General features: G+C 41.8%; 7 protein-coding genes across 16 annotated transcripts in view; 5 read left to right on the top strand and 2 right to left on the bottom strand.

Annotated features, from left to right (window-relative positions):
• thop1 (thimet oligopeptidase 1) overlaps positions 1-21,495 on the bottom strand; it is a 22,152-nt gene extending 657 nt beyond the window's left edge. The window contains exons 1-13 of one of the 2 annotated variants that reach the window (XM_074636619.1): positions 21,355-21,495; positions 16,805-17,011; positions 12,257-12,405; positions 10,819-10,926; positions 9,703-9,805; positions 9,466-9,623; positions 7,550-7,685; positions 7,110-7,252; positions 4,883-5,106; positions 3,909-4,110; positions 3,472-3,658; positions 3,264-3,392; positions 1,394-1,530 (exon numbers count right to left, since the gene is read on the bottom strand). In XM_074636619.1, coding sequence (XP_074492720.1) covers positions 1,394-1,530; positions 3,264-3,392; positions 3,472-3,658; positions 3,909-4,110; positions 4,883-5,106; positions 7,110-7,252; positions 7,550-7,685; positions 9,466-9,623; positions 9,703-9,805; positions 10,819-10,926; positions 12,257-12,405; positions 16,805-17,011; positions 21,355-21,367 — 1,896 coding nt within the window. In that variant the 5' untranslated portion in view covers positions 21,368-21,495. The remainder of the gene's footprint in view (positions 1-1,393; positions 1,531-3,263; positions 3,393-3,471; positions 3,659-3,908; positions 4,111-4,882; positions 5,107-7,109; positions 7,253-7,549; positions 7,686-9,465; positions 9,624-9,702; positions 9,806-10,818; positions 10,927-12,256; positions 12,406-16,804; positions 17,012-21,354) is intronic. The other variant, XM_074636620.1, reaches the window with a different exon arrangement.
• A 1,593-nt stretch (positions 21,496-23,088) lies between these two features.
• Positions 23,089-40,188, top strand: sgta (small glutamine rich tetratricopeptide repeat co-chaperone alpha). 2 transcript variants are annotated; one of them, XM_074636938.1, is made up of 13 exons: positions 23,089-23,224; positions 25,108-25,254; positions 27,914-28,017; positions 28,187-28,289; positions 28,399-28,498; positions 31,593-31,697; positions 33,256-33,391; positions 33,475-33,537; positions 34,790-34,827; positions 34,917-34,967; positions 35,007-35,246; positions 35,361-35,484; positions 39,637-40,188. In XM_074636938.1, the coding sequence occupies exons 2-12, from the start codon at positions 25,155-25,157 to the stop codon at positions 35,470-35,472; spliced, it is 1,152 nt and encodes a 383-aa protein (XP_074493039.1). In that variant the 5' UTR covers positions 23,089-23,224; positions 25,108-25,154; the 3' UTR covers positions 35,473-35,484; positions 39,637-40,188. The 2 variants fall into 2 exon arrangements, with proteins under 2 accessions (XP_074493039.1, XP_074493038.1); XM_074636937.1 differs by having other exon boundaries at positions 34,917-35,246.
• A 6,664-nt stretch (positions 40,189-46,852) lies between these two features.
• Positions 46,853-51,611, top strand: LOC141768364 (zinc transporter ZIP3-like). 2 transcript variants are annotated; one of them, XM_074636618.1, is made up of 3 exons: positions 46,853-46,992; positions 48,027-48,301; positions 49,100-51,611. In XM_074636618.1, exons 2-3 carry the CDS (start codon positions 48,095-48,097, stop codon positions 49,838-49,840), a joined length of 948 nt encoding a protein of 315 aa, XP_074492719.1. In that variant the 5' UTR covers positions 46,853-46,992; positions 48,027-48,094; the 3' UTR covers positions 49,841-51,611. The 2 variants fall into 2 exon arrangements, with proteins under 2 accessions (XP_074492719.1, XP_074492718.1); XM_074636617.1 differs by having other exon boundaries at positions 46,924-47,083.
• Positions 51,612-51,750: 139 nt separating this feature from the next.
• On the top strand, positions 51,751-85,055 carry LOC141768363 (excitatory amino acid transporter 5-like). The gene is made up of 11 exons (XM_074636616.1): positions 51,751-53,779; positions 60,528-60,607; positions 62,680-62,895; positions 67,000-67,042; positions 67,128-67,335; positions 70,984-71,083; positions 76,607-76,840; positions 76,924-77,118; positions 78,232-78,366; positions 78,814-78,916; positions 84,276-85,055. The coding sequence occupies exons 1-11, from the start codon at positions 53,534-53,536 to the stop codon at positions 84,444-84,446; spliced, it is 1,731 nt and encodes a 576-aa protein (XP_074492717.1). The 5' UTR covers positions 51,751-53,533; the 3' UTR covers positions 84,447-85,055.
• A 4,105-nt stretch (positions 85,056-89,160) lies between these two features.
• On the bottom strand, positions 89,161-101,318 carry LOC141768362 (tetraspanin-33). 2 transcript variants are annotated; one of them, XM_074636613.1, is made up of 8 exons: positions 100,344-101,318; positions 98,464-98,521; positions 97,000-97,124; positions 96,787-96,861; positions 94,281-94,376; positions 94,052-94,180; positions 93,331-93,492; positions 89,161-92,094 (listed from the first exon to the last, which is right to left on the bottom strand). In XM_074636613.1, exons 1-8 carry the CDS (start codon positions 100,398-100,400, stop codon positions 91,951-91,953), a joined length of 846 nt encoding a protein of 281 aa, XP_074492714.1. In that variant the 5' UTR covers positions 100,401-101,318; the 3' UTR covers positions 89,161-91,950. The 2 variants fall into 2 exon arrangements, with proteins under 2 accessions (XP_074492714.1, XP_074492716.1); XM_074636615.1 differs by lacking the exon at positions 100,344-101,318 and having other exon boundaries at positions 96,965-97,124.
• Positions 101,319-101,720: 402 nt separating this feature from the next.
• On the top strand, positions 101,721-104,030 carry LOC141768361 (uncharacterized). The gene is made up of 2 exons (XM_074636612.1): positions 101,721-101,774; positions 101,920-104,030. The coding sequence occupies exon 2, from the start codon at positions 101,998-102,000 to the stop codon at positions 103,726-103,728; it is 1,731 nt and encodes a 576-aa protein (XP_074492713.1). The 5' UTR covers positions 101,721-101,774; positions 101,920-101,997; the 3' UTR covers positions 103,729-104,030.
• An 11,791-nt stretch (positions 104,031-115,821) lies between these two features.
• Positions 115,822-143,227, top strand: reep6 (receptor accessory protein 6). 6 transcript variants are annotated; one of them, XM_074636608.1, is made up of 8 exons: positions 115,823-116,062; positions 122,459-122,552; positions 130,474-130,612; positions 132,604-132,772; positions 132,870-133,000; positions 137,163-137,185; positions 139,056-139,078; positions 142,922-143,227. In XM_074636608.1, exons 1-6 carry the CDS (start codon positions 115,930-115,932, stop codon positions 137,175-137,177), a joined length of 681 nt encoding a protein of 226 aa, XP_074492709.1. In that variant the 5' UTR covers positions 115,823-115,929; the 3' UTR covers positions 137,178-137,185; positions 139,056-139,078; positions 142,922-143,227. The 6 variants fall into 6 exon arrangements, with proteins under 6 accessions (XP_074492710.1, XP_074492707.1, XP_074492709.1 ...); XM_074636607.1 differs by lacking the exon at positions 137,163-137,185 and having other exon boundaries at positions 115,832-116,062; XM_074636609.1 differs by lacking the exons at positions 139,056-139,078; positions 142,922-143,227 and having other exon boundaries at positions 115,822-116,062; positions 137,163-138,081.
• Positions 143,228-143,702: the final 475 nt, after the last annotated feature.

Below are 143,702 nucleotides of genomic sequence, written 5' to 3'. Positions count from 1 at the left end.
TCAGCTGGAACAGGCCTCACATGTAATGCATCAAGTTACTTTCAACTAACATCTTGGCAGACTAAAAGGAGAACGCACTGATCAATGTCACTACACATTTCCCCAAAATACCACAAAAATATTCAGTTTTGAAGTTTTTCTCTACCAAAACAGAAACAGACTGATTTCATAAACACCGGCTGATCCAGTACGGTCTGACCAGTTGTCAGACGAGTATAGAAATACTCTGTTACAAGGAAATGTCCTGCATTCAAAATGTACATGCTTAAGTTAAAGAACAAAAGTATTAGCATCAAAATATACTTAAAGTACTAAAAGTAAAAGTACTCATTATGCAGAATTGCCCATTTCAGAATAATATTATTGGATTATAATTATTGGTGCTTTGCGCCTCAGTTTCCACAGTTTTGTTTTGTGTCTGTAAATCCATCTAGTATACGAATTACGCCCCCTGGTGTTCAATGCAAGGAAATGCATCTCTTTACGGATGGTAGCTACGGCACCGCAGATATGGGAGAGAAGTTCATTCTGTTTTTTGCCAAAAGTGAAAAGTGTGACGTCATATTTAGATAACTTTGGAAGCACGCTAGATGTGTAACGTATAGAGTGCATGCATAGTGGTTCATATGTCTTTTAACAAAATAATTCACAAAACTGCTAAATGAGCCGTTGAATTTTTCACTTGGAAAAATAATGTATTAATAGAGCTGTATTACATTCATCAATCAGTTATTAATTTGCTAATTCCACACACAGTGCATACAGTCTGTCTGTAATCTGCCGCAAAAGTTAAAATTTTTCAACGTACTTGAGGCAAATTACGGACCAAAAAAAAAAAAAAAACGGAATTAGGAGTTTTGCAAACACATCAGAACTTCTGGTTGACTCGCATACGTCCACAGAGCTACTGTATGTGGAAACAAGGCGTTAATGTGTTCATCACTTTAATGTTGCAGATGTTAAAGGTGGAGCTAATTTTATTTACTTTATATTCTGCTGGGTAGTTTGTAAATTTACCCCCGCAGAAGTTTTATCTTCAAACTAAAAGAATATATCATCATTTATTTATTGATTATATTTTGTATTTTTAATCTGAATCTGCAAAGTAACTCAAGTTATCAGATAAATGTAGTGGAATAAAATGTACAATATTTCCCTCAGAGATGTCGTGGTGTAGAAGTAAATGGTAGCAGAAAATGGAAATGCTCAAGTAATGTACAAATACCTCAAAACTGTACTTAAGTGCAGTATTTGAGTAAATTACTTAGCTTTACTGACTTGTTTTGGTTCAGTCAGATTTCATCAGTTTGTTTATAAGAAATCAGATGACATTTTCCTACCCATCATACATTTCACCCGCTGATTATTTTGTACGTTATTTTATTTTTCTGACCTTTGGGTTCATGATTCCCTCTTGTTTGAAGCGAGCGAAGAACATATCCATGGAGAACACCTCGCTCCACAGGTAACCGTAGTACTGAGCATCGTAACCGCCAGCCAGGTGCCCGAAGGTCGCCGGCATGTTGGTTCCTGTAGAGAGAGAGACGGAGAGGTCAGAGGGATCAGAAGATGGAAACCAGGCAGCAATGAGTATTTATAGAGTTTCTACTATTTCTACCGCTGCTGCTGCTGTTACTGTTTGAGTGTCATCGACTGTCCAACTGCAAGAAAACTTAGTAGCAGACATCTCAGAGTAAAATTTACTTTAAACTCTTATCCGCCAGATGTCACACAGAAACAGACTTTCATTTTTGGTCGTATTTCTTATTCAAATTGATGTATGATCACTTTGTGTCCAGTACATTTATTTACTTATATCATACTCAGCGTTTCCCTTAGTTTTCCGTGTTGCTTTGGTACATTGTTCGGTGCTTGGCAACTTGGCACGCTATAACTGAAGCAAATAATGATGAAGATAAACAACTATGAAAAGATAAACCATCTAATCTTTTTACGCTGATATAACACCACAACATTCAGAAACACAATACTTGAATTATACATGATTAAGGGACATCCTTCAATGTCAAGTTTATTTCTTAATATCTATATTTTTATTAGCGCTGTCAAAGTTAATGCGATAAATAACGCGTTAACGCCACTAATTTCTTTAACGCATTAACGCACCTTGTGATTTTTAGGCTGTAGCAGACTCAGTGTTAAAGCTAGAGTGAAACTACTATGAATCTAAAAAACCTAATGACTCCATCGGTACTAACCATGTCATACTAGCTTGTTGTGAAGGAGGTTAAATAACGCTCCAAATTTATGCTGAATTTTGGCGAGGAAAAACTGGCATGGCCATTTTCAAAGGGGTCCCTTGACCTCTGACCTCCAGATATGTGCATGTAAATGGGTTCTATGGGTACCCACGAGTCTCCCCTTTACAGACATGCCCACTTTATGATAATCACATGCAGTTTGGGGCAAGTCATAGTCAAGTCAGCACACTGACACACTGACAGCTGTTGTTGCCTGTTGGGCTGCAGTTTGACATGTTATGATTGGAGCATATTGTTTTATGCTAAATGCAGTACCTGTGAGGGTTTCTGGACAATATCTGTCATTGTTTTGTGTTGTTAATTGATTTACAATAATATATATATACATATATATATATATATATATATATACACACATACATACATTTGCATAAAGCAGCACATTTTTTCCACTCCCATGTTGATAAGAGGATTAAATACTTGAGGAATCTCCCTTTAAGGTACATTTTGAACAGATACAAAATTAATTAATCGTGATTAACTATGGACAATCATGCGATTAAATATTTGAATCAATTGACAGCCCTAATTTGTATTTATTATAAAAAAATGAATCAATAATTCCTCGTTGATCAGGAGTGAACGATAGGGTCAGGGTCCGGTAGGCGGGGCGGGCCGCTCCACCAATATAACGGTAGGAGAAACACTGATACTACCTTCATTTCTACTGGAATATAAAAAAATTTAAGATCAAAATGTCAGTGCAGTTTCACTGAACTGGCTGTAGTTATATTGTAGTTCTGCAGAGTGCCACCAGGTGGAGCCCCTTTCTATCCGATGAGATGGACTCGGACCTGAGGGCTTCAGGGTAGAGCTATATCGATGTTTTGAATCATCAGTTGAGGAGCGACACTGATATTTGGGAGCATCGTCATGTTCTCAAACTGAGTTAGTGAGTTACAACTGGCAGCCTAACCAGAGAAAAAGGAAGCCTGGCTGTGTGGAAGAATGTACAGTAGAAGGAAGTATTTAAAAAGTGACCTGATGAAGCAGGGATTCCCAGGATGTCCTGACAGAGGCGTCCGTACTCCTCTGCGGCGTCGAGTCCGTTCCTGGTGTGCAGAGCCTGATCCACTTTAGCCAGAACGATCTGCCTCAGGTTGAACAGGCCTGCGGGAGTGTCACAGTTATTTACACTGAGTGGTAGTAGAGCTGGGTACAAAAGTACTACTTCCTTTGTGGTACCCACCGGTGTTGGCGAGGCGGGACTTGATGAGTTTGTCGAGCAGCTCCTCAGGGATGGCGTTGCCGGTCTTGTAGTGTTTGGACATCCTCTGCAGAGGCTCCCGCTCCCAAACCCAGTTCTCCAACATCTGAGACGGAGCCTCCACAAAGTCCCGCTCCACGTGAGTCCCGCTGAACATGGCGTAGTCCGCCTGCAAACACGCTGACACTTAGAAACCAGCTGATCTGTGGTTGTCATTTCAGCAAAATGAATGGTCGACAGCTAGAAATAAGAAGCTGCTTCTGTATGAAATCGAGGACCCGTCGTTTCAGAAATTACTAAGAATTTGGATGGGAAGTCTGAATCGTTATTACTGTAAACTGTTGACATGAAAAGCTAGAATGGAAAGCTCGACAGGTGTAGCAACAGAGACAGATCAGCTCAACACTGTGGTTCTTCACCTCAGCGCAGAGTTGGTGCATGACGTGTCCGAACTCGTGGAAGTACGTCTCCACCTCGTCGTGCTGCAGGAGCGACGGGGCGTCGGCCGTCGGCTTGCTGAAGTTGGCCACCATGGCCGCCACCGACATCTGACGCGTGCCGTCAGGCAGCAGACAGCCGGGCTGCAGGCCGAAGCAGGCGGCGTGACCGTACTTCCCCTCCCTGCAGGGGACAGGTGGGAGAGAAGACACTGAGGACACCTGGACACTCACATCTATACATTTAGTAGAAGGAGGACGGGGAGGAGGAAGAAAAAGATGAAGAGGGAGAGGACAAGGAGGTAGGGAGAAGGAGGAAGAGTTGGGCGGAGGAGGAGGTCGAGGAGGAAAGAAGAGGAGGGAAAAGACTAACAGAGGAAGGAGGAGAAGAGGAGGGAGTGGAAAGAGGTTAGAGGGGGTGAACAGGAAGAGGAGGAGGAGAAAGAAGAGGAAGAGGAGGAGGAGGGGAAGAAGAGTAAGACAAATGGAGACTCGCATCTACACATTTAGGAGGAGGAGGAGGAGAAAGATGAAGAGGGGGAGGACAACAAAGGGGGGAGGGAGAAGGAGGAAGAGTAGGGAGGAGGAGGAGGAAAAAAATAAGCAGGGGGAGGAAGGAGGAGAAGGTGGAGGAGGAAGGAAGAAGAGGAAAAAGGAGGAGGAGAAAAAGAGGAAAAGGGGATGGAGGAGGAGAAGAGGAGGGAGTGGGAAGAGGTTAGAGGGGGCGAACAGGAGTAGGAGGAGAAGAGGAGGAGGAGGAGAAAGAAGAGGAAGAGGAGGAGGAAGGAAGAGGAGGAGGAGGAGGAGTAGAAGGAAGAGGAAGAGGAGGAGGAAGTAAGAGGGGAGAAGAGGAGGAAGGAAGAGGAGGGGACCCCTGGAGACCTGCATCTCCACATTTAACCTAAGTAAATGTGGAGCTCTGTGCCGCCCCGTGACCCCGCCAGCCGAGGCCTCACCTGGGGTAGAGGTCCAGGTAGAACTGGCCGACCACCTGACCACTGCTGCGGTCCTTCACACAGTACAGAGTGACGTCAGGGTGCCACACTTGGGCTCCGTCCACCAGCTCGAAGGACAGTCCCAGCAGCTCCTGGTAGATGTCCAGCAGACCCTTAGTCACCACCTCCATAGGAAAGTACTCCTTCAGCAGGTTCTGATCCACGGCGTACTGGGTCTCCTCCACCTGAGAGGAGCAGGAGGAGGAGGAGGAGGAGGAGGAGGAGGAGGAGGAGGAGGAGGGAGAAGGTGGAGGGAGAAGGAGGAAAAAGAGAAAGAGGGGGAAGGAGGTGGAGGAGAAGTGGAGGAGGAAAAACATTAACAAATTAATTCATTTAAAAAGTATTTGACTCTGAAAAATTAATAGAATTTGACCCGTGCCATTCATTTGTTTTGTCATGTTTAATGTTGATGTTTATTTTCTGGTTCCGTTTGTACTGATTTTTTTATTTCAATTGTATATTTTTTTAATCAACCTTTAACATCTTGGGGGCAAGTTGGAAATAAGTGTTCCTACTTACTTACTAATTATCCCTTAAAGTGGAAGGAAAGCAGTCAACCAAGTTTACTAAATGGATTTCCACTCTAATGAACAATTATATAACAAACATGACAAATGTTCCATGTTTCGTGGCACGAGCGCCGCCATGTTGCAGAACTGTAGCCTGTGACATCACGAGAATGGTTACACAGATACACTGGTAGAGACTGTGAAAGATGGAGACTAACTAAAGAACTAACAATAGAGTTAGTTATTTAGTTAAGGGAGAACACAGGTAACATCAGGCCCATAATGTCTCTAGTATTTGCTTTAGTGATGAGCTTTACTTTGTGACGGGAGTTTTGGTATGCTAATGTTGAGCCGGTAGCTAGCTAGCTAGCAGAAGCTATCAGCAAGTTACGTAAACAAACGCCATAACGTGGGCTTCAGAATAAAGTTTTCTCTGCGACCCTGTCTTTGAACGGTCTGAATGAGACAGCAGAGGAGGAGAGACAGGTGATCAGAGAGGGGAGAGGACGGGAGATGGAGAGACGGTCAGCTGCAGCTGTAACTTACTGATCTCCGTTTCAGTGGCAGTTTATGAAATGGACTGTTTGGTCCTTGGTTTTAACATTGTAAAATTCATCTTTACATCCATGAACAATACAATATGGTCCCCTCTTTTGTTTTTCTTCTGTCCTTTTTCTCCTCCGTCTCCGTCTTTCACGGTCTCTACCGTTGTATCTGTGTAACTCAGCCGTGCCGACCGACCTGGTGACGTCACAGACTACAGTACTGCAACATGGCGGCGCTTTTGCCACAAAAGATAAAACCAAGCTCCATCATTTCTTTTAAATGCTTATATTTGTCATGTTTGTTATATAATAGTTCATCAGAGTGGAAATCCATTTAGTGAACCAGCTTAACTTGGTTGACTGTTTCACCTCCACGTTTGTATGTTTTGTAGATCAATCAAACATGTAAAAGTCTGGCTTTGGTTTATTGTTTTTCTTTGCGGCAGGTTCATCTCATCTTGCTTTGCAATAACTGATCTTTGTAAATGTCCCGGCGTGCAGCTCTTATGCCAAGATCAGACTACACGATATGTTTGACGGTTACAATGGTCACTATGTCAGATTAGACGATTGAGAGTCATAAATTCTTGTCGTGACTTGGCCGCGACACGTCGGTCCCCTGTTCCCCTTAATATATGGGCTTACAGAGGCTCAAGCCCCCCGGGCCCAACCATGAAAATGGGCCCACGAGGCTCCAGGGGAAAACAATCAATCCTAATTCACAGGGAGAAACGAAAGCGGGCACGCAACGGGATGCTCCATGCGCAAAGACGCAACAGCGATGGTGTTTTTTTACTCCGACACAACCTAGATTGAATATCCTACTGCGAGGTCCGGCAGCAGTGTGTACAGCTGTGTGCGTCTGTGCTCAGCCGGTCAAATTCATGGCCATGACGGAACACCTCGTGGAAAGCAAAAAAAAAAAAATCAAACATGCTAGACTTTCTGTCGGGACGTCGTGAGGCGTCCCAGATGTGGCGTCGGTTGTCGTGTACTATGACATGTTACACAAGATAAAGCCATTGATTTTCGCACACGACACTCATTTATCGTTCCTGAACCGAGTCCACACCCTACGACGGTCATGTCGGGCTATAATCGGGCTGATATCGTGTAGTCTGAAACAGGCATTACCTGGGTCATGAAGTAGCGGGTGTCCCAGGCGTGCAGCTCTCCGTTGAAAGGCAGACTTCTCTTCTGACACTCCTTCTCCTTCAGTTTGAGGATGACCGAGCGCTCTTCATCACCCAGAGGCTTCAGCTTACGAGCCAGCTCCTCTGAAATGACACGACAGAGAGAGAGGAAGAGTCAGGAGAGGAGTTTCCTCTGCAGGTAATACACCACTGAATCACAGAGCACCTGGCTGAGTTCATGTTTCTGATCTCATTGACTTCTGGAAAAAATGTTCCCAAACCATTTCTCTTTTAGCTGAGTGCTCATCATTAATGTTCACTTCTTGATATAATGCTGAAATGATTCTTATGTTACTTTTCTTAAGCATTTTGTTTTAACACACACCTCTCTCTGCAGGTTATCGGAGCACACGGGTGGAACTTGTTGTTAAAGACACTCACCCAGGAAGCCGGCCACCTTCTTCCCAGATTTGGCCATGTTCATCTCCAGGACGAAGTCGGCGTGCGTGGTGAAGCCGAGCACTGAGCTTTTCTGAGCCCGAAGCTCCACCAGCTCCTTCAGGATGGCCGAGTTCTCCTGAGAGCACACACAGGAACGGTTTAGCCCTTTAATGGATAATGTGTGATAATGTTTCTCAACCTGTCAGACCATGTTCTCAGATCTCACATATTCACTTTTTGAGTACAACGTTGCTATAACTGATACAAATGATGGACAAAACTACCAAAATAAGTTGTAATAAACTGGAATTGTCTTTAACTAAAACAGTATTTAACAAAGCTGTGAATATAAAAAAAACAGCTTTCTTGAGGAACTTAGCTAACAGCTATTTTCATTTGATTGTTTGGACTCTAAAACATCAGAAAATAGTGAAACATGCCCCTTTTCAGTTTCCCAGATCTCAACGTGACGTCTCCAAACTGCTTTTGTGTTTGACTAACAGCCCCAAATATTCAATTTACTAAAATGCAGGATGAGAAATAGCAGCAAGTCCTCACATTTCAGCAGCCGGAACCATGACATGTTAGGCCAAAAATAACTTGAATAACCAATAAATCTTAAATTGATGATTTAAAGAGTTGTCATTTAATTCTCTAATTTATTTATTGTCATTGTACAACACAGGGTTGCACAATGACATGCAGTTGCAGTCCCTTTAAGCTACATAAGAAAAACAAAAATAGCAAAACTATTTTTATGGTGGAGTGAGGAGGAGTCTCATTTCATCAGAAAATACATATACATGTAATCTGATCACCTCCGCCACGGCCAAAGGCCTTGGGCCATTGAGGTTATGTTTTCACCGGCGTTGGCTGGTCTGTCTGTCTGTCTGTCTGTCTGTCTGTCTGTCTGTCTGTCTGTCTGTCTGTCCGTCTGTCCGTCCGTCTTTCTGTTTGCAGGATTTGGAAAGGTTCGCGATGGATTTGAATGAAATGTTTTGGAGGGTTGGGGTGTAGCACAATGAATAATCCATTAGATTTTGGTGGCGATCTGGATCATGATCCGTATTCAGGAATTTCTTTAAGAATTCTGTATAACACATGCGCAGTGTAACTGATGACACGTTGATGACGCCTCCTTCTGAGAGCAGTATGTGTGTGGATGTGTGGCGAGACATCGAGGTGCGGGAGCTGCTGTCCGTCCGCGGTGAGAAAGAACAAAGCGGTAGATGACGGGATGAGAGACAACGTAGTGTCACGTTATACAGACATAACAAGGCTGCTGAATGAGAGAGGCATCCGCCGATATGTTCCACGGAAACACACCGTGTTAATAACAAGCTGACCACCTCACGGTACCGCCAGCTGGGAGCTGTGATCTGTTTTTAAAGTCGGGCACATTGGTGGAGGTCTGCGCTCTCCGAGTGCCATTCTAGTTTTAACATATGACTACTTTTTTTCTCATAATACTGTACCTTCACACTCATAATATCCTGACTTTTGTTTCTTGTAAAATTAGGACTTTATTCTTGAAATATTATTAAGATTTTTCTCAAAATATTACAACTTTGTAATCAAAATTTCTTTTTCCCACTTTCACTACATACCAACATCAGAAACAGCATGATGTTACCAATGACAGTGATTAAAATAAAATAGCAAACCTGACAGTGGATATTTTGGACTGGATATTTATTTTAGTTTTCTTTAAATTCACACGTGTGAAATCCAAACACTGACCTATAAATAACTCAAACTCTTCTGGTGATCAGCTTTACTCTAAAAACAAACATTCTTCGCTCAGATGGTCATGATTTGAGAAGAAAAACCTGCACTAACCGACTCTCAACCTATGTAAATGTCTAAAGCTCTTAAAGCCGGGTCGATGACAGACGTTTATCTACTTCCTGTCTCACCTCTTTGCAGCGGGAGTTGAAGGCCTCCTCCAGCTTCTGGCGGGTTTCCGGGACGAAGCATTTCTTCATGGTGGGGAAGTAATGAGGATACTTCAGGGTGACCTTCAGCTTCTCTCCATCCTTCTCCAGAGAGCTCAGGAAGTCCTCGGGGAGGCCGCCTGAAACCAACACCACCAGGTGTGTTAATACACAGAGAGAGGAAGACCGGGTCAGACTGTCCGATGGCTCAGGACTCACCCAGCTCGTCTCTGGTGAAGGACAGACTGGTCGTGTCCTCGTTCAGGTTCTTGTTGAAATCGATGCACAGGTTGCTCAGCTTCTTCTTGATGGTCATGATCTCCTGTTACAGCAGAGTGACGGAGAGTTTATATCCATTAGTACCAACCACGTCATACTGGCTTGTGGAGAAGGAGGTTAAATAACGCTCCAAACTTGGGTTCTATGGGTACCCACGAGTCTCCCCTTTACAGACATGCCCACTTTATGATAATCACATGCAGTTTGGGGCAAGTCATAGTCAAGTCAGCACACTGACACACTGACACACTGACAGCTGTTGTTGCCTGTTGGGCTGCAGTTTGCCATGTTATGATTGGAGCATATTGTTTTATGCTAAATGCAGTACCTGTGAGGGTTTCTGGACAATATCTGTCATTGTTTTGTGTTGGTAATTGATTTCCAATAATAAATATATACATACATTTACATAAAGCAAATTAGTCCACTTCCATGTTGATAAGAGTATTAAGTACTTGACAAATCTCACTTTAAAGTACATTTTGAACAGATAAAAAATGTGTGATTAATTTGAGATTAATCGCGATTAACTGTTTTAATCGACTGACAGCCCTAAAACAAGGCAAAAGTGAGCATGGCTCAGATACCCCTCCTCACTGCTTGACCCCTGCTAAAGTAGGGTCAAAGGTTTTGCCCTTTTGGAACTAATGGAATTAATGGGCATTAACTAATTAACTAATTAACTAATTAACTAATGGCCACCCTGGACTTCTAACTCCCAAAAGGCACAACTAGACCAGACTGTAGATACATGACTACATTGTCGCGGAGGTATAATAAATACATATAAGAAGATAATTCATATTAAAGAGCTCGGGGGCAAAAAAACGATTGGGACGTTTTTGATTAGACAAACTGATAATCTGCAGCAGTCTATACATAATGGGTCAATGACTTTGGATGATTTTATCTTTTATTTTGCTTTATCTTTTTATCTTGCTGCATAAAGAATAACTGGGGTCAGTGGCGGTCTACAGGTTAGAAAAGTTGGACTGATAGAGAGAGTTGTTCTCCTGCATGAATAAAGAGTAATAATAATAAGGACACAGCGGCCACCTCTTGTGTCGCTTTGGGCAGGTGGAGGCCGTTCCTCTTCCCCAGTTTCATCAGTCGATCCATGTAACGCCTGGCCTCTGCAGTGAGGCTGCCGGCATCCACCTTCTTCTGCAGGCAGAAACAGAAAGACTTCATGAGAACAGGAAACCGTCAGAAACCAAGAGAGCTGGAGAAGAACTGAAAAAGAGAGGCTGCAGATCTTGGATAAAAGGAAATTTAGTGTTAGTAATTTAGTGACAAAATTAGTGTAAAAACATTCTTCCGACCCTAATTGTCAAAAAGCAGTCACTGACTTCCGCAGCTACATTGTCTTGATCTTTGATTGTACACTGTGATATTTGGAAAAACATCATCAAAATATTCTCCAAATTACATCAAACGAGGTTCACCAACCCTTGATGTGACCAAGATCTGATGCCACGTTCCTAACATACGGGTCGTATTTTGTTGCACATGTGTTTCCTTCCATCAGTGTGAAAGCATGCACGTATGTAAATAGGTGTGTGCCGGGACAAGGAGGCGATTGGTTCACCAGCTACCGGCTCCCGCAGGTGATTGGCTCCCTTCGGATGATGGCCAACTACCTGCAACACTCATTTCCCTCATCTCACACTTGTATCCTCGTGTAGCCATCGCGGTGCGGGAGCAGCTGGCCGTCCGCGGTGAGAAAGAACAAAGCGGTAGATGACAGGATGAGAGGCAACGTAGTGTAACGTTATACAGACATAGCAAGGCTGCTGAATGAGAGAGGCATCCGCCGATACGTTTCATGGAAACACACCGTGTTAATAACAAGCTGACCACCTCACGGTACCGGCAGCTGGGAGCTGGGATCTGTTTTTGAAGTCACGCACCTTGACGGAGGTCTGCGCTCTCCGAGTGCCATTGTAGTTTTAGTTAGAGAGGTTAGTTATTGTAACCAGTGGGCTACCTCCGGGTCTGAGGATTGAAGCCAATGCTGAAGTGCCTTAAACTTGCGTTCTTTCTAATGGCCAGCAGGGGGCGACGACTCTGGTTGTAAAATTTTGTGTAAATGGTGCCGCTGTCACACATTTTTAGACTATTTAATGATCATTTTGGGCTTTAGATCACAAACACATTCTCCAAAAGACACCAGAGTAGCACATCCAGTATGTCCTTTAGATTTCGCATAGTAAACTTGTTGCACTTTTGGTGCCACTATGACCAAAATGTAACCTTTAGATCAACAGTATATTGGTCAAATATCACCAAATCTAGTGTGACAACCAGTATGGGTTGGTGATTCTTTGGTTTTGAGTTTACTTGCGAGTAGACTGGACTTGCTAGTGTTTTATTATTTTCATTTGTCAGGGAGTTTGTTGATGGTAAAACCTGTGAGTTCGGTTGTGAGCAGAATGACGAACCTATCAACCAAACATCTCTCTGTCTGCTGATCGACAGCTGTGCATCAGCTCACCTCCAGAGCAACGATCCTCAGGTAGACGTCCTCCCTCATGCTCATCTCCACATCGAACTCAGACAGACGCTTGTCGGCATCGGTGCTCGCCGTTCGGACTTCCTTACAGGAAGAGACGTGCTGCGGGAAGTCCAACATGTTCCTCTGGACTGAGACAGGTGAGAGGCGGGGTGGGACATAGGAGGGGCGGGGTCAGAGACAACACAGCAACGTCACAGTCAGTTTGATGGATTTCCTGAACATCCAAGAGGATCTAAGAGAACTAGAGCTGCAACTATAGTTATTATATTTGTATTCTTCATTAACCAACTGATAATTTTTTTTTATTTGACATCTATGACATTTGACATCTACTTTTTCAAATGTTACAAATTCCCATCACAGTTACCAGATCCACAGTGAGGTCTTCACACGCTAATTTATTCTGATCAACGGCCACAAACAACAAAATATTAAATACAAAATTATAAATACAAAACTTATTCACTTTATCAAAAGGTGTAAGCAGCTATTTTTTATTCTTACTCAACAAATAACTAAAAGGAATTCATTATTTTTTGTTTTAGTGTCTCATAATTTTGACTGAGCCTTGGCAGGATCTCCAGTGTGCACTTGCAGATGCTCCGCTACCAGGAGGTGTACCAGGGTTAAAGGAGCGCTGACCCCATGACGCCGTTGGGGGCGCAACAGACAGAAATGTCCAACAGGTAGTAACACCCACCTGTACGGTCCTGTTCAGTATCACAGAATATTTTTACGTTGAATTAGCAACTCAGAATTTTGTCTCAGTATCTTTTAATTTCGATTTATTATTTTATAATTGTGATTTATTATTTTGTAATTTTGATTTAGTATCCTGTAATTTCGATCTATTATTATTTATTTTTTTAAAGTTATTTTTTGGGGGCATTTTTTTAAGCATTTATTGATAGGACAGTGGATAGAGTGTTGGAAAGGGGGAGAGAGAGAAATGACATGCGGAAAGGACCACAGGCCGGATTCGAACCCGGGTCCACCGCTGCTAGGACTGAGCCTGGCCATACATGGGCGCTCGCTCTACCGACTGAGCTAACCAGCCGCCCTCGATCTATTATTTTGTAAATTAATTTCAAATTTTGTAATTTAGATTTTTGTAATTTCGATATATCATTTTGTAATTTTGATGTCATTTTCAATTTTCATTTACTATTTTGTAAATTAAATATTATATTTTTGTAATTTAGATTAATAATTTGTAATTTAGATTTATTATTTGTAAATGAAATTTATGATTTTGTAATTAAGATTAAGTATTTTGTATATTTAGATTTATTTTTTAATTGAGATTTATCACTTTGTAATTTAGATTTATTTTGCAATTTTTATTCATTATTTTGTAAATTAAATTTATTATTTTGTAATTTAGATTTATCATTTTGTAATTTAGATTTAGTATTTCGTAAATATGTCTCATCAACATCTCATAGTTTTGAGGTAATGTCTTGTAATGTAAATTTTGCATCAAATAATTTCAACTTGGAATTTTGACTTCTCAAATCTCAAATTTAGACATTTTACATTTCATTTATTTTTTTATTTTTCTGGTTGAAATGGGCCACCATAAAAATGGAGCTGTTAAGAAGTGAAGATAAAAATCAGAGAGTAGGGATTGTTTCAGTGTTGTCTCCTGCAGCAGCAGCAGCAGCATGTTGGAGGTGTTTTCAGGTTTTCAGCTGCCTCCACACAAACTCTCCATGTCTATTGTCGCAGCAGCAGCTGGTTCAGCTGCTTTCTCTACTAACTGCTGACGAGTCTTTACCATCACATACTGATTCTGCTGATTCAGAGCTTCACTGCAGAACTCACAATGGACGACCAGCCGGACACTGCTGTCAGGTTCATGCTGGGTTTGACCTCTTTACATTCAGGTTCATCCTCTGTCAACTGTACAAGCTGCAGAAATATCTGGAGACTAAATCTAAATAATAAAACATTTGTAACTATCTGCTAGCCTGCCACATTAATGTTGCAGCTATAAAGCAATATTTAGGTATAATTGTGGTGATAATCTATGTTTCTCTACATGTTCAGACTCAAACCAACAGTGAATGTATCTAAAAACTAATATTGTGTGTGTATCAAAGCCTGATATATCTTCTTCCTCTGTGCCATAGAGCTCTATCATCATCAATGAGCCTCACTGCGTCACTGGGTGACATGTTCCTTCATCACCATGAACACACACACACTGGAGTTTATTTTAACTCAATCCCACACACACCATCCTGCTGCCACAAAGACTCACGAGAGCAGCAAATGTGGATTCATCCGCCACTCAAAGTAGTCCCCAACAAATGCATAAAACACAAAATATTTCTTCCTGTTTGTTTGACAAAAACTACAGTGAGCAGCTGTTTGAAGAAATTACTGAGACTTTTTTTAAACATGCAACTATATATTTGTGAGGTGTTTTTAAAGATTTACGTCTTCAGAAGGAACCAATGGGCTTGGAGCTGCGAGCCACTGACAGGACGTCAGACAGTTTTGAGAGACGGACTGACACACTGTCGGTTTGGGTCTTTTTATGGGAATTGTTAACAATAAGAAAAATATAGAAAAAACAGAATTATACTTAAATTTGTATTTATTTTTTTACTCTGTTTTGTTCATCTGTGGCTGGAAAATCAGAGGGGATAAATCTGAGAAAGGTTGGCCTCGTGTTTAACATGTTCAAGGAAAACAACGACTAATCCATACATGTTGCAGAGTATCAACTGACAGAAAAGATTTAGTGGTTTACCTGTTGTCCAACATAATGGGAGAGCACATCATTTCACATATCATTTCCAAAATTAGCCGGTAGTTATTGTCAGTTTTTGTCACTGAAAAATAAATGATTCTTAGATTACATTTTGATCTTTTTTTGTATTCTTCTATTGTTAAAACTCATTTGGTGCATTCAAGTACACTCCAACATCTGAGATATAAGAATTATCTGAACTATTTATGATGTGTCAAATTTACCTATTCCAGCCTCTATGTTTGCTTATTGATTATCTCCTGAATTTAATTTTTTTAACAGGAGCAGATTATGAAGTCTCAGATATCAGAGTGCCCTTGAACACACCGCCGACAACAGTCCCTACTCTTAACTGCACTGTCACACTACAACTTCACTAAGCATGGACTGTGAGGGATTCTCTCTCACATCTACAAGTTGTTCATGTTAAATCATTGTAAATAACTTGTAGCTAATAACAGCTTATAGTGGAAGTTTCTCTTAAAAAGAGATCTTGTTGATACCGTCACCTTTCACTGAACACTGACGGACTGTATTGCTATATCAGTGGTACAAGTTTATATCATAGCTCTTGACTTTGAAAAAACATTTGTTGCAAGCGGATATCAAATTATTGGAGCACTTTTTTTCAGACCTTATCAAGAATTATGCAGATTGATCTCACTCAACTGGAAACAGAGACTTGCACCAACACGTTCAAATCTAATGAGGGATGTGATGAAACACTTGGACCGAGAACAAATTAAATTCTCTCTGGAAAAAAACAAGAAGAGAAATTTAACTAAATTTGGCAACCTTTTGTTCATTCATTCATTATCTGTAACCGCTTATCCTATTCAGGGTCGCGGGAGGATGGAGGCGATCCCAGCTGACATTGGGTGAAGGCGGGGTTCACCCTGGACAGGTCTCCAGACTATCACAGGGCTGACACATAGAGACGGACAACCATTCACATTCACCTACGGGATATTTAGAGTCAACAATGAACCTGCATGTCTCTGGACTGTAGGAGGAAACCCACGCTAACACGGGGAGAACATGCTAACTCTACACAGAAGGACCCCAAGTCAGATTTGAACCTGCAACCCTCTTGCTGTGAGGCGACAGTGCTAACCACTGCACCACCGTGACGCCCTGCAACCTTTTATAGACCATTTTAAATTGTATAATATTTTGTGACAGGAGTTAAGAGAGTCCGTTTGACTTAATAGTAAGGAACAGAGTTCTGAGATATATATACTATACATTCATTCTGTTGGAGATGAGGCTTGTTTTAGTGGTAATGGTGGCTGGATTTTGGAATGTACAGTTTCCAAATATAAAATTGATGTTGAATATGCTCGTCAGAATGGGTGGCATATTGAAAACAAGGCAAAAGTTAGCACATATGAAGTTCCTAAGTTAAATAGTTTCGGAAACAAAAGTGTGACAAACGAACGGACGGAAGGACGGACGGACACGCGGAGCGCTATAAACCCCCCCGACTACGTTGTCGGGGGGGGGCATAATAATGGACAGATACAGGCAACATAGTAGAGGTCACAAGGTCACTAAAACTTGATAATGGTGTTATGTACAGTATGTACTGTACGATATTACTATAAGACATAAATACAGTTTAAAGAAATATTAAAAAATGAAGATATGTACATTGTATAATAACCAGTTGGTTTCACTTGTCTCTGACACTATACTCTTCTGAAAACCTCTAAATAACTCTGAATCATTTATATTTTTTAGTTTCACGCTGCCGATAGGTGGACACTCACCGGTGTACTCGACCTCCACGTCAGCGAGGGCCTTCAGCGTGTTCTCGAAGGTGACGCTGTCGAGGTCCAGCGCTCCGACGACGTCGTACACCTTCTTGGTGTTGACGATGAGCTCGTCGGAGAGCTGCTGGATCTTCTCAGGGTTGAGGTCCCAGCGCAGCCGGTTCTCAGAGCAGACCGGCACCGGGCTGCCAAACTCCACCTCACCTGGGACAACAGGCAACAGGACAGGTGAGCAGAGGATGGGACATTACAGGATCACAAGGCAGGACAGGAAACAACCAGCCAGGTCAGTGATGGAATAAGTACTCAGATCTTTTACTCTGCAAAAATACTATGTTACACTTACAAGTCCTGCATCTTACATAGTAAAGGTATGTAAGTATTATCATCGAAATGTACTTCAAATTATTACAAGTAGAAAGATGACCCCTGTGACTGTTATACTATTACATATCAAATCATTATATAATTATTACTCGTGTATTAATCTGAAAGCAGGATCTTACTGTTGTAGTTGGTTGAGGTGGAGCACATTTTGAACTATTTTGTATCGGACTGCAACAAGTACAATTTTACTCAGTAAAAGAACAAAAGTAGTGACAGCTAAATGTCTCATAGGACGGAGTGGTTAATTCTGATATATATTATTGGAATATTATTACACATTAACACTAAGCAGCATGTTAATGTCACAGCTGGTTGAGGTGAGGATTATTTTAATTATTTCATGTACTGTTGGGTACTTTAATCTATAACGATGCATCATATTTTATAAATTGATCATAAGTCGTATATGTAAAATCTTCATTTGCAAAGTAACTACACTGAAAAAAATACATCTGAGCGGATGTAGCATAATTAAATCTGTAATATTAAAGATTGTATGAGGTACTCCATAATCAGTGTATTACCTACAGTGGATGAGTTTAGAGAAGCAGACAGGAGTTACTGCACAGAAGCAAAGCCATGTACTGCTCTGGACGGGGCCGGCAGCAAAACCTATTTTACCCACCTAAAAGAAATGCCCTCCTCAATTTCAGTTGAAGTGTACGCTATAGTTAGAATATTGTAACCGATTTAACTTGTCGTCGGACAGCTATACAGACTATGTTTCGACGTGGAACTGAAGCCGTTCTCTAAGCTCTCTCCAAAGCAACCAGACTACATTGAAAAAAAAAATTACATTTTTCGGGAGTTGCTGGTCTACAGCTGCCTCGATCGGTTCATTTCTTTGTGTGACTCTGGTTAGTTCGGATTCACCAAAGTCACACAATAGCACAAACAAACTAACCAATCGAAGCAGCGGTGATCAGCAACCCCGTGTTCTGCGAGGTAAAATTACAGGTTTTTTTCAATGGAGTCTGGTGGCTTTAGCACACGCCTATTCAACTAGCAGCCCCCGGCCCGGATACGGCCCTTTGATTTTTTTCTGTGGCCCGCCAAACGCTGGCGATCATAGACAATCTATGCTGAGTAGGGATGTCACGAGAACCGATACTTCGGTACCAAGTCGATGCCAAAATTCTAAAAATGTGACGGTACTCGTTTTCTACAGTACCGACGGTACCATACCATGCCTGCAGGGTCCCAAATTCACACCCGCCAAGCGCTAAATGCTGCTGCTTCTGTCCTCTGCTCACACACACAACAGCGCCATGCAGCAGTGAGATCCAGAGATGCAGAGATCCTCTATGTTTGAGAAGAGCATTCACTCGTGGGGGAAAAAACTGAACTGAACTGAACAAACTGAATTTCTATCTTTTGTTGCTTATTGCTAAATCTCTGAAAAGTGGTGTGTTTTGTTTTTTTATTGAACTCTGGACTCTTTATTTCTGGTGAATGTTATCGGGACTTGCATTTGATTATCTTACACTTAACTCCCCAGATCCACTTAGTTTGAACCAATTCAACAGCATCCAATCAAGTTTCAGGAGAAAACCATGAAGAACTAACGTTACGTTACTGAGTTTGAAACAGGCCCTGTTGGTCTGATGGTTACTGTTTTACTGTGTTCATCTGACATTTAGCATCTATAAATGTAGACCTTTTTTTGAGAAGCTCCCTATGTCAGTTTGGAAGTATTGTTAGAGATAATATAAACAGGCCTACTTGCTGTTAGTCTGATGGCTCGTGTTTTACTGTGTTCATCTTGTTTTCTACATTTGTAGATATGGACACTATATGCCTGCACTTCTGTATCAAGCCTTGTGATGATAGCTCTCATACTGGTTTTGACGGAGTGGCTGCTGTCTGGAATAGTTTACAATACTATTAAAGTGAAAGAAAAGAGATGCATGTGACTAGTTTATTCCATGTAGTAATATATGTATTAACACCATCCTATACTGTTTATATCCATTAATTTACAAAATATTGTGTGTGGCCCCCGTACCCCCAGTGATTTTCATATTGTGCCCCCTTGCTATTGAAGTTGAATAGCCCTGCTTTAGCACATAGCATAGTATGGATACAACAGCTTCAGTTCCCCGTCAGAAAGGGCTGTCTGACAGCAAGGTAAAGTGGTGAAAATATTCTAAATATAGCAAACAATTAAATTGATATTGATTTTTTTAGGTGAGCCTTTCTTTTACGTGTCTAAAATACGTTTTGCCGCTGGCCCCGTCCACAGCAGTACATTGCTTTGCTTTGTGTAGTAACTCCTGTATGTTTTTCCAAACTGGGGGCGTGCTGATCGTCATCTGCTGTAGGTAATACACTGACTATGGATAAATACCTCATACAACCCCACTGAGAAACACCCAAACTGTCCCTTTAACAATGAAAAAATGAAGTTTGTATCTTTACATGAAAATATGTAGTTTGAAGTTAATCTGCATTTGTTAAAAAAACACAAGAAATTGGGCATTTTTTACTTAACTAAATGTATTTAGGCAATCCCATATAATCTTTTGAAGTACACCCACACAACAAACAATATCTTGTTATATTTACTCTGTTCCAATATAATTGTGAAGTGAGAGAAGCCATTGGAAGAAATAAGCCATGAGCAACACCATAAGTGTTGTGGGTTGCGTTGGACCACATGAGCCATGGCTCTTTCAGAGTTCACCAAAGCTTTATGCTGATTGATAAACTTTCTATGGCCCCAGGCTAACCTGTTACACCACAATCAATAATCCACATCCACTGCACCCCTGAAATAGTAAGCACTGCAACAATAGTGGTCTCAATGTTAAAAAATAATCTTAAAAGAAACTGGAGGCATAGCATGTGGCTTTAAACAATTATCTTCTTGAGTAACACTTTCAAAAATATTGCCAAAAATCATTGGAAAATGCTAGATTTGTTTAATCTACATAATAAAACTAAACTGACTTTACTTGCAAATGTATTTTTTACGTACAAAATATATAGTATCATATAATGTAATAATAATATAATAGTATAAAATATGTAGTTTATACAAAGACTTCTTGCTTGATGTATATATAACAGGATGCAAAAAGTTGCCTTGATTTGTTCTAGTAGATCAAGCAGGATATTTTTCATCAATGAAGTACCAGTAACTGTCATAAAAATGTAGTGGAAGTATAAAGAAGCATACAAATGGATAAACTCAAGTTAAGTACCTCAAAATTGTACATGTAACGTTAACACAACAGACACCACTTTTATTAGGTATTATAGATATTTTGTGCATGGTTTTAATATAATTTTTCATATTTTTATTACAAATTGCTGTATTCTATATTTCTGTTTCTTGACTTTAGCAGTACTTTCTTTTATTTGTATTTTCTCTTTCTATGTTATATAGTCATGCACCAATACCAAGGCCTCGTATGTGAAAACCTACTTTAGCAATCGACCTGATTCTGATTTAGTCTGATTTAGTCCGAATTTCCCTTTTACACCAGCTCCCTGCTAATCCCAGTCTGCGTTTCCACCCAAAACAGTTATAAAATGTGATAAGCAGCTACAATAACAGCTGTTGTTGGATCATTAGTGAGCCGAATTCAGTAGCACAATATGACAATTTAGAAAATGTATTCTATTGTGTTCAATAACGGGATAGATTTGGCAGCAGGTGGCTTTAACTTTAAATTGACAGATATTTAAATGGAGTTTGGAGCATTGTTCATTTCATATGTTGAATGATATAATGAGGGAAATGTTCGGGAGATTGTTAATTGGTAATCCATCTGTAATCCACGCAGTGTGATGTTGGTAGATGGACAACACGTTGCTCAACAGTTAGCTCAGTGAAGAAGATGAGGGAGCTAGCTAACAGACTAAACAAGAGATCAGCAATGCAGAGCTGCGGAGAAACGCGCCTCCATCACTCACGACGGGTTCATTCTGCTTATTAAATACTAAAGTGACAGCTGAGATATTGTTTCTATAGCGAGCCTCCAGCACAGCAGCTAAGCTAGCTACCGGTAGCGCTGAGACGAGCTGAGACAGACTAGAGACCACAGCTGATCACATCTACATGATCACAGAGACCATCAGAGAGGACATGGAGGCCACAGAGATGATGTTACATTCAAATGATGTCGCCCCATTCGAAGCAGCAGGACAGTACTCACCTGTCGGCCCCATAGTTCAGGTGTTGAATGAAGGTTCGTGAGGTGCGTGTGTCCGCGTCAGGCAGCTGTGTGGAGGTGCGACTTTAGCAACTACAGAAGAAGAATTACACTTCTGGTCCTACATTTCAAAATAAAACCCTACACGAGGAGCATTTCTTGTAGCAAAACTAACAGCACCAAACTGTAGTTTTTTTTCTTTTTAAAGCTGAATATGTATTATATTATTATACTGTATTATACAGTACGTACTGTAGTATATGCAGTGGTGGAATAAGTACTCAGATCTTTTACTGCAGTGGACGTAGTGATACCACAGTGTGGAAATAAATAAAGTCCTGTATTCAAAACTTTACTTAAGTAAAAGTATAACATTATGAGCATCAAAATATACTTAAAGTACCAAAAGTTAAAGTACTCATTGTGCACAATGGCCCATTTCAGAATAATATATTTTATTTTATTTTTTTACTAGGCCTATATATAATGGCCTATAATATACAGTATATCATAATTCATTTATTGATTATATTTTGTATTATTAGTCAGAATCTGCAAAGTAACTAAAGTTATCAGATAATGTAGTGCAGTAAAAAGTACAATATTTGCCTCCAAAATGTAGTGGAGTAGAAAATATAAAGTCGCATGAAATGAAAATACTCAAAATTGTACTTCAGTACTTAAATAATGTAGTTGCATTCCAATACCAATTCTATTTAGCCATATATGCCCCACAATGCAATATGTGTAAGGTTAAAAAAAACAAAACACAGTAATTAAACCTATTATCAATCCCAAAACGATTCACAGGATTGTTAGTAAACTAACTCCATAAATAACTAAATGTAATTTTTTTTTTTTTTTTTTTTTTTATTAAGTTATGTTTTCTGAGGCAGTTCAAGTTTGTATCAGTTACATTTGTAAACAGCAAACTGGCCACTCAACTCTGCAACTATATATATTCTGAATATGCCCTTCCTCTTCCTCTTCCTCTTCTTCTTCTTCTTTTTCTTCTTACTATTATTATTATTATTATTATTGTTACTGATTCCTAAAAGGTTACACTGCGGAACTACAACACTATACACCTTATTTTATTTGTTATACTACCAATTTGTCTTTAATACTTACCTACTTTATATTATGTCTCTTGACTTCACTGTTTATCGTAGTGCACCAACTCACCAAGACACATTCCTTGTATGAGTTACCTTATTAAACTGTTTCTGATTCCGAATTCATTTTAAACACTGTTTAGGGTACTATTTTATGTCTTAAACAGTTTAATGGAAAACTACATATTTGATTCAATCTTATTCTACATGTTAAAATCTATTTCACGTTTTTATACAGTATATCATATATGTGTAGGGCTACATACTATATCGATAGCACATTTATATTATACATATTACAACCTGGATTTTGGAGGTTGATATCGATATCGGTATTTGAGAGTTTAAAAAACATCTGTGTCCTATTTTCTACTTGTGTATATCCTAATGTAGATTTATAATGTAAAAATAATTTCCTTTACTCTGCACCATCTCTCAGTCGTCTGTTTCTTATGCTGCTCTGACATCTATTTATCAGGCTTATCTTACTAAGTCTTATCTTACTAAGTCTTATCTTACATGTATATAAACTGTGTATATAAAAGTAAACGTATTGGAGTTTGAAGTTTTAAATGTTTTTATTCTGAAGGCAAGTTTGCCAAACTTCCACCACCACCCCGGCGCCTCTGCATGACGACATAACTCCGCGCCAAACTAGTTAGCTAGCTGAATGACGGCTAGGATTACTCGAAGGAGCGGAGCCGACGTCACTTTACCCGGTACCGGACTAATCCTCACCTGGAACCCAGAGACAGCTGGTAGGATGTACACAGTATTGTGTGTTGGTGTCAGATGAGGAAGCATGACATGTTTGATATATCCGGTAACACCGCTGGACTCAACGGGGTGTCAGCAGCTAGCAAGCTAGCTAGCCGTTAGCATCGTGCCGTGGTGGTTCGGAGATCACGTCACGCCAAACCGCGTTCACAACTCTGTCAGTCCAGCAGCACCACCACGGCCTCGCTGCTCACTAAACCCGCACGCCTGTTAGGACAACAGTTGAGTCATGTAATGAACCAGCAACCACTCTTCCATTCGGCACACGTAGCATGCACCAAGTAGCACTCCTACTAGTAGTATTATTATGAGCTGTTAGTAGCAGGTTGGCCCATTGTTGGCACGTTCATGAGCAGTAGCGTCTGGCGTCAATGACAAATCACACGTTTAGTGACATTGTGTTGAGATCATGTGCTGTCCGATGAGCCAACTGGATGCCCAATTGACCTAGACTATAGAAGCTTCCACCAGGCTACTACATCTCACTCTGACACTTACTCTCTGTTGTCCATACACCAGGCAGCGTTAAACACACACGATGTTCATATGGGATTCCTATAGAAACGTTATTTTAAGTAACGGTACACAGACGTGAACCGATCGTAAAGCACAACGGTCCACTCTTAAAACATCCAAGGAAACACTGCCTCCTGGCTCTCTGGTTGCCATGCTACCAGCATGCTAAGCTAAAAGCAACCTGCTAACTTAGCGTTAGTTTATGGGAAATGATGTCAAGTTGAGAGTGACCTCTCAGTGGTGATCTGAAACGCATCTTAGCTTTGACACACAACTAGCTACCGTTAGTTGTCTGCTTCCTATCGTACTGTTTCATATACCAACATGGCTAATGTTAGCTAAGATGGCTAATGTTAGCTGGCAGCTGTTAGCATCACTAAGACAGTCATGCCCGAGGTTCTAGAAGATTCTACCAGCTGATGCTAAAGGGAGCTAAAGGGCTAAACTGAGTGTAACAACAGAGTGCTTCTGTGTGTCACACTGTGGTGGAAGAAGTATTTGGATCCTTTACTGAAGTAAAAGTACTAACACCAAAATACTCCACTACAAGTAAAAGTCCTGCATTGAAAAGCGTATAGAAGCAAAAGTATGTATCAGCCAAATGTCCTTAAAGTATGAAAAGAACAAATACTCAAGTCATTGTGCAGTATAATGTAGTTGAAGCACTGATTTAAATCAACTCTAAACTCTGTGTTTTAATATTAACTATATATTGTGTTTCTGGATTAATATTACTGCTGAATTAATGTGTGTGTTTCATTTTACTGCTGTAGATGTTCATGGTTGTGCTAATTTTAACTCCTTTATATACTGTTGCGTAGTTTAAGCTACAGTAATGCATCATGTTCTATAAGATCATCATGCTGTCATGTGAGAACTGCGTATCTCTAAAAAGCTCATAAAAACAGCCCTGTTTTTCAGCTGTGTGGCCATGCATTTTCCAGCTGATACAAGAGGCTTTTTAAAGAGTTTATTAATCTTTCATCCTTCAATTTATTACACACATTCAAAATCAACACATCTGGAGATACATGGTTTTCTCTGGACAGGAAGGGGATAAAAACTGTAAAGTAACTAAAGCTGTCAGACAGATTTTTTGTAGTGGAGTAAAAAGTACAATATCTCCCTCTGAGATGTAGTGGAGTAGAAGTATACAGTTGCATCAAATGGAAATACTCAAGTAAAGTACAGCCACAGAATGTGTAGTTAATATACTTAGTTACATTCCACCACCGGAAGGAGGTACATCTGATTTAACACTAAGTTTATAAGTAAGAGACATAATGACATGACTTAATAACTTGGCTAGCTAGATGACGTTCCTTCTTCTCGTTGCTGTTATTTTCAGGGTCTCTCTCCCTCAGTGACCACAGAGAGGTCTGAACCTCCGCCACCATGACAGACAACAAGCGTCTCGCTTTCTCCATCCTCCAGTTCCTCCATGATCAAGTCAAGTCAGGGAATCTGACCTCAGGCGCCCAGGAGAGTCTGGAAGGTGAGTCCTCCTCATGCAACAGGAAGCAGGGATAGGATACACGACTGGAAACAGCAGCGCACACAAAAACGGGTTGTAAATAGTTCATTTCAACGTGATGAATACCACCTGTTCACGAATAGGTGTTCATGTTGGTGAGATTTGATCATTAGCATACTTGATTCAGAGTGGATAAGAGTTGTTGGAACTACAGAAACAGCGTGAGACTTCTTCTCAAGTAAAATCATCAGCTGATCTCAAGTAAGTTTCAGGAGTCACATTCTCCCAGTTAAACTTTCATTCATCTCAGATCAATAACTTAAACTGATCAACTTCATATTTTTGAATCAGGACTGTCAGTATTTGGTACAAGTAGCTTGTGAAAAGTAAGTTTAGTATCTACAGCTGTAATTTCAACGTGTTGGAAACATATTCAATCAACATTTAAGTAAATATAAGTATCAGTTCAGACTTTGTATCAGCAGATAATCAATATTAAAGGGATAGTTTGGGTGTTTGGAGTGGGGTTGTATGAGGTATTTATCCATAGTCAGTGTATTACCTACAGTAGATGACGGACAGCACGCCCCAGTTTGGAGAAACAGACAGGAGTTACTACATGGAAGCAAAGCAATGTACTGCTGTGAACGGGAGCAGCAGCAAAACAGATTTAGGTCACCTAAAAGAAATGCTAACCTAAACAAATCAATATCAGTTTAAGTGTACGCTATATTTAGAATATTTTCACCACTTTACCTTGCTGTCAGACAGCCCTTTCCGACGAGGAACTGAAGCTGTTGCATCCATCTATGCTCTTGCCAGAGCCATCAGACTCCATTGAAAAAAAAAACTGTAATTTTACCTCGCAGAACACGGGGGGTTGCAGGTCACCGCTGAAATTGGTTAGTTTGTTTGTGCTATTGTGTGACTTTGGTGAATCCAAATTAACGAGAGTCACACAATAACACAATCCAGCAACTCCTGTTTTTTGCCACGTAAAGTTACTGATCTGTCAATTGATTAAAATATTTAATTGCGATTAATCACATGATTGTCCATAGTTAATCGCGATTAATCGCACATTTTGTATTTGTTTGAAATGTACTTTAAAGGGAGATTTGTCTAGTATCTGTATGTCAAATATGCTGCTTTACGCAATTGTATGTATATATTTATTATTGGAAATCAATAAACAACACAAAACAATGAGAAATAGTGTCCAGAAACCCTCACAGGTACTGCATTTAGTATAAAAAACAAAATGTGCGAAAATCATAACATGGCAAACTGCAGCCCAACAGGAAACAACAGCTGTCAGTGTGCTGACTTGACTATGACTTAATTTCATCCACATCTTGAGGTCAGAGGTCAAGGGACCCCTTTGAAAATGGCCATGGCGTTTTTTTTCCTTGCCAAAATTTAGCGTAAGTTTGGAGCGTTATTTAACCTCCTTCGTGTCAAGCTAGTATGACAATGGTTGTCTGCTACAACCTCCAGCGGCCCGTCAGAATCTGAAGAGGTTAATTAAAAATGGCAAGTTGCGTTAAAGAAATTAGTGGCGTTAAAATGCATTTGTGTTAACGCATTATTATCGCGTTAACTTTGACAGCCCTAAGGATAATTAATTTTTTCAATTGAGTGTGGTTGCTTTGGTGGGAGCATAGATAACGGCTTCAGTTCCCCGTTGGAAACACAGACTGAATATCTGTCGGACGGCAAGGTAAGCCAGTGAAAATATTCTAGATATAGCGTACACTTCAACTGAAATTGAGGAGGGCCTTTCTTTTAGGCGGGTAAAATACCTTTTGCTGCCGGCCGTATGGACACAACAGCTTCAGTTCCCCGTAAAAAATGGCTGTCTGACAGCAAGGTAAAGTGGTGAAAATATTCTAAATATAGCTACACATAAACTGATATTGATTTTTTTAAGGTGGGCCTTTCTTTTAGGTGTCTAAAATACACTTTGCCGCTGCTATCGTCCACAGCAGTACATTGCTTTGCTTCCGTGCGGTAACTCCTGTCTGTTTCTCCAAACTGCGGGCGTGCCGACAGTTATCTAAACTGATTATGGATAAGTACCTCATACAACCCCACTTCAAAACACCCAAACTATCCCTGGAAAGAGAGATAACTAGTTGCTCGGTGTGTTCAATCGTAAGGCAAAACGTGTCGGGTGCTCTTGGAAGACAGGGGAAAAAATCAGGATAAACAGGAAGGCAATCCAGCCACTCCAAAATATCAAAAAAGTAGCAACAAGGAAGAGATGTCTTCGTCAGGGCTTACAAACAAACAGACCAGGCGGATGTGGCCTCACCTACAGTATATGGTATCAACAACCAATGGGAAGCAATCACACGATCATCACGACATTTAGTACTCATGCTGAACAGATCAAATGCATAGTTAAAAACAACTGGGCCATCATTGAGAGCGACACTGTGTTGAGTCAAGACATCCATAGCTGTGATCATTTTTGTGATATAAATTGTGTCCCATCTGCCCCCAGATTCAACTAAGTGTTATTTTGCTGCCCAAAAGCCCAGATTTAAGTTAAAATGGAGACAAACCACTCGTGAAGACGTAACCATCAAGTGTTATGGTATTTTTACTTGATGAATAACTTATTGGACTCATCATAGTTTCTTTAGAGCGTTTATAAATTGAGTTTGTTGTTCTGCAGTTGCTGTTCAGTGTTTGGAGACAGCGTTTGAAATTTCGACTGACGACCAGACCCTCGCCGTCCCCATGACGTTACCGGAGATCTTTGCCTCAGCCACAGACGAGGTAAACAAGCCTTTGTGACTTTGACATGTAAAATCGAACGATACGTTTTTAAGGATAAAACCAGGACAGCTGTAGGTCTTGTTGGAGGTGTTATTGTGACATTTTTGAAGACATGATGAAGTATTTTGAGGCGGCGAGGTCTGACTTACAGTGTTTGTGTGTGTTTCAGCTTCCGGCTGAGTCGCATGTCAACAACAACTCGGCTCCCCCACAACCTCTAAACTCCCTCACTGAGGAACTGAGAGACGAGGCCGAGACGCTCAAAACTGACGGTGAGACGCCGACGAGGAGGAAGATGATCAGTATCTTTTAAAGTGGCTGTTGTTGTCTCTTTTCTGGACTTTATCTGTCAGTAATGAGGTGATATGGTTTGATCTGCAGGCAACGACCAAATGAAAGTGGAGAACTTTGCAGCTGCTGTTGAGTTTTACTCAAAGGCCATCGCCATCAACCCTCAGAACGCCGTCTATTACTGCAACAGGTCAGTGTGCCGTCAGGACTCTCTCATCACACGCTTCAATTTAAGGTGTTTAAATGTTTAGAACAAACTGATGCACCCTGTCTTCACGTCTAACAGTTTGAGTCCTTTTTATACCCCCGCGACAACGTAGTCGGGGGTATATAGCACATCGCATGTCTGTCCGTCCGTCCGTTCGTTCGTGTGTCACACTTTCATTTCCGGAGCAGAACTCAGAAACTATTTAACTTAGGAACTTCAAATTTGGTCTGATGGTTGACAGTGTGGTCTAGTTGTGCCTTTTGAGGGTTAGAAGTCCAGGGTGCCCATTAGCTAATTAGTCAATGCCCATTAATTCCATTAGTTCCAAAAGGGCAAAACCTTTGGTCCTACTTTAGTAGGGGTCAAGCGGTGAGCGGGGGTATATGAGCCATGCTCACTTTTGCCTTGTTTCTTTAGTATCTTAGTTTAATCTGTATTAGGACCTGTCTACGTGTATACAGATATTTTTAAACCCTCTGTTTAAAACTAAAATCTGTCTACACGACCTTCATTTTACAAAATGAAACTCAAACGCAGAAATGACTGCTCACCGTAATATTTACATGTCACCACAAGTTAAGGGTCAAGGAATCGTCACCAGCCTTCTCATTCCCTTTCCTTCGGCTTCATTAGTCAGTTGGATAAAGGTTATTGTTGGTGGGGGGCTGGGATTCCTGTCATCACTCTGCTGTCATCAACTCATCAAGTTGACATCCCCCCCCCTCAGTTTTACGCATCCACACCGACACAAAGTAACCAGAGTTTTCAAAAAATCGGCACCTTAGAAGGCGTTTTCGAAAATATCCGTTCTTGTGACCCAAAACTCTGTTTGCATGGACAAGAGACCAAAATGTAGAGGAAAATATCCTTTTTTAAAAATATCTGTATATGTCGGACCATATGATGGACCATCTTTGGAGTCGGGCCATAGTTGGCCCGACCCACCTCCAAGTGGGTTGCGGTGACGTCTAACCGACCGCGGCCAACCCGTGAAAACCCCCCCTTCTCCCCCTCAAACAAGAGTGTTGTTGTGAGACTCAACTCATGTCTGTGCAGGAGACCAGATAGAAAGACGTTGTGTGTTCAACTCTAGCCTCTAACTGAACCTCTGTGGTTTGAAGTTTAGCTTCTCTCCTGCTTCCCTGTTTATACTTTCAGATATCTGCTTTCTATATCACACAGTCTTGGTTCTCTGTCCCATTCAACAACACAGCATTGCAGACATCTTGGTGTCATTTTTGATCAAAACCTCAGCTTAGACAAACATGATAAATTGTTGATTCAATCCTGCTTTCATCATCTCAGAAACATTTCAAGGATTAGACCATCTCTTTCTCCCAAAAACCTGGAAACCATAATTCACGCCTTCATAACTAGTAGATTAGATTACTGTAATTCCTTGCTCCCTGGCATCAGCAAAAAATCCCTCTCCCGCCTCCAGCTCATTCAAAACTCTGCAGCTAGGATTTTGATCCAAATAAGGAAACATGACCACATTTCACCGATCCTGGCTTCCTGTTGCTTTTAGAATTGATTTTAAAATATTACTGATTACAATGCCCTGAGAGGCCTCGCCCCAAGTTATTTAGCGGATCTATTATTGCCCTAAAGCCCTTCCAGCACTCTGGGATCCTCAAACGCGTCATACCTTGTGGTTCCAAAGTCCAGATTAATACACAAAGGTGACCGAGCCTTTGCAGTCAGGGCACCTAGACTATGGAACGACCCACAGGGCTGCAAACTCTGTCGCGTCTTTTAAATCACTTTTAAAAACTCACTTTTTTAGAATGGCTTTTCTCTGATTTTATTTATGTTTTATGACATTTTACTTGTTTTACCCTTTAGGTTTTTATGTGTTTAGTTATTGGCTATTTTAGTACCTTTTGATATCCCTGTTTTAAATGTGTTCTGTTTTTATTGTAAAGCACTTTACTTTTTGCTATATAAATAAAGATTATTATTATTATTATATTTATTTTACGGTTTCGCTTTCCGCTGTACTGTAGTGGCATTAAGTTGCTGCTTATGAAAACCCAACTTTTCCTTATTTTGCTGCTTCATAACAAAAGCTTTTAAATAACAAAATAACGGGGGGCTTTTATTGTGAAGAATTCATAGGAAATTAAATGCGTTTATCACCGAAATAGCAGAACTTTGTTAGCGGCTATTCTCCTTTGAAACTACTAATACTTTGTTTGATTTATACATGTTTTGTATCTATTATTTTTGTGGGATAAAATCTTTGAAAATCAATAAAAATTATTTACAAAAAAAAAAAAAAAAACTACTAATACTGCAGGGAGGAAGAGTACAAGCAGCAAATACAACGCGGGACTTTTATTGTGAAAAATGTATAGGAAATTAAATTTGTTTATCACCAAATTAGCGGAGCCCTATTCTTCGCTAAAACTACTAATACTGCAGGGAGGAAGAGTACAAGCAGCAAAAATAACTGGGGACTTTTATTGTGAAATGTGTTTATCCACCATTTTACAGCCGCTTATATGACCACTAGTAACAGCCATGGTTACACACACCTTCAAGCGGGTAGTCCTGTTGTAATGGAGATCCAAATCCAGCCATGCTGGGATGATGCACCGAGTCAAACCAAGCCAGCACATGTGTATGGAAAAGGGGCTTTAATGTAATTTAGAGGCACAGTTTGCATTGTAATCCAAGGCGGCAAATATGAACCACAACTCAGGATCATCCAGCCACTACTTACTTATTTATCAGACAACATCAGGGTCCTCAATTATTTTGCAAATGGTAGCGAGCAGCTTGGACTGCCTCAGTACACTGAAAATGGGCGAATACATCTGGATAAGACAAGGTAGGCTAGTGTAGAGGTGTTTGTGTGGACTTGAGAAGAGAATAATGAATGAGCAGATCATCATCACACTTGCAATCCACTTCCAGATGTGATATGATTGAAGTGTTTTCAATGTGCATTCACACCTGAATGACGTTTTTCCTCATCATTTTGTTTTATTCTTGTATTAAAAAAAAACCTCTTGAAGTGAACGCAAAGTTGAGGAGTTGATGTGGTGTTTTGTGTGTGTGTGTGTGTGTGCAGGGCTGCAGCGTACAGTAAACTAGGGAACTATGCTGGAGCGGTGCAGGACTGTGAACAGGCCATCCGCATCGACCCAAACTACAGTAAAGCCTACGGGAGGATGGGGTAAGAAAACTACTGCTACCCTCTGAATAAACTCAGTGTTTTACAGCTTCTGTACTCCTGAAATGCAGCAGCTGTTTTCAAGCTTACTTCCTCAGTTGGCTGTAAATCTCCTTCTGTCCTCTAGCAGCTGTAAAAGTGTACAAGATAAAAGATAATGGCTGAGGTATAATAATATCTGGAAGTCTGTAGGCCACATTCTCTGCATTAAGGTTTGTTTATACTCGCACGAGGCACCGTGGTGCGGGCCTCCAGAGATAGCGCACATGCTACGAGCACGCACGAAGGCGTAAATGCTCAACGCATTGTTCGTTGCAATATTCTCCGAAACGCCAGAGGGCATACAAACAAAATATTCTGTGAAGAGGCAAGAAGTCAACAAGTGTTACCGGCAAAACGCCATAAACCAAACTCCTCATTGCCGGGGAGGAATGTTAATTAACTGTAATCTCATATCTCATATGCATGGACATATTTTATTGCGTTTTATGCAATCCCTGTACAGAAAGGAGTCAAGTATTAAATGTATTATAATGAAATGAAGGTTGAAAGGTTTATTATCCTGTAAACAATTCAGTAATATTATAATACAGTATAAATATTTACTCAAATGTAGATTTCTAAGCTCTTCTGCTTTTAAAGAATTTAGCCGTCTTTCTAATTCATGATTTTATTTCTTAATTTAAAGGGGAACTACATCCATTTTCAAAATGTATACATGTTATTCCTATGGTCTAAGACAGTCAAAGAATTATTAGTTAATATGAACAACTCTCCCAAATCCAAAAGCCAGAGTGCTAAAACTCAAACTTGTGATGTCATAGGGTATGAAGTGTGGAACCGCTCCATAGACGATGAATTGGGAGAGATGTTCTAGATGACACTGAGAGCAGCCAGGGGAATGTTATGAGTATATGGGAACATGTTCTGTTTCACAACTGACAACTCTACAATAGAATAAAGCTCATTTGGGTATAAAAAAGAAAACAACACAAAGTCAGTCTCCCATTCATTGTCTATTGAGCAGCTCCACACTTTATACCCTATGACATCACAAGTTTTGAGACTTACTTCTCTGGTTTCTGGCTTTGAGAGAGAGGAGTTCATGTTCACACGTATTGATCGAACTTTCCTCGGCCATGGGAATAACATATTGGAATTCTTAATTTAGGTGGTGTTCCCCTTTAAGTTATTTGCTTTTATCTTATCATGTCTGAAAAGCCCCACGTGTGCAGCGGGTGCCCAGTTCCAAAAATTCTGAGGTGCACGACCAAGGGCTGCAACAGCCTTGTGGAGCCTTTGCACTTTACACACATTTGCACAATACGCGATGATGTCATTTTTGGCTCACACGCCCTCGCGCTGGGGACACTACGGCGACTATAAACCCGGCTTTAGAAAATTAAAAATGAGATACCTTTGTCAGAAGACATCACACTGAGGCGTTGTGTGCTTTCAACTTAGAGCAACAGAAGGAATGATTAATTGGTTGATATTTTATAGAGGCGAGTGTCTCGATTTAAAGTCCTGATGTGTTCTCTGTCATCTCATTGTGTTTCAGTTTGGCTCTGGCCAGCCTCAACAAACACACAGAAGCAGCTAGTTACTATAAGAAAGCTCTGGAGCTCGACCCCGACAACGACACCTACAAAACCAACCTGAAGATTGCGGAGGAGAAGATGGAAACGTCCAGTCCAGTAAGAACAGAACAGAAGAAGAAGGTTTTTCAGACCAGTGATGTAGTGACGAGCCTGTCTTTATCTCTCTCTCTTTGTGTCAGACAGCAGGGATGGGCGGAGTAGATCTGGCCGGTCTGCTCAGTAACCCCGGCTTCATGAACATGGTGAGAGCCCACGCTCTGTTTCTCTTCATCTGTCACCATCATTGAAAATACATGAAGCAGAAAGGAGGGTGTTATTAGAAAGCACAACACATAAATCAGCTGGTGGATTAGTCTGTAAGATAAGATACAATAAACCTTTTATTGATCCCTAAAGGGGAAATGTGGTTGTTGCAGCAGCACAAAGACAGAAATAAGAACAGATAAATAGGGAAGTAATATTCTAATAGTAAGACGTAGATCCAGCTAGAATAAGAGTAGAAATATAAACTATACAAGAGCAATTTAAAGTTAGGTAAAGTGACTCAGTGATGTTAATAGCAGCGGGTCTAGTATACATTTAAACAGGTACACCAGAATAATATATAATGTGATTAAGTAGTGATACTGAAGCTTGATGTATGTTTGACACATCGGCTAGGGTCGTGAGTGTCATCAGACATACCCCGTCACGGGGGTCCCATACGGCGAGTTTTTTGGACACGTGACATGTTCAATATTAATAAACTTTGAATAAACAAGCAAACAGTGCTGTGCAGCTGCGGGAGCGGGTCTTCATGGTTATGCAGCGGACTGAGGCGTCTGCAGCGGGCTGCTGGATGCTGGATGTACCAACGTTTCAAGCAAACTCTCCCTCTCTTCCCCGGAGTCAACGACCAATGAGCAGTTCTCAACAACGTTACAAGCAGCAATTCCCGGCCGGGAGCTAAGCCCTCTCTGAACGGGCACGCCCCGAACAGGCAGTGCACTAGTTGTATATTATGTAGTAAGACAGTATAACATATTAACATAATGATACAGTATAGTATAGTATAGTATAGTATAGTATAGTATAGTATAGTATAGTATAGGATATAAGATATAGTAAAAGGTGCAATGGACTAATAATAGTAATATAGTATGACATAGTAAAATACAGCAGTATAACATAGAATATCAAATATAATATTTCTAGTATTGTACAGTATAGCATGGTATAATAAATAATAATAATAGTCTGTAGTTTATTATATTATTTACCTTGTTATGTTTTTTTTTTTTTTTTTATTCTAAAATAATCTTTTGGTATCAGCCTCTAAGTCCCAGTATGGTTCAGGCTCTACTCAGAATGGAAGTGGACAAAATGATTAGAAACACCTCATTATAATGCAGTTTACTACTTCTTCTGTTTTTTCTGCTGTACATCCTGTTTGACTGCTGCTCAGTGAGCCATGATCAAGTTTTATTGAATATCTAAACATCTGTCTCCCTGCAGGCGTCCTCTCTGATGAACAATCCTCAGGTTCAGCAGCTGTAAGTTGATTTTAGTTTCTCTCGCCAGTTTCTTCCTCTCTGGTTTTTGTTGAGGGTAACTTCCTGTCTCCTCTCTCTCTCTTTGCCAGGATGTCGGGGATGATGTCAGGAGCGTACGGTGGGATGCCAGGAGGAGGAGGAGGAGGAGGAGGAGGGGGAATGCCAGGAGGAATGCCAGGGGGAATGCCAGCAGGAATGCCAGGAGGAATGCCAGGAGGAATGCCAGGAGGAATGCCAGGAGGAATGCCAGGAGGAATGCCAGGAGGAATGCCAGGAGGAATGCCAGGAGGCCTAGGAGGAGGGCTAGGAGGAGGACTAGGAGGAGGGCTAGGAGGAGGACTAGCAGGAGGACTAGGAGGAAGTGCGGCGCCCCCTGGAGGCGCTGCAGCTGGCGGAGATTTATCAGGACTGATCCAGGCGTACGTACCTCAGCAGAGGGATCATACTGACATTTATTTGACATGTTGTGGTCGGTCGGTTGGAGGATAAATAAAGTGCTGGGAGTCTGATGTTTTGTGCGGTTTGTTTTGCAGAGGTCAGCAGTTTGCTCAGCAGATGCAGCAACAGAACCCTGAACTCATCGAACAGCTGAGGAGTCAAATCCGCAACCGAACGCCCAGCGCTGGAAACGAGGAGCAGCCATGACACTCAGATACAGTAAATACACTCACTCATTACTGTCAGCCACATTAGTTTCCTCTCTCAGGTCTGTCTGTCCTGGTTGTGCTCCTGTCGCGCCTACCGTTACTAAGCAACCAAAACCTGCGTGCTGCAATGACAATGATGATGAAGTTGCAGTAATTTAGCAGTAAAAGGACTGGAGGCTTACAGAGAGAGGGGAAATGATAGTGGCATCATCAATGTGTGAAAAACATGTAAAATGTCACAGAATGTTGCATGTTTTTGGGATACAGTGTAAATATAGTGAGAAGTGAAACGTCTTCAAGAACCTAAACCAAGTCCAGTTGCTTTATAAAATGTTGAACTATGTTGTACGTATGGAGCTGTAATGTATGCAAAAATATACAGACAACATACAGATTTACAGAATCTATCAATCAACATGAACCTTTTTTCCTCTCTGTCTACAGAACCCATTTATCATATATCAGACTACATATTGCCATCTACTATGATAATATAGGCTACATTTACAAACGGATAGACACTTCTGAAGACTGACATGTATATTTCACTCACTTCACCATCCCAGCAAAGAGCTGCTTCATATAGTAGACCTATTAAAGTTGTTCTGCTGTGCATGTAGCAACTGTTGGATAGTAGGGGTGGAACGGTTCACAAAGATCACGGTTTTGGGGTCACGGTTTTCGGTTTGGTTCGGTACATTTATACAGCGAGGAGGTCATGTTCTGATTTCAACATGCTTTTCATTTATTTGGCAAAAATAAGTTAACAAATGTTTGCCTTAACAAAAGTATGGCTTCCATAAGGAACATAAACTCTTCTTCATTGTCAAATCTGAATTGAAAGAATAGGTCTTCTACAGTCATTAGTGCAAACAAAAAATGCAACTTTGTTATTTTCATATAAATATGATGTAATTATAGACTAAGGCCATCAACATAAATTGAAGCATAAGCTCAACCAGAACTATATTCAAAAACAACAACAGTTTAACATACAGTATGTCTCAACTCCCTGATTATCAGCTCTTAATTGAAAGATTAGTTTTTCCACTCATAAAGTGCAGTATTTGGAGGAATACGGTTGGATTTCTGTACCACTGTGTTATTTAAAAAGAATGAATAAATATAAAACACATTACAGGGATTGTGCTGCTGGAATTACTGTGTTGCTTAAGTGTCGGCGAGAGGGAATATTATAGCGCAGCTGAAGTAACGTTACGTTAATCATATGCTGAAATCCAGCGTCCTCCACGACTGCATCAGGCTGCATATCTTTCACTATAAACCTCCCCGATGCTGTAGTTGTGTTTGTTGCCCTGTCTGAATCTGCATGTAGAGGCTGTTTAAATGCTGCGGGACGATTGTTGCTCTTTCCTACCCGGAGTGTTGCTGCTAGCATCAACCACACGTGTTGCACAGTGCTCACACAGGCGCCGTTTTATCCACCACTTTTTTCCATCATTTTCATGGTAACACTAAATCCGTAATGCTCCATACAGCAGAGCCAAACGATGCTGGTGGATCCTCTAACTGTACTTTATCGTGGCTGCTCGCCATTTCCTTATCTGACTCACAGCCGCACTCGCCACTTCATCTGTGCCAACTGACAAGGAAGTTGGGTCACGCGTCATATCTTTGGGGTATAACACCTGCGCAGTAAAATCTGGTCTGCACTCACCGAAATTGAGCCAATAGCAACGCACGACCACAGCTTCAGTTACACCGCGCATGTGTTAAACCCCGTACCTCAAGACCCATGTCCACCCGTGTCCCAGCCTCCTTCCATAGGCCTTGATTTGTAGTGTGACAATAAACGGGAGCCAAACTCTACATGAAAAAAATACACAATCGGCCTCATAACTTATTTCAAATTAACCAAACGATTCATACACGACCCGAACCGTGACTAGTGAACCTGAATGGTTCGGGTTTTACCTGAACCGTTCCATCCCTATTGGATAATGGAAGAGCTTGTCCTGATGTAATAAAATGAGTTTATATTTCATTTAGTTTGATAATTGCTTGATAATGTAATGAACTGGTACTGGGTTTGTTACTTTATAACCAAGAGAACAGGCGACAGATGGATCTGTTTGCAGATTGATTTTGAAAGATAAAAAGTTAAAAGGGTAACGTTATAAATAGAAGATGTGCAAACACGCTTCAAAAACAGATGCGCGTACAGCTGGTGGTACTGTGAGGTAGTCGGCTTGTTATTAACACGGTGTGTTTCCGTGTAACGTATCGGCGGATGTCTCTCTCATTTAGCAGCTTTGTTATGTCTGTATAACGTTACACTACGTTGTCTCTCATCGTCCCGTCATCAACCGCTTTTTTTCGTCCTTATCGCGGACGGTCAGGAGCTCCCGCACATCAAAGTTTCGCCACACATCCGCATTGTTCTCGTCCGTTGTTCACCTCCGGTGTGTCTGAAAACATTCCTGCTGCCGTCGCCCTGTGTGTTTTGGAGCCACGGCGACCTTTGACAGTTACATCACGGACTGCTACGGCGACCTGTGACAGTTACATCGCGGACTGCTACGGCGACCTGTGACAGTTGCGTCACGGACTGCTACGGCGACTTGTGACAGTTGCGTCACGGACTGCTACGGCGACCTGTGACAGTTGCGTCACGGACTGCTACGGCGACCTGTGACAGTTCGGACTGCTACGGCGACCTGTGACAGTTACGTCACGGACTGCTACGGCGACCTGTGACAGTTACGTCACGGACTGCTACGGCGACCTGTGACAGTTACGTCACGGACTGCTACGGCGACCTGTGACAGTTACGTCACGGACTGCTACGGCGACCTGTGACAGTTACGTCACGGACTGCTACGGCGACCTGTGACAGTTACGTCACGGACTGCTACGGCGACCTGTGACAGTTACGTCACGGACTGCTACGGCGACCTGTGACAGTTACGTCACGGACTGCTACGGCGACCTGTGACAGTTACGTCACGGACTGCTACGGCGACCTGTGACAGTTACGTCACGGACTGCTACGGCGACCTGTGACATTTACGTCACGGACTGCTACGGCGACCTGTGACAATTACATCACGGATTGCGCGCCCTCATTTGCAACCGAATAGGTTTGTCCCGCCCTGTTTGTTAGCGACCCTGGTCCGTGCCATTCATATAGAAATCGACCCTGGTCTGACCCACCACTCGACCTGGGTCGCAAAGGAGTCGATCAACGCGGGTTAACCCTTTCATACACACAATCAACCCTGGTTCAACCCAGGTCAAGTCCTCGGTGTGAAAGGGGTATGTGTCAGTCTAGCTGACCTTTCAACTGGATTTTGTGACGTCCTCGGTCAGAAAGGATGAAGCAAGTAAATAGTCCGTGGAGCAGATCATAAAGCTCTGGGTAGACTGAAATTAACGGGGGGGAAAAAAAGATATCTGCTGCTGGTGTGATCGGTTGTTCCCCGTCACATGACATGCGCTGCAGTGTTCCAAAAGTTGAACTATTATTATTTATCTCAGAGCGCAGCCATCGTGCCCCGAAAAATAAGCGCTTGGGAACGCTTGCGCGCCGCAACGCGGCGTGTGTACAGCCCCTTAGCCTATCAGCACCAGATTTATCGTTATCAGTATATATGTGAGGTCATCAGTAAGATATGTTTGAAGTCAAAAAGTAATTTAAAATGGCTTCAAGTAACACTTACAAGTTGATTTTTAGACTGATTGATTTGACTGACTGAAATGTCCCACACATATGTGGGTCACTATTCCTTAAGGGTTAGGTGATAAGTGATCATGTTTGTGTTATGTGTTTATTATCATCTGATAAAAATAGATATCACTAACCAGCATCAGACCAATCTTGTTTCTGTATTTTCCCCAAATGAATCCAGTTTTTCACTGTAGATATGTTGACTAGTTATTGGTAGAACTAAATGATGCTCTCTTCCAGCTTTTATTGCAGTGCAACGCAGCACGACTCAATCCTTTTCTTCCTGTGGAAGCACTGATATCACTTGATCCTGACATCACTTGAACTGTAATAATAAAGTAATACAACTTTATTTAAGACCACTTCATCCAGCTGGTTCAGTTTCTTTTTCTGCAACATTGTGAAAAGACCAGATTTCAGATTTTACTTTTATTTTGGCAGTGATTAATGTTTCACTTCCTGTCTCTGTTTCAGGTTGGACAGGTTTGCGTGCAGAGAAGAAGAGCTGATTTGGATCATTTATAACTCGAAGGACTAAAAGGAAGGGTTTTTTTCAGTTTTGTTTTTTTTTCTTCCCCCCATCACTGAATAATTCCTGCACGAGAGAACGAGGGGCTCCCGCTTCATTCAGGAGCCGCATCACCAAAAACAACAAACATCCACTTCCTGCGGCTCTGTGTGGTTTTTAGGAAGAACATTTTGACTTTAACACTTTGATATCAAACACAGATTAATTCTATTAAATAAATAACGCTCTAATAGGAACACGGATGTTAAACAACAGAGTTTAAAAAGCTTGAAATTTCTTCTTAAAACTACACAGTGTAACTTTAAATGTTTTGTCCAGTACCCTGTTTATTGATGGATGTGTGTGTAAGTGAGTGAATGAGTGAGTGAGTGAGTGAGTGAGTGAGTGAGTATCAGGGTTAATTTAGTGTGTGTGGCAGGTTGAGCTGTGAGGAGGCAGAGAGCTGTTCAAAACACAGTCTGACAATTAAAAAGAGCATCTCAACATTTTACACCCTCCTCCTGTCTGACGTCTGGTGATTCGGTTTGGACAGTTTGTTTTCCTTATCAGCAGCTTCACAGAAAAACTGTTTCACTGACTCAGAGGTGTACTCCACACTGAGGTGTTTAAGCGTCGCTAAAAGTAAACACACACATTTAATTAAAGAACTAGGGCTGTCAAAGTTAATGCGATAATAACTTTTGAAGGCAAATTTTTTTTTAGCGCCACTAATTTCTTTAAAGCATTAATGCAACTTGTGATATTTAGGTTGTAGCTAGAGTGAAGATATTGGTATCATATGAAAATAAGGCATCCATTGGTACCAACCATGTCATACTAGCTTGTGTCAAAGAAGGCTAAATAACATATTGATGCTTCTGATTCTGTTCTGTGCAGCAAACAGTTGGTGAAGTTACACATTCATATTGGTAGAAAGAATCATGTCTACAGAAACAAACTTTAAATAAAGTAGGAACTGAAGTTAAAGGTTGTTGTTGCTGGTTGGGTCTAAGATCAAGGAGCAGCCAAACAGGAAACAAACAGATGTTGTAGAAATATTATTTGCAAGGTGGTGTGGAGAGTTTCTATAAACTCAATCGGTACATGTGTACAAGAATCTGAAAATGTGTACCCAAATAACTGAACGTTTGTACCTATAGGGCTGTCAAAGTTAACGCGATAACGCGTTAGCATAAATTTGTTTTATGCCACTAATTTCTTTTACACAACTTGTGATTTTTAGATTGTAGTAGGCTCAGTTTTAAAGCTAGAGTGAAGATGATGATGAAACTAGAAAACAAAGGAATCCATCGGACCAACCATGTCATACTAGCTTGTTGAGAAGGAGGCTAAATAACGCTCCAAACTTACGCTAAATTCTGGTGAGGAAAAACTGTCATGGCCATTTTCAAAGGGGTCCCTTGACCTCTGACCTCCAGATCAGTGAATGTAAATGAGTTCTATGGGTACCCACGAGTCTCCCCTTTACAGACATGCCTGCTTTATGATAATCACATGCAGTTTGGGGCAAGTCATAGTCAAGTCAGCACACTGACACACTGACAGCTGTTGTTGCCTGTTGGGCTGCAGTTTGACATGTTATGATTTGAGCATATTGTTTTATGCTAAATGCAGTACCTGTGAGGGTTTCTGGACAATATCTGTCATTGTTTAGTGTTGTTAAATGATTATATAAATAATAATAGCGCCAATAAGAAATAAGAAATATATACATGCATTTGCATAAAGCAGCATATTTGCCCACTCCCATGTTGATAAGAGTATTAAATACTGGACAAATCTCCCTTTAAGGTACATTTTGAACGGATAAAAAATGTGTGATTAATTTGCGATTAATCGCTTTTAACTATGGACAATCATGGAATTAATCAAGATTACATATTTGAATTGATTGACAGCCCTATAAATAACCCAACAGTGTTCCTAACTCCCAGGTCAGTGGTTCTCATCCTGTTTTCCTTGCCTCCTTCCATATGAAGCAACATCTCTTTGCAATCCTTCCTCACAGGTTTCATGTCTTTATGCTGTGAGCAGTTATATCCTCCTCTCAGATTCTTTTTTTTTTAATCATTTTTGCCCAGAGCAAGACAGCTCCCCTTAAATCCTCCACTGGAGAGACAATCACGGACAAGAACCAGCAGATGGAGAGATGGGTGGAACATTACTCTGACCTCTACTCCAGACAGACCATCGTGTCTTCCTCAGCCCTTGACTCCATTGCGTACCTACCAACTATGGAGGAGCTAGATGCAGAGCCAACCCTAGAGGAGCTCAGCAAGGCCATAGACAGCTTGGCCGCAGGAAAGGCACCAGGCAGTGATAGGATCCCCCCAGACCTGATAAAGCACTGTATGACCACCCTACTGCCTCCACTGCACGAGGTCCTGTGTCAGTGCTGGCAGGAAGGCGCTGTTCCACAGGACATGAGAGACGCCAAGATCATCACCCTTTATAAGAACAAGGGTGAGAGAAGCGACTGTAATAACTACAGAGGCATCTCCCTCCTCAGCGTCGTTGGCAAAGTCTACGCCTGAGTCATCTTGGCTCGCCTGCAGAAGCTGGCCGATCGCGTCTACCCAGAGTCGCAGTGTGGCTTCCGACCCAAAAGGTCAACAGTAGACATGATCTTTTCCCTCCGTCAACTCCAGGAGAAGTGCAGAGAACAGCAGATGCCCCTGTTTGTCGCTTTCATAGACCTGACCAAGGCTTTTGACCTGGTCAGCAGGGAAGGTCTTTTCCAGATTCTCACAAAGATAGGGTGCCCACCAAAACTGCAGAGCTTAATAGAATCCTTCCACAACAACATGAAGGGGACAGTGCAGTTCAACGGCAGTTCCTCCGAGCCCTTTGACATACACAGTGGTGTCAAGCAAGGCTGCGTCCTTGCTCCCACACTCTTTGGGATCCTCTTCTCTCTGCTCCTGAAGCATGCCTTTGGCGCCGCAACAGAGGGAGTCTACCTCCACACCAGATCAGACGGCAAGCTTTTCAACCTCGCCCACCTTAGAGCGAAGACCAAAGTCCGTGTAGCGCATCATTAGAGACATGCTGTTTGCCGATGACGCAGCTGTTGTTACCCACACTCAGCAAGAACTTAAGACACTGATGGATCACTTTTCCCAGGCCTGCAAAGACTTCGGATTGACCATCAGCCAGAAGAAAACAAATGTCCTGGGACAAGACACCGAGGCTCCACCAGTTATTACCATCGACAACTATGAACTGGATGTTGTCCAACAGTTCACCTACCTCGGGTCGACTATTAGCGACAACCTTTCCCTGGACATGGAAATCGACAAGAGGATTGGGAAGGCAGCAACAACACTCGCCCGCCTCTCCAGGCGAGTGTGGGAAAACAGCAAGCTAACAGTTAAAACCAAGATGGCAGTATACAACGCCTGTGTCGTCAGTACACTGCTGTACGGCAGCGAGACGTGGACAACCTACAGCAGACAGGAGAGACGACTCAACTCCTTTCATCTAAGAAGCCTCCGCCGCATCCTGGGCATATCCTGGCAAGACAAAATAAGCAACACCGAGGTTCTGACCCGCGCTGGCCTCACCAGCATGCACACTCAGCTCAGACAGCTCAGACAGTGCAGGCTGCGCTGGCTGGGCCACGTATGTCGCATAGAGTATGGTCGCATCCCCAAACGCCTCCTCTATGGAGAACTGGCAACTGGGAGCAGACCAACAGGCCGCCCCCACCTGCGCTTCAAAGATGTCTGCAAGCGAGACATGAAGGCCCTAGACATCGACACCAAGTCCTGGGAGGCTCTTGCAGTTGACCGCACAAGGTGGAGAAGTACCTTGCACCAACACCTAATGACGGGAGAACAAAAACTTAAGGACACAGCGGCAGACAAGAGGGGCCCGCAGGAAAGAACACAGCAATGCAGGCAGACCAGAAACCACACACAGATGCGACCTCTGTGATCGAGACTGCCACTCTCGCATTGGGCTTTTTAGCCACAAGAGACGCTGTACCAGACAGCCAGATCCGTAGGATGCGCCAACCATGGTCATGCCCTGACCGACGGAGGCCTATTAGTTATGTCCTCCTCTCAGATTCTTTTTTTAAAAATCATTTTAGAGGTGTAAAAAGGTAAAAACATCACATCAATCTGGATGGGAAATTTTACAGAGAACATGTAGACGTCCAAACAGTGACGAGGGGCTACAAAAAAAGATGAATTTTTAGTTTTTGGTGTCATAAGCAAAAATGATGGCTGTAGAGATCAACTAAATTCCACTAGAGGTCACTGTACGTTCGGTTTAACTGGCATTTAAAGTCAGAAAGATAAGTTTAACCCCCCAAATATTTTCTGCGTCGTTCTCTTAATGCACCTGGTTTCTGTTTACCAGAGCATCACCTGTCTGTGAAGAGTGAGGTTAACTTGTGAATGTATATAAACTTCTTGCTAATTGACATGAATATAATATTTAATGCTGCATCATCATAATCATTTAAACCAGTTTTTCTTGTTTGTTTCTGCCACGGTTCCTCTGAAGTCTGCAGCAGAAACAAAGCTGCAGTTTTCCTTCTGCTAATATTCACTATTCAGGAAATACACATATTTTTTAAATATTTCTACAATCAAATTATTTTTATTTCTTAAGTGAAAAAAATGGATTCACGGACAAAACTTTCACCATGTAAGGTCTTATGATGGCAACACTATCAAGTGTCAAACTTAGTTCTCAGGTTCCCTCCAACAATGCTATGACAAATGTATAAAAACGCACAGTAAAAATGAGAATACAAGACATAATACATAAAATAGTGCATAAATTAAAATACAGAAATAAAATATATATTAAATAGAATAAAATAATATCAAATATTGAAAAGTTGTACGTCATGTTTGACTCCAAGCATGTTCACTGATTATATGATTACCTGAAGATGTAAATTCACAGTAACCATATTAGAGGCTCTGTTACATCAGAACTAATCTGGGATGGAATTTTCTATTAATTCCTCTCTTTTTGGTCGTGAGACCAGAGTGTCTCTCAGAGTGTCCCTCGTGTTGACATTATTGGGTTGGATTCCTGTCTAGGGACGCCGCCATTATCTGTACAGCTGTGTCTGTAGTAGGGGCCATAGAGCCAGTCGCTGGAGCAACCAGGGTCAGAGATGTCAGAGGAACCGCGTAAGTCAAAACATGATAAGGGTAAAACACTGAGCACCAGGGAGGAAGGGCAGAGTGGTGAGGCCTTCACACAGAGAGCACACCAATGTGGAGGCCTGACAACTGCTCCTTGATCAAGTTTCAATAAACTTTCTGTGTAAGACATCAACAGCTCCGGGGCCTCTTCCTTGCTGTTGACTGAGTTAAACTGGGTATCAGAAATTCCACAACATAATCTATATAATAGACATCCTCTTCAGAAATAATGTTTCAGTTTTTCAGGTTTCATTGACTTTATTTTCTACAACTTCCTGTTTCATATGATTCTCAGATAGGGGATTTAATGGAATCAATACTTCTGCTTGTATTTCACAATGTTTTGCAGTGGTTTACTCAAGTACTGTACTTAAGTACAAATTTGAGGTACTTGTACTTTACTTGAGTATTTTCTTTTCATGTTCATTTCTACTTCTACTCCACTACATCTCAGAGTCAAATATTGTACTTTTTACTCCACTACGTTTAGTTACCTTGCAAATTAAGATTTGTGCACACAAAACATGAAGAGTTTATAAAATATGATTTTTTTTGTTATAAATTAAACTACCCAATAGTTTATACAAGTATACCATTAAACGATTAGTCGAATGACATCAAATTAATTGGCAACTATTTTGATGGTTTAAGTCATTTTTCATGTAAAACATTTCATGGGTCCAGCTTCACAAATGTGAAGATTTGCTGCTTTTCCTTTTCAGAATTGTAATAGTTGTAATGTATAAGTAATAATGTGGAGGTTTGGACTGTGAGTTGGACAAAACAAACATTGGGCTATGGGTAATTGTGACAGTATTTCTCACTATTTTTACAAACCAAACAATCAATTAATGGAGAAAATAGTCAACAGATTAAAACATAATGAAAAATAATAATTAGTTAATAGTTCAAAATGAGCTTCACCTTTACCTACTACAACAGTCAAAAATCCTGCTTTTACATTAATGCATGAGTAATCATAATCTAATAAACAGTATAATAGTATAACAGTCACAGGGGACATTTTTTCTACTTTTTCTACTTTAACTACATGTTCCTGATTATACTTACAAATTATTACTTAAAGGGACTGTTTGTAACTTTTTACACGTATAAATCAACCGGGTTGGTTTCCCATGCGCGCTCGCATATGCGCGCTCGCGTGTGGCTACGCTGTTCAGACTCCCTGTGGACACGTACCATCAGACTCCAACACCAACTACAGTGAAGCACCAAAACCTCTTGGTTGTATCTAGTGAAGCCCGTCTGTTAAACAGTGTTGGCCGCGGTCGGAGGACGCGGGGGAGACCGTAGCTTTGGTCTCCATGACCGGAGTCTCTGCTGTACTCTGCTCCTCTGCTCCTCTGCCTGCTTGCCTTCACTCAGCTCGCTCCACTCTCACGTTCATGCGCGCTCACTCCACACTGCAGAAGAGTTAGTTTAGCTCTGAGAATATCTAGTGAATGTACAGTGGACGTTTGTGCAGAAATAACTGCTGCAGCTCCTCCAGACCAACAGAGGTTTCCCGTGTCTTGTGAAGTGACGGGGCTCCGCAGAGAGAAACGTTATCGTCTCCGACCAAAACTCAGGTGTCTCCCCTGTTCCCTCCGGCCGCGGTCGGGAGGCTGAAGCAGGAAAAGCCAACACTAGGATCAGCAGTGATTCATGGAGAGACCTTTGTCTGGTCAGCTAACATTACTGCCAAGCAGCTGAAATATAGAGTGATATTGTGCTTTTAGCTGACGTGTGTCGCCTCACTGTTTTGAGCGATGCTCCTTCATGTCTATTCAGCACGAGCAAGCACGAGTAACAGGACGCTGACTTCCGTTGACTTAACGGCCACAGGTGTCGCTGTTAACAAGACATTCCTGAATGTTACAAACAGTCCCTTTAAGTAGCATTTTCAATGCAGGACTTTAGCTTGTAACAGAGTATTTGTATTGTGTGGTATTAGTACAAGGTATTAGGATGTGAATACTTCTTTCATCACTGTTGTTCTGGGAATAAAACACCACTCACGCTCTGGTGCTGAATGACGTCATTAATATGATGACCACTCAGCGCTCAGAGGACGCGTGACGTAATGAGGAAGTCTTTTCCTGCTCACCTGCTGGAGGAGAGACGGTCGGACAGGTAAACACAGTGACGCCGACTCGTGATTTAGAGGTTTAACATGTTTCTGTTGAGCTGAGGTCGCTGCTTCGACAACAAACAAACCACAGAGGTGAACAGCTTCCTCCATCTATCACCACAGTGTTCAGGTTGTAGCTACTAGCTAGCATCTCTAGCTGCTAACGACATGCTAATGTTAGCAGCTCAGTCAAGCTAGCCGCTGTTAGCCGCTGTTAGCCGGAACACGAGCGGAAGTGATTAATTTAGCCTCTAACGTAAACGAGTCAAATATATGAGAATAACTGAAGAAGCACATTTGTAAAGTTACACGTTTAGTAGTTTAATCTTAAAGAGTAAACGAGATATGAAGGAGACATTTGTAAAACAATATTGGCACGAGTGCTGATGCACGGTCATGTTTTATTGTGAAGTTCCTACCGGAAGTTAACGGGGTTAATGCTGGTAACTAGACGTTGACATAAAATTAACATAACGGTTAATAAACAGTCACACAAACAACCAGTTTATTCATGTAGTTTGACGTTTTTCTAATATTTAGAGTGTGTCAGGAGGAGGATGTCTCATGATTGTGTAGAAGTATTCAGATGATTATCTTCACACCTCACTGTGAACATCCTCATCTCAACTACAGGGAACAGCTCTGCATTGAACATATGACTGAAGTAACAGTATGTAACTAAGTACCATCAGGGTATTGTTCGTAAAGCATTGAAACATGAAACATGTCCCCTGTGACTGTTCTATATCACGCTCAGTTACACTATTAGATCATTAGATCATTAGATCATTAGTCATGCATTAATGTAAAAGTAGGATTTTACTGTTAAATACAAAATAGAAATAAGCAAGAAAAATACAGGAGTAAATGTACTTCATTGTTTTCAACCACAACGCAGTAATTTTCTCTGTCAATGGAGATTTGTATGTTTTGCCAAATCCTCAGCTGAAGAATCTGGGTGGACTGGTTTATTATGTACTTCCCTGTCCACTAATGTCTCTCATTCAGCTCACAGTGTCTCTGTCTGTCCCATTAGAACCAGTAGAGTCCAGCAGCTGCAGAGTGAAGGTGTGTGTGATGAGGCTGTAGTGTTTGAGCTTCAGGATGGAGATCCTGGTGGCCAAGCTGCTCGGCCTGTTGGGATTGTTCGGTCTCATGCTGGCGGGTGTACTGGTCCCAGTGCGCCTCCTGCTAGCCGACTACGACAAGGCACACAGATACAGGAGAGCTCTGTCTCTGTGTAACTCGTTTGGAGGAGGCGTGTTCCTGGCAACATGCTTCAACGCTCTGCTGCCTGCCGTCAGAGACAAGGTAACACGCGCACATGCACACACAATGCATATTTTATGCAAACTGGCTGAATCAGCATTGGTCTATATGACACATTCTGGCAAATAAAAGTAGCCTACATCAGAAACAGGTGCCGACGGCACCACAGCGCTAAATCCAGCTTATATTGCAATAGTAATAAGCAATATAACAATGTGATTAACATAATTGGCTGACCTACCTTTAAAGTGGACCAGCTATTCTCATTTTAGTGTTGGTGGAGCGGCTGCTGAGTCAAGGTGGTGCCGGTTTGAAAATATTTACACTGGCTCAACCCTACAACAAATTCAATGACAGTGATTATGTCGAATTCACACCAGGCTGCAGAGAAGTGCGGTTCGCTGCAATAATTACAATTTTCTGCAGCTAGGAGGCTGCTGTTCATGTGTTTCAGACGGGAAGACATTTTTTGTAACATAGGTCTACATCTCACTGGAGTCAGAGGGTCTGTTTACTGATTGGCTGTGGGTTTACTGTGGTCGCACTTTGCTGCTAAAAGTATAACTTTTCCCAACTTTTAGTTTGGCTACAATTCGCCACAGAATCAAGAGGCTACAGCTCGCTGAGCTTGGGAGCGGCCGCCGCAGCTTTTCATAGACACTGCAGGGCATCTTGCCGCACTTCGCCGCTGCTCTGGTGTGAATTTGGCGTTAGAAATCTAAAAGATTCAACAGAACTTGGATTTGAAACTGGATTCAGAACCACTAAAATGCCGTCTGACCGTCCAGCTGGATGAGTTTTGATCTGAGTTGATCTCCAGTGTGTGTTGACTATCGACAGGTGGCCGAAGTCTTCCAGCAGCTGAAGATCAGCAGTGACTATCCTCTGGCTGAGACAATGATGATGCTTGGCTTCTTTCTCACCGTGTTCGTGGAGCAGGCCGTGCTCACCTTCAGGAAGGAGAAACCGTCCTTCATCGACCTGGAGACCTTCAATGCCGGTGGCTCCGAGGCCGGCAGCGACTCAGAGTACGACACGCCCTTCATCTCCTCTGCGCGGGGCTCGCCGGGCGAGCACCGTTCCCATGGACACCATCACGGACACTTCAGCCCCGCTGAGCTGGCGGGGGCGGGGCCTCTGCGGTTAGCCAGCCTGGTCCTGGCTCTGTCGGCTCACTCTGTGTTTGAGGGCCTGGCGCTCGGTCTGCAGGAGGACGGAGCTAAGCTGGGCAGCCTCTACCTGGGCGTGGCCGTGCACGAGACACTGGCCGCCGTGGCACTCGGGGTGAGTGTGGCCAAGGCGTCGCTCGGCATGAAGGACGCCGCCAAGCTGGGCGTCATGGTCAGCCTTATGATCCCGCTGGGGATGGTGGTGGGGATGGGTATCGAGTCAACTCAGACGCTGGCGGGCAGCGTGGTGTCGGTGGTGCTGCAGGGATTCGCCGCCGGAACCTTCCTGTTTGTCACCTTCTTTGAGATTCTGTCCCGAGAGCTGGATGACAAACGGGACCGGCTGCTCAAAGTGCTCTTCCTCATCCTCGGCTACACGGTGCTCGCCGCACTCGTCTTCATCAAGTGGTGACACACAGGAAGTGCCCTGACACACAAGTGCTCTGACACACAGCAATACCAAAGGAATACTCATAACTCCATAAAGGCAGCAGAAACATCTGGATCAGCTGGATGAACACAAGCTGTCAGCTGTGTCTGTGATGTAAACAGTTTAAACAGAAATATAACAAATGAATCTTAAAGAGTAACGTTCCCCCCCGTAAAATCTTGTCTGTACTGACCTCCAGTGGTTTAACTTGCTGCAGTGATCTACAGGTGTACTCCAGGACACTATGACATCACTGTTGGGTGTGGTTACAAGTGAAACACACGTGTAACTTCCACCAGAAGGCAGCAAAACAAACCTTCTCGCCAAAACTCATTGTGTGTACCTTTGAGACCTCCCCGAGATGGCTGAGACCAAAAGGAGCATTTCTGATATTTCCCCAAAGGCTTTTTCTTTTCTTCATTCAAATGATTAACATTACTTAAAAAACAACGTCAACATTATTTATGACTACAAAAACAGAAGACTAAATGTAATTTAATTTGGGCTTTAGCATGTTTATTTAAAATCCTCTAGGTATAAGTTACAAAATTACTGGAATTTGAATTCTAGATTCTAAATTGAATGTTTGAAGTTGTTGAAATGCAGGCTGAAGCAGCTAAATGTAGATAAATATACTGTAATAATCATTTAAGAATGGGAGACGTTGCTGAAAGGGGATATGTTCAGTGAAGAAACAAGAAGAAAAAACACATAATGACTTCAAACATTGTAAAGACAAGTGAATTATTGTAGGTAAGTAACAAATATACATCAAATAATATATTTCATTGACAAGTAATTAATCGCTTTTTTGCACTTTTTCATTTCTGCAATACTTTTTTTTACCAGTTACCCCTCATGTCAATACACTGTTGTAAACCAAAAGTTCAGAGGTGGAAGAAGAACTCAGATCTTTTACTTAAGTAATTGGATTATAATTATTGATGCGTTAATGTATTTATCACTTCAATGTTGCAGCTAGTAAAGGTGGAGCTAATGTTAATTACTTTATATACTGCTGGCTGGCTTAATCTATATTATTACACGGCTTTGTTGAATACTCGATTCTGATTGGTCAACTACGGCATTCTATGGTCTGTTATTTCTCTATAGCAGACCGTTGCTATGGACGCAGTTCTGATCTCTGTACACAGCGAGAGGACTATTCTTTTAGCGGAAGCAATGAAATCATTTTAAATCAACATTTTGTGTCAATAATTATCTCTTTGGTAAGTAGCTATGTAATAAGAGGGATAATGAACCCCGACGGGGTGAGCAGGACTCTGCATCATAATTTATTAGTTGATTATATTTTGTATTATCAATTTGAATCTGCAAAGTAACTACAGCTGTCGAGTAAATGTAGTGCAATAAAAAAGTACAATATTTCCCTCTGAGATGTAGTGGAGTAGAAGTATAAAGTATAAAATAAATACTCAAGTAAAGTACAAGTAGCTCAAAATTGTACTGGTGTAAAATTACTTAGTTACTTTCCACCACTGCAAAAGTCAAATACAGAGTCTGGTGTTAAGTTCCGCTTTAGTTTTTTAATAAACCTAGTCTCTGTATGAAGTTGAAATAATCACACTGGAGCCTTTTACAACATATATCCATGTACATGCATATTTTTATGACTTTTTTCATTGTTGTGTGTTCATATTGTGATCTTGAATAGTTTTGTATTTATGATGGTGTCATCCCATTGTTGTCTCATGTTTCTTTTGTGTTAGTAGAAATTAAAGTGATTATTAACATACTTGTTGTGTAAGAATAGCTTGATTCTTTATGTGATGTAAGCAGCAGCAGACACAGAACAACATGATGTGTACCCGATGAATGGAAGTCCAGTATTCACTCTGTTTTACATTTCATCATTGGTCTTCTTTTTGTTTGTTCATTGACTCATGTTTCTCCCTCGGATGTTGCTGCTCTGGCGTGGCGTTCATTGTGAAAGAATATTTTTTGGACATTTCGGTGTAGAATCGGACCAAAGACGAGTCGACACTGAACTCAACACTTTTACACACTATTGAATCACAGGACTGATGAGATCAGCCACGAGGTAACAAACCAGTTCATGATACATACATGGGATGTCTGCAGCTCTGGTCTTGGTGCGAGTTTGTGTTGGACTCTAGTGGACCTGCAGGTGAATCACTGCGTCACAGCTGCTTCCCTCAGACCTGATCCTGGCGTGACACCAGCCTCTAACAGCAGTGATTGGATTAATCCTGATGGACCAGAGTTTACAATCTTTAAAGCCAACTTTGTCAAATGCTAACGTCAGGATCTGGACATCTGAATGTAATCCCAGAGTTTAGGTCAACTGTAATGTGATCAATAAGAGATCCATCTACGGATTATAGAGGTGGAACTCAGCAGTCGGCCTCCTGATCAAGATTCCACTTTACTTTCTGTAAGAAAGATTCTCAGATCTGTTGGCATCTTTTTTAGGTTGTCCAGTTAAAATGAACAATTTGATTTCAGACATACTGTCAGACTGACAGTCTGCAGTCTGACAGTCTGACAGTCTTACATTCTATTTTATACGGTAGCCTATAGTGTACATTTAATTTAATTTACAAAGCTGACTAATCTCATCCTTTTATCAACATCAACAAAATGTATTATTCAGATGGAGCGAGTATAGTAGTGATATGCCACATCTCAATCACAACTTTTTTCTTGATCTTATTAATATTTCTACCACTAATAATAATAATATTACTATTACTACTACTGCTGCTGCTGCTGCTGCTGCTGCTGCGGGTGGTGGTAGATTTGTAGAGTTCAGTGTTGATTCTTCTCTTGGAGCAGCATCTAGTGGACATGAGAGGATCTGCAGCTGAACTCTGCAGAGAAATGCAAGTGTGTGAATGTGGAGAGAAGAGTTGGAACATGGGTGTGATCTGAGCAAGATGGGTTGAAGTAGGGGGTAGGATGTGGGGAAGGTGCCATTGGTCCACCCATTTGGTCCGATAACAAATTAACAAATGTGCACAAATTATATAAGGAATCCTGGCCAGAATTAGTTGTGTATTATTACTTAACTTACTGTACTGAATATTTTGAACTGTTGGTTGGACTAAACAATTGATAATGAGAATAAGCTGACCTCATTTGTTTGCCAGCCACATTTTCCCTAAAAGACACAAACCGTACATCGATTTAGGCCTACATGAATAACTATTTACATACTGTCAAAACCTCTTGGAATTAGTTATGGGAGTCATGAATGGAGAAAGATAGGCTGCATTATTTTATTTTTTTATCTTTTAGTTTAGTAACAAAATCTTACTGACCATAATTTGAGCTCAGAAAGTTAAAACCTCAGAGTTCAACAACTCCATCTAAACCTACAGGATCCTCTGACCTCTCTGTAGACTTCTTGACCCCTCCAGTTCAGCCAAAAACACAGAAACAACAACAAGACCGGGTCCAGGATGGCCCAGCAGCAAGACCAGATGCCACAACAAAGGCGTGTGAGGTTATTCCACCTTAAGCCTCTTATAGTGGCTGTAAATCTGCCTGCAGCCGGCCTGCAGCGCTGCCGTTGGCTCTGATCGTGATGATTTAATCCCTCAGTGGAAAAGGTTAGATCTTCTTCGGCTCTCTACAGGTTTGTCTCCCGCCAGCCGTACGCAGTAACGGAGGCCAACAGAAAACTTGGACGGCATGGAGGAGCTTCTTTTACCGAGCGGCGAGGAGGAGGCGCGCTCCGACCAGGGTTCGTATGCTCCGGGAGACGCAGGGAGGACGATGGGGGACCGAGTGAAGACTTTCCTCCAGGGGACGGGGTACCTGAAGAGTAACCTGAGGACTTTCTTAAAGAGGCATGGGCTGCTGACACTATCGGTCATCGCCGTCATCACCGGCTGCACGCTAGGCTTCATGCTGAGGGGAACTCAGCTGTCCACACAGGTAACTATGACTCACATGTTGGGATGGAAAGTGTTAACTACGGGGCTGTACTTTAACTTTCTTTCCAGACTCACCTGCTGGGACTCAAAAGATTTGCTCCTGCATTGATACTTTCTTTTAAGGTCCATGTGAATCATTCTATTGAACTTCCCAACAGGACTCACTTGCTGGGACATGTCAAAATATAAAAAATGGCTCCCATGTAAATACTTTCCACAGGCCTTGAAATTTAATTTCCCACAAGACTTCATTAAATTGTTTTGTCAATGCTGCATGTCCATTAATGACAGGCTAGATGCTGGGACTTCCCCACTGATACCTTCCTTTAAATTTCTCCTCGCTTTCATAGTGTCCTTTAAATTTCCTGTTAGGACTCAAATGCACAGATGAAAAATGTCAGTGCTCAAATTTAGAGCTAATTTAACAGGCTAAAACTGTTAAATTCAGGTTAACAGTTCAGTTTACTAGCTTATTTTATTTTTTTAAAGTAGCTCTGTGTCTGCTGGACGTAGAAGTAGACAACTGATATATCAACATCTAATTTCTGCCGCTCTTTCCACTTCTCATTCAGTTTAGTGGTTAATTAAACAGTTTGGTTGAGGTTAGCAGCTAAAGTAGTTCAGTTCAAATTAGCCAACTACTGTTTTACTAGCTAAAATAGTTTAGGTTAGCTTACAGTTTGTTTATTAGCTAAAAGTTTGAGCTAACAAACTCAAACAGTGTAGATCAGGTTAGCTAATTAGTTAATTGAGCAACTAAAATAGTTTGCTTTAAGTTAGCTAGCTGTTTATTTTAGCAGCTAAAACTGTTAAAGGGACTGTTTGTAAGAATCAGAAATGTCTTGTTAACAGCGACACCTGTGGCCGTGAAGTAAACTAAAGTCAGCGTCCTGTTGCTCGCGCTTGCTCGCTCTACATAGACATGAACGAGCATCGATCAAAACAGTGAGGCGACACACGTCAGCTAAAAGCACAATATCACTCTATATTTCAGCTGCTTGGCAGTAATGTTAGCTGACCAGACGAAGGTCTCTCCATGAATCAATGCTGATCCTAGTGTTGGCTTTTCCTGCTTCAGCCTCCCGACCGCGGCCGGAGGGAACAGGGGAGACACCGGAGTTTTGGTCGGAGACGATAACGTTTCTCTCTGCGTGTTCACAAGACACGGGAAACCTCTGTTGGTCTGGAGGAGCTGCAGCAGTTATTTCTGCACAAACGTTCACTAGATATTCTCAGAGCTAAACTAACTCTTTTGCAGTGTGGAGTGAGCAGCATGCACGTGAGAGGTGGAGCGAAAGAGAAAGAACGAGCGCGGTGTGTGAGTGAAGGCAGGCAGAGGAGCAGAGGAGCAGAGTACAGCAGAGACTCCGGCCCTGGAGACCAAAGCTACGGTCTCCCCTGCGTCCTCCCACTGCGTCCTCCGACCGCGGTCAACACTGTTTAACAAACGGGCTTCTCTAGATATCACCAAGAGGTTTTGGTGCTTTCGTGTAGTTTGTGTTGGAGTCTGAGTCTGAACAGCGTAGCCACAAGCGAGTGCGCATGGGACACCGACCCACAATGATTTATACGTGTAAGAAGTTACAAACAGTCTCTTTAAATTCAGGTTAACAGTTCAGTTTACTAACTTAATTTTTGGCCAGATGCTGAAGTAGCTCTGTGTCTGCTGGACGTAGAAGTAGACAACTGATACTTCAACATCTCGTTCAGTTTAGTGGCAAATGAAACAGTTTGGTTGAGGTTAGCAGTTAAAACAGTTTAGTTCAAGTTAGCTAACTGCTGATTTTAGCAGCTAAAACTGTTTAATTCAGGTTAGCTAACTGTTCAGTTTAATAGCTTAAACTATTTGAGTTGTTTTAGCTTGGATGATCATGTTGTGCATGTTGAAGGCAGCTGTTTGCTAACATGTTAGCCACTTTATAAGGCGATGTCTGCGTCCGAAATCACATACTATGCACTACATACTCAATATGTGTACTAGCATTCAACATGCTTTTGTGGGAATAAACTCTAGTATGTATCTTTTCGGACACACTGAACTTTGATTACCACTTCACTTCTTGAAAGCCTCCTGGCTGGTTGGAAACGTGTAACCATTGTGATCCGTGCCAGCGTCATGTGACCAAACGCTGATTTGTGAGAATCATAAAGTCTGAACTAAGTTAAAAAACTATATTATGCCTCTAGCAAAGTGGAATGTTATACTCACACTTTAATTGAATGTTACAGAGCTGTCTGCCATTATCTGTTACGAACGTTGTCATCACTACCGCATTGCATTATGGGATATTTATGCCGGCATAGTGTCCAGTGTTTGCGTACTGTAATATTTCACTGGAAATAGTATGCAATTCGCGTACTATGGTTTCCTACTAAGATTCTGGACATACTAAAAAATCTCACATACTGTCATAGCGTAATATTATCATGTCAGTGTGGAATTTTGGATGCAATCGACGTGTTTACAGCTTGGTCTACTGCCCCCAAGTGGCCAAAAATAAGTTATTACAGGTTTAAATTTCCCGTCAAGCTCCCATGTTGATATTTTTCCTTTAACTTTCCAGTCGGTCGGGTGTTTTTGACATTTGTTTTTACAAGAGGGTCCCAAACATGGATGTTAAAAATGCAGGATTTAAATATTGAAGAAAAAAAAATCGTCTTTGCAAATGTTTTATAAGGAAGGAAATAGGTTTGTTAGAGCTCAAGGATACACACAATGAGTTTTACATACATTTTTTTAATTTTATTTTTTTAAAGAAATCTCCACAGGCAGCTTTGAAGGCTAATTAGAATTTAATTTAAACCTCTGATGCTGATGTTTTCCTTTAAATGGAACCACTGAACCTCTGCAGGCTCATGTTGTTGTGATAGAAAACAGTGTCAGGGAGCATTAACAATCACAGAGGGAGACTACAGCCAGTCCAAACCTCATTAATTCCTCCATTCAATCAAAGTGGCCGTCATCCTCTCAGGTAGTTTCTTCTTGTCAGTTAGAGCCAAATATTTTTTCTCAGCTGACTGTGAGGAGCTGAAACTGGCGGCTCACATTACCGCAGTTTTGGAAAGGGAGGAGTGAGCGAAGGGGTTCTCAGTTGGTTGCAATCTGCAAACACACCACTAGATGCCACCAAATCCTACACATTGTACCTTTTATACATACACATGGTAGGTATTTAACATATTTAAATGTGACGACCTTTAGGCCAACAAAAAAAAAGCCAATGATGGATTGAAGTTTTGAGACTGTGTTTTTCTGTGAATGAGACCTAAAATGATCCATCAGTTTACTATTTGCATGATCAATTAATTGTTTGTGTCATTTTACAAGCACAAATGTTAAATGTGAGGATTTGCTGCTTTTCTCTGTCTCTATGTTGTGAAAAAAGTACTCAGATCGTTTACTTGAGTAAAAGTACTAATACCACACTGTTAAAGTCCTGCATTCAGAATTTTACTTCAGTAAAAGTACACAAGTATTATCAGCAAAATGTAATTAAAAGTATCAAAATAAAAATGCCCACATGAGTGTTACTCATATATTATTTAAACATTGTATGATTTAATTATTATTGCATGTATATGCAGCATTTTTAATTACTGTTATGTATTTAATAAGAAATATTATATATTTTATTATGCTGATGTTGTGAAATCTTAATATGAAAAGTGAGTACAGCTGTCAGATCGATGAAGTGGAGTAAAAACTACAATATTCTCTTCTGCAATGTAGTTTAGTAAAAGTTTAATTTAATTTTATGACATAATATATATCTATTTATTATAATATAATACATAAGTATCTCAAAATTGTACTTGAGTAAATGTACGTAGTTACCTTACAACATTGCTTATATATCACAGTAATCTGAATATCTTTTGGACTGTTGAACAAATCACCTTGGACTTTAGAAAATTATGATGGACATTTTTATCAAAATAAATAGATAATATTCTGATAGATTATAGACAAAACAATTGATTCATTGAGAAAATAATCTGCAGATTGATCATTAAGATAATGGTTAGTTGCAGCCCTAAAATTAAATAATACTAAAAATACTCATAATGAAATATTTTACAGACTTCTTAAATAACATTCAACTCAAGCCTTTTAGATAAATAGTATATAAAGCATTTTAACTGTTAGTTAGAAATAGTGCCGTTTCTCTGTGAACTCTTTCCAGGAATGATTGATCTGTTCAACAGTGGCTGAATATAGAGACAGAAACATGGAGGACACAGGATCACAACATAATACCTCCGCCGAGGAGCTTATGTTTTCAGATCGGTTTGTTGTTTGTTTATCAGCAGGTTTACGGAAACTACTGGGTCACTTTTCATAAAACATGGTAGAAGGGTGTAGCACGGGCCAAGGAAGAACCCATTCAACTTTTTTACTTATGGAAACGGCCTTGACGGAGTTTTGCACACTCACAGCGGCCTTCTAGTTTCAAATGTGAATGTGTGTTGGAGGAGCCTCTGGAATTAAAAGGTCTTCCAGTGTTAAAGGTTTAAGTAGACGTCACATGCTCTGATCAAGAGTGTCTAAGGGGAGACACTACAGGAGAATAGGGTCGACATTTTAACTAATAGATATCACCATGAAACTTCCCCAGTTGACTACTAACATAAACACAATTATTTTTTTGTCTTTCATATTTTCTGAAAAGTTATGTTTGAATATGAAAATGAGGCATTATCTTATTACGTATGTGCTAATTTGCATACATTTCCGGAACAGAAATCTGAACATTGGATAAAGCCAGGTTCAAAATTCTTGTTTCATTTTGTTGACATATTAGAATCAAAGGTTTTCACTGAGGGAATGTTGGGTATCTCTTTGTATCACTTCTTAATAAGAAAATACTGTAAACAGCCATAAAAAGATCCATTTTCGCCATGTTTTTAGAAATAAAATGTTGTATAAATCAGGCTATGAATGATGTGTGAACAAACCCTTCAGTAAAAACCTTCTGAATATAGATAGGAATGAAACTGGAAAGTTTGGTGGATGTAAGTGCTACTGAAGTGGAGATTTCTGACTCAGAGTTAGAGAAACAACGGCCTTTAAAGATGTGGATTGTAAAATTCCATGCATACAAGACATTTAACTAATAGGTATCACCGTGAAACTTCCCAGGTGATCACTTACATTAAGACAATAATCTTTTGTATTACAAGTTTTCTGAAATGTTATGTTCATATATGTAAATGAGGCCTTATCTAAAGCTAACTTTTGGTGAATTCAGGAGAAATCTTCAAATGCAAATAGACAAAGTAGTAAAAATAACACCTAAATGTGTATTTTGGATGTTTTCTTTCTACTAGTCTGAAAGAAGCAAAATAGCCCAACATCTCGCCTTGTCTTGCCTTAAACCAAGCACCAAATCTGATGTTTCTTTGGTTTCCTTTTTCATTCATCCTCAAACCCTCACAGGTACTGCATTTATCATAAAACAATATGCTCCAATCATAACATGTCAAACTGCAGCCCAACAGGCAACAACAGCTGTCAGTGTGCTGACTTGACTATGACTTGCCCCAAACTGCATGTGATTATCATAAAATGGGCATGTCTGTAAAGGGGAGACTCGTGGGTACCCATAGAACCCATTTACATTCACATATCTGGAGGTCAGAGGTCAAGGAAAATAGCCATGACATATCATATGATGCCAGTATCTTCACTCTACCTCTGAAATATTGATTGCGATAATGCATTAAAGAAATTAGTGGCGTTAAAACGAATTTGCGTCAATGCGTTAACGCTTTAACTTTGACAGTCCTAATTTGTACTTGGTAACATGATTCTGAAAATGTGCTCAAAATACTGAACAACACCTCAAGTCGCCTCTTAATGTGACTTTGGCTGCGCTCCTGCTGAGATCTGCAGGTGTGTGCAGTGATGTGTCTCTAGCTCAGGGTTTATTCACCCTGAGTCAAAGCTCGCAGGCTCACGCTGCTGCAGCCTTTTGAGGGTCCGCTACGATAGACTCGTGGGTACCCATAGAACCCATTTTCATTCGCATATCTTGAGGTCAGAGGTCAATGGACTCCTTTAAAAATGGCCATGCCAGTCTTTCCTCGCCAAAATTTAGCATAAGTTTGGAGCGTTATTTAGCCTCCTTTGCGACAAGCTAGTATGACATGGTTGGTACCGATGGATTCATTAGGTTTTCTAGTATCATCATCATCTTCACTCTAGCTTTAAAACTGAGCCCGCTAAAACCTAAAAATCGTAAGTTGTGTAAAAGAAATTAGTGGAGTTAAAACAAATTTACGCTAACACGTTATCGCTTTAACTTTGACAGCCCTATACGTACAAACGTTCACTTATTTGGGTAGTATGGGTACACATTTTTCAGATTCTTGTACACATGTATGGATTGCGTTATAGAAACTCTCCACACCACCTTACAAATAATATTTCTACAACATCTGTTTGTTTACTGTTTGGCTGCTCCTTGATAATAGACCCGACCAGCAACAACAACCTTTAACTTCAGTTCCTACTTTATTTAAAGTTTGTTTCTGTAGACATGATTCTTTCTACCAATATGAATGTGTAACTTCATCAACTGTTTTGCTGCACAGAACAGAATCAGAAGCATCAATATGTTGCTTTATGCTGCTTTACAGGTCAAAAAGATCTAACACCATGAAGCATTTTACCAATAACTAAACAAACAATGACAAAAGCCCCGCTTTTATTTTGAAATATTGATCTGAGGTGTATTTTATCACCACAGGCAAAGATCTACTTCTCTTTTCCTGGAGAGCTGCTGATGAGGATGCTGAAGATGCTCATCCTTCCTCTCATCACATCCAGGTAGGTCGATGTTTTTATGTTTGTCACACACCAGCAGATTTATTACAAATATTTAAATAGTAAATGAAACATCAGCGAGACAAATGAAACGAGTAAAGCCTGGAGACAAAAAGAAATTTAGTTTGGACGATTTCTGACATTTAAGGTTCCACTACTGATGAGTTTCCCAGCCTTTTCTATGCACAAGTTTTTTTCTATGCCCCTTCATCAGAGCCTTTTAACAGATGGGATCATATTTGCCTGATATCAGAAAGAATTGTCAACTGGAACTCATGGAGTGGGAAGATTCTAAGGTGTGGACCCAGGCAAGGATAATATCTATCCACAGAGAAAACTCTGTGGTTGTGGTGAATCCTCAGTACATAATCCTGGAATCGTCCATGTTATTCTTTTTGGTTTTCTTTTTTAGTAGTCAAGTTGACTTACTCAAAGCTGCATATTGCTCAGTGTGATGTGTGTGTAGAGTTGTGTGTGGTTATTCTGTAGCAGTCTGGTGTTGTTTTCATGCTGCTGCCTTCATATGTTTGCAGATATTTAATGAACTGAAGGAGAAACGTTTCACACAGTATAAAGATCAATGCAGAATGCTTTAAACACTTTTAATGTTATTTTTTTTTTATGCTGACTTAAACGCATCTACTGGTTGAATTCATTTACATTTTAAGCGTTATTTTCTGCACATTAGCTGCAAGTATTTGGTTTGCCAGCTGAGTGACGTTCCTCCAGAAACGAGCAGGTTTGTAAGATGTCAGCACAAAGTCCTTATATCAACAACTCTGTTTGTACTGCTTCATCTGAATGAATCTCCCACCAGTTTGTTCAGCTGGGCACCAAAACACCACACAGACAGGTAAAGAGAGTTTCAAGGTCAGAACCAAACTGTTGTTGAACCTCCACAAAAATTGAAATACCATGTTCACCATCTTAGTTTAGTGTGTTAGCATGCTAACATTAGCTTATTATCAGTAAGTACAGCTGAGGCTGATGGGAGTGCCATTAGTTCTGCAGGTATTTGGTCATAAACCAAAGCATTGGACACATTAAAATGTTGTCCTTATGATTTCGATAGATAAAAAGTCAGAGCTGCACAATACACACTTCAAGTATATTAAAGTTATTTAAATCAATCCAATGTATATACTTGACAATTGAATAGCTCAGCATTGCATTAAGAATAAATTGCCTGCATTCAAGCTGTTCCTTAAAGGAACAGTGTGTAACATTTCAGGTGATCTATTAGCAGAAATGGAATATTATTATATTCATAACTATGTTTTCATTAGTGTATAATCACCTGAAACATCATTGTGAATCATTGTGTTTTGTTAGCTTAGAATGAGCCCTTCATATCTACAGTACCTAGGGAGCAGGTCCTCTTCACGGAGTCCGCCATGTTGCTCTGCCATGCTTCTCCAGTAGCTCAGAACGGACAAACCAAACACTGGCTCCAAAGAGAGACTTTTACATTGTTATGTTACCTGACAGCCACCGTAGAGCCGGGTTTCCATCAAAAGGTCCCTTTGCTACCTACTACCTTTAGTCCCTGGAACTACCTTTCAAGGAACTAAAAGTTTCCTTCAATCCACTGTTGTCTGTGGACTGAAAAAACGACCCATAAAATGTCCCCTGGACCGGAAGCAGGGGGAAACTGTTAGCCTAGCTCCATCAAAAGAGAAAAAGAATCCACCTGCAAGGTCTGTATGATGCACATGTATTTTGTTGGATAACAGCAGTTCAAAAACTTACTGCAAAAAGCTAATCCATCACTATAACTTTATGAAACTGAAATATCTCAACAACTATTGGATGGATTGTGATGAAATGTGGTTCAGACTACGGATGTGAATCTCAAAGATTGGTATCGAGGCCGATCAAGGGCATTTCTAACTGATTGTGTCTATGAGCCTGATCCTGATCTGAGCGTTTTGAGTGGTCGGAAGACTAGAAAGGCATTATATAAATGCAAGTCCATTTACCATTTACAGAGATGAAACTGGAAACTGGAGACAACAGAACATGAGAGTATTCCTAAATGTGCCTTTAAACCAACAAGTGTCCGTCTGTTTGTGCAGTTTGATGTCCGGTCTATCGTCGATGGAGTCGAAGGCGTGCTGTCGGATGGGCGTCCTGACCGTCACCTACTACCTGTGGACCACCTTCATCGCCGTGGTGGTTGGCATCGTGCTCGTCCTCATCATCAAACCCGGTGTGGGGACGGAGATGGAGAGTAACCGGCTGGGAGGGGGGCCCGTCATGACCTCGGCCGATGCCCTGCTGGACCTCATCAGGTGAGAGAGGTCAGAGGTCAAAGGTGGATGTTTAGAGGGTCAGACCTGGGACTCTCTGGGTCCAGGACAATCTGTCTCAGTGGATCAGATGATGGTTTGGTGTTCATTTTGATGATATGCTGCTGTGTTGGAGGGATGTTTCGTTTATGTTGCTTCTTGCAGCTGACATGCACAGCACATAAAACAACACTGTCACTGTCACATCACATGCGGAAAATATGTATAAAAATACAGCTAGCACTATATAGCTGTCACTCTTTCATCATTTGCACCTGGAAAACAAACAGAAGAGATGAAAAATAAGGAGAAACAGGTGAAAGCACAGATTTATATATAGCAGGACTGCTGATTGTACAGAAAGTTGCACAGCTTGTAGACCTGAACTTGCACTCACTGCAGCCAATCAACATCCCTCTTTCTCTGCTGCTGTTGTTTCACCTGCACTTACATATAACTAAAGATATAAAGAATCTAATAAGATGTCAATCTTGACACACGCTTTGAGACGAGGGGGAGGCGGGGCTCTTGTGTAATTTGTGGCCTTGTGTAGTGAGCATATAGGTCCCCCGGCTCTTTCATAAGTTCTCTTGTGAAACATTTCAAGCACTCTTGGGGGCCCTCTGGTAAACACGGGGGCCCTGAGCAGACGCTTAATTGGCTTATGCTTCAGGCCGGCTCTGGAAATCGAACATCGGGGACAGTCGCACAGGGTTTACGTCAGCCAGCTTTTAGCCGGTATCATGCGTAGTTGCCCGGCAGATTAAATGATCAACGGCCAAAATATCCATTGGGAAATATGCCAGATAAATAAATGAATGAATTAATTAATAGCATATTAAAGGGACTGTTTGTAAGAATCAGAAATGCTTGTTAACAGCGACACCTGTGGCCGTTAAGTCAATGAAAGTCAGCGTCCTGTTGCTCGCACTTGTGCTCGCTCTACATAGACATGAACGAGCATCGCTCAAAACAGTGAGGCGACACACGTCAGCTAAAAGCACAATATCACTCTATATTTCAGCTGCTTGGCAGTAATGTTAGCTGACCAGACGAAGGTCTCTCCATGAATCAATGCTGATCCTAGTGTTGGCTTTTCCTGCTTCAGCCTCCCGACCGCGGCCGGAGGGAACAGGGGAGACACCGGAGTTTTGGTCGGAGACGATAACGTTTCTCTCTGCGTAGCCCCGTCACTTCACAAGACACGGGAAACCTCTGTTGGTCTGGAGGAGCTGCAGCAGTTATTTCTGCACAAACGTCCACTGTACATTCACTAGATATTCTCAGAGCTACGAAGTCTTCTGCAGTGTGGAGTGTGAACACATGCACGTGAGAGGTGGAGCGAGCTGAGTGAAGGCAGGCAAGCAGACAGAGGAGCAGAGGAGCAGAGTACAGCAGAGACTCCGGTCCTGGAGACCAAAGCTACGGTCTCCCTCGCGTCCACCGACCGCGGCCAACACAGTTTAACAGACGGGCTTCACTAGATACAACCAAGAGGTTTTGGTGCTTCACTGTAGTTTGTGTTGGAGTCTTGTCTGAACAGCGTAGCCACACGCGAGCGCGCATATGCGAGTGTGCATGGGACACCGACCCGGTTGATTTATACTTGTAAGAAGTTACAAACAGTCCCTTTAAATAGCTTAATGTTGTCAGATATCCTGCCGAGATGCGTTCGCTCCACTGTGATTCTATTCCAATACACTTTATCTCCTCACGGTCCGCTGGCTCTCTGTTCTGTGTGAAAAAAGCCGGTCGTCTCACACAGCCAGCTGACTGAGTAAATACGAAACAAACAGAGTGGCTCGGACCCAGCCACGACAATGATGATATAAATAATGATCACATCTATGCTTCTTCAATACATTTTGACTTCTAGACGTCAGACTGAGAAAATAACAGACGAGGAGCACGGCGCCGCGCTCGCCATGACTGTGTGCGAGCTTGAGAGAGAGACAGAGAGGGGAAGAGAAGGTGGACTGCACACAATGTTTCAGTAGGGTATTAATAATAATTTCAATGTCAATGTTATGAATGAAGCTTCAAACTATTGGGTGGGCTACAGCCCTACGAGCCACCCAACACTATTTTGAATTTGATAAACGCGGAAATCGGACAGACCAGACAATTTATTTTCCAGACTGCTTCTTCATTTAACTTATTTTCAAGTTTTGTCAAATGTAGGCTTTTATATGGCTATTTAAAACACATGTCCAGTAGTTGTTCTACATGGTCGGAATTCTAGAATATTAACGGCCATATTGGCCCATCAAAAAAAACAAGTCTAGCGTAAACCCTGCAGTCGGGTGACTCAAGAGTTGGTCACGTGATTTTCAGTCAGTTAGTTGAGTTTAGTAATAAGTTGTAATTAGCACTTGGGCGTTGACATGAACGTTGAGAAAATATGGCTGACCCACAGCATGTGGATTATAATAATGAATAATAATTCAGTGGGTTTAACTTGATGTTAATATTTGATTGAGTGTTGGCAGCTTTTCACTGCCAGGCTCGAGAGAAAGTTCAGTTCACTTAATCGATTACCTGTTGATCATTTAAGTCAACTATCAACCACCAACTGCCAAATAGCTCAATAAACTGAATCTCTTTGTGTTTTTGACTGTTGGTCGAACAAAACAAGACATTTAAAGACGTCACGTTGGACTCTTAAGAATTTCTGATGGACATTTTCCATTATTTTCTGACGTAATAATGAAAATAATGATCAGTTTATAGAAACACAGTGTCCAACAGGCCGCTGCCAGTCAGCTGAACAACACTTAGATCAACAAATCGTATAAAGCACACCAACACACACACACACACACACACACACACACACACACATCAATCCAATTACAGACAGGGCTGATTAGTGTATTTTTAGTAATCCTGCGGGGATGAGTGACAGATTAGCCGAGTCAGCAGCAGTGCGATGCAATGATCTCTGCTGCGGCACGTTGGCAGACTCTTCTTCATCATCCTGTTGGCCTCTGTCTCTGACCTCTCGTTGAATGTCAGGTGATCTTAGCAACTGTTTTGCTCCTGAGTCATCCGTGTCTGACGTATGAATCTCTGTCACCGATGTTGATCCTAGTTTTCCTCTGACGTCGGTCACATTGACGTTTTGCAAGACGGGCTTCACTAGATATAACTCTGCTTTCGCAGAGTTTGTGTTGGAGTCTGAGTTGTGGTGGGGGCTGGTCATTTGTTGGCGTTAGCAGACTCCATTTCTAACCGAACCTTAGCTATGGTTGCACACTGTTAATCCTGAAGCGGAGCTGAAAATAAAGGCACTTGCGAGCACGCATGTCATCTGTTGGATTTTCCTGGAAAAAACGTCTCTCATTCTTCACATTAAAAGCAGTCTACCGGATAATACAGGAAACCCAGAACGGAAGGTCTCATTTTTTAGGTTAGGTTACCACCTGTTCACACATTGGCATAAAAAAATATTAAAAAACATTTATACGTGTAAAAACGTACATACAGTCCCTTTCATAACACTTGTACAAAGTCCATTTTTGCTCACCTATGGTGAAGGTGTAGTAGTCTGCTGAATATAGGGTAACCAGAGCCCAACAAAACAAATGTGGAACAAAGAGTATGTTTGTGTGGGACAATGTGGGATACGTTACCAATGCTGAGAGGTAGTCTACAATTTTGATATAATGTCTATCTAATTTAAAAATAAACATTTCTATTCTGCCCCTTACCTCCTAACATCTCTATGCTTTACCCGAATGTATCCATAGATTGGCACATCTCTTATTGAGCCACATGTTTCTTGTGAGACTCACATGTGCTGTGGCAAATTTCGCAAAAAACTCTGAGAATCGCCTTCCACCGGCTTCACCCACCCACTTCTAAGTAGTTTCCCAGTCTTCGTTTTAGCTGCATTTCTTTTTCTTTGTGGTAGTTTCCATCATATTCCGCCTAAATCCGCATAGCTTGCGACTCGCAATTTTCCCCGTTAGGCGTAGCGCAAGGGACAAGGGATAAAAATGCTGTGCAGTCCCTCATTGAGTGGGACACCTGGTCACCGTAGCTGAATATAGAGTAGCTGCTATCATATACTGTATTCTTCATACATGTCTCTTTGTTCCTCCACAGAAACATGGTTCCCTCTAATCTGATCGAGGCCACGTTTCAGCAGGTAACTGAACTCATTCGTATGACAAATTACTTTTTTAACCCTCCAAACTTTACTTCCTGTAACAAACCCGACTGTGTTCCTTCAGTACAAAACAGACCTGGTTCCCATCCTCAAAATCCCGACCAAAACTGTCCAGCACAACTTCGTCTATGTCTTCCCCGACGAGAGTGAGCCCAAAGGTCGGACGGTGTACCTGGAGCTGACCCCTCCTCCAGAGATCACGTACAAGACGAGTCCCGGCAATAGCCAACAGATGAACGTCTTGGGCATCGTCATCTTCTCCGCCACCATGGGTGAACAGGACAGACTCAACATGTCACTGACTGATACTGAAAACTCCGTTATTAAAGGAACAGTGTGTAACATTTCGGGGGATTTATTAGCAGAAACGAAATATAGTATTCAGAACTATGTTTTCATTAGTGTATAATCAACTGAAACTAAGAATCGTGTTTTCGTTAGCTTAGAATGAGCCCTTCATATCTACATAGGGAGTGGGTCCTCTTCACGGAGTCCGCCATGTTGCTCCGCCATGTTTCTACAGTAGCCCAGAACGGACAAACCAAACTCCAGCTCTAGAGAGAACCTTTCAAGTTTTTACGTTACCTGAAGGCCACCGTAGTTCTCCGATACGCTTGTGAAACTGCGATAACGTGAGTCGCAGAGTGCAAAACCGTGGTACCGCCAGCCGCCATCTTACTACTGACTTCTGAGCGAGGCGAACGGCGTTACCACGGTTTAGCATCGGTGACTCACGTTACCGCAGTCTTGGAAAGGGAGGAGTGAGCGGAAGGGTACTTGGTTGTTTGTAATCTGCCACCACAGCACTAGATGATGCCAAATTCTACACACTGTACCTTTAAGTCCTTAAGTTTTTTATGATGTTCATGTGGTGTCATGGTTTTTAAACAGATCAGACGTGGAAGTTTCTGTAGTTCACTTTTTTCACACTGCTGTTCAAAAGTTTATAATCAGCAGTTATATTGATGTTTTTCTCCTTTCCTTCAATAATAACTATTTTATATAAACTATTTTGTTAATTCAAAACAGTATAATTCAGACACCAAATGTTTTATTTACATTTGAAATAGTTTTGGCCCCAAACGAAGAAGCATGAAAAGATTCAAACTTCCATGTACAGTAGTTGACGTCCCCACAGTGTTGCATGACAGGGGAGAATATTGTTGGAACTTGGATGTTGAAGTAGTTTTGCAGTCCAGAAAAGCGTCAGTGACCCTCGATCATTATGGAACCACAGTTTTGCAATTTCGGTCCGTTTTCCTTTGGGCCCTCTGCAGGCTACCAAGTGGTTAGATTGAAGAGGTTTAGAATTAGGGCTGTCAAAGTTAAAGGCAGGGTTGACGATGTTCTCCAGTCTCCACTATTTATTATATTGGTTGAAACGGTCTTTACACCCCGACAGCCATCCGTTACTGATGAGCTCTGAAAAAGGAGCGGAAAAGAGCCGTCATCTGTAGCTGCTGTAATCCTGTAAAAACGGCTACCAATCAGTGCCTCGCGGTGCGCTTGGAAAGAACCAATCAGATGGCTCCCTGCTTCCCTAGATGTACTCTACCCTTGGCGTGCAGCAGCCTGAACTCAAAGCACGTTGCCGCCGCACGTTTCCTTGAGAATGGAAGAGAAAACTCAGCGCTGCAGTAGCACTGCTGCGGTTACTTGTCATGCGGTAGCGTTGTTGAGTTGAGGTCCTCTCTCCGCTCTGTGTCTGTGAAGTAGTTACGATGCGGCGGTGCTCGTGCATGTGTGTGGGTAGAGGTATGGGGGGTTTAGACGGAGCTCCTGAGAGGATGCTATTTTCAAATTAGGCTAGTTTTCCAACATCGTCGACCCCACCTTTAAAGGGACTGTTGGTAACTTCTTACACGTATAAATCACCCGGGTCGTTGTCCCATGCGCGCTCGCATATGAGCGCTTGCGTGTGGCTACGCTGTTCAGACTCAGACTCCAACACAAACTCCAGTGAAGCACCAAAACCTCTTGGTTGTATCTAGTGAAGCCCGTCTGTTAAACAGTGTTGGCCGCGGTTGGAGGACGCGGGGGAGACCGTAGTTTTGGTCTCCAGGACCGGAGTCTCTGCTCTACTCTGCTCCTCTGCTCCTCTGCCTGCTTGCCTTCACTCGGCTCACTCCACACTGCAGAAGACTTCGTAGCTCTGAGAATATCTAGTGAATGTACAGTGGACGTTTGTGCAGAAATAACTGCTGCAGCTCCTCCAGACCAACAGAGGTTTCCCGTGTCTTGTGAAGTGACGGGGCTCTGCAGAGAGAAACGTTATCGTCTCTGACCGGGTGCCGGTGTCTCCCCTGTTCCCTCCGGCCGCGGTCGGGAGGCTGAAGCAGGAAAAGCCAACACTAGGATCAGCATTGATTCATGGAGAGACCTTCGTCTGGTCAGCTAACATTACTGCCAAGCAGCTGAAATATAGAGTGATATTGTGCTTTTAGCTGACGTGTGTCGCCTCACTGTTTTGAGCGATGCTCCTTCATGTCTATGTAGACCGAGCAAGCGTGAGCCAGACGCTGACTTTCGTTGACTTAACGGCCACAGGTGACGTGTTAACAAGCATTTCTGATTCTTACAAACACTTCCTTTAACGCAATAATAACTCGTTAATGCAAATTTGTTTTAATGCCACTAATTTCTTTGACGATTTTTAGGTTGTAAGAGGCTGTCATGCTAGCTTGTTGCGGAGGAGGTTAAAGGGACTATTTGTAACTTTCAGAAATGCTTCTTAACAGCGACACCTGTGGCCGTGAAATCAGCGAAAGTCAGCGTCGGGCTCGTGCTTGTGCTCGCTCTAAATGGACATGAACGAGCATCGCTCAAAACAGTGAGGAGACACACGTCAGCTAAAAGCACAATATTACTCTATATTTCAGCTGCTTGGCAGTAATGTTAGCTGACCAGACGAAGGTCTCTCCATGAATCAATGCTGATACTGTGTTTGCTTCTCCTGCCTCAGCGCAGGCTTCAGCAGCGGGGCTCCCCAGCGAGAAACTCGTCTCCCTCCGCCCGCAGCCGGAGAGAGCAGGAAGACACCGGCAACCGGTCGGTAACGAGACGGTAACGTTTCTCTCTGCGGAGCCCCGTTACTTCCCAAGACACGGGAAACCTCTGTTGGTCTGGAGGAGCTGCAGCAGTTATTTCTGCACAAACGTCCACTGTACATTCACTAGATATTCTCAGAGCTAAACTAACTCTTCTGCAGTGTGGAGTGAGCGCACGTTCACGTCTAGAGGTGGAGCGAGTACGCGAGAACGCGCGCTCTGTCTGAGTGAAGGCGAGCAGGCAGAGGAGACGAGACAGCGGCCACATGCGAGCGCGCATATGCGAGCGTGTGTGCGCATGTGTGCCGACCCGCTACATTTATACGCTTATTAAGTTACAAACAGTCCCTTTAAATAACGCTCCAAACGCTACATTTGGCGAGGTAAAACTGGCATGGCCATTTTCAAAGAGGTCCCTTGACCTCTGACCTCTAGATCAGTGAATGTAAATGGGTTCTATGGGTACCCACGAGTCTCCCCTTTACAGACATGCCCACTTTATGATAATCACATGCAGTTTGGGGCAAGTCATAGTCAAGTCAGCACACTGACACACTGACAGCTGTTGTTGCCTGTTGGGCTGCAGTTTGACATGTTCTGATTTGAGCATATTGTTTTATGTTAAATGCAGTACCTGTGAGGGTTTCTGGACAATATTTTTCATTGTTTTGTGTTGTTAATTGATTTCCAATAATAAATATATAAATACATTTGCATGCAGTAAGCATATTTGCCTACTCCCATGTTGATAAGAGTATTAAATACTGAATTAAATACTTCATTCTTCTACCCATAATCCCTTGTGTTTCTGGTTTACATTGCTCACCCTGAAGAAAGTTTTCTTCTAATAATATATAAACTGTGTTGGCGCAGGTCTGTTGCTGGGCAGGATGGGAGAGCGAGGAGCTCCGCTGGTCAACGTCTGTCAGTGCATCAACGAATGCGTCATGAAGATCATCAACGCTGCCGTCTGGTGAGAAGAATACTCTGAATGTATACACAATGCACACACTACATATTACTGAGAGAACACTGATCCACTTAATAGCAGACATTTTAATATGTGACAGCAGGAAAATCACAGGTAAATGTAATGATAAAAGTCAGGTTCATGCTGGCTCACTGTCACACAGTCGTTGTTCCACTATATTCACAGCTGTCTGTCTCTCCGTCCAGTCATTGTAAGAAGTCAGTCAGTCTCTAATGGTGTTTTCAAACCTGCGTTGTTTATTCCAGCTGAATCAGACTCTGGTTGGTTTTCCTTCTCAATAAGATTCTTTTGGGCAGATCTGATCACAACAATCGAACTCACAGAGACCCTCTAGAGCAGTGATACTGGCCCTCCGACCACCATTTTCTAATGCACCTAAATCACAATGAAAATAAATTGATTCACAATGGGATTTTTTCTGAATGTAAATTAGATGCCAGAATAAATAAAAAGCATTAAAATAGAATAATAAAGCTTGTTTATATATATATAAATGCCAGGGGAGGACCCCCCGGATCCCCCGACAGAGGTCTGGGCTAAGCCCCGAATACATAAGAGTGGCACATGTAGGTACTTCGCAAAAAGTCAAGGCCACGTCCCCCAAAACCGAAGATCCCATAGACTTCAATGCAGTTTGACGTGTTTGGATTTTAATTTTCTCTCTCTGGAGCGCTGTGCCCCTACAGGCTGTTGTCTGGCAAAAGCAGCGGTGCCGGCGGCGAGGAGGTCCCCGGGGACCGCCGGTACAATAACCTTTTATTTTGATGTTAATACAATGTACCAGAATTAACGAATATGTAGGATATTACTACTGATATTCCTGTAATATCATGTCACAACGTCTGCTGTATTAGCCGTGTGTTTACTACAGTATGTGTTTATTTGCATATAGAGCGGGGAAGTGAGATCCGATCACAAGTGGTCACTGAAGACGCATGTGGAGATGCATTCTAATGCCAGGTGTGAACAGATGTACTTAGAGCTGTCCACTTGTGATCCGATCACTGAGGACGCATGTTAATACCAGGTCTGAACAGGTCCTTAGAGTCAACAATGAACCTAACCTGCATGTCTGTGGTCTGTGGGAGGAAACCGGAGAACCCGGAGAAAACCCATGCTAACACGGGGAGAACATGCTAACTCCACACATCATGGGCCCCAAGCTGGGTTTGAACCTGCAACCCTCTTGCTGGGAGGCAACAGTGCTAACCACTAGTGGTGGTGCAACCAACTACACAGCAACTCTTCAGCATAGCCTTATTACTATTAGCAGTTTGTTTAAAGTAGAAGTTTGGAGACATGTTTCAACTTTTTCTGTTTACTGAGGGACACGGGATTGTTTTCCCCCCAAAAGGGGGCGTGGTCATGAGAGCCTACTCTGGGTGATGTATTGCCGGTCTGATGTCCGTTATGTGTTTAATAACTGGCCCATGGCCTCCTGTCATTTTGCAAAAGCGGCCCCCGACCAAAGCAAGTTGAGTATCCTGCTTTAGAGGAAGTGGTCTCGGTTTGTTTGTGGTAGGAACATAATCTGACCCAACTACAAGTTTGAGCCAAAAGGCTCCCGTAGCCAGGTTGCATGCTGGGATGTGGAGTGAAATCAAACAGTTGTTAGCAGCTAGCTGGAGAATACATGGAGGACTGACTAGCTTCTTGATATTTGGGCAGATAGAAGCTTCTTCAGGACCTTCTCCCTGTGTTTACTTTCCCGCTCCAGCACCGGACACATGTAACCAATTAGAGGACAGAACTGGCTTTTACTGATGCATTTTGGGTTCCTTAAATTGCTTTCCCGTAAAGAAAAGCCAAAGCGACAGGAAAAGGAATCAAGTTTACCAACTCATCCACTGATAGGCACCAGAGCAAAGGTTCACCGCTGTCTGACTTGTTTGACTCGGTTCAAAGGAACTCTGGTCCGTTTCCCATAACGGGCTTACTGCCGAGTGACCACTCCTCTGACCCCGAGGAGGATTTTGTGGATATGGCCTGATGACCTACCAGGTGGTCAGGTTGGGAAAACGTGCCGGCTCTGACGTCATCCTGCTGCAGCACATGAGCAGATTACAAACAGCAGCAGAGTCCATATGAGGCTTATTTACCTGAACACTGAACAGATACAGATACACTGCTTATATCTGTGTTAAAACTACAGTAACTGTAAATATTATGTGTTTTATGCAGCGTGTTCTTAGACCATCAGACTTTAACATACTAATATTAACATTATAAAGTACTTCACAAGCATTGTCCTGGACGTTTAGTTTATCTTTTGCACTTGAAGCTCCACCTGTTGAACTTCACTCTGCTCTTTGATTTGGGGATGTTTGAGGTTTGATAATCAGGACTGACATGTTAAATTCTGTCAGCTGATTCAAAGAAACTTAGTTAATACTGTTAACAAACAACAAAATGATCAATCAATATTGTTTACTATTCATTAGTAATGATATCATTTGCTATTTCAACAATGTGTTTTGTTGTTGTATCATTTGCAAAACATCTATAAACATTACATAGATAGATATTTGTAACAATTTGTTAATGATTATTAATTGGTTTGTAAACCATCTATAAACATTATTTGGATGTCTATTATAAAGTAGCAACTGATGATTATAATACCTTGTTAAATGGTTAATAAATTATTTGTAAAGCATCTATAAACATTATTAAGATAGATAGTTAATACTTTGTCAATGGTTAATATTTGGTTTCTGGTCCATCTGTAATATTTATAGATGTTTTACAAACAATTTCTTAAATGTTTACAAATCATTTGGTAATCACTAACATTTACTTAATATAGTATATAACATGTTATAATGTGTGCAACAATAAACTGTTAATAAACACTTTACTAATGTAATCAGAATGTAATTATTATCGTCTCCTAAATGATTCAATATAGTATTTATAAACTAAATATTTAATATTACACAAACCAATGATAAAATAACAGAAATGATAGTATTACTAATAATTAGTAAACATTATTAATTATCATGTCATTGTTTGTTAACAGTAAAATAACTATTAACATTCGTCATATTGCCCAACCCTAGTTCCATGTCATTTCTTTATGCTGCTTTATTTATTTTATTTGCAGAATCATGACTTCGACACTCAAACTTTATTGTTGTTGATATTCGTGGTCCTCAGGCGATGTCCTCTAGCGCCACCATCAGGATGAAATTATCCTCATGACCAACACCAAAATGATCCCTGTGACCAACACTTTGGTCCATGACAAACTATATAGAAAACTAGTGTTTGGATTTCTATCAAATCTGAGGTGGATATTCATGATCCCCAGAGGATGATGACTTAATGACTCCACCGTCACTCCAGAATTTCCACTTAAATTAAGAAATAACAAAATCTGTCATCTGTCATTACCATGAAATTTACAGAACATATTCCTGCTCCCCAGAGGATGAACTCTTTAGATTTGAATGACTCCATGACTTTTCCTCTAGCGCCACCCTTAGGACAAACTTCACATGTTTTAGCTCCACTACTGCAGCTTTGGATGACGTCATACAGTGTTTCCCACCAGATTTTGTGAGACTGTGGTTGGAGACGTCAGACCCTCTAGGGGGGTCCGGGCACATCCTCCTCTGTTTTGAACATTTTAAAGTTAAATGCATCAATCTGGAACACTTTGAGAGCAAAATTACGAGGCTAGATCAATGAAGAACCTGGTGCTCTAATAAACAATCTAATCATAAAGGTTGTATGGTTATGAATGCCGATGGCAAGAAGTCACACAGCATAAGCATGGTAAGGGAGACAGGGTGATTTGCGACCTTAAAGGTCACCTATTATGCAAAATGCACTTTTCCATGTCTTTTAAACATCAATATCTGTCCCCAGTGTGTCTACAGGCCACCATAGTATCATAAAAGACCATCCTCTCTCTTTTTCTCCTCCTCCGTTTGTCCGGAAATGGGTGCAGAAAAAAAATTCGCTTTTTTCCTTGTATTCTGACGTCATTTGAGAATTGCAAGCCATGTAAGGGTTTCCTGGTCGAACCAGAGAGAACCTTCAGTAGCTGACCCCGCCCCACAGCGCGTCACTGTCTCTCCTCCTCAACCGAACTTGAGCAAAGTAGCTCCTACTGTTAGTCTGCAAGAACCAGCAGAACAGGCTTCATGTACTCCCATCATCTAAATATAACATGTTCTTTCACAAAGGCTTTATGTAATTACACTGTTTAAACAGATGATATTTATATACTATATATATTTGATGTCATGCATGTAGCAGAGTACAGGTAGTAAATAGTGACTTGTAAGCAACACAACACATTTCTGTTTCACAGTCAAACTTTATTTGAGTAGACAGATGACAATATTAATTATTCACAGCATTTGTAATCATCTCACCTGTTAGTTAGTTATGTTAACATGGTACAGGAGAAAGTCTTCAGCTCTGGTAAACTATGGTAAACTAAGCTCCGGTGGTCTGTAGTCATGGTAACACAGAGACAGCTCCTACTGTAAATAATATACCATTACTCTGATCTTCCATACATTTATCTTTTAGCAGAAATAATGAACTGATTACTGTTTCACATCTTCTATTTTCCACCCTGATGGTCGCTGTGTTTACACACCGTGTCATAGCGGTAGCATGTAGCTAACCCGTTAGCATGTAGCTACATGCTAACGGGTTAGCTACATGCTACCGGGTTAGCTCTGTATCTCCATGTAAACAGAGCTAACCCGTTAGCATGTAGCTACATGCTAACGGGTTAGCTCTGTATCTCCCATCTGCCCACAGCTGTCTGCGCTCAGCTGTCTGCTCTCCTCTGGGATGATTCTGTCGGTCATTTCTCACAGATGGATCTGTAAAGACAGACGTAAAACAGAGTGTATGTTTACGGTTTACAGAGTTGATGCATGAGGTAAACACTGAGTTAACTAACAGAGATATAAATAGTATTATTTACCTGAGAGAAACCGTCAGGAAAACCTGGAATCTGGACCGCAGATGTTGATCATGTGTCGCCGATTTCTGATCAGATTCCTCCGTTAACGTGCGCTGGGTGAAGTTTCTGGTTTATAAACTTTAAAGTGGTTTATAAGCTCTATTCTAGCTCCTCTCTCTCCACTCCTCTCTCTCCCTGCTCTCAGGCCGCGAGGGGGGCGGGGAGGGTGACGCTGTGTTGTTGAGGACGTTTGATTGACAGAAAACGCTGACCAATCAGAGCAGAGTGGGAGGAGACAGAGGCTACAGACACAGAAATCAGCACTTTTGGAAATGGGCTGAAACAGAGGTTATAGAGACATGCTGGAATGCATGATCTGATTGTTTTTTTGAAAAAAAAACTTCAGAGACATGGTTTGGAGGTGTCTGAGACCTATAATAACTAGTTTAAATGGAGTATAATATGTGACCTTTAAATAAAAGTGGGACAAGGCTGTAAATTGGGGGCGCCCATGCAACTCATAAGACTCTAAGAACAGATAAATCATCAGAATGTTGTTTGCTCTGTCCTCTCAGGTACTTTCCGTTCGGGATCATCTTCCTGGTGGCGGGGAAGATCCTGGACATGCAGGACCCGAGCACGCTCGGGAAGAAGCTGGGCTGGTACGGCATCACCGTGCTCGCCGGCCTCTTCGTCCATGGACTCATCCTCCTCCCGTTCTTCTACTTTGTCCTCACCAAGAAGAACCCCTTCTCCTTCATCCGCGGGCTGCTGCAGGCCATGGTGATTGCCCTGGCTACCTCTTCCAGGTCAGAGTCCAGGACAATCCTGCTTTATTGTGCTGGTCTGAGGATGAGCTCAAAGTTTTTATTCAAATGCCATCTCTTCTCAGCTCAGCCACGCTGCCCATCACCATGAAGTGTTTGTTGGAAAACTGCAATGTTGACCGGCAGATCGCACGCTTCGTCCTCCCCGTGGGCGCCACCATCAACATGGATGGCACAGCGCTGTACGAGGCCGTGGCGGCCATCTTCATCGCTCAGGTTAATGACTATGAGCTGGACTTCGGCCAGTTGGTCACCATCAGGTAAACAAATACCGACATGCTCCAACAATGAGACAATTCAGGAGGTTTTGGAAACCGACAGAGATTACAAAGGGCAGGAAGAACTGAACATGATTTTCTCAAATGGAAAGAATCCTTTCCAAATGGACAAAATAGGTGAATGTCTGTAATCATATATCTACTGCTGCAGGCATCACAGAAGAGCTGGCTGCAGGTAAAATGTAGCCATATGCTGATGATATAGTGGTGTATGCATGTTATTGTACAAAACCATACGCTGCTTCTAAATTTAATTGTACAATGAGACATATTACAGTGTGGCTTCATCCATTATGCTTTCAATTACATGTAACAATAATTGTGGAGCACTTTGGTAGCTGAATGGTTACAGCACATGCCATATAACTGCAATGTTTCGGGTTCGTTCCAGCCTTGGGACCTTTATTGCATGTCATACACCCCCCCCCCCCCCCCCTTTCCCCCCCCGCCTCTACGCTGTCATCTGTCTAATAACAACCCCTTCCCACCCCAACTCGTCAAATACCGCCGTTTGGTTAGTGCCCCTCGGCATCGGAAACCGACGCACGGAGGCACCCTTTAGCAACAGTATGTGACTCAAATGTAAACCCACCCGCGGCGTTATTCGACGGTTGGAGCAAGTGATTTAGTATTAATAGCGTGAGAGTCAGCTAAGGGCAGGTGGGAGGTGTAGGATGGGTCAAACAAACACAGTACTTCCAACCAGGAGACCGCTGTTTGTGTCCCGTGTGAAACTAAAAGTAACGTTGACTTATTTTGTCACGTCAGTCTTTAGTCACATGACTCGTCGGTATCGTGAGTCACATCAGATGTGAGTCACGTCAGACGTTAGTAACGTGACTCGTTAGTATAGTCAGTCCTGTGAGTCCACAATCAGCTCATATAGGTGATGGCGGCAGGATGTAGGTATGTCATGTAGCGTTCTTTAGTGCACTCGCATTATTGCAATGTGAAATCACAACTAACCGGATCAAATGTACACAATGTAACAAAAAAGCAAACTTTGGTTCAGAGTTTCAGGTGTGAAAAGGCCCTTAAATTGAATTAATCTCTGACAGAGTAAATTCTACAGTGTCTTCTGTTTTCCTCGTGCAGCATCACTGCTACAGCTGCCAGCATCGGTGCAGCGGGTATCCCTCAGGCCGGTCTAGTTACCATGGTGATCGTACTGACATCAGTGGGCCTGCCGCCAGATGACATCACACTCATCGTGGCCATCGACTGGATTCTGTAAGTTTACAGCACTCATTATGTAAAAAAGGTCTCTTTCTGAGCATTTTAGTTTATTCACAGTACATTTATATTATGGGATAATAGTTATCGACATGGAATCAGCATTTTAATGTTGTACACTATTTATATACTGCTAGGTGGTCAAAATGATAACAGTAGATCATATTTTATTTGGGAGTCACATATGTATCTAAAGTCTGAATCTGCAAACTAACAAGTAACTACAGCTGTATAACAGGAAAATATTTAAAAGTACAAGTACCTTTAGATTGTGGTTTAGTACAATACTTGATTACATTTCTTTACTTTCCACTGCTGTCAAACATCCCAGTCAAAATAAAGAGGATGTGAATAGAGGCTTAAATACACTGAGTACTGCTCAGAGCCTCTTGTCCATTGTAGTTTTGGTTTCAGGATGTTTTCTTGTCCCGTCTGTTTCTGCAGCGACAGGTTTCGGACCATGATCAACGTTCTGGGCGACGCTCTGGCAGCGGGAATCATCGCCCACCTCTGTCGGAAAGATTTCCCCCTCAGTGGAGCAGGAAAGGTAAAAAAAACACCATCTGTAGTTTTGACTTGACTGAAAAATGTTTTGACTTGACATTTTTTTGACTTACTTTGTCAATGTTGGCATTTAAAACAAATTTGTCTGATAATTTTGACCCAAAAAGTAATGTATTTTTAACTTACTGTGTTGCTGTCCACCACCAAAACATGTATGGCCCCAGGGGGGTTGCGTCAGGAAAGGCATCCGGCGTAAAACCTTTGCCAAATCAATGTGCAGATCAATGATGGATGGTAAATGGACTTGCATTTATATAGCGCTTTTCTAGTCTTCTGACCACTCAGAGCGCTTTACACTACATGTCAGTATTCACCCATTCACACACACATTCATACACTGATGACAGAGGCTGCCATGTCAACTTTGCCCATCAGGATCTGATCTAAATACTCATTCACACACCGATGGCTATGCCTTCAGGAGCAATTTGGGGTTAAGTGTCTTGCTCAAGGACACATGGACATGTGACCGGAGCAGCTGGGGATCGAACCACCGACCGAGTCCCAGCCGCTGTGGCGACTCCTTTCGGGAGCAGCCAAAAGACGACTTCCCATTAGTTTTAGTATTTTTGTCATTGCTAAGTTTTCATCTATTTTCCTGTCAGAAATTTGCTTCCATGGAGAATACCTACAAAAAATATAAAAATATATAATGTTCTTAAAGGGACTGTTTGTAACTTTTTAAGCGTATAAATGTAGCGGGTCGCCACACATGCGCGTTCGTATATGCGCGCTCGCGTGTGGCCGGAGCCTCGTCTCCGCTGCCTGCTTACCTTCACTCAGCCAGATCGCGCGTTCTCGCGTACTCGCTCCACCTCTGCTAGACGTGAACGCGCGCTCACTCCACACTGCAGAAGAGTTAGTTTAGCTCTGAGAATATCTAGTGAATGTACAGGGGACATTTGTGCAAAAATAAATGCTGCAGCTCTTCCAGACCAACAGAGGTTTCCCGTGTCTTGGGAAGTAACGGGGCTCCTCCACGTGTTACGTTGTAGTCTCGTTACCGACCGGGTGCCGGTGTCTTCCTGCGGCTGCCGGCTGCGGTCGGGAGGCGATAACGTAACTCCTTGAGTAGCCCCGCTGCCTGAGCCTGCGCTGAGGCAGGAAAAGCCAACACTTCGATCAGCATTGATTCATGGAGAGACCTTCGTCTGGTCAGCTAACATTACTGCCAAGCAGCTGAAATATAGAGTGATATTGTGCTTTTAGCTGACGCGTGTCGCCTCACTGTTTTGAGCGATGCTCGTCCATGTCTATTTAGAGCGAGCAAGCGTGAGCTCGACGCTGACTTTCGTTGATTTCAAGGCCACAGGTGTCGCTGTTAACAAGCATTTCTGAAACTTACAAATAGTCCCTTTAACTAAAAACGAGAAAATTATTTTGTCTTGCATCCTATTTTGAAGAAAAATTCATATCCCAAACCATATATCACTCCATGTAACTTCTGATAGGAAATATCAACCTGTCCATTACACTTGTGAGCTGTTACTTCATTCATGCCTGTTAGGTTAAATTAGATTACAGTAGAGATTCACTCAGATTTGGACAACTACCACAACAGATTAGACCTCTGGCTCTCATCATAAATCCTATTGAGTCTTTGTCAAGCCCCACCCCCTCTGCTGTACTCTGTTGCCAGGCAGAAAAGTCCATTAATAACCAACTGAGAATTAACTAAATCACTTGTAATGCTCTGATCTGTTGTGTACTAGAGGCTTACTGTGTACTACTGTGTACTACTGTATAAACTCTTGAAACAGTAGATAAAGCACTTTTAAGACAGCAAGCTAACGCAAAGAACATAAATTATATTGCTAAGAAGTGAAAGTCAATTATACATTCCATTGCAACATCAGAGCCCAGCAGCAGAGCTACGCCTCCAGCATTTTGGACTGAAAGCGACGATTGAACGTCAGTAAATTGTCCGCCTACAAAGTGTCGTACAAAAGTAAAACTAAATTATTTCTATTTTATTGTCATATATTTTATTTAATGTCTCTACCGAAATGGCCTGTGTTGAACAATAAAAATATTATAAATATGTATACTATTATAACTATTTACTTACTTACTTATTTATTTATTTAACTTTTTTCCCGGCTGGTTCCCAGAGGAGCAAAAAGTGAGTGATGGACATAAATGGAAGTTAGAAAAATCCAGCACAGATTTTGAGAGCAATCTCAAACATTTTACATGTCAACGATCCAAAATGGAGTCCAATAGACCACAGACCATGGATGTAGAAGAGGGTCCAGTAGACCACAGACCATTGATGTAAAAGAGGGTCCAACAGACCACAGACCATGGATGTAGAAGAGGGTCCAACAGACCACACACCATAGATGTAGAAGAGGGTCCAATAGATCACAAACCATGGATGTAGAACAGGGTCCAATAGACCACAGACCATGAATGTAGAAGAGGGTCCAATAGACCACAGACCATGGATGTAGAAGAGGGTCCAATAGACCACAGACCATGAATGTAGAAGAGGATCCAATAGACCACAGACCATGGATGTAGAAGAGGGTCCAACAGACCACAGACCATGGATGTAGAAGAAGGTCCAATAGACCACAGACCATGGATGTAGAAGAGGGTCCAACAGACCACAGATGTAGAAGAGGGTCCAATAGACCACAGACCATGGATGTAGAAGAGGGTCCAATAGACCACAGACCATGGATGTAGAAGAGGGTCCAACAGACCACAGACCATGGATGTAGAAGAGGGTCCAATAGACCACAGACCATGGATGTAGAAGAGGGTCCAATAGACCACAGACCATGGATGTAGAAGAGGGTCCAACAGACCACAGACCATGGATGTAGAAGAGGGTCCAATAGACCACAGACCATGGATGTAGAAGAGGGTCCAACAGACCACAGACCATGGATGTAGAAGAGGTTGTGTCCTGTGCTTTTGCCCTGCGTGTTAGTAAATTGCCTACAACTCCATTAAGTTCTGTTGATGTCTTGTTACCAGCGCTACTAGCTACTGGCTGATAGCTGGTTGTTTGGGAACAGAGACGTTAATACCTCCACCACGTTACAGGCTTACAATATACAGCCAATGGGGGTATTATAAGATAATAAAAGTGATGAATTACAGCCAATATATCCATTATTACAGCAGCATTCAGCTAGCAGGAAGCTGGCAGAACCAGATATGTCATATGAGCGTGCAGGACGGTACAGTCCTGTGGATCTGATGACTGTTCATTATGCCGAGGAAAATAAATCTGGATTCAGCTGTTAGTGAGTTTTACAACTTTTAGGAGATAATGATTTAAATGAGGGCTGTTTAAGTGTTCCTACTGGGAAGTTGATTTACCTCAAAAAATTATCCTCTAATTTACAGACGTCTCTTTATACATCATACATATACATTTTCAGTCCAAAATGGCGGCAGCGCTACTGCAGTGCCATCGAGCGGCTGTTGTCAAATAAGCATTAGAGTTCCAACTCTCTGCTTCAATACTCTTTAGCTAATGCTAACAAAGTTAGCTAGCTAATCTATGCTATAGGAGGATATTAAGGTACTTTAAAACACTTAGCATCTGATTGTTGCAATTTGCACCAAAATCCACACTCCTTCTCTCTCAATCTGATATCCATCATGAATAACCATCCATAAATCCACTTAAAAAACTTTAAGTTTTCTTCAGTATCAAAGTAATCCAGTAATAGTTATCTGTACATCCATTCCACAAAGCATTATGGGAACTTTCAAAATTACAGCATGGTTATCCCACAAATAGAAGCAAGACAAAGAATAATAACAGGCGTGTCAAAATCCATTAATATTAACATTTTACCTTTACCTTTTTTGCCTTTACTAAGGCTCAGAATGTCCCATCAGCTAAATAGTGTTAGCTTGCTAGTACTTTTGATACTGTTACAAGAGTGACACTACAACACAATATTGATGAATAACATTTTCTGAACTGGTTGGTGTTGTTTTATGGAGAAAGTTACCTTCATTTAACTTCATTAATATTTTTAAAAAATTGGTAAATATTAGGGCTGTCAAAGTTAACGTGATAATAACGTGTTAACACAAATTTGTTTTAACGCCACTAATTTCTTTAACGCATAAATTCAATTTGCAATTTTTAAGGTTGTGGCGGTCTCACTTTTAAAGCTAGAGTGAAGATACTGGTATCATATAAAACTAGAAAACCTGATTAATCCATTGGTACCAACCAATGGAGTGGCCATATTCGAAGGGGGTCCCTTGACCTCTGACCTCCAGATCAGTGAATGTAAATGGGTTCTATGGGTACCCACGAGTCATGTTATGATTTGAGCATATTGTTTTATGCTAAATGCAGTACCTGTGAGGGTTTCTGGACAATATCTGTCATTGTTTTGTGTTGTTAATTGATTTCCAGTAATAAATATATACATACATTTGCATAAAGCAGCATATTTGCCCACTCCAATGTTGATAAGAGTATTAAATACTTGACAAATCTCACTTTAAGGTACATTTCGAACAGATAAAAAATTTACGATTAATCGCGATTAACTATGGACAATAATGGGATTAATCACGATTAAATATTTTAATCGATTGACAGACCCAAGTAAATATGCTTCTGTGCACTCCGTCTTAGAGTGAGATGGTTATTATGTAGCTGGAGTTAAAACGTGGTTAGCATAGCTTAGCATAACGATTAGAAGCAAGGGGAAATAGTTAGCCTTGTTCCGTCCAAAGTTCTATCATACATCTACTAAAACCTTCCTAATGTCTTGTCTACACGTAAACGGATATTTTTGAAAACAGATAAAAAATCTGTCCACGACCTTTTACAAAATATCTCTGTCTATATGAGAACGCACAAACAATTCCAAATGCTCAAACAAGCATGCCGAGCCAGTAGGTGGCAATAAAGTCTACGCCAACGATACGTCAAATACCAGAGAAGAGCATTCTGAGCATGCGTAGTGAGCTTATTTTCCTTTGGCGGTAGTATTTAAAAAAAACAACTATTCATTTATAGAATATTTGATATCTATTTCTACACCTTTGTTTATATAACACCTTTCTGGCACACTGCCCAAGGTGCCACGGCAAAACTGAAAGTGTCAGTCGTTGTTGTTGATGTTGTTGTTGTTGTTGTTGTTACACAAAGCAACAAAGGCATGCGCTAATTGTGGTCATAGATTTCCAAACGCTCCGTTTTACGTCTATGTGGACACACAGAAACCAGAGTTTTGAAAAATCTGCACTTTAGAAGGCGTTTAAAAAAATCTCAGTTTCAGGCCAAAAAAAAAGAATATTTCTGTAAAAAATATGCGTATGGGAATCTAATGTGTGTTTTTGTGTTTCCTCTCCAGCCTGTACCTTCTTACGGGACGCAGACTCCTCACGCTCACAATAACTCTCACGGCGTAAACGTGCCAATGACGGAGATCCACACCCACAAAGACTGTATGTTCGAGGCGATGGGTGACTCAGCGGGCGAGAGGCACGCACACACCGTCTACTACAACATCTGTCAGGTGTGACAGAGCAGCTCACCTCAAAACACCATCGAGTCTGGTAAAATCTTACCGTGCCATCTGAACAAAAGACAGACTTTGTTGTAACAGAGCATGACTCTTCTTTTGAGTTGGATTTAGGTGACAGGAACTGTGGTTTGTTTGGCCAAAAGTGGATTGGAACTTCATTTGGAGCTTTGTTCTCCTGCTCACTGATGACAGAGAACAATAGCTACAAGGACAAAAGGACCATGATTCCATTTCAATGGAAACTTGCCATCAGTGCTAACTTGCAAGCTAGCCTGAATTTAAAACGTGGGAAGGTTGCTAAATATCAAGCAGAGAAATCCAGCAGCATCTCTGGTTACCGTTGAAGAACAGGATGAACTGGAGCCTGATCTGCACCAGAGGATTATGGGTACAAGATGCCCTCCTGGGAGCACCCGCAGGTTCATCATCTGGTCTGACAGCGACACCACATATCGCATTTACCATGGCCGTTTCAAGGACTGGGTATCAAACCTTAATACCTCTTGGGTACTGACCGAAATGTGTCTGTTGTACAGACTATCACTCAGGTACCGAAAGCTGGTTTAGCCCCTTTTTTTGTAAAAAAAAAACATTTTTTGCTTTCTTTGGTGCAAAAAGCTACAAAAAGAACAAAAGGAAGATGGAGATACAATCAGCCAAAATGAGTTTCCATCACAGGATCACTCAGCTCAGCTCATACCGGTTTCACACCAAATTCTCAAAAGCACTCCACGGAATGATCAGATTTGAATTTTGTTCAACTTTGGCCCAAAGACCTGGCAGAAAATCAGTGCAATGCTATTGCAGAGACCACAACCGCTCTATCCATTGAAAGTAATAGTTGTGCTCTGCCTGTCCAGTGTGAAAACCCTGTTAGGAACCAGTTGAGGAGCTCGGAGAAGAACCGCTGCCCCCTCGTGTCCAAAGGAGCCAGTTGAGTTGGTTCGGGTATCTGATCAGGATGCCTCTTGGGCTCCCCCTTTTAAAGGAGTTCTAGGCACGTCCAACTGGTTGGAGATTCCCGGGGAGACCCAGAAAAACACTGCATGGATTATATATCTCATCAGACCTGGGCACGTCTTTGGATCCTCTAAGAAAAGCTGTAAGACATCCGGAATACTGTGACCCAGACCCTTGTAAGGAATATTTTACAAGTGATCGCAGTTGGCTGTACATTTGACTGTACCCTGAACAAATGGTCCCAATCCTGTTTTTTTCTAGGTGGAGTGTTGGATCGGTACCTGGATAATTTGGCAGAGTTTTTTATCTGCTTGTCATCTTCACTTGGACTTTAAAGCCAGAGCAAATCCACCTCTATGTTGATATAGAGATAGCTAAAGAAACCACGTTGGATCATATATGATGCAATTTAAAATACACACCGGTTGACCTAAAAACAAAGCTAATAAGCTTGGATCCTTCTTCTAGAACGTTCTTTGTATTTTATATGGGATCTTCCAAAGGGACGAACTTCTTCAGGCTGCTGTTTTTCCTTGTCTTATGTTCAGCACACTCTTTTGCTCTCTCAGGTGTTACCATTTCAACAAACCTTTAACTGAACCGTGTACTGTATTTGATTGGCTGGTGCTCACTGCTGCCTGTGCTCAGACTGGTTGAAGGGTTAAAGGGTAATCCGTCCATTCCGTCGGCTGAATGAATCCAAGTGCTCTTCATCTTGCAGACTCAACCTTCTTCTTCTGTCTCATTTATATTTGACAGCATGCTGGCATGCGTTCTACCTGGCTTCACTTGAAGTCGACGTGCATTATTTTCTCCTCTTGTTGTTGTTTTGACTTGAATGTTGCAAAGTAAACAAAGTGCTGTAGGGATTATGGGAATCTTTCCAAAGTCAGTAGCAGCGAACAGATGCTAGTTTGGGTGCAGTTACCACTCAACTACTTAATTGTGTATATTACCTCAAGATGTTTACAAATTGTTTACTGACATCTGAGATTGGTAATCATTACTGATAATGTGAGTTTGACGAAAGAAATTGAGGTAACTAAATGTTCACAATTTATTTATTTGCAGCAAATTTCAAGTTGTTTTTTTTAGTGCTTAAAAACTGAAACCAGTGGGTTCCTACTACGTTAACAGTACATGATTAGTAGTTAAGTGACTAAAACATGAAACATGGAAGATACAGTCCTTTAAGCTCACTTATGATACATTAAATATTGTTTTTTTTGGTGAAGTGCTCCTTGAACTTCTCTCTGTTTTTAAGTAGTTGTGTTGTTTCAGTAGAACTAAACGTGAAAACGTAGACCTGCCTTAATTTGACTGTTGACCTTCTGTCGTTTTAATCCGTAAACCTCAATGTTCATCTGCCAACACATGCCGACAAACTGCAGCATTTTCCAACTATTACCAAAGCACAATTTTCAACAAACTGCATCATGTACATACTTCATTTGTTGTTGTTTTTATATATGAAATATGCAAGTCTTTTTGGACTTTGTGTTATTTATGTTTATTTGTATTTAAAAATAAATATACTTATACTAATATACTTAATGCTCTCTTCCATGCAGTGATAGTGACATGTTACTGTACATGTGGCGACTTTTACAACATGTTATAGATACTCGAATGTCTCTCAACACCAACAAGTTCCAGGTCGTTTTTAGCCTAGCTTAGCACAAAGACTGGAAGCAGGGGGAAACTGCTAGCCTATACCGCCATCAAAAGAAAAAATCCACCTTCCCAACAACTCCAAGTCTGTCTGAGTTCCATTTTTTATCTTGTTTTTTGAACAGGCGTAGTAATAGAAATGTAAGAGACATTGTGTTGTCTACTTGTGGGGCTAGTTGACAAACTGCTGTAGCTGGCAACTCGGGAACATGTTATGGTGGCTGTGGCTCAGGAGGTAGAGTGGGTCTTCTGCTAATCACAGGGTTAGCAAGTCAATCCCTGGCTCCTCCTGTTCGCATGTTTTTTGATCTGAGTGAAAATGCAGATTTTGAAAGGCTAAACGCCAACAAATATCGATTGAAGCAGAATATTTGGTTAGATAAAGAAATAGTGAATTTTGGAAATAATTACATCTATCTTTTTTTAATGAATTTTGACTTTTGGACCGAGACAATTACAGCAATGAGGAGACACCGCAGCGCTCACTGTGTGTGTACTTGTTTGTGTGAGAGAGACAGATAGAGAATGACGGAGGTGGACTATTGGATGCAATGTTTCTGAAAAACACTATATGGACACTCAGCCTTACCTTGCTGAGAGTCATACAGCGTTTCTTTTTCCGGGAGAAAAGCGCTGGCAGGGCGCTGGCTGGGCGCTGGCTGGGCGCTGGCTGGGCGCTGGCAGGGCGCTGGGAAGCGCAACGCTATTCCGAAAATTCTGAGATTTTCAACTAGAAGCGCTCGGTGCGTAGCGGCCGTAAAAAAACGTTGGAGCGTTCTGAAAAAGGATGCTGGTGCTCAGAAAAACGCTATATCCTATATATAGCCTAAGTTATTATTAATAATAATTTGAATGTCAACATTATGATTAAAGCTTAGAAACTTCAATCTATTCGGTTTGCTTCACTTTCAATGATTTGACTGTAATTTGTAATACACTGTTGAAGTAAGAGGCCTATTGTTTTGGGGGATATTTGGGGAGTAAGGTGGTCCGTGAGTTTTTATTGGGTAAGTGATCCTTGGTCTGAAACTGTTTGAAAAACACTGCCTAATTTAAGTCATTATGTCCTAAAAGTTGTCAAATTCACCAATAGCCAAATAAACCCGTGCGCTTGCTCTATGGGCCCATGGATCCAGAAGATCCAGGTCATTTTATACCAAGGAAGTCAAAACTTTTTTGGCTTAATGCGCCACTGTTGAACTTTCATAGGCCACCTCCAACACTGTATCCACGTCTCTTTATACATCCATGCTACCAACGCCACTAAAACCCACAAATTAACTCTTTGTAGCTCATATGTTCAATTCAATTTCAATTCAATTCAATTTATTTTTATATAGCGTCAAATCATATCAGAAGTTATCTCGAGACGCTTTTTATATAGAGCAGGTCTAGACGTACTCTCTATAGTTTAGAGACCCAACAAGAGATCCCACCGAGAGCATTGCATTGGAGTGCGCTGTGGACAGGAAAAAGTCCCCGTTTAGCGGGTAGAAACCTAGAGCAGAACCGGACTCTGGGTGGGCGGCCATCTGCCGCGACCGGTTGGGTTAATCCGTGCAACAGAAATGTAAGAAGTTATATGCTGGAACATTTTAACAGTGCCATGTGTTCCCAGACTTTAGTAATTAACTTGGTTAGTGCAGTGTTATTATTGCTGATAGAAATAAGTGACAAAATAAATAAAAAGAAAACAGAATATCCTTTAATCTCTCCCAGATTGAGTGCAAAGACTCATTAGAAAACTGCAGAGGGAACACATGGACACACAAAGGGACATTGTCACTACACTGCTGCTCTACTGCTGCTATTTATAACACACTCGCAGAGCACTGAAGTTATTAATCCAATAAAGCGAGCGTGAGGCCGCACGGGACTGAATCCCTGCGACGACACGCAGCCACAGGTGTTTCGGCTGCTAATCCTCCACCACAGATTAAAGTCACAATGAGGACTCAATGAGTGAGGGAGGAACAACGGGGATTAAGCAGGTTTACTGAGGGGTCCCCTGGCCTTGCATGCTGGGAGTTTCTCTCCTCAAGGACGTTTACGAAAGCTTATCACTTCTGAAGATGTTGTAAAAGATGTTTTAGTTTAGTATTAATTAAATAAAAGAGACAGGACCGTGTTGCAGTCAGAAGCTTCAAGCTTACTTTAACATTGTAACATGGGGCCAGACCATGAAGTGCTTTAAATGGACTTAAAGCAAAGCTGCCAGGTCGCATGTATCATCAGTCTCCATGAGGTCTTATTGTGGGGTGTAAATAACACGACAGCCTCTAGGAGTCACCAGCAGAACATTAGACAACCACAGCAGAGCAGAGTCACTGCAGGTTCAAAATACAAATGAATATTGTACAAGGTACATTTTGAACAAGTCCAGTCCATACTACTTGATTGGCTGATGCCTTTATTTGCGGTGCGAGAACTAAACTTTTTTGCCGCATAATAATCATGTTCTGTGTGAAAGTAGTCTTGACAAAAACAACAGTTCGAAAAAAATATGACATGCAAATTAATCGCACAAAAAAAAGCAAAAAGTTTAACATTTTGGAAAATACACTTATTCTCTTCCTGACGCGAGTTAGATGAGAAGATTGATACCGCTCTCATCTTTATCCGTTAAAGGGACTGTTTGTAAGAATCAGAAATGCTTGTTAAAAGCGACACCTGTGGCCGTTAAGTCAACGAAAGTCAGCGCTTGTGCTCGCTCTACATAGACATGAACGAGCATCACTCAAAACAGTGTTAGCTGACCAGACGAAGGTCTCTACATGAATCAATGCTGATCCTAGTGTTGGCTTTTCCTGCCTCAGCCTCCCGACCGCGGCCGGAGGGAACAGGGGAGACACCGGAGTTTTGGTCGGAGACGATAACGTTTCTCTCTGCGGAGCCCCGTCACTTCACAAGACACAGGAAACCTCTGTTGGTCTGGAGGAGCTGCAGCAGTTACTTCTGCACAAACGTCCACTGTACATTCGCTAGATATTCTCAGAGCCAAACTAACTCTTCTGCAGTGTGGAGTGTGCGCGCATGCACGTGAGGTGGTTCGAGCTGAGTGAAGGCAAGTAGCCAGTGGAGCAGAGGAGCAGAAGAGCAGAGTACAGCAGAGACTCCTGCCCTGGAGACCAAAGCTACGGTCTCCCCCGCGTCCTCCTCCGCGGCCAACACTGTTTAACAGACGGGCTGCACTAGATACAACCAAGAGGTTTTGGTGCTTCACTGTAGTTTGTGTTGGAGTCTGAGTCTGAACAGCGTAGCCACACGCGAGCGCGCATATGCGAGCGTGCATGGGACACCGACCCGGGTGATTTATATGTGTAAGAAGTTACAAACAGTCCCTTTAAATATAAAGCTGCCGCCGGTTAACTTAGCTTAGCATAACAACTGGAAACGGAGACACAGCTAGCCTGACTCTGTCCAACGGTCAATCCAGCAACCAGCACCTCTAAAGCTCACGGACTAACATGTCATATAATATGTTTGATTCGTACAAAAACCAAAGGATAAAAATGACAATTCATTGTTTTACGGGGGGTTGTGTGCCAGAGCATATGCCAGGAAGTTACTGGTCACAACCAATTAATAATGCAGCGCATAACCCCTGTAAATGACAGATTGTCATTTTTACACTTTGTTTTTTGTAAGTTAGACATTTTTAATCTGTCTCTCGTGAGTCTGCCAGCTTTATGAAAGTGCTATACTTTAATAATTGAAATACTCCTTTAAAGTTGGGGTTGGTATTCTTGAGAAACTAGCAAGAGTACGCTAGATTTTTAAAATGATTGAACCGAAAAACCCAGCCCAGTGTTGCCAACCTTTTCCAATGAAAGCAGCTAGCAGCACTAGCTCCAAAAGTAGTTAAATCTAGTGAGAAACACTGACAGTCCGTCCCTTCAGGCCTCCCTCCAAAGACACTCCCCCAAAATGATCATCATGAACGTAAACAACTAACATAGCTGTTGTTAGTGCTCACAACTGTCAAGCTAGCAGCTTGTGGAAGACTCCGGTGACGTGCAAGGAGTGCACGGGCAGCTGGGTAGACCGGCAGGTTGCCCATCCAATCATGTCATTCGGCCAAAATGAAATAATTGGATTGAATGGACTTATTACAACCATGCGACAGCCGCGGATAGCATATGTTTGTCAGAGCATTTGATTTATTGATTGCTGTCAGGATTTAATAAGAATTTCAACAAATATAACAAAAACGTTTTTGAAGAAGGTTACCAACCCTAGCTTTAATCTAAACTTTTTTTTAGACTTACATTACAGAATACACAGAAAGCCACAATTCAAAAAACATAAGTGTGTTGGGATTGGGTACATTTTCCACTGGTCCATTTTGGACTGGGTCCAAAAGTTTCGAACTTATCTCAATATGGAAAAATCCCAGTAAGAGAGTTAGGGTAATAACTATATGAAGCTCTGTTCTCACCAGGATTAATGTACACATGCAGTATACAATATACACAGTGCATAACATTTATTGTACTAGGAAAACACTGCAAATGTTGCTCAATTTGAATTAATCTACAAGTAATAGCTTTTTATAATATAAAAATATATCTTTTCACATAATATGGTTTTACATGAGGTAGAAGTTCAACCATCAATGCCTCTGAGACGTGCTGAGGCGTCCCGGAGCAAGACATTGAACCTGTTCACCCACTTTGAGAGCCTCAGGCACATTGCTAAAATATCAAACTTTAAATTCACAGTGAGCAGAGCGTGTCTTGCTCCGTTTCATCAACATTCAGCTGTTTCTTTATCTGACCCACAATGAATAAACGTCCCTTATTAGAGAACTCCGTCTGAGATTTTTGGGATCCGTCTCCACAATCATCATCAGATCTTACCGAAGCTGATTTTATTCGTCATCGAAGTCTGCAAACGCAGGATACCAGTAGCTGTCTTTTCTTTCCGAACTGCTTCTTGGTGCATTTTCATTTTTTAGTCGTTGGATTTTCTTTATCCAGGAGATTTGAGCAGCAGCCAGACAGATCATGCAGACCTGCCGTAGAAAACACAAACAGATTAGAAACTGAAGGCCGTTCTCATTACCAGGGCGTCAAATACAGAGGATTTGTCACAGCCGTCACCGTTCGGCACTGCCGCAAAAGGCACCCTTTAGGGCTGGTATGAAATGCACCGGGCGTTCCATTAACTGCAATGTAAATCCATCGGAAACTATAGTGGTTTTGATGCCAAAAATAATGTGACGCCAAGGGGTGTGACAAAGCGGCAGAATGTGACGAGTGAGGATGAGAACGTGTTGAAACTGATCAGGGCTGCTTCTGTCCAAACTCTGCTCTGTTTTCTCAGGTCATTAACCTGACGAGCTGTTTATAATACAACAAATTTCCTCCCGAAGACTTTCCTTTTTTAATAGCTGTTACCTTATTGTTGTGTGGTAACGCAGGTCAAACAAACACAAGACCTTCAACCAGGAGGCCGGTGTTCCTGTCCCGTGTGAAACTAAAAGTAAAGTTGACTTATTTTGTCAAGTCAGTCTTTAGTCACGTGACTCGTTAATATCGTCAGTCGCGTGAGTCTCTAGTCAGTGAAGTTAACGTCAACCACGACCGTTTGCTAACCCTAACTAAGTGGTTGTGTTGCCTAAACCTAACTTCCTGTGAAAACGGAAGTTTATTTTGAAAGGACACCATGCATGTAACGAGCGTGTATTGACATGTCGTCCCTGGTCCGTCCAAAAGTAACACAAGAGAGGTACCCTGTGTGTCGGTCTCTGACGTCGGGGGACACTGACCAAGCGGTGGTATTTGAAGAGTTGGGAGTGAGAATGTGTTGCTCTGTAACACAGCTGTAAGATCTGTGGTGGACGGTGTATTTTTGCAGTTCAGCAAGACAATTTTAAATTTTTTGTAACTTTCAGAACAAGATTGATGAGTCTTTTTGACTAAAGTTATCAGCTTGAAGCAAGTTTCAGGAGTCTGAATGTCCCAGTTCAACTGTGATGCATGTCATATCAATAAGTAGCCCCGTTCAGGAGAAGCTCAGGGAAGCAGCTGTGCACTGGACTTTAACAGAGCTGGGGCAGTTAATCAGACGTATATTTGTCTATTAGTCCTCATCCAGAACTCTTGAAGGCAAAACGAAAAACAATTTACTTTGAAAATAGTTTCAATAAAGTCCCTCGTCGAAGAATGTTTTCGAGTGTGGAATGAGCTCATTGTTGCCCCCTGTGGCCGTTGGGGAGAAAAATCAGCCAGTATAACTGCAATGTTACCTCAAGCAGCAGCAGGCCGGCAGTCAGACCCCCCACAAGCAGCAGGTTGTTTTTAGCCCACCAGACAATCTTCTCCAGGCAGCCGATGGTGAAGACGTCCTGACCGGCCGAAAGCTCCTCCAGCTGCTGCATCCCATAACCACACATGGTGTTCAGCACAGTCTGCAGAAGAAAACAACAAACACCTTGGATGTGAGAGGTGTTGTCTTTTTGTCTTTCCCCACATTTTGTCCATCTCCTGAACTGATTTCATGGGAATACTCCAAAAAACATCAAGCAAAATAACACTTCTTTAACTTAAGGTTTTGAAAAGAGCCGTCTACAGTACAAAAATGTGGATATCTCAGCAACTACAGGCAAGATTATTATTTTATGAGAATTGTTTGGTTCCAGGAACTGACAGAGATGGAAGTGATCCAAACGTCCCTTCATAAACCTGTTGGCGACCACACAGACAGACTGGCTTTCAAGGCTTCTGTTTCCCTTTTTGAATGACGAGTACAGACTACCGCCGCCTGCTGGTGGAGAGTTATTTCCTCTCACGCAGGCGCAGAACGTACGAGCTAACTGGCCATCAGCTGTAGTCTTTGCAGTGTGTTCAAATACAACCTGTCGACCAAGACAACGGCGACGTGAGGCGACGCGACAGTCGGCCTTCATCGCTGCTAGTTCTCTGATGTCGACTTGACGTCTCTGGGCCTTTACAGACTGTGGTTCTGACCTGGTTCTGTAGGCGAATGCAGCAGGAGAAGGGAACTCCACAGGCCTCCAGACTGGGGTTTGTATCCAAACACTCAAAGTAGACATTATGGGACCAGTCCTTATAGCTCTCAACTCCACAGCACTGGAACTGCAAACAAGACAAACTCTCACTACCAGCAAACTGGATCATAAAAGGCCTGACAGTTTCTCTCAGTCTTGAATCATTAAAGACACAAATCATTCTTCACCTTCTTCTGGATGAAGTCGATGGCGTTCTCCAGGTCCCGGTCCTCCCTGTAGAGGACGATGGCCTTCATCATCAGCCTCTCCGTCCTCTCCATCACCTGAACAACATCAAGTTTGTTACCAGCCGCGACAGTGACGCTGATATTGTTTCCACCTTGTGAGTCTCTATGTGAGTCATCATGGCAAATTGTGATCCTGGAGACACCGATTGTAGCAGGAACTACCACAGAAGAGGTCTGAGTACTTTACCAGGTCTTTATATTTCTGTCTGTCTGTTGACAGATTTTGTGACCTTGATAGGATCGCAACTGTGCAAGATGCAGTCACAAAGCTTTACAGATGTGTAGTTGAGATCAAAATGAAGGTAGAGTTTGAAGATGGGCGTGATCTGAGCAAGGGGGGCGCAGGGGCAATAGAGTGCTACAGGAATGAGTCCTATAAACCAGAAATGAGTTAGAATTTTAGCACTTCAGAGGCCTGTACTACAAAGCGAGTTCAACACACCCAGGGTATCTTCTCTTTATCTTGTATAACTAACCCTAACAAACAAGATCCCGCTAAGCGGTCCTAGGAAGGTGGTTATCAACTTGGTAAATCAACCCAGGGTTTCTCAGTCTGGCTACGAGTGCGTTCACATGAACGGGTGTTTGCAGCATCTGACCAATCACAAACACGGACAAGTCTACTGTCAGCAGAGTGGCGCATTTTACAAAGGAAGAGCAAACTATATTAGACAAATACGAAGAAGTTAAACATATAATCCAGACTAAAAGTAACACAGCTGAAGCAGCCAAATGCAGGAAGGACAGATGGCAAAAGAAAAAATCCCTCCCTCGTAAATTAATAGAGTTATTCATTTAACGGAACACTCAAAAGTCAGATATAGGAGTCTAGATATAAATAGCTTTTAGAAGTGTTATGTAGGAATAGATTACACTTCTTAATGCCCATTTACAGGGACGCGGCGTGTATGACTATTTCAACCTCTTCCACTCAAGAGCAAGTAAAAAAAATAAATCTAAAAACATAATTCAAAGCAGTAAGCACCCACGGCATAAATCCAGCTGTCCTTCCTACATCTGTCAGTTTAAACTGTGTTGTTTTCAGCCTGGATTATGATTTAAACTACTTCATATGTGTGTTATGTTACCACACGATACGCGCACCGAGCTCTGATTGGTCAGTAGCCGTTGCTTTTATACGAGTTGATCTCTGATCTGGAACATAACCTGCTCCGGAGCAGGTTAGCTGTTCAGCATCAGTTACCATGGCGATTTACCCCGGTAAGAAGTGATCCACCTTCGTAGGACGGAAAACCGTGAAGGGTTAACCCTGAAGTTACCTCGCTAACGCCAAATCCTGCTTCATAGTACAGGCCTCTGGTTCCCTCATCTGGAAGTCAATGGGTTTTAAGTTAGATGCCTGAAATAAGGTCTGTGGTTAGCACAAGGTGAAGAGATTTTAACGTTTTGTTCTACGACATAAAATACATCAGTAAATACACCACTCGTGAATTTTGAAATTTGTATGTGTCTTAAATAAGGCGGTTGTTAACAAGTGGCTAAATGACTCTACAAAACATCATCACACCGACTTCTCTGCCATTACAGCCTCGCTGTGTATACTCGCGCTCATGCAACGATAGTTGGTTTATAGCCTAACATTAGATTTTTACTTCTGCCGATTACATTTACAGTTCAAAAATCATAAAAGTGGTGTTCATTTGTGGAGATTATCCTGCTGAACAAAACATGTAAATATCATAAACGTGTTTGCCACAGAGATTATTTTCTTCAATAATCCAAAACCCAATGGAAAAATCCCACTGGCTTTTGTTGAGGGAACCCGGGCGATGTTAACTTCCTGGTTGGCCTTCAAAAATACATCATCCCTGCAGCACGTCATTGGACCCCCCACTTTACGCCTTTGGCCTTATTTGGCGTCACGGCTGGTGTGATCCCATCGCAAGATGGTCTCTAGTTTTTTTGTTTGGTGCTTTAGTTTGAGTGTCTTGGACTAAAATGATCAGCTGGTTGCGTGACGTAAGTTTCACGAGTCTGAATCCCCCAGTTAAACTGCGATGCATATCATTATCAATAAGCTCTGTTCAGGACCGTCTCCCACGCAGAGGTCCAATAAAATAACTCAGGGACGTGACTGTGCACTGTACTTGAACGGAGGTACGGCGGTTAAACAGACGTACATTTGCAAAACCAACCAGTCCTTAAAAGTGTTTACTCTTCCTTCCAATAAAGTAAAAATATCCCCTTTGTGTCGCTTGTCGAAATTTGATTTTGAATGTGGAATGAGCTCATTGTTGCCCCTCGTGGCTGTTGGAGGGGAAAACAGCAGCTGCAGTGACGACATGGTGAGATTAATGGTTTATTGGAAATGTTTTCAAACAATTTTTCGGTTTTGCGAGAAAAACTACTTTCGGGAAAAAGTCACCAGGCTGCAGGAAGTGATTTCTTTTGTATTTCTTGTCTCATGAGAGCAGTGTGATGTTACCGTGTCAGTGAAGAGGAATGCCACGACTCCAGCAGTGATCTGTAAGAGGAGGACGGCCACCAGGATCCCCAGAAACTGCAGGAACAAACAATAGATGACCTAAACAGTAAGAACTCAGCAGCACCAACAATGCACAATAAACATCACATCAATCAAACTGCGACATATTACATTGAACCTGGTTCAGTTCAGCTGATCGGGGATCAGTCGTACCGTCTTCATCAGGCAGGTGGTGTTGCGCAGAGCCCCGAAACATCCGAGGAACGTGATGAGAAACATCACCGAGCCGACAACGATCAACAGCAGAGCTGGATCTAATGTTAGGGTGTCAACCACATCTACACGCACACACACACGCACGCACGCACGCACGCACGCACGCACGCACGCACACACACACACACACACACACACACACAGTTGAATTGGAACTATTGTGTAACAGTAAGTAAAAGTTGAAACATGTCTGATTAATTTTATCTGGTTCATCCTCAGGAATGTTATCAGCAGCATTGTTTTGATAGCCCAACACGCACGCACGCACGCACGCACGCACGCACGAACACAAACAGTGCCCTGTAAGCCCATGTAGGCTGTGAATGATATACATTCCCTTTAACTCTGCAGGATCGAAACTTTTGAGTTTATCTGTTTTTTTAGTACAAGACGTTGTGCACCTTTTTAAAAGCAAGGACCTGTATTCAGAGTAAACCTGATATGAAATCATTCACATATCAGCTCCACTTCTCCCATTGTTGCTCATAGTGACGCTAGGTTGATTAAAATATTTAATTGCATGATTGTCCATAGTTAATCGCAATCAATCGCATATTTTTTATCTGTTCAAATATACCTTAAAGGGAGATTTGTCAAGTATTTAATACTCTTATCAACATGGGAGTGGGCAAATATGCTGCTTTAATCAAATGTATGTATATATTTATTATTGGAAATCAATTAACATCACAAAACAATGACAGATATTGTCCAGAAACCCTCACAGGTACTGCATTTAGCATAGAAAATATGCTCCAATCATAACATGACAAACTGCAGCCCAACATGCAACAACAGCTGTCAGTGTGTCAGTGTGCTGACTTGACTATGACTTGCCCCAAACTGCATGCCAGTTTTTCCTCGCCAAAATTTAGCATAAGTTTGGAGCGTTATTTAGCCTCCTTTGCGACAAGTTAGTATGGCATGGTACCAATGGATTCCTCAGGTTTTTTCTAGTTACATATGATGCCAGTATCTTCACTCTAGCTTTAAAATCGAGCCCGCTACAACCTAAATATTGCAATTTGCGTTAAAGATATTAGTGACGTAAATACAAATTTGCGTTAATGCGCTATTATCGCGTTAACTTTGACAGCCCTAATTGACACATTTCACCAATCAAACAGACTTGCAACTCATGAATGAGCATGTGAGAGCTCTGTAGAACTCTAAAATGTATCAGCAATTTGCAAGCGATGATCATACGTCACACGTAACGGTGGCACCGTGTGAAAAAAAAGAAGCGCTTTTGTGAAACGTCACAGTTTGTAAAACATGGTGAAAACGTACACAAGAACCTTTGTACTGTGGACTCACAAGGTTCTTACAGTTCAGGTTATGATAAATTCCTGCAGTGAAAAAGGGCTAGTACAGCCTTTTAGTTATTATTTTCTGACCAACCTTTCTCCTTTGCGATCTTGGCGTAGATCCCGACCGCTGTGAGGACGGCGCTCACAACCTGAAGAGTCGCAGAGAAACAGATTAGTCTGTTTTATCAGAACCTGACCCACATGAAGCACAGAATTCTTTTAAATCAGACAGTTTTTGACCAATAAAAAAAACCTTAATCAAAGCACAATAACCCATTAATACGCCTTAATACATTACAGACAGTTCTGGGGCTGTTGGTTTAAATTCTGAATTCTTAAACTCTGTCAACTAAACCCAGCAGACTACAGGACAGACTGCTAACTAGCATGTCAGCTAACAAGATACAACCTATTTGTGACAAAATATTCTATTACAGATATGTGTCCTCAAGTTAAAAAATGTACCTGTTTTCTCAAGATGCAACATCAGAACACATTTTTTCTCTTTTGATGGAGCTAGGCTAGCAGTTTCCCCCTGCTTCCAGTCTTTGTGCTAAGCTAGGCTAAACACGTCCTGGGCCTATTTCTGTTCTGGACACAGAGCGGTGAAACTGATATTCATCTTAAACATCTAACTTTGGGTACTGACAACAACACTGTGTTCAACAAAACACAAAAACGTTTTTGCGTGGGTGTAGACATGTATAGACAGGTGAGGAGATGAAATACTAGTTTGACAGTTCTTCTTGTCCTTAGAAACAGTAGTTTGGCAAAACAATCTATCAATTAACAGGAGTCCTTTCCATGAAAAGTCGTAAGAATTAACAGTCATGTGAGATCATCTTTCTAACATATTAAACAGGAAACGGACTCCTCAGTGCAGGCACGTCCATATAGGCAAACTACGCCTAGGGCAACACTTTGGCAAGGGTGGCGAAATGTGGGCCAACTTTTCATAAGTCAAATGGCAGAGTAACCAATAGCAATAACTGCAGGCTCGTGCGAGGTTACAAGTTCTGTAAGCACATGATGAATTTCTGAGGAATGATTCAGTCACGCTGTACCTGCAGCCGCTTCTCTCCCTCCCGCCTGCCGCCCCCAGCTCTCCTGAGCGGTAGCCCGGCCTACTAACACCAAGATCGATTGATTGACAGATCGATGAGCAAAAAAACTTAATGTGAGGAAATACAGCAGCATGTCTAAACAAGCGAAATCATCTGAACAGAAAAAGTGATTATTTAAAGCTGAAGTAGGCGAGATTGGAGCAAATATGATTAAAAAAAGTTATTTTTATAAAACGGTCGCTATATCGTGACAGTGGTACCTGAAACAGATAACCTGAAAAAAATTATGTTCCTCCGGGAAAACAAGCAGTCAGAGCTGATCTGAGGTCTGCTGTCCATCTGCTGTCTATGAGAGCCGGCTGTCAATCACTCGTGAACTCTGACCAAACGGTCAAACTAAAAAAACGCAATGCCTTTTCTCATTTTCTGGAAATTTGGTTCAAATTTGTGCAACATTTGGATGGAAATTTGACTTTGTATCTCATAGTTTTGACTTAGTTATAATCTTGATTCACTAACTCACTCGGTTGCATGACTGTTTTGGCTTTCATACAAATATCACTTTATTCTGAAGCATTAAGCCTTTACTTAACAGACCGGTACACAGACTTAGGCCACATACTTTTTTTATTACATTTCTGGCTTTAAATCAATGCATAGTAAATGTTTGTAGTTTTTTTGAGTTTGTCACTTTTTTTACTTGTCCATAAATTAAGCGCTTTTTTTCAAACTCAGAGGATTTACATTTTGTCTCAGTGATTCTTTCCCTATGATGGTGTGTGTGTTGAAATCGCTTACTGTTAAACCACATTGTGCAACAAGTTTAAGAGAAAGCGATCACACTAATGAATCTGTAAAGTGACACACAGTATTTGATCCTCAAACTGTCCCAAACAGAGAGACTCACCCAGAAGACGTAGCAGCAGATGAATAAAGTGTACTTGATGGCTCGGTATCCTCTCATCTCCTCTCAGCAGATCACTGTTGTTCTGTCTGACTGCTGTGAAAGTCTGTCGGAGGTTTCTTATCTGACGGCAGAAGACGTGTGTTGGCCTGCAGCATGCATTCCTGCTGTCAGGTTTATTCCCTCTGCTGTTGGTTGCTGGATGTCGTCCTGTTATGACACTGAGGGAGGAGGTGTGAGCATCTAAACATCATAAGAAATCTAGGTAGGTAGGTAGAGCGGGTCGCACCAACAATTGGAAGGTCGGTGGTTCGATCCCCGGCTCCTCCAGTCCACGTATCGAAGTGTCCTTGAGCAAGACACTAACCACCTCTGGTAATCAGTTTAGAGCCGATAACTTCTGATGTAAGAGGGTATCGATATATAACATGGTACCACTCAATTGTCAATAACTCTATATCATTATTGTACAGCTCTGTACCTAATTTGACTTCAGCCTAGTTAGTATGTTCATCTGTAGTGAGTCAACTGACATACATGGATAGAACTGCATAAGAAGTACAAAAGTACACATTTCCATATTGCATCAAGTCCATATGAAGTTTGTATAATTGAATTGCTTTTAATTTAATGGAAAATTTAAGATAAATGTATCAGTAATAAACACATAAGTAGATATTTATGTTTTAATTAACAGGATTAGAATTTATATTTTCCCCGTCAGCTTCTAATTGATAGGAGAAACTGCTTTGAGCTGAACGTGGCACACATCCAAGCAGGAATAAAAAGGCCTAATCAATCAATGCATTGCTAATGATATTTCTTATTAAGGCAGAGAAGTGTGAGAAGTGTAATCAAGTGAGAAGTAGGCTCATTTTCTTCTATAGACTTCTATACAATCAGACTTCTTTTTGCAACCAGAGGAGTCGCCCCTTGCTGGCTGTTAGGAAGAATGCAAGATCAAGGCACTTCAGCATTGGCTTCACTTTTCAGAACTGAAGTGTAAGAAGTGTGCACATGTGTGTGTGTGTGTGTGTGTGTGTGTGTGTGTGTGTGCATGTGTGTAGTGTGCACGTGTGTTTGTGTGTGTGTAGTGTGCATGTGTGTGTGTTCACGTGTATGTGTGTGTAGTGTGCACGTGTGTGTGTGTGTGTGTGTGTGTGTGTGTGTGTGTGTGTGTTTGGTGACATCACAGCAGTGGTGACATCATCACTGCATCGTGACATCATCACTGCATCGTGACATCACCAGATGGAACACTGTGATGAATTAAAGGAGTGGTGACATCAGTTGTGACATCTTAAAGGAGCGGTGACATCATAAAGGAGTGACATTCAGGAGAGAGTCCCAGAATCACACAACTGTAGTTCAATCTGAAGACTCGATCAGACGAAACACATCGGCTGAGAGAAGCAGTTGTCTCAAGAGGAAGAGGTATGAATTTTATGAATGCATTGCTTTAGATTAAACCTCCCAACAGTATATGAAGCCGTTAAAATTAGCCTCAACATTTAAATGCAGCTTACATGTTAGTTAATAATAATTAGGGCTGCAACTAACGATTATTTTCACTCATCAGACTATCTACTGAGAGAAGCAGTGAATTTCTCTCCAAAAACCACAAAGCATCGACAAGAATTGACCGTAAATCAGCATCATGGTATCATCAAGAACTTCCCAGCCAGAAGCCATCATGCCCGAGTTCAACGTCCGCCGCGTTGTTTCCAAGCTGCTCAACTCCTTCTTTAAGGGGATGACGGCGGATCAGTGGGGATTTTTGAAATCCGGCAGCCCCGACGACGCCACTATGACCATGATGGGAGAGTTGCTGTTGGACATGACAGCGGCCTTGACAAAATCTTTCCTGAAATCTCTCGGGAGCACGACCCTGGCGTCTGAGGACGACGTCCAAATCAATCTGGGCGACACAATCTCTCAGGGTTTTGCCGAAGCTCTGGGCGTCGACGTCTCGGTTCAGTGTCCGAGCTCCAAAAGCTTGACGACATTGATCTCTGAAGAGGTTTCGGAGAGCGTCCGAAGTGCCCTCTCCAGCCCCGAGGGCATAGTTCAGCGCCTCACTCCTCCCAGCAGACTCAACAACATGATTCTGCACGCCTGCAAAATGTGCCAGGCGTTCATCGGCAAGATGAAGTCGGTGTTCTCGCCCCGACCGCGCAAGCAGAGGACCATCTGCGAGGAATCAGATGTGGAACCGGAACCCTCAGACGCCAAAGACCGCCATGCGGCGACGCCTTCGTCGGACGTCGTGATTTCGATGAAAGACATCACGTATGTCACAATCATCATCAAGAAGCAGTTGAACGACATCACCGAACCTCTCTTGGTTGACGTGCCGGACTCCGAGTACACGCTGCTGCAGTCTCAAAACTCTCGGGAGATTGAAGACGTCGCGGAAGAAATCGCTCGGAGTATCGCCGAAGATGCTGTAAGACAGACTCCGTCGGCGCAGAAGAGCAAACGCTCCAAGAAAAGCATCAGAAGCAAAATTAAGAAGCTTTTGGCAAAGTGCTTTGCCAAAACGTGCATCCATCGCATCGTGGCACAGATGAGGAAAAGATTCCACCGGGGCTCCAAAGTTCACAGCCGGGAGTCGGCAAAGTCTCTCACAAAGAAGATTAACGATCTGATGAAACAACCAGAAAACCGCGATCTTCTGGGACTCGGCGCTCCACTTGTAAACATTCCCCCCGGTCGAGTCTTAGAGTTCACAAAGGTCTTAAGTGATCTCCTCTACACACACATCACACATGGGCCAGAGATCATCCCCGAGCCGGTGATACGTGCCAACATGCGCGCCGACTTGCAGCGCAAGGTGCTCGGTTTCCTGTGTCTGGCCAGATGGTGGCAGATCTTTCAGTCCGACGACCTCGTCGACAATATGAGACACGCCATACTGGGGACCAAGCCCAGGGCCAAGAAACCTTTGGCAATCGCTGCACCGCCTGCCCCGGTTTTTCGTGATGACTCTGCACGGCGAGCGCGGAACGAACAAAAAAAAAACTGCGTCGAGGTGATCTTGGAGAGGTTGGTCACGCGGATCTTCAAGAAGGCAAAAGTGACCTGGACCCTTTCAAACGTCCAGGACATCATCCAGCGCCTTTTTGATCAAACGTGGGCCGAAGTCGAGGGTCTCGATTTCGATTCCAGCCCAGAAACATTGGAAAACCTCGAAAAGGCCATTTACCGGGACCTGATTAAGATGTGGGGCACTGCGACGTGGGTGCTGGTGTCCTTGAAAGGGGGTCAAACGGCAGTTGGAGAGCGTATAGCCTCCGCCGTCAAAGGTCACCTAATGGCACCACCGAGACAGAGGTCCTGCATGTGCAGGTGCTTCTCTTCTATGCTCGCCGCCGTGACGAGGTGGTAAAGTGGTTTATGGGTTTTCTCCGGGAGCTCCGGTTTATCCCACATATAGTGAATAATTGGACTTATTCTATAGATAAAAAACGTCTTCAATGTGTCATTCATCTTGAAGGAAAAATTGACTTTTTCCTTCTGAATGAATGCGAGGGCTTGAGCTCTCAGCGCCACCTCAGTAGTCAGTGTTGTCTACTGTTGTGTTACGCACGGGTTCGATCTGGGTGATCCAGTTCTCCCACAATCAGTGCATAATAATGAACATCTAATAAAATAAAATAAATAATAATATAAATAAATAATATGAATTCATTTCTGCTCATTTCTCTCATCATTTGCTGTAAATATTCAACTCAAACTGAAGTTCTGCTGATTCAGTGAATTTGTATAAAGTACAAAAATAAAGTACAAAGAAAAGTGTGTTTTGCACACTCTCTTCCATCATATACACTGATCTTAATTATTGCAAATTTTAATGAGTTTACCTGCCTGACTTTAAACATGTAGAGAATTATTGGAAAGGAGAATCAGGCTTCTTGTGTGTTTTAGCCCACACGGTCTGTAAATAGCTATTAATATTCAAAACCACGCCTATTCCTGACCGATCAGAACTGTTGTAATTAAAGATCATTAAACCTTATTTATTATGTTTAGATATTTATTTACTGACACCTTCACTGTAAGGTGTACAAGACATACTGTATCACAATGATGGTGTTTTGTTTTACTAGAAACATAAATGCACTCTTATTCAATGAAAATAAATGAGGTTATTTTAAGGGGGTGGGGGGGGGACGTGTGTTTTTAAGTGTGAAGATAACTCATACATTAGTTCATTCAATTAGCCTATACATGTGAGGGACACCACGGCTGTCCACATTCTGCAGACAGGTTCAGGTGAGTTTACCAGGTCAACAAGAGACTGTGAGAGAGCTGGAAAGCATCTCCATCACTCAAGGTGGAAAGAACACACACAGTGACGGTGTAAAGGTGGACAAAACAATCTAATACAGGAAGTGATTATGTTGATGTTGTGCTTTTATTATGTTGTGCTTTTATTTTATAATGCAGTGAGGGCCCAGACGAGACCTTCGTGTGTGTGTGCACGTGTGTATGTGTGTGTAGTGTGCACGTGTGTGCATGTTTGTGTGTGTGTAGTGTGAGCGCGTGTGTGTGAGTAGTGCGCACGTGTGTGCACGTTTCTGTGTAGTGTGCATGTGTGTGTGTGTGCAGTGTGCACGTGTGTGTGCAAGTGTGTGTGAGTGTGTTTGTGTGTTTGGGTGACATCACAGCAGTGGTGACATCATCACTGCATCGTGACATCACCAGATGGAACACTGTGATGAATTAAAGGAGTGGTGACATCAGTTGTGACAGTGACATCTTAAAGGAGCGGTGACATCATAAAGGAGTGACATTCAGGAGAGTCCCAGAATCACACAACTGTAGTTGAATCTGAAGACTCGATCAGACGAAACACATCGACTGAGAGAAGCAGTTGTCTCAAGAGGAAGAGGTATGAATTTTATGAATTTTATGAATGCATTGCTTTAGATTAAACCTCCCAACAGTATATGAAGCAGTTAAAATTAGCCTCAACATTTAAATGCAGCTTACATGTTAGTTAATAATAATTAGGGCTGCAACTAACGATTATTTATCAGACTTTCTTCTGAGAGAAGCAGTGAATTTCTCTCCAAAAAACCACGAAGCATCGTCAAGAATTGACCGTAAATCAGCATCATGGTATCATCAAGAACTTCCCAGCCAGAAGCCATCATGCCCGAGTTCAACGTCCGTCGCGTTGTTTCCAAGCTGCTCAACTCCTTCTTTAAGGGGATGACAGCGGATCAGTGGGGATTTTTGAAATCCGGCAGCCCCGACGACGCCACTATGACCATGATGGGAGAGTTGCTGTTGGACATGACAGCGGCCTTGACAAAATCTTTCCTGAAATCTCTCGGGAGCACGACCCTGGCGTCTGAGGACGACGTCCAAATCAATCTGGGCGACACAATCTCTCAGGGTTTTGCCGAAGCTCTGGGTGTCGACGTCTCGGTTCAGTGTCCGAGCTCCAAAAGCTTGACGACATTGATCTCTGAAGAGGTTTCGGAGAGCGTCCGAAGTGCCCTCTCCAGCCCGAGGGCATAGTTCAGCGCCTCACTCCTCCCAGCAGACTCAACAACATGATTCTGCACGCCTGCAAAATGTGCCAGGCGTTCATCGGCAAGATGAAGTCGGTGTTCTCGCCCCGACCGCGCAAGCAGAGGACCATCTGCGAGGAATCAGATGTGGAACCGGAACCCTCAGACGCCAAAGACCGCCATGCGGCGACGCCTTCGTCGGACGTCGTGATTTCGATGAAAGACATCACGTATGTCACAATCATCATCAAGAAGCAGTTGAACGACATCACCGAACCTCTCTTGGTTGACGTGCCGGACTCCGAGTACACGCTGCTGCAGTGTCAAAACTCTCGGGAGATTGAAGACGTCGCGGAAGAAATCGCTCGGAGTATCGCCGAAGATGCTGTAAGACAGACTCCGTCGGCGCAGAAGAGCAAACGCTCCAAGAAAAGTATCAGAAGCAAAATTAAGAAGCTTTTGGCAAAGTGCTTTGCCAAAACGTGCATCCATCGCATCGTGGCACAGATGAGGAAAAGATTCCACCGGGGCTCCAAAGTTCACAGCCGGGAGTCGGCAAAGTCTCTCACAAAGAAGATTAACGATCTGATGAAACAACCAGAAAACCGCGATCTTCTGGGACTCGGCGCTCCACTTGTAAACATTCCCCCCGGTCGAGTCTTGGAGTTCACAAAGGTCTTAAGTGATCTCCTCTACACACACATCACACATGGGCCAGAGATCATCCCCGAGCCGGTGATACGTGCCAACATGCGCGCCGACTTGCAGCGCAAGGTGCTCGGTTTCCTGTGTCTGGCCAGATGGTGGCAGATCTTTCAGTCCGACGACCTCGTCGACAATATGAGACACGCCATACTGGGGACCAAGCCCAGGGCCAAGAAACCTCTGGCAATCGCTGCACCGCCTGCCCCGGTTTTTCGTGATGACTCTGCACGGCGAGCGCGGAACGAACAAAAAAAAAACTGCGTCGAGGTGATCTTGGAGAGGCTGGTCACGCGGATCTTCAAGAAGGCAAAAGTGACCTGGACCCTTTCAAACGTCCAGGACATCATCCAGCGCCTTTTTGATCAAACGTGGGCCGAAGTCGAGGGTCTCGATTTCGATTCCAGCCCAGAAACATTGGAAAACCTCGAAAAGGCCATTTACCGGGACCTGATTAAGACGTGGGGCACTGCGACGTGGGTGCTGATGTCCTTGAAAGGGGGTCAAACGGCAGTTGGAGAGCGTATAGCCTCCGCCGTCAAAGGTCACCTAATGGCACCACCGAGACAGAGGTCCTGCATGTGCAGGTGCTTCTCTTCTATGCTCGCCGCCGTGACGAGGTGGTAAAGTGGTTTATGGGTTTTCTCCGGGAGCTCCGGTTTATCCCACATATAGTGAATAATTGGGCTTATTCTATAGATAAAAAACGTCTTCAATGTCTCATTCATCTTGAAGGAAAAATTGACTTTTTCCTTCTGAATGAATGCGAGGGCTTGAGCTCTCAGCGCCACCTCAGTAGTCAGTGTTGTCTATTGTTGTGTTATGCACGGGTTCGATCTGGGTGATCCAGTTCTCCCACAATCAGTGCATAATAATGAACATCTAATTAAATAAAATAAATAATAATATAAATAAATAATATGAATTCATTTCTGCTCATTTCTCTCATCATTTGTGCACGTTTGTGTGTGCATGTAGTGTTTACGTGTGTGTGTGTGCGTGCGTGTGTGTGTGGCATGCATTAGACCCATAGAAATAGAATAGGAGTAGAACGGACATTGAACTGTTTGCTGTGGTCATTTGACTAGTTGTTGTTAGTTGTTATGGTGACAACACGCGTCAGTGAGGCTGTGAAGCGTTTGCAACACATTGTGCTCTGCCGCTAAGCCGGCAGCAGAGGTAGTCACACCGCCGAACAGGCTGCTGAATGGAGACGCAGTCGGTGTGTGAGTAAAAGGGACAGCACACGCACGCACGCACGCACGCACACACGCACGCACGCACACACACACTAGACGCCAAGGCTGTTGTCACTGTCGTGGCAACATGCGTGAGTCCCAGTGAGTGTGCGACTTGCTTGTTCTTTGTAACAGTTGTGTCTAGATGGTACCCCACTATTTGCGAAACTCTCACGGTGGTTACGGTTAATGTTAAGTTTAGGTTTAGGTTGAGGTTAAGGCGTTGCACCCTAATTGGGTGCAACGAGGGGCACGGGCACAAGGGGATTTGTCTGGTTTTGGGGGTTCTTTAGAAATTGTTCCTTAATTAAAACCACAGTTGACAGGTTAAAATTCCAAAATAAAATGATAAAATAAATAAAAATAAAATAAAGGTGTAAGTACTTTAAAAGGAACAGACGTAGGCAAGGCAGCGGTAGCATCGTTTTTTTTATAAAAATACTCCTGATCTTCATGGTCTCTCCACTGGTTGTAGAGGGATAAAAGAAAAGCTGGTAGTGAGCCGGGCTTTTAATGGAGCCAACATCAATGTAGCTCTGTTCTTAGTATCTGAGTCTGCTGACCTAACAAGGACATCAGACATACAGCTGCCACTACAGTCTGTGTTCTGTGTTTGGGAGAGTTGAGCTGATGTCTTTTGAGCATCTCATATTTACCATATTGAACCACACAATAAGGGACATTTTGTGTGTCATGTCACGCATTTTTATCTTTTCGAGTGTCATTTCCTGTAATGCCGTTCTCATTCCCCAACTGGTCAGATACGGACGCACGGTCGCAGTTTTAAACACGTGGTAAAGTCTGTGAATTCAAACAAAACTACCTGGTGAGGTTCAGGAGAAGATCACGGTTTGGGTTAAAATGAGTATGTTTCTTACGTAAATTAAGTTACAGACGTAAGTTAAGTAGTCAACGTCAATACGTCAACGGTTGACTTATAGTTTCACACGGGACACTAACAGCAGTCTCCTGGGTGAAATGACCCATCTATTCACCCCGAACCTCCTCCCTATGCAGACTTTATTGCTCTTTATGTTATGATTCCGTTCATGACTCCATTCATGAACTCAGCCTTCCTAGTGTGTCTTTTCCATTTTTCCCTTTGTGCCCAGTTCCCTGTCTGTCTGGTGTGGGCGTGTCTGGCTGTCTATGTGGGTGTGTGAGTTTTTACCTGGCAGACTCTCTCTCTCTCTCTCTCTCTCTCCCTCACTGAGGCAATCAACCCGCCTGAGCAACCTGCGCAGCTGCAAATCATAACATCATCCACCTCAGCATAAATACCCCGGCTCTCCAGTCATTCCACGCCAGATCGTTGACTCAACCCAAGTGGTATATTCGTCTCGGCCTCATAGCTTGTACTTCTGGAAATCTTGTTCATGGTTCTGACTTCGTTCATGTTTTTCTAATCCTGTGTTTTTTCTATGCCTAGGATCACCGCCTGCCTGCCTGCTTTGCTCATTCCAGCCTGCTCATTCATTCATTCACACTGCCAACATCAATGCTTTTTGGCAATAAAGCCTTTTTGTTCCACTTCAGCCATTGTCTCTGTCTGCGTTTGGGTCCAACACTACACTGATCGTAACACTTTATACTACGTGGCCTGACTTACGGAGCTCTTGCTCTGAGCATCTAATATTACCGCGGTGAGAAATGACACACACACAAAAGCATAGCAACAACACACAAAATGAGTTAGCGTGTTATTCACACACCTTGGTGAGACCAGGCTGGTGTATAGCCTAAATTTAGCTAAAACAAATATACACATGTAAGTATGATTTTTTTTTTACCTGTTCCTTCTAATTTCTAGACTGAGTCTACGCTCTAAGAAAAGTCCGTAAAAATACAGGCCAATGTACCGTGTTAATATGAGGGAATTTTTTGTTTTTCCTGTATTTTTAAAAAACGCATTGCATTGTGGGAACAAGAACCTAGAAAGTTTAGTTCAAATTTCGAATTTGGAGAAACCTTTCTCACACTTCTGTGGTAAAAAAAATCAACAATTAATGTCTAACCAAAATGATTTCTGTTAAAGACTTAACGTTAGCTCAGTATTGTTTTAGTTGGAAAGCTGTTTTGTTATTTAGTTCAGCTGTTGTCGACCGTTAACGTTACCAGATATGCCAGGAATATTTTGATGACTCATTTTGAGACTAACGCAAGTTTGGTATTGTAATTTACGTTTAACCAAAGCTTATATTTTAGACTTCAGTGGACGTCAGGTAGAGTTAGGCCCAGTTTTAGCCTCAGGCGGTCCACAGAGACCGATAGGTAACGTACAAATGCTAGTGTTAGCGCCTGTTTTCCCTCCAGAATGTAAAGGTTAGGCCTGTTATTTGGCTAGTTACAGAGGATATACTGTAAAGCTACAGAAATGTATGTTTTAGGATTAACAGAAGTGTCCGTGAATGGAACAGAGGACATCCTGAAAAATCTACAGAAATTTCCATTTTAGGGTTAAAGAAAATGTCCGTAAACTTAAACAGAAAATGTAATTTTCTGCCAAGACCTTATCTGTTTTTCTACGGATTTTTTTCTTAGAGTGTAAAGGTTAGGCCTACTATTCGGCTAGGTACGGAGGATATACTGTAAATTTACAGAAATTAACATTTTAGGGTTGAAGAAAAATGTCTATAAACTTAACGGAAAACGTCCTGGTAATTTTCTGCCAGGACATTATCTGTTTTTTTACGGATTTGTTTCTTAGAGTCTAAATAAAAGCAGTGTAATTGTTAATGGTATGGGTGGAAATCAATATTGGAATTGGCTCTCTTTGCAAAGCATCTTTATTGTGATGGTCACTTCCCTACTGAGGTTAAGGTGCAGGCTTCACGAGGATCATGAGGTCAAAATAAGCCCTGAACATCGGTCAAGTTTTGTCCTTCACTACACAACAGAATGGGTGAAGACTGATGAAAGGTTACTGAGGATTTTGCTGAATGTCTAAAGATTGAACCCAAAATGATCTGCTGTACATTTCAGCAAATCTGCATAATGGAAAATCATGCTGCTCTGGCTACTAACAGTTCCCATACGCACTGCAAGTACACATACAACAAGCACCTGGATTATTAGATCCTTCCGCCACTGTAAAGAGTGCTTTACACTTATTGTATGAAGGCGTTTATGAGTATGAAACCAGACACATAGCTGCAGAATATAAGAACCTAGTGGTACATTGTAAATGTAACTATGGAAGTGAGTTTTTAAGGATGACGAAGAACTGGGACAAACATGCATAAAAAATATTGTGTACAAAAAGAGGGATGGGGATCTAGGAAATGTTCTCTGTAGACATGAGGAACAGCAATCAGAGTCCTGTATTGTTGCCAGATGAAGGTAGAAAGCAGTTTGCTGCAGACACACATAATGTATGAGCACTTCGAGGCTTGACGGGAACACTCAGTAAGCAGATGTCAGGTTGCGCATTAAAGTTAGTTAGGCATTAAACACTGGGACCGGTGGGATTCTTCATTTGGGAGATTAAGTTCAGAGGCTATAGCATTGAAAGAAGTAACGTGTCAAGGTTCCTATAGATGTTTTTGGACAACTACAATTAGCTGCAAGCTAGTTAACTGTAACTTCTATGTTGGGCAGCTGCTGCTGTTCAGTCTCACCACAATTAACCCAACTAACCCATGAAAGCTGGAAACTCTGTGACATAAATATACACATAAGAAGCATTCAACTGCTGACTGATCACAAGAACTGGATACCGCACTCAAAGATGGCGCCCAGTCACTAGATTTACTCATATAAAACCCTCATGGATTCAATTCACAGTACAGAGAGTAAATATTTGACCTTGTTTTAGTTTTACAGACATCTCTTTTAAAATGGTTGGACTATGGGGAAAATGCTTTTTGGGCCGCAGGGGGCTCGATATCCAGCTCTCTTACTGTAATACAACCAAGGCTGTCAGTCACAACACCAGCGGTCCTGCAGGTGGATGAAGGCAGCTCGAGGAATCTGGTGACAACTGACTGAGCTGTAACACACACGGCTGCTTCTCTGCCAAGTTGTCAGGTGTTTAAACTCCATGTTCCTATGGCAACACACTGTCTAGACACACACACACACACACACACACACAACATGTGCACTTGAGTTGTCACCTTCATCCATCTGCGCTAAACCAAACACAAGTTTCCGAACTTTGTTTTTCCAGTTTATATATATATATACATACACCGATCAGCCATAACATTAAGTGAATAACATCAACTATCTGGTTACCATGGCACCTGGCAGTGGGGGGGGATATATTAGATAGCAAGTGAACATTTTGAACTTGTGTTGGAAGCAGAAAAAAATGGGCCAGCGCAAGGATGTGAGCGACTTTGACAAGGGCCAGATAGTGCTGGCTAGATGACTGGGTCAGAGCATCTCCAGAACTGCAGCTCTTGTGGGATGTTCCCGGTCTGCAGTGGTCAGGACCTACCAAAAGTGGTCCGAGGAAGGAAAACCGGTGAAACGGCGACAGGGTCAGACCCGAGGCTCATCCTCACGTGAGGAGTGAAGGCTGGCCCGTGTTGTCAGATCCAATAGAAGAGCTACTGTAGCTCATACTACGGAAAAAGTTAATGCTGGTTCCGAAAGAAAGGTGTCAGAACACACAGTGAAGAGCAGTTTGTTGCAAATTCTCCAGATCTCAATCCGATGGAGCATCTGTGGGATGGACTGGACAAACAAGTCCGATCCACGGAGGCCCCACCTCGCAACTTACAGAACTTAAAGGATCTGCTACTGACTGCTTGGTGCCAGATACCACAGTAGACCTTCAGAGGTCTAGTGGAGTCCATGCCTCCACTGGTCAGGGCTGTTTTGGCGGCAAAAGTGGGACCTACTTAATATTAGGCAGGTGGTCATAATGTTATGGCTGACCAGCACAGTATATGGAGTGTTTATGGAGTGAACACAAGTTCAAAGTTAAAAATGTTCACTTGCTTCTAATATATCCCTATATATATATATATATATATCAGGTTTTAGGGCTACTATAGCACAGAGTGTGCTTTGTTGAAAGTGTGCAACGCCCTGCTCCTCTCTATCAACTCCGGTGACTGTGCCATCCTGATTCTTCTTGACCTCAGTACAGGGTCGGTGTTGATGGCTCACTTCCTACCTCAAAAATAGAAGCTTCTCCGTCAACACAGGCAATTTGTCCTCTCCCCCAGCTAGTCTCCCCTGTGTGGTCCTACAAGGTTCCATCCTAGGTCCCATTCTGTTCTCCATGTACATGCTTCCCCTCAACCAAATCATTCAAACGCACAATATTTTCCGTTATGCCGCTGACACACAGCTTTCTAATCAGCAATCTAATCAGTCTCACGAACTGCCTTGAGGACATAAAGTGTGGCACAAAACTTCCCACAGCTGAATGAAAGCAAGTCTAAAGTTGTCCTGTTTGGCCCCTCTAACTCAATCAAAGTGATTACCAACAGTCTTGGCAACTTGTCCACCCTTGTTAAACCACATGTCAAAAACTTTGGTGTGATATTTCATTTTGCTTTCAAATTTGACAAGCCAGTTTTTTTCCAGCCAAAATCAAGCCATTTCTCTCATTCAAAGGTCTTGAGAAAGTCATCCACGCCTTCATATTTTCCCGCTTGGACTACTGCAACTCCCTGTATACTTGGATTGGTCTGTATCTCTGTCCCGCCTGCACCTGGTCCAAAATGACACAGCCAGGCTACCGACAGATACCCGGAAGAGGGACAGTATAAACCCTATTCTGGCCTCTCTCTGCCAGCTGCCAGTGCGGTTCAGAATTGATTTTAAGGTTCTCATGTTTGTCTATGAAGCTCCTTCCTTTATCGCAGATCTCCTAACCCCTTATTCTTCCTCCAGGTCCCCCAGGTCAGCTGACTTGGGGCTCCTGGCTGTCCTACATTTTAAACTTAAGCTCAGGCGTGACCGGGCCTTTGCTGTTGTAGCCCCCAGACTGTGGAACAGCATCCCCCTCCCTATCAGATCTGCCCCCTCCATTAACTCTTTTAAGTCCAGGTTTGAAACACACTTTTACTCAATCGTGTTTGAATCTTCCTGATGTCGCTGATTTTTGACTTGTGCTTATGCCTATGCGTTGTGTGGATTAATGTCTGTGTTGTGTCTTTTATCTGTGATTCTATCTACAGGCTACAGCACTTTGGTCAGCGTGGGTTGGTTTTAATTGTGCTTTATAAATAAATTTATAAAAATATAATATAATATAATATATTAAAATATATTAATAATATATTATATTATATAATAATATAAATTTGATTGATTGAACCAGTCTTCAGTCCTGTTAGCATCCCCTTGAGGCTGCAGTGTTCATTACAGCCACAATATGAGCAAACAACATCTTTAATGCAGGGGTAAGCAGAATGTTTTTGGCATCATTGGGCAAAAAATCCATAATAACCTTTCAGCATATTGTAATTCAAGTGTTCTGAGAGAAAACTAGACTTCTGCTCCTCCTCATGGCTCTGTTTTCAGGCTTTAGAAAATCTAGCCCGTGACGGGAGACTTTGACCAATCACAGGTCATTTCAGAGCGTTCCTATTGGCTGTTCATTCAATGGAAGCAGCTGTCAATCACTCGCAAACTCCGATGAAACGGTCAAACTAGGCAGCGCTGATCAAATATGAATTAATATTCTGTTACTCTAAGGCCTATTTATTACGTAAAATGTTTTCAGAAACATCTTGTAGTGTACTGTTTAGCTGTAAAACGAGAACTGGTGGGCGGTGCTTGGTATTTTCTCAACATGGCTGCCAGGTCACAAACTTTCTCATTTTACAGCTAAACGGTACACTACAAGATGTTTCTGAAAACATTTGAGGTGAGAAATAGGCATTACAGTAACAGAATATTGATTCATATTTGATAAGTGCTGCCCAGTTTGACCGTTTCATCGGAGTTTGCGAGTGATTGACAGCTGCTCAGAGATGGAAGGCTCCAGCTTGGCTCTGATTGGTTGTTTTCCTCCGGTCTGTGAAATCTTGAAGATGCCATTAGGATTACAGGAGGACACAGAGGCAGATGATTTTTTTCAGATTACCTGTATCATGCACTACTGTCAGGATATAGTTTGTCCTGAGGGTGGCACTAGAGGAAAGGTTAGGGGGTAATTCTCAACTCTTAGTTGCTGGTGCTGTTCTAACTTCTGCAATTTAAATTGATAAATGTATTGAACCAGTCAATCAGTAAGAATTTATTTTAAGATTTTAGTGAGTGATATAAAAGCAAACAACAGGGTATCATCTGCATAAGTATAAATATTAACCTACATGTGCGAACCAGATTAGGAGTCCTGCTGGCATCCTCTGGAGGCTGCAGTGTTCATTATAGCAACAATATGCACAAACAACATCTTAGTAGTTTATACTGTATATTCATAGAGTCTTACCTATCGTGGAGCTCAACATTCAAGGATTCTAGGATCATTTATTGTCTTTATGTAACACAAGGTTGTACAATGAAAAGCAGTTGTAGCCCATTTGCTACACAAGAAAAACATGACAAAAACAAAACAAATCAGCAGTGCATTCCTGTAGTGCATTTAAAAAAATGCATCAGGAGCAATACAAACCGCAGCAACGAAAACAACTCTCCGGGCAGATGACATGGCCGGCATGTTAACATTAAAAATTTGACAATCAGGGATTCAATGTACATCTTTGACTATGTTTGAGCAACAAGCATCATTGATGTAACATGGACAGTTTGTCCTATGGGTGGCGCTAGAGGAAAGGTCAGGGGGTAACAAAAATCTAAAGGGTTCATCCTCTGGGGAGCAGGAATAAGATATTCTCATTTCCTTTCTTATCTTATCGTATCATCAGTAATCTTCTACTTCTACAATTTAAATTATAAATGCATTGAATTAGTTCATTAGTAAGGTTCATTTTACTGATATTGCATACGTGTTAATATTAACCTTGTGTTCCTTTACATGTGAGAACCAGAACCTTCTTCTTCTCTGTTCCATTTCTGTGCCTCCCCCTCCTCCCCCTCCCTCTTCTCCTCATTAAAGCAGATTGTTGCTGTCGGAGGATTATATACACTCTGCTGTGTTTTCCTCTCCACTGCAGGTCGTCTTCCTCCGGCTCCTGTTATTTGAGGACCTGATTGAGGACAATGGGCCTGCTGGACATCCTCTCGTCCATCAGAGACCGAGCCGACAAGTTTCTGAACGAGAAGAACCTGGTGACAGATTTTCTGGGGAAGGTGGAGGAGAAAACAGGGATAAGGAAGAAGATCCTTGCATTGGGTATGTGATGTTTGTTTGTCTGTTGTTGTTCACTCTGGTCAGCTAATCATAAATACTTTATTGATGATTCTACTGTTGTTCTGTTTATATTTATTACATTGGTACCTTCCTGTTGCATGTCAGTGGAAAACTGAAGAGGATTCAGTTAATCCTCCTGTGAACATGAAGCTACAGCGAACAGCTGCTCTCTGTAAACACAAACCTGTAAATGTTCTGGAAGTTTTCTGGGTCAACATTTGTGGTGCAGCAAATTTTAAAGTTCTAGTCTTAAAACTGCTCTCATAAATATTTCATGTTAACGTTGGATCAAATGACTGCATGTGATGTGAAAAGAGCTGTGTGTGATTGTCACCAACTCTGCAGCTTTGTGGAGCTTTCCAGCCTCTTTTAGCTCCCATCATTTTTTTGCAGCACATTTTAAGGTCAATTGGGGTGGCTGTGGCACAGAGGTAGAGCCGGTCATCCACCAATCGGAAGGTCGATGGTTCGATCCCCGGCTCCTCCAGTCCACATGTTGAAGTGTCCTTGTACTTAACCCCAAGTTGCTCCCGAAGGCTGTGCGTGAATGAATATTTAGATTGGCAGGTTGGCACCTTGCATGGCAGCCTCTGCCATCATTGTATGGATGTGTGTGTGAATGGGTGAATGCTGACATGTAGTGTTAAGTGCTTTGAGTCGTCGGAAGACTAGAAAGGTGCTATATATATATATATATATATATATATATATATATATATATATATATATATATATATAAAACTGTAACTCAGCCTGGGCCAAAGAAATTAACTAACTAAGAAATGGCCAAAGTAAAATGAATGTCTATGCATTGTCCACTTTGGGCTGCCATTTGTAAATGTCCATCTTTATTCACTTCTGTTTTGGCACATCAACAGATTTTAAGGTAACTTGATCTAATGTTTCCTGGTATATACATTTTGCAGCGGCAGCCCCAAGACTCAGTAGCGGCTGTAGCAACTCAAATGCAGTTCGTGCAAAACCCAGCGCCAGGGGTCTGATCTCGAAACCCCTCGTCTTTCCATTAAATCATCAAACTCTCTGTGGCTGCCGTTACACAGGTTAGACCAAGTGGTGACCCCGGCGCTGGGGTTTGCACTGGCTGAATCTGAGTCGCTACTGAGGTTAACAGAAGGTCCGTCTCCGAGCCAGCTTCCACTCTCCTCCAGGCAAAGTAGTCTCTGCGGCGGGGAGTGAGGTGCATGGATGTATAAAGAGAACTGGATACAGCGTTCCAGGAGGGGCCCCATTCGTTCCAATAAAAGTTGCTCAGTGGCGCATGAAGCAAAAAAATTGTGACTTCCGAGTATAAAATTACCCGGATCATCCGGCGATCTTCCGCATCCTTTGGGCCCATAGGGTGTGCGCTCTAACGTTTCCTTTAACTCCGCCTCCCAGCCCTCTGACTAGGGCTCATTCACATGAACAGAAGAAGAGAAATAACTCTGGATTCAGGTATTGGTGCATTTTACGACTTTTAGAACCTGATGATTTAAATAAGGACTATTAGATAGTTCGTACTGGGAAGTTTACCTCAAAAAAAATTATCCACTGATTTAAAGACGTCTCTTTCCCAATGTAAATCTATGGGAAAAGTACCACCGTTTGGCCACTATGTAAAATTCACTTCCTGGGGACTTGGTAAGGTGGAGGGACCGCGGAGTGCGCTAGTTAATTCTTGTCTATAGTAAATTCATCAGAATCAGTGCCCTATATTGCTATTTTCCAAGATACTGTAGCTATCACATTTCGCAGAGAGGTACATAAATATATTGTGAAATTTATAAACCACTAGGGCTGCCCCCTGAGAGTCGATGAGTCATCATCATCGACCCCCCAGTTGACTTGAAATGTTGTTGTTTTTTAAAGTTATTTTTTTGGGGGCATTTTCCATTTTTATGACAGGACAGTGGATAGAGTCTTAAAAGGGGGGAGAGAGCGAGAGTGGATGCGGAAAGGGCCACAGGCCGGATTCGAACCCAGGCCGCCGCGGTCAGGACCAAGCCTTAATACATGGACGCCCGCTCTACCAACTGAGCTAACCCAGGCGCCCGACTTGAAATGTTTTAAGTAGAGCCAGCATTCTAATCAGAGGCTGAATGAAGAACTTTGTGCTCTTGTAAACACATTTTTGATCTATTAAACAAGTTAATCATAAACACATTGGTTGTATATATATACATGTGTGAATGGTGATGACAAATTCACACATGTAAAAAGTCACACCCACAAAGCATGGTAAACCAGACGGGGTCAGTGTTTTAAGACGGGTCGGGTGGTTTGCCCAAGGGCAAATTTCTTATCATATGAAGGCAGCTAGTTACAGTTCTAGGAGAGTGGTCCTTCTTTCTGTGACAAACTATCTTTGGTCAACATACAGACTCCAGCTTGCAATGCCATTTGCCTGATAATAGTTTAATTTTGTAATTTGGCTAATGGTAGCTCATGAAGCTAACGTTAAGGCAAGGCAAGTGTATTTTTATAGTAACAAGGCAATTCAATGTACTTCACAAAGGACAGAAAGGCATTAAGAAAATATATAAAAGAAACACATAAATAGGATTTTAAAGAGTGAAACTAAATGAAATACAAGATAGAATAAAATAAATCAAACAGTAGAATAAAAATGACAGTGCTACTACAGTACAGTGTAATATATGAATAAATATTCCCAAATTTAATTTAATAAAATGCAGTGGCAAATAAAGTTGTAGTTTTAAGGGATCATTGTTGCCGTGATGCTCTGGATCAAACTGTGCATAAATGATAAATAAATAAGATGATAAACAAACAATAAATATTGAGCACTTTTGTCACGTGCAGTATTCAGCAGAGGACATTTACTGAGCGGTGAACAGCAGTCTATTCATACCACACTGATGCTCATACAGTGGATCAGTAACACACTGACATGATGTCACAGTAGTGCCTGGTGCACAGTGTCCCCCACTCTCTCTGCGTCCTCCTGCAGTAAAGTTAAAGCAGATTATCCACAGAGACAGACAGCAGAGCAGACCGGCCTCCATGTGTGAACAGCCACGTAAGCTGATCAGAGGTAGGACACTTTTTACACCACTTCCTGTCTGTCTGCCTGCTGCGCTCACTGGGGTTGTGTCTGAATATCTGCAGAGTTAGAAGGAGAATCCTCATGGTGTTTATAAGATAAAATCAGTCATTTCCTTCTTTATTAGAAAAGACAATGTATTTGTTTCTCTTTAGACCTCCCAGTTCAGTTTCATCAGTGAATTAACTAAACTTTTGTATTTAATTCTGCACAGATTCAATAGCTTTCTGATTCTTGGAGATTTTAACTTCCATGTTTGTTGCCCAGATAACCCTCCAAAGCCAATCAGACGCTTCAGCCCGATTTTAGACCCAAATTGGTCACCTACAATAAATATTATTGTAAATTTTACTTTTTGTTCTTTTTTAAGATTATTTTTTTTGACATTTTTGGTTTTATTGGATGGTTTGACAGTGAAGACGTAGACAGGAAATGGGGGGAGTACGACATTGGAAGTTGATAAAGGTCAATTAAAGGAATCTAAATACATTATTCTTTTGTCCAGGGGCGTTTCTAGGAGTTGACAAGGTCAACCATCTGGGGCCAAGGTCAGGGTGTGTGCATTTTTGGGGGTGGTCCCGGTTGTTCTGCCTAGAACACACTGCCCCAAACTTCATTTAATTTTACTGCATTGTATGACTACTGCAAACACTACATTTTATTTGAAATTTAATTTTTAATAGTAATGTTAAGACAATTGCTCTGGACAAAATGGACATCTGCAGGGCAGCGGAGAATTCTCAAATATATAGCACCATTGTTGGTTTTTTTGTAAAATTTGGCACTTTCTGTTGAACAAGTAAAATAATGATGATGACAGTAGATTGAATTGAAATACTTGTTTATTTGTACAACCATTTAGATATCAGGTGTTTTGACGATCTCACTTTTCTCCACATTGTGTTACCAACAACTCCCCAAGAATCCTATATCCTTAAATCATGTCATCTATGCCTACATGACAAAATCATTCTTTACCTTAAACATTGTTCCCATAACACATTTTTCATATTCAAAAACAATTCATTTTATAAATTTTGCTATACATAAAAATTTCAGGGGTATTTTCAATTTAAAGCAGGCATTTTTGGATCACTTTTGGAAGTCTGCATTATCTGGGGGAGATTAAGTCTCTGTCTTAGACTGAGTGTCCATATATTTGGGGGTTCAGAGTGCTCCAAGCCTCCAACTTTCTTGTGCGGCCGCTTCTACAGTGGTTGAAAATCTCTGAACTTGAGTGTGCAATGAGTGCACAGGCAGAGTGCGTGCAGGCAGGTAGACAGGTTCAATCATTTCATTCAGGTCGGATGAAATGGTTGGATTACAGTCCAGCAACAGCCACAGATAGCAGCTTTTTTTTTTTTTATCAAGAGCATTTGATTTATTGATTGCTGTCAGAATGTTTTGAGAATTTCAACAAATACAACAAAAAGTTTTTGAAGAAGATTACCAACCCTAGCTTTAACCTACCTTTTGTTCTTTATTGTTCTATATTGATTTAACAATAATGCTTACAGTTACAATGGGAAATAGTTTTTGTTTTCAGCTGTTAGTATTGCTGTTATGTTTCTTTGTGTGTGTGTGTGTGTGTGTGTGTATCCCTTTGACATTGTGTAGCTATTTCTGCCAGATTAATTGCCGTTTGAGGGGCAGGTTGAGGCTGATCGATCAATGATCTGGCTGTTTTCTGGCAGCTCAGAAGTTTTGGTCGTCTGTCTGCCGTTTGAATTCCATGGTTTGATTTCCCAACATGGCTATATGTTATGGTTAAAACTGTAGTCTCACTCAGACTGAACTGTTGTATAAAACTGAACTTCACTGCAGAACAGACAGATCAGACCGACTGTATCTTACACATTTTAATTATTTTTTACTTCTTACTTTCTGTTCATAGTAGAATTTGCACAAAATGACGAGTCTGTCTTTTGTCAACACTTTTGTGGAGGCGGTCATCTTGTTTGAAAAAACTTTATTGGAATTGCCTCTGTGCAAGGCCATTCAGTGTGAGCTCCTCGTCCTGGTCGCTCAGTCGATCCGTAAAGTGTGAACAGTGAAGTTGCAGGTTCTGGTTGTGCAGTAAGTACAGTTAAAACGTGTAGAGTGAGTTTACACAACGTACAGTAAGTGCAGAATTTGTAACTCATAGATTCTTTTAACTTCACATGTTGAACCTCAGGAGTCCATTTATGGCTTCCAATCCAGAAGTGAAACAATTCTAGATCGGCGTATTTCGTTACCCTATTACAAGAAGATTGTTCAACATTGTGAGTTGTGCTGCCATATTTCAGCAAACTTCACCCACCTCCAGGTTGTTCTGTGTTAACATCAAACCTGTTGTTGTTACCTTTTTTCTTTGTTTTGTTGTTATAATGATGTGTTTAGTGATGTACATTGGAGTGTAACTTATCAGGTGCTGTGATGTACATGTAAATGTAAATCAACTTTTATTGCCACAGATTGTATTGTACATAGCGCAGCACACAGTGAAGTTTAGTCTCTGCAATTAAGCCATCCTAGTATTAGGAGCAGTGAGCAGCTACTATATGGCAGTTTGGAGGGTTGGTACCTTGCTCAAGGGCAGGAGGCAAACTGGCACCTCTCCAGCTACCAGTCCACAGCCCTTAGTCTGTGCGGGGACTTGAACCAGCGACCCTCAGTAGATTTATTTGTAAAATGGAGCTGGGTAAATGAATACATATATATTTTTTGTATTGTGAAGCTGTATTTGACATTTTTTCAACATAAACAAAAATTTTGAACATGATTGCCTCGAGGTCTTTCTATACATATTTGTATGGTGAAGTGACAAAGTAACATATTTAAACATGCAAAACTATACAAAGAAGCATTGTGAGCAAACGTTCATCTTTCTGTGAGTAAATGGTGTGTTTCTACATCAGCAGGCTGTTCTCGTACACCATTCGTAGCTATACCTACCAAAAGCAAATACACTGTAATGCCTAACTTGTGAACGAGGAAGTATAAAGAGGAGCGAACGCCGTGTAGGTAGGAGGTCGGGGTGGACAGATGGGTCAAAAAACAACGTTCCTGTCCCGGTTTAAACCAGAAGTCAATGTTGATTTATTTGTCACGTAACTTCCGTACTTAAGTTACGCCACTTCCAGTGTCGCATAACCATGTGTGGCCTAACTTAACAATGATCTTTACTTAACTTAACTAAGTAGTTTTCTTGCCTATACCTAATGAAGTTGTTTCCTGTGAAAACACACGAAAATTGAGGAATAACTAAGATATCTTACGAACCGTTGTATGAGAATACGTTTATCAGTGTGTCTCCTGTGTGTCTTGTACAGGTGCTGTCTCACTGACAGGACTCTACCTGGTGTATGGATTTGGTGCCTCCCTCCTCTGCAACCTGATTGGTTTTGCCTATCCAGCATATTATTCGTAAGTATTATTTTATTAAGACACAGATCTGCTTTGCTGTGTTTCCTTCACTCACAGAGACATGAAACAATCCTGAAACTCTCCTCGTCTGTTTTAATAGAGAAATCAATTACGAGTCCCAGAGAGCATTGCTGTAAGACACATTCCATCAGAGAGCTGCAAACACTGTTGGGGAAACTGCAGAAAAGAATCAGTTCATGTCAATGGAATTTGTGGATTCATTTGCGAAGTAGTGAATTTGTGTGGTTCAACTTTGGTGCATCCAAACCCAAATGACTCATACAAACTTTGACAGATCTAACGTACAATTAACAGCTCTTGACAGTGCTGATCTTTAACGGCCAGTTGTGCTTAGTCTAGTTCCAGACCTTATGTCAGTGATTCAAGCAGGTCTGGTGTTGTGCTCATTGATGTCTGTTTCACTGGTTGAAAAACAACCAATCACAGCTTTGTAGGTGGGAATAAAAACTGGGAAATCCTCTTCTTGTAACAGAGACAGAAAAATGACAGGTTGTTATAAGTGGACTTACAGGAGTAACGACTCTTACATTGACATATTTCTTAGATATAATAACCCCCCAAACAGGAACATGATGCCAGACTGAACTAGAATGGCATTCGGAGAGTGCAGACCTCCGCTAAGGTGCCTGACTTTAAAAACAGATCCCAGCTCCCAGCTGGCGGTACCGTGAGGCGGTCGGCTTGTTATTAACACGGTGTGTTTCCGTGTAACATATCGGCGGATGCCTCTCTCATAACAAGGCTGCTGAATAGCAGCCTTGTTATGTCTGTATAACGTTACACTATGTTGTCTCTCATCCCGTCGTCTACCGCTTTGTTCTTTCTCACCGCGGACGGACAGCAGCTCCCGCACCTTGATGTCTCGCCACACATCCACACACGTATCTCTCTGCTTGAAGAAGGAGGCGGGGTCACGCGTCATCAACGCGTCATCAGTTACACTGCGCATGTGTTATACCCTGGGGTCTTAATGCTCTCTGCTTAATGCACTGAATCCGGATCATGATCCGGATCGCCACCAAAATCTAATGGATTGTTCATTGTTCTAAACTCCCCCCCTCCAAAAAAATTTCTGGCGGAGATAATAATGAAGGGGTAACTAAACTGACCTACAGTTTGATCATCAGGCTCTAAAGACCTTCCCTCTTGATATCAATTCCACAATGAACAAAACTAGCTACAACCAACATGCAAATTAATTTTTCTTGTGCCAATTTCTGGTCTGACTGAGTACTTATGCCTCATTTCCACTGCATGGTTCGGTACAACTCGACTCTACTCACTTTTGCTACTAGGTGCTTTTCTCAATTTCCTTTTCCACTGCAGATAGTACCTCCTCAACGTAGGCGTGACTCTTAGTTGGCTGTCATAGTTTCGCCACGTGAAACTGCCATGACATCCTCTTCCACGTGACGCAGCCCGTATTGATCCATCTCACAGCATCCTTTCATTGGCAACCAAACAGAGGAACTTCATTTATAGAGTGCTGCAGGAATGAGTCCCAAAACCTGGAATGAGTTTTACACTTCCGGTTCCCTCGTCTCGAAGTCAATGTTTTTTTTCGCGTGGGTTTTTCGATAAATGCCTGAAATAAGGTCTGTTGTTACCACAAGCTTAAAACATTTGAACGTTATGTCTAATGATATAAAATATGTCAGTTAATATCCCACTCATGAATTTTGAAGCTTTTACAGTACATGTCTTAAAAAAGGCAGTTTTCTAGTTTCTAAGTGGCTAAATGAGACTACTAAACGTCATCACTCCGAACACTAGTCCGCCTTTAGGTTAGTGGTGGTGACGTGAATGCGACCGTGGTGTAGTTCGTTTATAGCCCAACGTTAGCTTTTTACCTCTGGCGACTGCATTCACACTTAAAAAATCATAAAAGTGGACTTCCGGTTTGGCGAATGGCGGAGTAGGCAGCAAGTCGGAAGGGCTCTGTCATCATTCGACATTTATTGGACATTTGTTATCTAATTCGCCCGTCTATAGCTCGGGTGACCCACATCTAAGACTGTCCTCTGATCTGGTGCCCACTGTTTTGATTAAACATGGAAAAACCGAAAGGTAAAAAAGGCGAAAATGGGGGCGACGGCGGAGAAGATGGCGGCTTAGCATCTGATCTGCTAGCTAGCAAGGACTCCGCGCACGGTGACAGTGGCAATAACCCGGCTGTATCTCTGGCTGATATACAGAAACTGCTAGCCGACATGGAGGAGCGAATTATTACAAACCTAGCAGCGCAAATTTCATCCAACCACGCTGCTATCGCCAGACACGATCAGACAATTCAGGCCATTGAAACGTCTATGAACGACTACCAGGGGAGAATAACTACGCTAGAATCGATCACCAGCAGCCTTGTGAAGGAGAATGAGCAACTGAAGCTTAAAGTCGACGACCTCGAGAACAGATCCAGGAGGTGCAACATCCGTATTACAGGCATACCTGAGAGAGCTGAGGGCACCCAATCTACCTCTTTTATTGAATCCTGTCTGGGAGAAATATTTGGTGCCGACGCTTTCCCCCGTCCAATAACCGTGGACAGGGCGCACAGGGTGGCCATCCAGAGGAGACGAGATGGAGCCCCTCGCCCCTTCATAGCCTGTATTCACCACTTCCAGATGAAGCAGCGGATAATGCAACTTGCACGAGAGAAAGGCCCGCTTTCCTACAAGGGCTCCGAGGTCCACATTTACGCGGACTACAGCTCTGAAGTAGCCAGACGGAGAGCTGCCTTCACTCCGGTCAAGGCCCAGCTGAGAAAAGCGGGGTGCCATTTCAGCCTACTCTTCCCTGCCAAGCTCCGGGTGACCGTGGATGGAACCAGGCTCCAGTTCAATACCCCGGCGGAGGCGGCTGTATTCCTGGAGAACAGACACCCTACTACGGCATAAGACGCGAACCGCAACTGCGAAGAAACACCCCGGGGACATCACTTTTTCTTTTTCCTCCTTCATTTCTTTTTTTTTTTTTAAACCTGGGTTATAGACTGGCAGCCGGTGAGTGATCCAAATTGCTGGATAACTAAGTTGATCAGCACTTGAAACTAAAAGACGCTTTCCTTACGTTGTTATTAATCTCTTAATATATAAGTTACTCAGGAAACAAAGACGTAATAGAGTTAACATTATGAACCATTTATCGCGGAGTGTGTTTATATATTTGTTCCAGCTCCCGCTGACCGTTTTGATATCAACATATGCTGAATAATGTTACCTATCGGTTTTTCCTTTTGTTAAACGCTCTATAGATGAACACGGTCCAAGTGTTGTGTGTGTACCGTGAGTATTTAGGGCATAATACTTTTCATTGACTATGTTTTTACATTGATAAAAGTTTGTTAAGGGATAGGGTATCCCTGTGCTGTCAACGTCGGCATAACTGGCGCTGATCTTGTCCGCCTCAGCCCGTTACCGCTCTCCTTTCTCTCTCTCCCTCCCTCTCACGAGGCATGCACATGTATTTGTTTACATACTTTTTCTCCTTTTATTATCTCGCTGACACACAGAGCTGTTGATTGCTCATATGGAGTTTGGTTGAGGATAGTTGTCACTGTATTATTGTTTAGACACTTAGAAAGTAGTGGTATTCCGAGTTTAGACTCATTGTTATTGTTTTTCTGTTTCATTTGATCAATATCTCACAATGACAGAGTTTGAAGTGCAGGGTAGAACCAAGCACAAAGTGAATGACTTTAAAAGGGAAAGGATTTACGGGTCCAGTAGGTAAGATTATACCTTTATTTATCTGTTTTATTATTATTATTTTTTCTCTCTCTTTCTCCTTTTTTTTTTTTTTTTTCCCCTCTCTTTCTCTCCTCCCCCACTATTGCTCTCTGCTGTTACTGCTGTACATATCAAACAGGACATCACCTTTTGGCTACCACATTTGAATATTCTTAGACTGTTATGGTAGGTCAACCTAATAAGGTGATTGATAACTCCACCAAGTTTATATCATGGAATGTAAAAGGGGTCAATAATCCAGTTAAGAGACTAAGAGTTATGTCTCACTTGCAACAGTCAAGAGGGAAAAACAATCCAAATTATATGATATTTCTCAACGAATCCTAGATATTGACTCAAAATATGCCCAATTCCCGACACCTGATCTCTATAAAGAACGTTTAGGACTACAAACTGAATTTAATCTTTTATCCACTGATGAGGCAGTACGCCTCCTCTTGAAATCCAGACATAAGGTCTATGAATTTGGAGATAAAGCGAGTAGATTATTGGCAATGCAAGCTCGTCAAGCAGCTACTGCTCGTTCAATCACACAGATCCAGTCACACACAGGAGATATGTTAATAGATCATGACGACATAAATACAACTTTTTTACAATTTTATTCTAACCTCTATACGTCGGAATGTAGTGATGATCCTGGTCTCACACACACCTTCTTTGAAAACTTGACTATTCCCACTGTGTCAGAAGAACACAATGCCAATCTTTGTGCGGACATTTCGATCTCTGAAATCATCATTGCCATTAAGTCTATGCAAAATAACAAGTCGCCTGGCCCTGATGGCTTTACAACTGAATTTTATAAAAAGTTTTCACTTCAATTGGCACCATTCCTTCAAGCGATGTATAAAGAGGCACTCTCCACAGGAATTCTTCCTTTGACCTTGAGACAGGCCTCCATCTCTCTTCTAGCAAAGAAAGATAAAGATCCAGTGCTATGCACATCGTATCGCCCTATCTCTTTACTAAATGTAGATTTTAAAGTGTTATCCAAGGTCTTAGCTAAGCGTCTGGAGTGTGTTGTTCCAGATATTGTTTCGCCTGACCAGACAGGCTTCATCCAGGGCCGGCATTCTTATTCAAATTTAAGAAAACTACTCAATGTTGTCCACTCGGCCCGGCCTAAGTGTCGTGAGGCAGTGATTTCGCTCGATGCTGAGAAGGCCTTTGACCGGGTCGAGTGGAAATACCTTTTCTTTGCTCTCCACAAATTTGGCTTTAAAGATGAATTCATTGCCTGGATCAAATTGCTGTATTCCTCTCCCCTTGCGGCTGTTATCTCTAATAATACTCTGTCGAGTTACTTCTCCCTTGGAAGGGGGACAAGACAGGGGTGTCCCCTCTCCCCTCTCTTGTTTGCATTGGCCATTGAGCCCCTAGCAACAGCACTGCGACATTGTCAGGACTTTAAGGGCATATATCGAGGTGGGCAGGAGTTCAAAGTATCCCTTTACGCAGATGATCTGCTTCTGTATGTCTCTGATCCAGCACTATCACTCCCCTATATTTTGGATACCCTGAATACATTTGGAAAAATTTCGGGTTACAAATTAAATTTACAAAAGAGTGAACTTTTTTCTTTAAATTCTGAGACAGACGCTCTCCCTTCTAGCGTTTCCCCCTTTAAAATAGTCAGAGAGGGTTTTAAATACTTAGGAATTGAGGTCACTCGTTCCTTCCCGGCTACTTTCACAAAAAACTTCTCTGCTCTTCTTAGTAAATGTAAGCAGGACATGAACCGTTGGGAATCTTTACCTTTGTCATTGGCGCGGGGCGCATTGGCTTAATTAAAATGATAGTTTTACCAAAATTTTTATACCTTTTCCAAAACATCCCCATCCTAATTAAAAAATCATTTTTCAAAACACTTGATAAAAGTATTATCTCTTTTATATGGGGGAATAAGCCTAGTCGGATCAGCAAGACTCTTCTCCAAAGACTAAAGCGCTCAGGAGGTCTAGCATTGCCCAATTTCCTTTTTTATTATTGGGCATGCAACATTCAGAAGTTAATTCACTGGTTCGAAGACAAACCGATTACAGAAAAGGCAGACTGGGTCCAGGTGGAGTTCTCATCATGCCAACACCACTTGGGCTCGGTGGTCAGTGCAGCTTTGCCCCTTCTTTGCAACAATCTGAGTTCAAACATAATAGTTAATCACTCTATACGAATATGGGCTCAGTTTAGAAGGCATTTTGGTCTGCAGGGGACCTCTATCCTCTCCCCCATTAAGTCTAATCACATGTTCATTCCTTCCTTTACAGACTCTGCATTTACCTTATGGTTTGATAAAGGTATTAGGTCAATCAATAATCTATATGTGGAGGGTACCTTTGCATCTTTCTCTCAGTTATCCCAAATTTATGACCTACCTAAGAACCATTTATTTCGTTACTTACAGATCAGGAGCTTTGTACGAAAGATATTTAACTCATTTCCGGATGAACCCATAAAATCGCATGTCGACCACCTCCTCGAACTGACTCCAGATAGCAGAGGATTCATATCCCAGATTTATGAGCTCATTAACAACATCAATCCACGCTCTACTGAACATTTAAAAAAGGCCTGGGAATCTGATTTTGGAGTGGTTTTAACAGATGACCAGTGGGACACTGTCTTGGATTTGGTACACACATCGTCTACGTCAGCTAGGCATGGCTTAATACAACTGAAGATCGTACACAGAGTTCACTTTACTAATGCAAGATTGGCAAAGATCTATCCAAATGTTGATCCTCTATGTCCTCGATGTAGAGGCCAACCAGCAGACTTAATGCACATGTTTTGGCTATGCTCGAATCTCTCCACCTTCTGGATAAGTATTTTTAAAGCTTTTAGCAAAATGTTTGGAACCCAATTCGACCCGGACCCAATTTGTGCCCTCTTTGGTTTAATACCAAGGGAATCCAGCGCTCGTCTACCGGGCAAGGCCTATGTGGTCGTTGGTTTTACTACACTCCTTGCGAGACGTTTGATTCTCCTAAAATGGAAACAACGCACCCCTCCATCCTTTTCTCACTGGGTCAAAGAGGTTATGTATTTCTTAAAACTAGAAAAAATTAAATACACCCTGAAAGGTTCCTCTCAAACTTTTGCTAAGATATGGAGGCCCTTTTTGGATTTTTATGACTCTCTGCAGGAACCCCTTGACGAAGAGTAGAGTGGAAAACATGAACGTCATATTACAGTAGTGAGCAGCCCCCCTCCCACCCTCTTTTTTTTCTCTTTATCTTATTTTTATTTTTATTTTTTTCATTTATTTATTTTATTTTTCTCTCTTTATAAGTTATTTTCCTAATTATTTCTTCCCCCTCTCTTTTGTTTATTGTTTATCTTTCCTTCATGCAACTAAAAGTATACTGTAACCTGTGACCCTATGGGTGGGTGGGTAGGGAGGGGGATAGGGAAGGGAATTTGGACTTAACTCTGTAAACAGATCTGATGAATGATATTTATTTTGTTTGATTTATACATGTTTCTGTATCTATTATTTTTGTGGGATAAAATCTGTGAAAATCAATAAAACATATTTACAAAAAAAAAATAATCATAAAAGTGGTGTTGATTTGCTGAACAAAACGTAAGTATCATAAACGTTTGTTTGCCACAGTGTTTATTTTCTGCAATAATCCAAAATCCAATGGAAAAATCCAATTGGCTTTTTGTTGAGAGAACCCAGGGCGATGCTAACTTCCTGGTTGGCCTACGAAAAATACTTCATCCGTGCAGCACTCTATTGACCATGGTGTGGCTTTGCAGGCTGCCATTGTTTGCTAGTGATGGTTCTCTCTGAATCAATCTGGTCCAATATTTCACAAAAACGCAAAGATGTGAGAAAAGTCTAAAAGCAAAACACAAATTTGTGAAGCAGAACTTTTGTTGTTTCTTCTTTTCTACCCCATAGATAATCTCAAGACCCTTCAGATGTATCTTGTGACCCTTAGGAAGGATCTTAATACTTCTTCCACCCCTGGTTGTGGCATTGAGCTGGAAGCCTTCACCAAAGCTCTACTGAGATTTAGCTCTACAAGCTTGTGTAGAAGTTGCAATTGTACATTAGATCTGATGGTATTTGAAAAATAAATGTATTCTCAGTTCACCTGAAACATTCAGACAGGCTGTTTGCACTCTATTTGATCCTGCAGGATCAAAGCCATCGAAAGTCCAAGCAAAGAAGACGACACAAAATGGCTGACGTACTGGGTGGTGTATGGTGTCTTCAGCCTGGGCGAGTTCTTCTCCGATATTTTCCTCTACTGGTTCCCGTTCTACTACGCTTTTAAGGTGAGAAAACAGGGAAGAAGCAATGTTTGTTGGCAAATTTTTGCAACCTTGGTATCATTCTATCAGAATTCAGTAATTGTTAAATTTACCTTTAAAGATCACCTATTATGCAAAATGCACTTTTCCATGTCTTTTAAACATCAATATCTGTCCCCAGTGTGTCTACAGGCCACCATAGTATCATAAAAGACCACCCCTCTCTTTTTCTCCTGCTCCATCTCTCAGAAAATGGGTCTGAAAAAACTCTGATCAGCACTTCCTTAAACTGGTGACGTGGGTGACATTTTTCAGGCCATATGAGGGTTTCCAGGTGGAACGGTTAGAACTAGGTAGAAAACCTGCAGCTAGGTGACCCCGCCCACAGAGTGGCTCTCTCACCGTCCGCCTCGTAACTATGAGCAAAGTCTGCTCCTACTTCTGTTAGTCTGCAAGAACCAGCAGAAAAGTCTTCATGAAAAGTCTTATGTTCTTTCACAAAGGATTTATGTAATTACACTGTTTCAACAGGTGATATGAAAAACGTATTTGATGTCATGCATGTTGAAGAGTAAAGGTAGTAAATAGTGACTGTAAGCAACACAACAAATTTCTGTTTCACAGTCAAACTTTATTTGAGTAGACAGATGACAATATTAATTATACACAGCATTTTGAACGTGAACAGATAACCTGCAGCTCTGACAAACATTTCACAACATAGATATGGCAATAACTGTCTGACAAGTAAAACAGTTACTCTGAAACATAACATAACGTAAGTCCTCCCAGTAGCTGCTGATACTGTGGTTACTGAGCAGCTTTCTATAAGATCAGTAATTCCACCTTCAGTTATGTTGACAGAGAGGATAAAGTCTTTCAGCATGGTAAGCTCCGGTGAGTGTAACGTTAACCGGTCTGTAGTCATGGTAACACAGAGACAGCTTCTACAGTAAATAATATACCATTACTCTGATTACTCTACTACGTTTATTAGGTGTCTTTTACCAGAAATAATGAACTGACTACTGTTTCACATCTTCTATTTTCCACCCTGATGTTCGCTGTGTTTACACACCGTTACATGTAGCTACATGCTAACATGTTAGCTCTGTAATGTAGCTACATGCTAACATGTTAGCTCTGTATCTCCCATGTAAATAGAACTATCTGCTAACAGCAGATGTTTTCTTCTCCTCTGGGATGATTCTGTCGGTCATTTCTCACAGATGGACCTGTGAAGACAAACGTAAAACAGAGTGTATGTTTACGGTTTACAGAGTTTATGCAGAACGTAAATACTGAGCTAACGTGACAGAGCTATAAATATCATATTTACCGGAGCAAAACCGTCAGGAAAACCTGGAATCTTGGCCGCAGATGTTGTTCATTTCTCGCCGATTTCGGATCAGATTCCTCCGGTAACGTGCGCTGTGTGAAGTTTCTGGTTTATAAACTTTTAAGTAGTTTATATGGTAAACTCTTCCTGCTGCCTGCTCTCTCTGTGGCTCAGGGGAGCTGCTGCAGGGAGGGGAGAAAGTGACGCTGTGTTGAGGGCGTTTGATTGACAGCGGACAGCAGGAAACGCTGACCAATCAGAGCAGACTAGGAGGAGACAGGCTCTGAATCAGAGTTTTTCAGACACACGGTGAAAAAGGCTTTATGCAGGCAGACCGAGGCAGACAGTATGAGAAGAATAAAGGTTTTTTTGAACATTACAGCATGTAAACATGTTCTAGTACAACATTAAAATACATCTATGAACCTGGAAATGAGCATAATATGAGACCTTTAACACTCAAGACTCGTCTGTATACAAGCTGTGGCTTGCTTTAAATGCTTGTTGTGTCCTAAATGTGGGAATTTTATCCACTAGGGCAGTTAGATAAGCTCTAAAAAATCAAAGATGATATAGACGTCTGCAACCGGGCTATGACAACTGAGGATCAAGATTTGCAAAAATAAGTTATTTGTCTAGTAAACCAAGTAAATCTATGTCTGTCCTCTGTGGTTAGTGTCTCTTCCTGTTGTGGTGCATGGCTCCAATGTCGTGGAACGGCTCCCAGATCATCTACAACAAAGTGGTTCGGCCCGTTTTCCTACGCCACGAGGCTACGGTGGACAACATGGTGAGCAACCTCGGCGGGAGGGCCATGAACGCCGCGGAGAACTTCACCAGAGAAGGTACAGTCCAGTTCAACACCAGTACATTGTGGTTACACACCAGTATTAAGCATTTAAAAAATATTAGTTTGAATATTCCTTCTTTCCTTCTATTCAGTCCTTTGCCACCTGATGAAGAATAAATCTCTGGTGATTCCGAGGTCGTCGGCTGCTCAGCCTGAACCCAAAAGTTTACCAAGTTCATCGACAGCTAAAGTAGCTCCAACAGAGTCGAGTGAAGAACGACCAGTACGTAAACCTCAGTTGCTTCCCCCGCCTCCTGGCAGTTAGTCCTCCTCATAGGCCTCGGTATGCTTAAAATGAACTGATCTTTAGATAGAGCCAGGCTTGCTGTTTCATCCCTCTTCCAGTCTTTAAGCTGAGCTAACCATGTCCTCTGACTCCAGCTCAGTATAACCAGCATACCGCTTCATCACTCTAACTCTGACTGCTGACATTTCAATCCCTCTGTCCTCATAGAGCATGTAGATGTGAAGCACCTTGCTATGTTAAGGTCTGTTCTAAGCTGCAGTTTCTGTGTTTGAGAGATGTTGACTGGTTTGTCCATCCAACACAAGTGGTGTCCGGCAAGTTACTCGGGAACTTTTACTTTAGTTTTTACTACTTACTTTTTTACTTATTACTTATTACTCATTTCAAAAGTAATATATTACTTAATTATCGGTATCAAAAGTCATTAGTTACGTTACTTGTTATAATACTATATTACTTTCTCTACCCCTACCCCTTAGCCTATACTTTTTTATGAAGGAGACGTCCAGTTACCAGGGCACATCATAGCTTCTTTTTCAACACATTCTCATTCCCAACTTGTCAAATACCACAGCTTGGTCAGTGCCCCGCAGCATCAGAGACCGACGCACGGGGTACCCCTTTTGCGTTACTTTTGGACAGACCGGGGACAGCGTGTCAATATACGCTCGTTACATGCGTAGTGTCCTTTCAAAATAAACTTCCATTTTCACAGGAAGTTAGGTTTAGGCAACACAACCACTTAGGTGGGGTTAGGAAACGGTCATGGTTGATCACTGACTCGAGTCACGTGACTCACGATATACGTGACTAAATAAGTAAAGGATACTTTTAGTTTCACTATGAGACAGGAACACCGGTCTCCTGGTTGAAAGTCTTGTGTTTGTTTGACCCATCCACCATCCCTCCCGACTTTCATGCTATTGATACTACGTCACTTGCTCCGACCGTCGAATAACACTGCAGGTGGGTTTACATTGGAGTTAGTTGAAAGCCTGGTGCATCACAAACTGTCGCTAAAGGGTGCCTCTGTGTGTTGGTTTCCGATGCCAACGGGCGCTGCCCAATTGGCGGTGTTTGATGAGTTGGACGTGAGACCAGGTTGTTTCCAACGATGAAACCAGTGATGTGACTGGTTGAGAGTAATAATCATCACACCCGCTGATTTTTATTCACCTTCACCCAGCTGTTGTGCTCGTTGCACTGCTGCACATACTTGAACCTAAATAGAAGGTGCGCATGGAGACGCCCATACAGTCTGTGCGCCTAAAACACCTGCCACCTTGCGCTTGGCATTTATTATTCAAATATCTACCGAGGGTGCAAAATGTTAAACTGAGGGGTGCAATGCATGCATTTGCACCTTCGTAGATGTTGTTGGTCTTACCGGTCTTGTCTCTTCCTCTCCTCCAGACCATAAAACATTTGATACAGTGCAAAAAAACGGGAACAAAAAAGGCAAAGGTACAAGACTGTGTACATAATTATTTTAAGAGTGAAGGCTCATCCCATAAACCATTGCGAATGGTGAATCTTCACCACTGGAAACTCCCGAAAAACTATCTAATCTAAAATTAAGACAGGTTCAGCAACTGCATGCCTTATTTTTGGCCTCAAATGTTTTCAGAAACACATTTTGGTGAACTATTTTCGTAATATAAGAGAAAGTTCTCAAACGAGCCACGATGTTGGCCCGGTTTGAAATCGGGAGCAGACACCATGGAGCGGCACATACGAGCGCGTAAATGGACTTACATTTATATAGCTCCTTTCTAGTCTTCCGACCACTTAAAGCGCTCTACACTACACATCAGCATTCACACACCCATTCATACACTGATGGCAGAGGCTGCTAAGGTGCCAACTCCACTACTTGCTCAGATCTAATCTAAATACTCATCCACACACCGATGGCTATGCCTTTGGGAGCAATTTGGGGTTAAGGTTCTTGCTCAAGGACACATCGACATGTGACCTGGAGCAGCCGGGTATCGAACCACCAACCTTCCGATTGGTTGCCGACCTGCTCTACCCTCTAAGCCACAGCTGTCACACATGTACCCCACTAGCAGTTCACACATGTCGTTCTTATGCCCTTAGGATTGTGGGTAGTGTAGTACATTTCCATGACATCGCAAATAAAAATATTTTTTTCTTAAAACAACGTTGATATCATACGGACTTGTGGCTTCTACAGGACCAGAGCCTATAGCATCGTTTCACAGTCTCATAGCTCGTTGTAAATCTACCTTGGATTGACAAGACATTATGGCTAATAATCTAAATCCAGATTCAGAATATTTAAATATAATATATTATTATACTTCCAGAACCTCACTGTTGAGCTCCATAGTGCCATCCCCAGGGCAAACTTTACATTTTTAGCTCCACCACTGCTAGTCATGGGCTGCGGTCGAATAGTCCTTTTCTCTCAGGAAGGATCCTAACGGAGTGAAATGACCCTCTCAGTACCTCAGTAGCAGCCATGATAAGAGCTGTTAAAATCCTTCAAATGCTGAGGAAAGGAGCTTCAATGCTTCCTTTATTATCTCCTTTAGCAGAGGATACACTGGACCATCCTTTACCAAAGGAAAAGAGAGAATAACATCCGATAATTCCTTGCGGCCGCTGCATTTAAAGCGACGCACCATTCGGCCGTTCATAATAACAAACGATATGCTGATCTTGCATATTATTATCATAGGCTCATACACTAATTGGGATTCATGTTTAATATTAGTGGACAGTGACAACCATTTTGTTTCACTTTATTTTTAATTAATTATTTATTTTGAACATGTAACAAATACCTCAGTAAAAAACAAAACAAGAATAATTAATAAAAATGAACATTAAACAATCAATTAACAAATAATCAACATAAATAAATATATTTCATATCCCAAAAGAAGTTGAAAGAAGTATATGATCCTACACCTTCTCTATAACTTGAACAATGAACTCAATATGTATCATACATTTTTTGATTATTTAGATTCCAACCTGGTAATGAAGTGATGTTTTTCACCGGTTGTAAACGTTAGGTCAGATGATCTATATTATCTGTTGATGTAAAGTGTTCCAGTAGCAGGAGGACCTGTGGTATCTCTCTTCCACACACCGCGGGTGAAGCAGTCTGTCATTGAAAGACCTATTTAACAACACAAGGGGGGGGGGGGCAGCGCCTTTTGTAGTCCATCTTCAGAACATTGTAGTTTCACAACGGCAGACTGTCGTCACTAATATCCGCCACTGTCGCATCATAATTACGGAGTCTAGTGAAAGAGCCGTCGGATTCTCTTAACATCGCGGTTTTCTTTTCCTAAGTACTTCTGAAGTCTCCTTCTCATCTTTCCTTGACCTCATGACCTTTTCCATCGAGGTCAAGGAGAAGTGGTTAGGAAAAGACGTTAGGACGTCATTTTTGGACTTTTCGACCGCAGCCCTGGTCATCCCAGAAATTGGCTCATCCATGCGTCGTTGCGAAATAGGTGGTTCTGGAAGCTTGGTGACGTAATGACTAGCCTACTTGCAAGGCTAGTTGGTGAACTACTGCAGCTGGCGAGGTAACCGCTAACATGCTAGTCAGGTGTGAACTTGCTAGCGGTACCCAGTCACAAAAGCTTTCCTCAAGCTAGCTTCCTGGCTAGATCGTTCGCAAACAGGCCAAATAAATTTAGATTTAAATTTAATAAATAAATAAATAAAATAATAAATTTATTCAAGAGATGTATTTGTACCATTGACTCCTGTCTCATAACTGGCTGCTGTTTCCATTTCCTCAAAGGTTAACATTGTCAAGGTTTTTTTATTAAGTTCATCAAAGTTGAACCTTAGGCAAAAGATTTACTCCAGCTTTACTTTGGTCCTGCAAATCCACTGATCACTGATTTGTCCCATCACTTTCATATTGTGGATGTAGCCTAATGACTACATCTGGGGGATGCTATAGCAGGATTTAACACTGTTAGTGTAAATGCAGTTTCACTGGTTATTGCACTTTGGGTTCATAGATGAATCTGTATATATCTTCATTGTCCTGGTTAGAGAAAATGCTGGTTTGTATAAAATAGAAAATGAATGTTTGTACAGATGAGGACTAAGCATGCTAACCCAGATGTCCTGTTACCTGTTCCAGCTGTTCCTGGGTTAACCAGTGTGGTAAGTGAACTGGTTTGGTGTCAGTAGTGAATGTGGTGCGGTGGTGGAAGAGAATTAGAACCTCAGTGACCGTCATAGAACATCAGTGTTGTGGTTGGTTTAAAGATAAAGCAGCTTTTGTCTTGTGGTTCTGGACTGCAGATTTGACTGTAGCAGCAGATGGAGTTGACAAGATCCTCCATGAAGACCTGAAGCTTCTAACACCCCCCTCTCCCAGCCTGCTGCTCCTAAGTAGACTAGTGGCAACAGTGCTGACATCAACTCCCTGACTGATCTGCTTAATGGCTTATAAAATATCACAAAGAACAATAGCAACAAAACAACAACTAACATGGAGATGGCCAGAAAGACTTTGGGAGATTGTAACCTGGAAAAGAAAAAATGATTTACGCCTACGTATAGAGTAAAGAGTAGGGGACCCAATATTGATCCTTGTGGGATGCCTTCATTAACAGGACTTTTTGAGTTAAAGTTAGCCAAACTACAAAATGAAACTGTTGGCTATTATCTGGTGAACCATCTGAAACACCAGCCTGTGTAGTTTTGATATTTTAAAAGTTAGTGAGTGGATTGATTCTTTTTGATATTCAAAAACACTCACACATTTGAGACGAACTGAACGAAGAACGTCAGCTCTGACTGGGTACGTCATCTTCATCTTCCATCAATATTTTAAGGTCAACATTTCTAAAAAAGAATCTTTTAAGAGCTGATAACTTGTCCTGTCAGCCTGTGTAACTAAAACATTATACATTAGCCAACATAGCCTAATATTAGCTCAGCAGCCAAAAGTAACTCAGATGATATCTCGAGATGAGATGTCTTCGTCTTTTATTGCCAAATTGTCATTACTACCATTTTAATGTAAAATATAGCAGTCATCACTAAATATTGACACTTTTGAATGTAATGCTGTGAAGTATAGTAAATTGGTCTGGTTTTTTTTTAGATATCGATGAACTTTGAGGTTCATTGAAATTGAATATGAAATAAAAATATCAATTAAAATATTTGTCAGTGGCACAGATCTGGTGGAACAAATGGACGTAGAGGCCTTTCTCCTACTCTTTAGCCATGTGATTTTATAACTTTCTAAAATGTTCTCATTTATTTAATGTAATTAATCAAAAATTAAATTAATTAGGCCTTATGTCAAATGTGAAGTGTCATATAATTGTAATAACATTTTGTAGCACCAGATGGGGATAGAATTTTCACAGTGTTTTAAGGTCATTATTTTATTCTCTGGAACATTCAGGGCTGAGCTGTTTGTTTCACTGTAACCTTAGCTAACGTAAGGTTAGCTCAGGAGCTAACCTTACGTTAGCTCAGGAGCACGCATGTTAGCTCAGGAGCTAACGTAAGGTTAGCTCAGGAGCTAACGTAATGTTAGCTCAGGAGCTAACGCAATGTTAGCTCAGGAGCTAATGTAATGTTAGCTCCTGAGCTAACGTAATGTTAGCTCAGGAGCTAAGCTGGAGACTAAGAGCTAACAGGATCATTTTAGAGATGTAGTTATTATCACCTTAAGTGTAAAACTACAGAGCAGTCATCACTAAATCTAATGCCAGTTTTGAATGTAATGATTTGAATAATGAAAAACGTTTTTTTTGGTAGATATGAACTACAGTAAATTGGTCATTGACGTACTCCATCACAAAGAAACTGATTCAAGTCTGGTGTGTTATTGGGTCGGGTTTTTTGGCATTCGGTGAAAAGATGTTTGATGTTTATGTTAACAATATAGAAATGTCTCCATGTAAAGGGAGGACTAGTAGTAGCAGAGATGTTTTCTTTAATGTGTAGGTATTCATCTTTACTTGTTTTTAATTGTTGGTTGTGTGTCTGTTGTACTATGTCTGCACATCAGGATGGGCTCAGTGTAGACTGAAGGTAAGTCATAGATGGTGACAAACTAAATAATAGAATAGAAATAGATTATAGTGTTAACTATTACTACTTTTAGTGTATTGACCGCTATCATCTTGTAGTATTACTACCACCACTCTGACACTACTGCTAATCAATAATCTGATTGGATGTCTCAGCAGAAAGATTTCAGGTTCAGTGTTTCTTGTGGCCAGTAGGTGATTTAAAGGGAGATGCCATCCCACCCTCTCCATCCCCTAGCAGAGAGAGTGCAGGGGCAGAGGGGTGGTTTAGTTCAATATGTTAATCTAGTCTGCCTGACTCATTGATCCTTTATCTGACTGAGGTTTGTGCCAGTTAGAATCTATGGCCTCGACCATGGCTCCGAAATATCAGCAGCATAACAAAAGAGTATAGAAGCAAAGAGCCGAAACTCCGGTGCTTTTTTGACAACAGGCTGCGGTAGCGCTGCTGCCATTTTGGACTGAAAATTCGAATGAATCTATGGCTATGGATGTAAAAAGAGACCTCTGTAATTCAGAGGATATTTTTTTGAGGTGAATCAACTTCCCAGTAGAAACACTTAAACAGCCCTCATTTCAATTATTATGTCCTAAAAGTTGTAAAATGAACTAACAGCTGAATCCAGATTTATTTTCCTCGGCATAATGAACGTGCATCAGACCCACGGGACTGCACCGTCCTGCACGCTCATATGACATATCCGGTTCTGCCAGCTTCCTGCTAGCTGTATGCAGCTGTAATAATGGATATATTGGCTGTAATTCATCACTTTTATTATCTTATAATACCCCCGTGGGCTGTATACTGTAAGCCTGTAACGTGGTGGATGTATTAACGTCTCTGTTCCCAAACAACCGGCTATCGGCCAGTAGATAGTAGCGCTGGTAGCACGACATCAACAGAATTTAATGTAGTTGTAGGCAATTTAATAACACGCAGGGCAAAAGCACAGGACACAACCTCTTCTACATCCATGGTCTGTGGTCTATTGGACCCTCTTCTACATCCATGGTCTGTGGTCTGTTGGACCCTCTTCTACATCCATGGTCTTTGGTCTATTGGACCCCTCTTCTACATCCATGGTCTGTGGTCTATTGGACTCTATTTTGGATCCTTGACATGAAAAAGTTTGAGGTTTCCCTCAAAATCTGTGTGCTGGATTTTTCAAACTCACTTTTTCACTTTATGCTTGTCTGGAAGGCGGTCGAGCAAAAAAGTTAAATAAATAAATAAATAAGTAAGTAAATAAATAGTTATAATAGTATGCATATTTATAATATTTGTATTGTTCAACACAGGCCATTTCGGTAGAAACATTTAAATTATGACGATAGAATAGAAATAATTCTGTTTTACTTTTGTACGACACTTTGTAGGCGGACGTTTTACTGGTAGTCGACTCTTTTACAGTCCAAAATGGCGGAGGCGTAGGTCTGCTGCTGGGCGCTGGCGTTGCAATGGAACGTTTAATTTATTTTCACTTTTAGCAGTACACGTTCTTTGGCCTAACTTTGCTGTGTATTGATGAATCCATGGCGCTGTCTGTGGCGCTGAAGTAGCAGATAGATTGGTAATTGTGCTTTTTTCTCTCAGTCCCACCCTTCTGTCAGGTTAGTCTTGGATCTGTAACATTCTTTCTCTAAACTTTATACTATAAATACAATAGTGTCACCTCCAAGTAGCAACGTGTGGTTGTGGAAGAGCGAGAGGATCATAGAGACACAGTGCTGCCTGTAGTATTCCTATAATATTCCTGTAATATTTCTATGATCATTCAGTAGCGTCTGTGCTGCTGAAACTACACCCCCTGACCAAGCCACCTCTATAACAACCTAGTTTAGGGGAGACATTATGGTTAAGGTGTCCTGCAACTAATGTCCTTTGGGAGGTGTAGGTGATGGTATGGAGGCAGCAGGCTGGTACTCCCATTGGGCCATCCCCCGTATTAAAAGTTAACAAATCACCGACTGCTTATAGCCAACAGGTACAGAGTACTGATCAGTTCACTGCATCATGATTCAAACTTAAAGGTCCCATATTGTAAAAAGTGAGATTTTCATGTCTTTTACATTATAATGCAGGTTTAAGTGCTTTATAAATATTGTTAAAGTATCAAAACGCTCAATATACGGAGAAATACACACACAGCCCGTACTCAGAAACTGTGCGTTTGAAACAAGCTTTTTTAGGATTTCTGTCCATTTGTGATGTCACAAATATACAATAGATCATTACACGGTTTTAAACATAAACATTATAAATGTGTCCCAGACTATTTCCTGTTGCAGTGTCTGTAAATAACATCAGCTGACAGGAAGTAAATATGGACCCAAACTGTCGCCTAGCAACGCAATTCCATTGAAATGCACTAAAATGGAGCGCTTCAGACAGAGGGTAAATACAGGTATATTCAGACAAAAAGTATGAGGAAAAAAATTTGTTTTTTGGAACATTACAGCATGTAAACATGTTCTAGTAGAAACACAAAATACAAGTATGAACCTGAAAATGAGCATAATATGGGACCTTTAAAGCTGGTGTAGGCAGGCTGGAGCAAATATATATTTTTATAGAACGGTCACTATATCCTGACAGTAGTGCATGAGACAGGTTATCTGAAAAAAATCATGGGCCTCTGTGTCCTCCGGTGCTCCTAATGGCATCTGCAAGATTTCACAGACCGGAGGAAAACAATCAATCAGAGCCGAGCTGGAGCCTTGCCGTCTCTGAGCAGCTGTCAATCACTCACAAACTCTGATCAAACGGTCAAACTAGGCAGCGCTGATCAAATATGAATCAATATTCTGTTACTATAATGCCTATTTCGGTCCTCTAATGTTTCCAGAAACATCTTGTAGTGTACTGTTTGTGACTCGGCAGCCATGTTGAGGAAATACCAGGTACCGCCCAGCCGCAGGAGCAAACTTTCTAATTTTACAGCTGAACAGTACACTACAAGATGTTTCTGAAAACATCTGAGATGAGAAATAGGCATATTTGATCAGCGCTGCCTAGTTTGACCGTTTGATCGGAGTTTGCGAATGATTGACAGCTGCCTCCGTTTAATGAACAGCCAATAGGAACACTCTCTCTGAAATGACCTGTGATTGGCCAAAGTCTCCCGTCAAAGGCTAGTTTTTTAAAGCCTGAAAACAGAGCCATGATGAGGTGCAGAAGTCTTACTTACTTACTTGAATTACAATATACTGAAAGATTATTATGGAATTTTTGCCCAATGATGATAAAAATGTTCTGCCTACTGAAGCTTTAATTTGAGAGAGCGATTCGTCTCAGAATCATGAGATATAACTCATAAATGTCTGATTGGAGAATTCAGAATTTGAAGTCTTAATCTGTGATTAGAATGCAAACCAAAATGTAGCCCCACCCACCTCCAACGATAAAAAATGTACTTGTTTGGTGAAGTTTTACTGCATAGGTCTGTAATTTCCAAATAATTTCCAAAGGAGTTTCCTGGAAAGAACTGTATAATTTGGTATTAATTACTAATGGTAGGAAAATCTTAAAGATTCCCAAGTTAAACTGAATGTAAATTTACATTCATTCTTAGATAAATTTCACTCTTCTGCATTTTCAGCTGACCTGCTGTGCACTGACTAAAATACTCTCTTGGTTACACTGATAATTAATTGGAATTAATTATTTGGAAGTGTATCAAGTCTCTATTTTACTGATAATTAGTATTTTTTACAGGAGATTTCCTCGGAAATTATAAGAGATATTATCAGGAATTATTAGGAAATCACAAACCCATTGAAATATGCATTACCCGCATGATTCCTGACTTCAGCAGCAGCTTTCCTGTTTTTGTTTTTTGTTCAGTCCTTCAGATAGCAGCAAGAGGAAGAGGAGGAGCCTCAGTGAGGATGAGGAGTAGAGAGCGATGATTTTCCTCTTAATCCTCACAGATCCCAACAAGAAGAATATCACCTGTCAAGAGACTGATTTCCTTTTTTATATCAAATATGTTTTATTTATATAAGTCTGCAACGTCAAAAACTCAGACCGACTCTGCAGACAGACTGATTTTACAAACACAGTTTATTATTGTTGTTTTCGTTTGATTTATTTTTACTTATTGAATTTGGGGGTCAGTGGGATGTCTTTTTTTTGGGGGATGCGAAGCACCTAAAACTAACTCAAAAACTCACTAGCTCCCATTTATCAGGCTGCAGATTCTCCACCAGGTAGAGCAGTTCTACACCTGTAAAGTAACAGTAACAGCCGTTTAGACCCACAGGTGTGTACACACGTCAACGTCCCCTCTACAGGCAAAGAAAGGAACAGCTGCAGTGTTACAGCTGCCCTTTCTTTCTTTGTATAGTTGCTGTTTTTTGTGTTTTATACTTAACACCTGTTGAAACTGCAGCTGCAACATCCTGCCTACAGGTTGTGGAAGTAAGTTTCCTTTTACGGGGACCCTGGCAGTTCAACATTTGAAGGCAGCTCCGCAACTGGACATTTTCTTCTGGACCGGTCTTTGGGTGCTTCGCATCAGGGACACCGTCTGTCCTCATTTTGTTTTCATTAGTGTTGCTATTATTTATGAGACATATTTTTTTTGCTTTCTTTATAAATATAAATGAGATTCTGACCTTGATAT

Source organism: Sebastes fasciatus, chromosome 5 (genome assembly GCF_043250625.1).
Source record: "Sebastes fasciatus isolate fSebFas1 chromosome 5, fSebFas1.pri, whole genome shotgun sequence".
Classification (NCBI taxonomy): Eukaryota; Metazoa; Chordata; class Actinopteri; order Perciformes; family Sebastidae; genus Sebastes; species Sebastes fasciatus.
Note: the sequence above shows the minus strand (reverse complement) of the source record. Positions and strands in the feature narration are given on the sequence as shown.

Excerpts from the sequence above, each read along its gene's own strand:
- sgta (XM_074636937.1), top strand. The coding sequence starts at position 25,155 with ATGACAGACAACAAGCGTCTCGCTTTCTCCATCCTCCAGTTCCTCCAT. Across the intron at positions 33,538-34,789 it reads ACCCCGGCTTCATGAACATG|GCGTCCTCTCTGATGAACAA; the intron begins GTGAGAGCCCAC and ends GTCTCCCTGCAG. Across the intron at positions 34,828-34,916 it reads AATCCTCAGGTTCAGCAGCT|GATGTCGGGGATGATGTCAG; the intron begins GTAAGTTGATTT and ends TCTCTTTGCCAG.
- LOC141768364 (XM_074636618.1), top strand. The coding sequence starts at position 48,095 with ATGGAGATCCTGGTGGCCAAGCTGCTCGGCCTGTTGGGATTGTTCGGT. Across the intron at positions 48,302-49,099 it reads TGCCTGCCGTCAGAGACAAG|GTGGCCGAAGTCTTCCAGCA; the intron begins GTAACACGCGCA and ends GACTATCGACAG.
- LOC141768363 (XM_074636616.1), top strand. The coding sequence starts at position 53,534 with ATGGAGGAGCTTCTTTTACCGAGCGGCGAGGAGGAGGCGCGCTCCGAC. Across the intron at positions 60,608-62,679 it reads CTTCCTCTCATCACATCCAG|TTTGATGTCCGGTCTATCGT; the intron begins GTAGGTCGATGT and ends CTGTTTGTGCAG. Across the intron at positions 76,841-76,923 it reads GCCCTGGCTACCTCTTCCAG|CTCAGCCACGCTGCCCATCA; the intron begins GTCAGAGTCCAG and ends ATCTCTTCTCAG.
- LOC141768362 (XM_074636613.1), bottom strand. The coding sequence starts at position 100,400 with ATGAGAGGATACCGAGCCATCAAGTACACTTTATTCATCTGCTGCTAC. Across the intron at positions 98,522-100,343 it reads TCTGCTGCTACGTCTTCTGG|GTTGTGAGCGCCGTCCTCAC; the intron begins GTGAGTCTCTCT and ends GCGACTCTTCAG. Across the intron at positions 97,125-98,463 it reads CAAGATCGCAAAGGAGAAAG|ATGTGGTTGACACCCTAACA; the intron begins GTTGGTCAGAAA and ends GTGTGCGTGTAG.
- LOC141768361 (XM_074636612.1), top strand. The coding sequence starts at position 101,998 with ATGGTATCATCAAGAACTTCCCAGCCAGAAGCCATCATGCCCGAGTTC.
- reep6 (XM_074636606.1), top strand. The coding sequence starts at position 115,930 with ATGGGCCTGCTGGACATCCTCTCGTCCATCAGAGACCGAGCCGACAAG. Across the intron at positions 116,063-122,458 it reads GAAGAAGATCCTTGCATTGG|GTGCTGTCTCACTGACAGGA; the intron begins GTATGTGATGTT and ends TGTCTTGTACAG. Across the intron at positions 130,613-132,603 it reads CGTTCTACTACGCTTTTAAG|TGTCTCTTCCTGTTGTGGTG; the intron begins GTGAGAAAACAG and ends CTCTGTGGTTAG.